The sequence below is a fragment of the Gallinula chloropus genome (assembly GCF_964237585.1).
Source record: "Gallinula chloropus genome assembly, chromosome: 1".
In the NCBI taxonomy this organism is placed as follows: domain Eukaryota; kingdom Metazoa; phylum Chordata; class Aves; order Gruiformes; family Rallidae; genus Gallinula; species Gallinula chloropus.
Window position 1 is genome coordinate 189,392,352 of NC_140085.1, and position 140,305 is coordinate 189,532,656.

At 52.0% G+C, this 140,305-nt stretch overlaps 3 protein-coding genes across 5 annotated transcripts; 1 reads left to right on the forward strand and 2 right to left on the reverse strand.

Moving 5' to 3' along the window:
* Positions 1–19,716: 19,716 nt before the first annotated feature.
* On the reverse strand, positions 19,717–31,499 carry MRPL48 (mitochondrial ribosomal protein L48). The gene is made up of 8 exons (XM_084273482.1): positions 31,337–31,499; positions 29,173–29,225; positions 28,833–28,870; positions 27,043–27,128; positions 24,951–25,123; positions 24,078–24,180; positions 23,362–23,451; positions 19,717–20,692 (listed from the first exon to the last, which is right to left on the reverse strand). The coding sequence occupies exons 1-8, from the start codon at positions 31,355–31,357 to the stop codon at positions 20,618–20,620; spliced, it is 639 nt and encodes a 212-aa protein (XP_084129608.1). The 5' UTR covers positions 31,358–31,499; the 3' UTR covers positions 19,717–20,617.
* Positions 31,500–38,293: 6,794 nt separating this feature from the next.
* RAB6A (RAB6A, member RAS oncogene family) lies at positions 38,294–105,465 on the forward strand. Of its 3 annotated transcripts, XM_084264347.1 has the most exons (9): positions 38,294–38,541; positions 83,176–83,234; positions 88,853–88,906; positions 90,252–90,374; positions 90,427–90,532; positions 92,699–92,810; positions 94,006–94,099; positions 101,734–101,800; positions 103,048–105,465. In XM_084264347.1, exons 1-9 carry the CDS (start codon positions 38,472–38,474, stop codon positions 103,110–103,112), a joined length of 750 nt encoding a protein of 249 aa, XP_084120473.1. In that variant the 5' UTR covers positions 38,294–38,471; the 3' UTR covers positions 103,113–105,465. The 3 variants fall into 3 exon arrangements, with proteins under 3 accessions (XP_084120473.1, XP_084120472.1, XP_084120471.1); XM_084264346.1 differs by lacking the exon at positions 90,427–90,532 and having other exon boundaries at positions 90,252–90,357; XM_084264345.1 differs by lacking the exon at positions 90,252–90,374.
* Positions 105,466–113,319: 7,854 nt separating this feature from the next.
* Positions 113,320–116,715, reverse strand: PLEKHB1 (pleckstrin homology domain containing B1; the record flags this gene model as incomplete). Its single annotated transcript, XM_084269222.1, has 6 exons — positions 113,320–113,456; positions 113,608–113,713; positions 114,148–114,187; positions 115,075–115,177; positions 116,032–116,184; positions 116,679–116,715. 6 exons carry the CDS (start codon positions 116,713–116,715, stop codon positions 113,320–113,322), a joined length of 576 nt encoding a protein of 191 aa, XP_084125348.1.
* Between the last annotated feature and the right edge of the window lie 23,590 nt (positions 116,716–140,305).

Below are 140,305 nucleotides of genomic sequence, written 5' to 3' on the forward strand. Positions count from 1 at the left end.
GAGACACGGCGCAGAGCCCCATGGAAGTGCAGCCTTCCCCCACCAGACCCAAGGTAGGTGACCCTTGCTCTGCACCACACTGTGCCACAACATGTCATGACATGGAGTGGTGTGGGGGGAGCATGTGGGTCTGTAGCATAGTGCTGGGAGCTGCTCCACACTCACCCACGTTCTGGGGGTTTTTGCAGAAGTGGTGGACGAAGATATTTGGGAAGAGCAAGGCCAGAGTCCATGAGGAGCAGCCGAGCAGTGAGTGGCCCCAGCACCAAGCACGCTGTAAAGGGGTGATACCCCACGGCAGCGCAGACACGCGTCTGTGCTGGGGGCTGCCAGCCTCTGACTCATGTCTCGTCCCTCATCAGGTTCTTCCCAAGCAAACGGAGGTGCAGAGAAGCCTCTCTCACCCCAGGACATGTGGTGAGTGCTGGGGAGATGCCCAGATCCTGCCCCAGACTCTCACCTGTGCCCTGCCCATTTCAGATATCCCTGCCTGCCTGCCGGCCAAGGAGGGGCTGCTGCCCAGGGGTCCCACCAGAGGGTCTAAGCTGAAACTGGGTCTATTCTCTCTCCTCCTCTGCAGGGAGAACGAGGACACAAAGAGCCTGAACAGCCTGTCACCGCGTGCTCGGCTGGGATCTGTGGGCTCCCCGGGCTCTCTCTCGGGACGCCTATCGGCATCTCTTGACTCTCTCCCCGTGTCCAGCGCTGGTGCGATGGCGGAGCTGGAAGCTCTGAACCAATCCCCAGCCCTCCTAATCCCTGAAACTGTTGAGGATCCGGTGACAGAGCCAGGGCCAGTCCTTGACCTTTGCCCCCCTCTGGAGCTGCTGATGGACACCGACCAAGAGCAGTTCCCTGGACAGGTCAGGGGCAGGGCACGGTGGCCCAGGGATGTGGAGCCTTCCCCCAGCAGACTCAAGGTAGGTGACCGTTACTCAGCACCACACTGCGCTGCACCATGTCATGACATGGAGTGCTGTGGACCATGGAGGTCTGTAGCATAGTGCTGGGAGCTGCTCCACACTCACCCACATTCTGGGGGTCTTGCAGAAGTGGTGGAAGATGATGTATGGGAAGCGCCAGGCGAGAGTCTATCCAGAGCAGCCGAGCAGTGAGTGGCCCCGGCACCGAGCGCCCTTCAAAGAGCTGACACCCCACGGCAGCCCTGACAAGTGGCTGTGCTGGGGGCTGCCAGCCTCTTACTCATGTGTCCTCCCTCATCAGGTTCTTCCCAAGCAACCGGAGGTGCAGAGGAGCCTGCATCAGCCCAGGACATGTGGTGAGTGCTGGGGAGATGCACAGATCCTGCCCCATACTTTCCACCTGTGCCCTGCCCAGCGCAGGTATCCCTGCCTGCCGGCCAAGGAGGGGCTGCTGCCCAGGGGTCCCACCAGAGGGTCTAAGCTGAAACTGGGTCTCTTCTCTCTCCTCCTCTGCAGGGAGAAGGAGGACACAATGATCCTGAACAGCCCGTCCCCGTGTGTTCAGCTGCCCTCCCCGGGCTCCCTGCACTGGGATTTGAGCAGTACATCCTCATCTCCCAACTCCTTCCCCAAGTCCAGTGCTGGTACGATGGCGGAGCTGGAAGCTCTGAACCGATCCCCAGCCCTCCAGACCCCTGAAACTGCTGAGGGGCTGGTGACAGAGCCAGGGCCAGCCCTTGACCAAGATCTCCCTCTAGAGCGGCCATTGGAGACAGACCAAGGGCAGTCACCTGCACTGCTCAGAGACAGGGCGCAGAGCCCCATGGAAGTGCAGCCTTCCCCCACCAGACCCAAGGTAGGTGACTGTTACTCTGCACCACACTGAGCTGCACCATGTCTTGACATGGAGTGGTGTGGGTGGAGCATGTGGGTCTGTAGATAGGGCTGGGAGCTGCTCCACACTCACCCACGTTCTGGGGGTTTTTACAGAAGTGGTGGACGAAGATATTTGGGAAGAGCAAGGCCAGAGTCCATGAGGAGCGGCCGAGCAGTGAGTGGACCCGGCACCGAGCACCCTGTGAAGGGGTGATACCCCACGGCAGCGCAGACACGCGTCTGTGCTGGGGGCTGCCAGGCTCTGACTCCTGTCTCGTCCCTCATCAGGTTCTTCCCAATCAACCGGAGGTGCAGAGAAGCCTCTCTCACCCCAGGACATGTGGTGAGTGCTGGGGAGACGCCCAGCTCCTGCCCCAGACTCTCTGCCGGTGCCCTGTGCCCTGCCTGTTTCGGGTATCCCCACCTGCCTGCCGGCCAAGGAGGGGCTGCCGCCCGGGGGTCCCACCAGAATGGCCGAGCTGAAACCAGGTCTCTTCTCTCTCCTCCTCACCCGGGAGAACGAGGACACAAAGAGCCTGTACAGCCTGTCCCTGTGTGCTCGGCTGGGCTCCCTGGGCTCTCTCTCGAGCAGCACATCCGCATCTCTTGTCTTTCCCTGTGTCCAGCGCTGGTGCGATGGCGGAGCTGGAAGCTCTGAACCAATCCCCAGCCCTCCAGATCCCGCAAACCGTTGAGGAGCCGGTGAGAGAGCCAGGGCCAGTCCTTGACCTTTGCCCCCCTCTGGAGCTGCTGATGGACACCGACCAAGAGCAGTTCCCTGGACAGGTCAGGGGCAGGGCACGGTGGCCCAGGGATGTGGAGCCTTCCCCCAGCAGACTCAAGGTAGGTGACCGTTACTCAGCACCACACTGCGCTGCACCATGTCATGACATGGAGTGCTGTGGACCATGGAGGTCTGTAGCATAGTGCTGGGAGCTGCTCCACACTCACCCACATTCTGGGGGTCTTGCAGAAGTGGTGGAAGATGATGTATGGGAAGCGCCAGGCGAGAGTCTATCCAGAGCAGCCGAGCAGTGAGTGGCCCCGGCACCGAGCGCCCTTCAAAGAGCTGACACCCCACGGCAGCCCTGACAAGTGGCTGTGCTGGGGGCTGCCAGCCTCTTACTCATGTGTCCTCCCTCATCAGGTTCTTCCCAAGCAACCGGAGGTGCAGAGGAGCCTGCATCAGCCCAGGACATGTGGTGAGTGCGGGGGAGATGCCCAGATCCTGCCCCATACTTTCCACCTGTGCCCTGCCCGGTGCAGGTATCTCTGCCTGCCGGCCAAGGAGGGGCTGCTGCCCAGGGGTCCCACCAGAGGGTCTAACCTGAAACTGGGTCTCTTTTCTCTCCTCCTCTGCAGGGAGAACAAGGACACAATGACCCTGAACAGCCCATCGCCGTGTGTTCAGCTGCCCTCCCCGGGCTCCCTGCACTGGGACTTCAGCAGTACATCCTCATCTCCCAACTCCTTCCCCGAGTCCAGTGCTGGTACGATGGCGGAGCTGGAAGCTCCGAGCCGATCCCCAGCCCTCCAGACCCCTGAAACTGTTGAGGGGCTGGTGACAGAGCCAGGGCCAGCCCTTGACCAAGTTCTCCCTCTAGAGCGGCCATTGGAGACGGACCAAGGGCAGTCACCTGGACTGCTCAGAGACAGGGCGCAGAGCCCCATGGATGTGGAGCCTTCCCGCACCAGACCCAAGGTAGGTCAATCCATGTCTTCATATGGAGTGGTGTGGGGGGAGCATGGAGGTCTGTAACATAGTGCTGGGAGCTGCTCCACACTCACCCATGTTCTGGGGTTTTTTGCAGAAGTGGTGGAAGATGATGTTTGGGAAGAGCAAGGCCAGAGTGCATCTGGAGCAGACAAGCAGTGAGTGGCCCCGGCACCGAGCACCTGTGTCAGGGCTGACACCCCAATGCAGCCCTGCCATGGGGCTGTGCTGGGGGCTGCCAGCCTCTGACTCCTGTCTCGTCCCTCGACAGGTTCTTCCCAAGCAACCGGAGGTGCAGAGAAGCCTCTGTCACCCCAGGGCATGTGGTGAGTGCTGGGGAGATGCCCAGCTCCTGTCCCAGACTCTCTGCCTGTGCCCTGTCTTTGCCCAGAGTGGGCAGCCCTGCCTGCTGCCCGAGCAGGGGCTGCTGCCCGGGGGTCCCAGAGGAGGGCCCAGGCTGCAACTGGGTCTCTTCTCTCTCCTCCTCAGCCAGGAGAACGAGGAGACATTGAGCATGAAGGGCCTGTCCCCGCATGCCTCACTGAACAACCTGGGCTCATGCTTGGACAGAGGATCCGTCTGCCTGGATTCCTTCCCCGAGTCCAGCCCTGGTGGAGCTGGAAGCTCTCAACTGACTGTGAGCCTTCCAGACCCATCAAGCTTTTGAGGACCGGTGACAGAGCCAGTTCATCCCTTCACCCCTTCTATGGCATTTCTGGTTTTTTCTTGGAGATTTCACTCCTTTTGTTCCCCCACCCCCCCCACCCCGCCTCGCTATTGTTAGAGTTTCTCTTGATCCCTGTTCTTGTTTATAACCCAACTCCCATCTCTCTAACCCATTCTCAGTTCCCCATTGCTTACATCAAATATACAAACCCAAAACAACAAACCTGGAGTTTCTAGTGGTCAGTATTTCTCTCTCTCCCAGATTTGCTGCGACTCAGTTGCTCACCACTCCCACCAGAGTTGACTCATTTCACTCACACCAACAGTTCATCAAATCTAAATCAATTTTCAATCCTCAGCTCCAAAATCAAGACCAACCAATCAGTGCCAGCAGAGCAGCCACTCCGTTGGGAATCAAACTCCTGCATGACAGGCAGGAGTTCTCCTGCTGACCCACAGAGCAGGATGCGGTTACAGACAGACACAGCAGCACTCCACACTCACTTGGTGCTTACTTGAACGTCTCAGTCCCACCTGCACAAGTTCTTTGGATGATAAATCCAAACCAGAACGAACACTCGATATCATTATCGAGATGCCAATCATCAACCTCCGTGAGCTCCCTGGGCTCCCTCTTGGACACCAGATCTGTGTCTCTCTACTCTTTCCTGGAGCCCTGGCTGGTGCGATGGCGGAGCTGGAAGCTCTCAACCCATCGTGAGCCCTCCAGACCCATCAAGATTCTGGTATTTCATCCCCCCTTTTCTTCTAGAAGCCCCTTTCCATGTACCACACTCCCAGATTTTCCAAGCAGAGCAGCACCTCTTCCGTTGTTTCTCTTTCTCTCTGTTTTTCTCTGTTTTCTAAAGCCAATACTAAGGGATGGGATTCATGGGGGAGGCGCTGAGCACCGATGGGTGGGAGTAGGAGAGATAGGCACCCGTGGGTTTGGGAAGGTTCTGGGCACCCATGAGTGGGCGGTAGGCTGCATGGGGTGTGAGGGGTGCTGGGGTTGCATGAGGACACCCACAGGGGCAGGGCGGGTGGGTGCCCCCAAAGAAGGGGAAGGTAGCACCCCAAACCCTGCTTCCTTGCTCCAGCCTGGCTCAGCGAAGGCCAGGAACCCTCCATCGTTGGAGAAGGCTGAGGAGGAGGACCCAGTGGACGCCCTGATCTCACGCACGAGCTGCGCCGCGCAGCACCGGGAGCTGCAGGACTGCATGGCGGCGCGGCAGGACTGGCGCCATTGCCAGCCCCAGGTCCGTGCTTTCGGCGAGTGCATGGCACGCCGGCAGCGTGACACCCAGCCCCGTGGAGCAGCACCTGGCTCACACCAAGCCCACCCTGCTTCACCACCTGGGAACTGAAATCACTGGGGACCTTTGGTGCTGGTGCTGTCACCCAGCCCACCCCCAGTGGCCCAGGTGTGGGGGGCAGCCACACCCCCCTGACCCTGATTTTCTGGCAGCAGCACTGGGGAATTAAATCTGTTGGTGGCCAAAGGGCTCGTTTCTGTCTGTGCCACCAGGGGGAGGGGATGCTTCTGGGGACAGATGGGTGTTTCCGGTCCAAAATAGCCCAAACTGGGAGCGCTTGGGGTACCCAAGCTGAGGCTCGGCTCTGCAACAGCCCTACCACGGATTTCTACTCTGTGTCCTTCCCTGTGCTGTCCCAAAGCTTTTCCAGCAACGGTCACAGACTGCTCAGGGCTGGGAGGGACCTCAAAGATCATTGAGTCCCACCCCCTGCCATGGGCAGGGACACCTCTCACCAGCTCTCTACCACGTCCTCTCCCAGCCTGGATTGACAGTGAGGATTTCCCTGACCCAAAGGCAGGACCCTGCACTTGTCCTTGTGGAACTTCATGAGGTTCCCCTGGGCCCACTTCTCCAGGTCCCTCCGCATGGCATCCCGTCCTTCCAGCGTGATAACCTCATGTTCCACAGGAGAGGATTGGGGTGGGAGGGGGGAATGGGGAAGGCAGAATTTCTCTCGTGAGAAGCCGCGTGGGGGTGGGGAAGGTGCTCTTCAGGAGTGAGAGGCTGCTCTGATGCTGCCTCCATGGAACAAAGCTATGAAAAAGAAAAGAAAAAGGCATTTGCGTGGGGCTGGAAAGGACAGGCTGCCCACGGCATCTCTCGGGGGCAGAAACTTTGAGGGCATCTCCTTGGGAGCTGGGTACAGGGGCTGCCAGCCAAAAATCACAACAGGCACAGGACTCCGAGTTGAGGGTGATGCCTTGAAAAGCAGGAATCAAAACTCCCCAGCCTTGGTGGCTGTTCAGCAGGTATTCTTTATGGCGGTGCTGGGCACACAGGGGATCACATGTGTTTTCCTGCTTCACTGAGTCCTCCCCTGCAGCCTTGTCCAGCCTTGGCTGCTCCTCTCCAAGACACCGGGGACACAGCCTGGGCTTCAGCAGACTCATCTGGCCAAGCACCTTCTTCCTATTGGTTGGAGGGAGGGATGCTCAAGTGGGATCACACTGCAGGCTCCCCTTGTAGCCCCTTGCCACAGGACCAGAGACGCCTGTAGCTCCTTGTAGCACTCTCGCTCCACGCTGCACAGAGTGTGGATGACCTCGAGGACCAGCTACTCCTTGTCCATGTCCATGGCTGGGTGTCTGCTAGGAGAAGGCTCCATGTCCGTGCTGCTCATGGCCTGTCCCAGACCTGTCCATGGCCCTGCTCTTGGTCAGTCTCCAGTGGGAAGTCTTGGTGAAGGGCTGGCCCTGGCTCTGTCCCCAGTCCCTCAGGATCTTGATGGGTCTGGAGGGCTGGCGATGGCTTGAGAGCTTCCAGCTCCTCCATGGCACCGGGCCAGGGCTCGGGGAAGGAGTAGCGGGCCTTGGTGAAAGCCCATCTGAGAGAGATGTGAAGAGAGAGACAGCGGCATCCCGACCGCTGTGGAGGGAACACGGTGCTGGGGTGTGAGACTCATCTAGAGGTCAGCCTTGCTTCAGGGCCTCTGGGTCGAGCCTCAGGGCTTCAGGGCCTATCTCCACTGCAGCCCCTGAGACGCTGCTCAGCATTCGGGGGCCTGGGTGAGGGTCCCCTGTGGGTGCTGCTGGCCCCGGTCCAAGCCCACCCACATCCCCAGGCACCAGCAAACCCACTGGGATACCAGCCACCTCCACCCCACTTTTTGGGGTGCCAGCGGTGCCTGGGGCCAGCTTGTGCTCGCAGGGGTCGGGCACTAAGGGGCTCGCACCCAAACCAGGAGAGGGAGGGAAAGGTTGGGGGCCACAGGCAGGCCACAGGCAGGCCCACCAACCTCCAGGCATGGATCTACAAGGACCCACCCAACCTGTCCTTGAACACTTCCAGGGATGGGGCACCCACCCCCTCTCTGGTCTGCCTGTTCCAGCCCCTCACCACTTTCTCTGTAAAAAACTTCCCCCTAATATCCAACCTAACCCTTCCCTTCTTCAGCTTCACTCCATCCCCCTTGGCCTGATGGTGAGATGTGCAAGGGAGAGAAAGAGGAGGACCCAAGCTGTAACTGTCTGTTGTTGAGGAGCAAGACCTTAGAGTTAGAAATGTGATGCTCAGGAGTTACCAACGTGCAAACTGCACTGTAGAATTTACTGGGAAGGGAAGGGACTGTAGATGGTAGTCTCTGTAGATCTCTCTTTTCAGCACTCTTCAGTGCTGGTCTCAGGGTTTAGAAAAGCTGGAAAAGATAGAGAAGTGTGAAAGCATGAGGAGAGGTCTTGAGAACCTTTCCCTTAACCGAGTTTGTAGCTGGTGAAGAGGTGAGGGCCTGTGTTAGGTTTTTAAACTCCTGAGTGATCTGCAGAAGGTGAAGAGGAAAAGATTTGCTGTTCCTTTCAGGTAGAATGTGTCATCTAATACATTTACAGGTGTCACTGGAGAATTATGATCTAGTTGCAATCACGGAAACATGGTGGGATGATTCCCACAGTTGGAATACCCCCGTAGAAGGGTATCGCCTTTTTAGAAGGGATAGGCTAGGAAGGAAGGGTGGTGGGGTTGCCCTCTATGTTAAAAAGTGGATAGACTGTGAGGAGCTCTCTCTGGAAGGTGGCCAGGAGCAGGTTGAAAGCCTGTGGGTCAGGATTAGGGATGGGGCTAATAAAGAGCAGCTGGTGATAGGGGTCTACTACAGGCCACCTGATCAAGGAGAGACTACCGATGAGGCTTTCTTCCTTCATCTGCAGGAGGCATCACGGTCACAGGCACTCATCCTGATGGGGGACTTTAACCACCCGGATATCTGCTGGGAAAACCACATGGCGAGCTGCAAGAGGTCCAGGAGACTCCTGGAGTGTGTAGACGATAACTTTCTGGTTCAAATAGTGGATAGACCAACCGGAGGCGATGCACTGCTGGACCTGGTGCTCACCAATGTGGGGGAGATCATTAAAGGTCTTAAGGTTGGAGACAGCCTGGGCTGCAGTGACCATGCCCTAGTTGAGTTTGTAATCTCAAGGAATGTGGGCCTGGCGAAAAGTGGGACCAGGACACGGAACTTTAAGAGAGCAAACTTTAGGCTGTTTAAGGACTTGTTGGCCAAGATCTCCTGGGAGGTGGTCCTTAGAGACAGAAATGTTGAGGACAGCTGGCTACTCTTTAAGGATGCCATCTTTATCAATGACATCGATGATGGAATTGAGTGCACCCTCAGCAAGTTTGCGGATGACACCAAGCTGAGTGGTGTGGTCGACACCCCAGAAGGAAAGGAAGCCATGCAGAGGGATCTTGACAGGCTGGAAAGATGGGCCCGAGGGAACCTAATGAGGTTCAACACTGCCAAGTGTCAGGTGTTGCACTTGGGACGGAAGAATCCCAGACGCAGATACAGACTGGGAGAAGAGCTTCTTGAGAGTAGCCCTGCTGAGAAGGACTTGGGGATTGTGGTGGATGAGAAGCTTGACATGAGCCAGCACTGTGCTCTTGCAGCTCGTAGGGCCAATGGTATCCTGGGCTCCATCAGGAGAGGAGTGGCCAGCAGGGACAGGGAGGTGATTGTCCCTCTCTACTCTGCCCTCGTGAGGCCCCACGTGGAGTACTGTGTCCAGATCTGGGGCCCTCAATACAAGAAGGATGTGGAACTGTTGGAGAGGGTTCAGAGGAGGGCCACAAGGATGATTAGAGGGCTGGAGCACCTGCCCTACAAAAAGAGGCTGAGGGAACTGGGCTTGTTCAGCCTGGAGAAGAGAAGGCTGCGGGGGGACCTCATTGCAGCCTTCCAGTACGTGAAGGGAGCTTATAGGCAGGAGGGGATTCGACTTTTTAAAAGAGCAGATAATGGCAGGACAAGGGGGAATGGACTAAAGCTTAAGGAGGGAAGGTTTAGATTAGATATTAGGGGGAAGTTTTTTACAGAAAGAGTGGTGAGGTGCTGGAACAGGCTGCCCAGAGAGGGGGTGGATTCCCGGTCCCTGGAGGTGTTCAAGGCCAGGTTGGATGGGGCCCTGGGCAGCCTTGTGTAGATCCAGGCCTGGAGGTTGGTGTCCCTGCCTGTGGCAGGGGGGTTGGAGCTCTATAATCCTTGGGGTCCCTTCCAACCCAGACCATTCTATGATTCTATGATTCTATGACATGTCCACAAGAAATGCCTTGGGAAGTCCTAATGGCAAGAACTTGAAGGTGTAGAAAGCTCTTGTGGATTTTAGAGATTGTTAGACCATTTAGTAGATGAAAAGACACCGGAGGCTGTTAAAGGCCTCTTGGTCAGCAGGCGCCTGAGCCTGCAGGCTATCAAAGCTGGGAGAGTATCTGTCAGGCGTTGCCGTACGTGTTTGCATTTTTCTTCTCACCCATCCTCCACTGATCTCTGAGGACAGGTCGCTAGGTGGGAAAAGCCTGCTGGAGCAACGGTCTTACATTTGCCATGAAGGAATGAAGGTGTTTTGATTTCCACCCTTGCTTTTGTTACCCCGATTCTCGGCTCGTTTGGGTCCTTGGGGCTTGCAAAAGAAATGGAGTGAATCTTCTGGAACACTGAAGCTGGGAGTCACCCCAGTTCTCAGTGCTGAATAAACTGGGGCTGTTCAGCCTGGAGAGAAGAAGCCTGAGAGGGGATCTGATCAATGGTTATCAATATCTGAAGGGTGGGACGCAGGGGGACATGGCCAGCCTCTTCTCAGTGTCTGTGGGGACAGGACAAGGGGTGATGGCCTCAAGTTGGAGCACAGGGAGTTCCGCATCAATCTGGGATAGAGCTTCTTCCTGGTGAGGGTGAGGGAGCCCTGTGACAGGCTGCCCAGGGGGGTGTGGAGTCTCCTTCTCTGGAGATATTCCAGCCCCGTCTGGAAGCCGACCTGTGCGACCTGTCCTAGGGAGCTGCTTTGGCAGGGGGGTTGGACCCGATGGGCTCTGGAGGTCCCTTCCAACCCCTACGGTTCTGTGAGTCTGTATCTCGCAAGCAGGGTGCTTGGTCCAAGGAATAAGCACCCAGAGATGGGATCTTGGGTGTTTAAGGTAACGATTTTGTTCTGGTTGTGGGGTGTCAGGAGCAATCTGAAGTTTCCCTCTCCTGAAACGTTTCTTGCAAGGCGTGATGTGCTTGCTCTTCTCCTTACGCAGGTGGGACCCATTTCCAAGTAGGGCTGACAGGAGTGGCATGAGGAAGAGCCTTGGAGTGCCACCAGATTTATCCAATCAGAGTTCTGCTTGCCTCTGAGGGCACCAATGAGGGCTCAGCACCAATGAGGGCTCAGCATGCCCCTATTGCCACAAAGGGGGGTGTGGCTGCCGGGCAGGTGTAAGGGGGCGCAGGGCAGTTGGCACTGGACACTGTCGTCTGTCAGCGTCACTGCAGACTGCAGCCTCAGCCATCGCTTGTCAGTGTCTTGGTTGTCGGATAACTGGAGATCTCGGAGCTCATTGGTGACCGGAGGGACACAGCTGTAGCTCAGCCCAAGCCATGGGTTGCTTCGGCGCCCTGGCTGTGGGTGATCTGATGCCATTCATTATGCTGGCGATGTATCTCCGGTTCATCTCCACCTTTCAACGGGACAGGAAGCGCCGGGTAGGAGAACGTTGCAGCGCACTGAGCCGTGCCGAGTCCTGACATGGGGTGGTGTCGGGGGGTGTGGGTGGCTGGGAGCTGCTCCCATTTCACCAGTGTTCTGGGGGTCTTGCTGTGGAGACCGGCGATGAGCAACAAGCAATTTGATATGAATTTTAGGTGAAGCCATTTATTGGGTGAAATCACACGTATTCTATGCATTTCTTAGGGCAAAGGTTCTTGCTCCGCAGAACACTGTGCCACACCATGTCATGACATGGAGTAGTGTGGAGCATGGGGGAGTCCTGTAGCATAGGGCTGGGGGCTGCTCCACACTCACCCACGTTCTGGGGGTTTTTGCAGAAGAGGTGGAGGAGGAGGTTTGGGAAGACCAGGTCGAGAGTGTCTTCAGAGAAGCCAAGCTGTGAGTGGCCCCAGCACCGAGCGCCCTGGAAAGGGCTGACACCCCACAGCAGCCCTGACACGGGGCTGTGCTGGGGGCTGCCAGCCGCTCACTTGGTCTCGTCCCTCATCAGGTTCTTCCCAAGCATCTGGAAGTGCAAAGAAGCCTGCGTCACCCCAGGCCATGTGAGTGCTGGAGAGACGCTCAGCTCCTGCCCCAGACTCTCCACCTGTGCCCTGCGCGTTTCGGGCATCCCCGCCTGCCTGCCGGCCAAGGAGGGGCTGCTGCCCGGGGGTCCCAGAGGAGGGCCCAGGCTGCAAATGGTCCCTTCTCTCTCCTCCTCTGCAGGGAGATCGAGGACACAAAGAGCGTGAACAGCCTGTCCCCGCGTGCTCGCCTGGGATCTGTGGGCACCCCCGGCTCTCTCTCGAGACGCCTATCGGCATCTCTCCACTCCTTCCCCGAGTCCAGCGCTGGTACGATGGTGGAGCTGGAAGCTCTGAACCGATCCCCAGCCCTCCAGACCCCTGAAACTGCTGAGGGGCTGGTGACAGAGCCAGGTCCAGCCCTTGACCAAGATCTCCCTCTAGAGCGGCCATTGGAGACGTACCAAGAGCAGTCACCTGGACTGCTCAGAGACAGGGCGCAGAGCCCCATGGAAGTGCAGCCTTCCCCCAGCAGACCCAAGGTAGGTGACCCTTGCTCTGCACCACACTGTGCCACAACATGTCATGACATGGAGTGGTGTGGGGGGAGCATGTGGGTCTGTAGCATAGTGCTGGGAGCTGCTCCACACTCACCCACGTTCTGGGGGTTTTTGCAGATGTGGTGGACGAAGATATTTGGGAAGAGCAAGGCCAGAGTCCATGAGGAGCAGCCGAGCAGTGAGTGGCCCCAGCACCAAGCACGCTGTAAAGGGGTGATACCCCACGGCAGCGCAGACACGCGTCTGTGCTGGGGGCTGCCAGCCTCTGACTCATGTCTCGTCCCTCATCAGGTTCTTCCCAATCAACCGGAGGTGCAGAGAAGCCTCTCTCACCCCAGGACATGTGGTGAGTGCTGGGGAGACTCCCAGCTCCTGCCCCAGACTCTCCACCTGTGCCCTGCCCATTTCAGATATCCCTGCCTGCCTGCCGGCCAAGGAGGGGCTGCTGCCCAGGGGTCCCACCAGAGGGTCTAAGCTGAAACTGGGTCTCTTCTCTCTCCTCGTTAGCAGGGAGAATGAGGACACAAAGAGCCGGAACAGCCTGTCACCGCGTGCTCGGCTGGGATCTGTGGGCTCCCCGGGCTCTCTCTCGGGACGCCTATCGGCATCTCTTGACTCTCTCCCCGTGTCCAGCGCTGGTGCGATGGCGGAGCTGGAAGCTCTGAACCAATCCCCAGCCCTCCTAATCCCTGAAACTGTTGAGGATCCGGTGACAGAGCCAGGGCCAGTCCTTGACCTTTGCCCCCCTCTGGAGCTGCTGATGGACACCGACCAAGAGCAGTTCCCTGGACAGGTCAGGGGCAGGGCACGGTGGCCCAGGGATGTGGAGCCTTCCCCCAGCAGACTCAAGGTAGGTGACCGTGACTCTGCACCACACTGCGCTGCACCATGTCATGACATGGAGTGCTGTGGACCATGGAGGTCTGTAGCATAGTGCTGGGAGCTGCTCCACACTCACCCACATTCTGGGGGTCTTGCAGAAGTGGTGGAAGATGATGTATGGGAAGCGCCAGGCGAGAGTCTATCCAGAGCAGCCGAGCAGTGAGTGGCCCCGGCACCGAGCGCCCTTCAAATTGCTGACACCCCACGGCAGCCCTGAGAAGTGGCTGTGCTGGGGGCTGCCAGCCTCTTACTCATGTGTCCTCCCTCATCAGGTTCTTCCCAAGCAACTGGAAGTGCAGAGGAGCCTGCATCAGCCCAGGACATGTGGTGAGTGCTGGGGAGATGCCCAGATCCTGCCCCATACTTTCCACCTGTGCCCTGGCCGGTGCGGGTATCTCTGCCTGCCGGCCAAGGAGGGGCTGCTGCCCAGGGGTCCCACCAGAGGGTCTAACCTGAAACTGGGTCTATTCTCTCTCCTCCTCTGCAGGGAGGAGGAGGACACAATGAGTCTGAACAGCCCGTCCCCGAGTGTTCAGCTGCCCTCCCCGGGCTCCCTGCACTGGGACATGAGCAGTACATCCTCATCTCCCAACTCCTTCCCCGAGTCCAGTGCTGGTACGATGGCGGAGCTGGAAGCTCCGAGACGATCCCCAGCCCTCAAGACCCCTGAAACTGTTGAGGGGCTGGTGAGAGAGCCAGGGCCAGCCCTTGACCAAGATCTCCCTCTAGAGCGGCCATTGGAGACAGACCAAGGGCAGTCACCTGCACTGCTCAGAGACAGGGCGCAGAGCCCCATGGAAGTGCACCCTTCCCCCAGCAGTTCCCAGGTAGGTGACCGTTACTCTGCACCATACTGCGCCGTACCATTCATGACATGGAGTGGTGTGGGGGGAGCATGGGTGTCTGTAGATAGGGCTGGGAGCTGCTCCACACTCACCCACGTTCTGGGGGTTTTTGCAGAAGTGGTGGACGAAGATATTTGGGAAGAGCAAGGCCAGAGTCCATGAGGAGCGGCCAAGCAGTGAGTGGCCCCGGCACCGAGCACCCTGTAAAGGGGTGATACCCCACGGCAGCGCAGGCACACGTCTGTGCTGGTGGCTGCCAGCCTCTGACTGATGTCTCATTCCTCATCAGGTTCTTCCCAATCAACTGGAGATGCAAACAATCCTCTGTCACCCCAGGACATGTGGTGAGTGCTGGGGAGACTCCCAGCTCCTGCCTCAGACTCTCTGCCGGTGCCCTGTGCCCTGCCTGTTTCGGGTATCCCCACCTGCCTGCCGGCCAAGGAGGGGCTGCCGCCCGGGGGTCCCACCAGAATGGCCGAGCTGAAACCAGGTCTCTTCTCTCTCCTCCTAACCCGGGAGAACGAGGAGACAATGAGCCTGTACAGCCTGTCCCTGTGTGCTCGGCTGAGCTCCCTGGGCTCTGTCTCGAGCAGCACATCCGCATCTCTTGTCTTTCCCTGTGTCCAGCGCTGGTGCGATGGCGGAGCTGGAAGCTCTGAGCCGATCCCCAGCCCTCCAGATCCCGCAAACCGTTGAGGAGCCGGTGAGAGATCCAGGGCCAGTCCTTGACCTTTGCCCCCCTCTGGAGCTGCTGATGGACACCGACCAAGAGCAGTTCCCTGGACAGGTCAGGGGCAGGGCACGGTGGCCCAGGGATGTGGAGCCTTCCCCCAGCAGACTCAAGGTAGGTGACCGTGACTCTGCACCACACCGCCCTGCACCATGTCATGACATGGAGTGCTGTGGACCATGGAGGTCTGTAGCATAGTGCTGGGAGCTGCTCCACACTCACCCACATTCTGGGGGTCTTGCAGAAGTGGTGGAAGATGATGTATGGGAAGCGCCAGGCGAGAGTCTATCCAGAGCAGCCGAGCAGTGAGTGGCCCCGGCACCGAGCGCCCTTCAAAGAGCTGACACCCCACGGCAGCCCTGACAAGCGGCTGTGCTGGGGGCTGCCAGCCTCTGACTCATGTGTCCTCCCTCATCAGGTTCTTCCCAAGCAACTGGAGGTGCAGAGGAGCCTGCATCAGCCCAGGACATGTGGTGAGTGCTGGGGAGATGCCCAGATCCTGCCCCATACTTTCCACCTGTGCCCTGGCCGGTGCGGGTATCTCTGCCTGCCGGCCAAGGAGGGGCTGCTGCCCAGGGGTCCCACCAGAGGGTCTAAGCTGAAACTGGGTCTCTTTTCTCTCCTCCTCTGCAGGGAGAACAAGGACACAATGACCCTGAACAGCCCGTCCCCATGTGTTCAGCTGCCCTCCCCGGGCTCTCTGCACTGGGATTTGAGCAGTACATCCTCATCTCCCAACTCCTTCCCCGAGTCCAGTGCTGGTACGATGGCGGAGCTGGAAGCTCCGAGACGATCCCCAGCCCTCCAGAACCTTGAAACTGTTGAGGGTCCAGTGACAGAGCCAGGGCCAGCCCTTGACCAAGTTCTCCCTCTAGAGCGGCCATTGGAGACGGACCAAGAGCAGTCACCTGGACTGCTCAGAGACAGGGCGCAGAGCCCCATGGATGTGGAGCCTTCCCGCACCAGACCCAAGGTAGGTGACTGTTACTCTGCAGAACACCGGGCCACACCATGTCTTCATATGGAGTGGTGTGGGGGGAGCATGGAGGTCTGTAGCATAGTGCTGGGAGCTGCTCCACACTCACCCATGTTCTGGGGTTTTTTGCAGAAGTGGTGGAAGATGATGTTTGGGAAGAGCAAGGCCAGAGTGCATCAGGAGCAGCCAAGCAGTGAGTGGCCCCGGCACCGAGCACCTGTGTCAGGGCTGACACCCCAATGCAGCCCTGCCACCGGGCTGTGCTGGGGGCTGCCAGCCTCTTACTCCTGTCTCGTCCCTCGTCAGGTTCTTCCCAAGCAACCGGAGGTGCAGAGAAGCCTCTGTCACCCCAGGGCATGTGGTGAGTGCTGGGGAGATGCCCAGCTCCTGTCCCAGACTCTCTGCCTGTGCCCTGTCTTTGCCCAGAGTGGGCAGCCCTGCCTGCTGCCCGAGCAGGGGCTGCTGCCCGGGGGTCCCAGAGGAGGGCCCAGGCTGCAACTGGGTCTCTTCTCTCTCCTCCTCAGCCAGGAGAACGAGGAGACATTGAGCATGAAGGGCCTGTCCCCGCATGCCTCACTGAACAACCTGGGCTCATGCTTGGACAGAGGATCCGTCTGCCTGGATTCCTTCCCCGAGTCCAGCCCTGGTGGAGCTGGAAGCTCTCAACTGACTGTGAGCCTTCCAGACCCATCAAGCTTTTGAGGACCGGTGACAGAGCCAGTTCATCCCTTGACCCCTTCTATGGCATTTCTGGTTTTTTCTTGGAGATTTCACTCCTTTTGTTCCCCCACCCCCCCCACCCCGCCCCGCTATTGTTAGAGTTTCTCTTGATCCCTGTTCTTGTTTATAACCCAACTCCCATCTCTCTAACCCATTCTCAGTTCCCCATTGCTTACATCAAATATACAAACCCAAAACAACAAACCTGGAGTTTCTAGTGGTCAGTATTTCTCTCTCTCCCAGATTTGCTGCGACTCAGTTGCTCACCACTCCCACCAGAGTTGACTCATTTCACTCACACCAACAGTTCATCAAATCTAAATCAATTTTCAATACTCAGCTCCAAAATCAAGACCAACCAATCAGTGCCAGCAGAGCAGCCACTCCGTTGGGAATCAAACTCCTGCATGACAGGCAGGAGTTCTCCTGCTGACCCACAGAGCAGGATGCGGTTACAGACAGACACAGCAGCACTCCACACTCACTTGGTGCTTACTTGAACGTCTCAGTCCCACCTGCACAAGTTCTTTGGATGATAAATCCAAACCAGAACGAACACTCGATATCATTATCGAGATGCCAATCATCAACCTCCGTGAGCTCCCTGGGCTCCCTCTTGGACACCAGATCTGTGTCTCTCTACTCTTTCCTGGAGCCCTGGCTGGTGCGATGGCGGAGCTGGAAGCTCTCAACCCATCGTGAGCCCTCCAGACCCATCAAGATTCTAGTATTTCATCCCCCCTTTTCTTCTAGAAGCCCCTTTCCGTGTACCACACTCCCAGATTTTCCAAGCAGAGCAGCACCTCTTCCGTTGTTTCTCTTTCTCTCTGTTTTTCTCTGTTTTCTAAAGCCAATACTAAGGGATGGGATTCATGGGGGAGGCGCTGAGCACCCATGGGTGGGAGTAGGAGAGATAGGCACCCGTGGGTTTGGGAAGGTTCTGGGCCCCCATGAGTGGGCGGTAGGCTGCATGGGGTGTGAGGGGTGCTGAGCTCCTCCTGGGGTTGCATGAAGACACCCACAGGGGCAGGGCGGGTGGGTGCCCCCAAAGAAGGGGAAGGTAGCACCCCAAACCCTGCTTCCTTGCTCCAGCCTGGCTCAGCGATGGCGAGACCCGGGCACGCCAGGAACCCTCCACCGTTGAAGAAGGCTAAGGAGGAGGAGGAGGAGGACCCAGTGGACGCCATGATCTCACGCACGGGCTGCGCCACGCAGCACCGGGAGCTGCAGGACTGCATGGTGGCGCGGCAGGACTGGCGCCATTGCCAGCCCCAGGTCCGTGCTTTCGGCGAGTGCATGGCACGCCGGCAGCGTGACACCCAGCCCCGTGGAGCAGCACCTGGCTCACACCAAGCCCACCCTGCTTCACCACCTGGGAACTGAAATCACTGGGGACCTTTGGTGCTGGTGCTGTCACCCAGCCCACCCCCAGTGGCCCAGGTGTGGGGGGCAGCCACACCCCCCTGACCCCGATTTTCTGGCAGCAGCACTGGGGAATTAAATCTGTTGGTGGCCAAAGGGCTCCTTTCTGTCTGTGCCACCAGGGGGAGGGGATGCTTCTGGGCACAGATGGGTGTTTCCGGTCCAAAATAGCCCAAACTGGGAGCGCTTGGGGTACCCAAGCTGAGGCTCGGCTCTGCAACAGCCCTACCACGGATTTCTACTCTGTGTCCTTCCCTGTGCTGTCCCAAAGCTTTTCCAGCAATGGTCACAGACTGCTCAGGGCTGCGAGGGACCTCAAAGATCATTGAGTCCCACCCCCTGCCATGGGCAGGGACACCTCTCACCAGCTCTCTACCACGTCCTCTCCCAGCCTGGATTGACAGTGAGGATTTCCCTGACCCAAAGGCAGGACCCTGCACTTGTCCTTGTGGAACTTCATGAGGTTCCCCTGGGCCCACTTCTCCAGGTCCCTCCGCATGGCATCCCGTCCTTCCAGCGTGATAACCTCATGTTCCACAGGAGAGGATTGGGGTGGGAGGGGGGAATGGGGAAGGCAGAATTTCTCTCGTGAGAAGCCGCGTGGGGGTGGGGAAGGTGCTCTTCAGGAGTGAGAGGCTGCTCTGATGCTGCCTCCGTGGAACAAAGCTATGAAAAAGAAAAGAAAAAGGCATTTGCGTGGGGCTGGAAAGGACAGGCTGCCCACGGCATCTCCCCGGGGGCAGAAACTTTGAGGGCATCTCCTTGGGAGCTGGGTACAGGGGCTGCCAGCCAAAAATCACAACAGGCACAGGACTCCGAGTTGAGGGTGATGCCTTGAAAAGCAGGAATCAAAACTCCCCAGCCTTGGTGGCTGTTCAGCAGGTATTCTTTATGGCGGTGCAGGGCACACAGGGGATCACATGTGTTTTCCTGCTTCACTGAGTCCTCCCCTGCAGCCTTGTCCAGCCTTGGCTGCTCCTCTCCAAGACACCGGGGACACAGCCTGGGCTTCAGCAGACTCATCTGGCCAAGCACCTTCTTCCTATTGGTTGGAGGGAGGGATGCTCAAGTGGGATCACACTGCAGGCTCCCCTTGTAGCCCCTTGCCACAGGACCAGAGACGCCTGTAGCTCCTTGTAGCACTCTCGCTCCACGCTGCACAGAGTGTGGATGACCTCGAGGACCAGCTACTCCTTGTCCATGTCCATGGCTGGGTGTCTGCTAGGAGAAGGCTCCATGTCCGTGCTGCTCATGGCCTGTCCCAGACCTGTCCATGGCCCTGCTCTTGGTCAGTCTCCAGTGGGAAGTCTTGGTGAAGGGCTGGCCCTGGCTCTGTCCCCAGTCCCTCAGGATCTTGATGGGTCTGGAGGGCTGGCGATGGCTTGAGAGCTTCCAGCTCCTCCATGGCACCGGGCCAGGGCTCGGGGAAGGAGTAGCGGGCCTTGGTGAAAGCCCATCTGAGAGAGATGTGAAGAGAGAGACAGCGGCATCCCGACCGCTGTGGAGGGAACACGGTGCTGGGGTGTGAGACTCATCTAGAGGTCAGCCTTGCTTCAGGGCCTCTGGGTCGAGCCTCAGGGCTTCAGGGCCTATCTCCACTGCAGCCCCTGAGACGCTGCTCAGCATTCGGGGGCCTGGGTGAGGGTCCCCTGTGGGTGCTGCTGGCCCCGTTCCGAGCCCACCCACATCCCCAGGCACCAGCACACCCACTGGGATACCAGCCACCTCCACCCCACTTTTGGGGGTGCCAGCGGTGCCTGGGGCCAGCTTGTGCTCGCAGGGGTTGGGTATTAAGGGGCTCGCACCGCAACCCGGGGAGGGAGGGAGGGAAAGGTTGGGGTATGGATGTATGGATGGACCACAGCATTAGGAACAGAAAGAATATTTATTGCTCCAACATTGCAGATGGGGGGTGACCCAGGGGATTCCCAGCCACAAAGCCAGCGGCAGATCAGGAGCTGGGAAATATGTTCTTCGCCTTGGACCAGCAGTGCCACCCCCAGGCCTTGTGAAGCACACGTAGAGAGGCTGGCAGCAGCTCAGGTGGTTCTGCTTACAAGACATGCACACTGGTTATGCCAGTCTCTCAGTTATTGCTAGTAGAATACATAGCTGATTTCAGGGATGTCTTAGCTGTTTGGTGGAAGCAGGTTGACCTACTAAGGTTCACGTCCTCTTAAAGTAGAATCATAGACTCATCAAATGATAGAATGGTCTGGGTTGGAAGGGACCAAGAGTGGGAAGCACTCCACCACGGATCATGAAGTTCCAACCCCCTGCCACAGGCAGGCCCACCAACCTCCAGGCATGGATCTACAGGGCCCCATCCAACCTGGCCTTGAACACCTCCAGGGACAGGATATCCACCACCTCTCCGGGTAGCCTGTTCCAGCCCCTCACCACTTTCTCTGTAAAAAACTTCCCCCTAATACCCAACCTAACCCTTCCCTTCTTCAGCTTCACTCCATCCCCCTTGGCCTGATGGTGAAATGTGCAAGGGAGAGAAAGAGCCACCTGTGCCCACGAGACCTCGACCTAGTCACAGAGGTCAGACATGTGTCCCCAACCCTTTACTATCTCTAGCAGAGGAAAAACCCCTGTATAAATATACACATCTGCTTTTTTTAAGTCAAGCTGCTCAACAGCAGTGGAAATATCTTCAATTCCCTTGATTACCAACACAGCACGTATGAAGCCACCTTCTGGAGGCTTGAGCAGTCAAGAGGAGAAGCCTTCATTTTCCCAGGGCGGCTCTGAAATGGATGGATTCTTGTCCCCCTCAGCTCATCTGCGCCAGCAGCTCTTCCAGTTCTGGCCGAGACTTCAATCGGCTCTTGAAGTCAGCCTCTGTGTGCTGCAGAGGAAAAAGGCAAAGGAATCAGAATCATCTCTAGAGACTTCCCAAATAGACACAACTACGTGTGGGGAAACAGAAGGTTTAATTGTCTCTGAACCCAGGGAGTGGGAAGCCTCAGTGGGATGTGACTGCAGGCTGAGATGCAGTGGTGTGCCCCAAGACTTGTTCAACGTGTCCATCAGTGAGCTGGGCAGGGAACAGAACGTGCCCTCAGCAAGTTTGCTGGCAATACCAAAGTGGGAGGACTTGCTGACACACCAGAAGGCTGTGCTGCTGTTCAGATAGACTTGGTCAGGCTGGAGAGTTGGGTGGAGAGGAACCAATTGAAGTTCAACCAGGGCAAGTGTAGGGTCCTGCCCCTGGGAGGAACAACCCCCGGCACCAGAACAGTTCGGGGTGACCCGCTGGGAAGCGGCGCTGCCGAGAAGGACCTGGGAGTGCTGGTGGCACTGAGCTCTCCATGCCCAGCAGTGTGTCCTCTCATGGCCAAGGGGCTGCCGGGACCTGGGGGCCTTGATCAGAGAGTGGCCGGCAGCTCCAGGGAGGTTCTGTTCTCGTCCCCTCTGCTCAGCCCTGCTGAGCCACAGCTGGACTTGGGTGTCCAGTGCTGGGCTCCCAGTTCAGGACAGACTGGGAGCTGCTGGAGAGAGTCTGGGGAGGGTATGAGGATGAGCCGGAGCATCTCTGGTGGGAGGTAAGGCTGCGAGAGCTGGGGAAGAGAAGACTGCAAGGGGATCCCATCAACACTGACCCCTATCTAAAAGGGGTGTCTAGGGGTTGGGGCCAGACTCTTCTCAGAGTGCCCAGTGACAGGACAAGGGGTGATGGGTACAAACTGGAGCAGGGGAAGGTCCATCCCAACAGGATGAACAACTTCATCCCTCTGCAGATGTGCAAGTCATGGGCCTGGCTGCCCAGAGAGGTTGGGGAGTCTCCTTCCTCGAGCCCTGGGGTCCTGAACACTGACCTGTGCAGCCTACTCAAGGTGACCCTGCTCTGGCAGGGATTGGTCTGGATAATCTCCAGACATTCCTACCAACCCCCACCAGCCTGCAGCTCTGTCAATCTCATGGGCAGTTCTCCCTGGAAGCTGGTGGCAGAGCTCTGCACCTCCTCTCTTCCATCCAGCCTCCAACAGGAGCTGGGGGTAAAGCAGAGAGGGCAGAAAGCTTCTGTCAAGCAAGCGAGTGTGGCGGCTGTGGGCTTGGTCAACACATGGGCTCCAAAATGCTTTCTTAGGGAGAGCTGCCACTTTCTCCAGAACCTTGCAAGAACATCCCAGGGCTTTATCTCCTTCCTGCACTACCAATCTTACAAAGCCATCTTGGGTCTGTTCCCTGGGTGTTCTGCACCGGACATCGATGGCTTTTCAAATGGCACAACGTCACAGCTCTCCCTCCAGAGACAAAGTCATCCCCCACCATTACAAAAAGAAATAGCAGTCTGAAGCACAGAGGGCACTGTGACCAAAGCAGAGATTACTGGGCTCAAGAGACCTTCTCCCATATTCCTTTCAGTTTTGCAGAGCTGGAGATAAGTAGCCTCTGAAGAATATTTAGTTAAGAAGCCAATCGTGTTTTCATGTTTGAAATCAGCGTGCTGCCTTCCCTTTCCAGCTACAAAGGTCTTTTAGTCCCTAAGAAGAGCTTCCAGGGACTTGCCTGAATGTAAAATGACAAGAGCTTAAATATCTCTTTGTGCCAGATCCACCAGTGAGTGGAGTTCTGCCCTGAAGTCCTCAAGTTTAACCCTTCCCAGAGCAAAGTCTATCAAAACCAGGGCACAGCATTTGGGTTTCCCGGTTCAGCTCTGCTGCAGACTGCTCCATGGAGTTCCTGGTGATTCCCAGCTAAGAGGCAGTGAAGTGCTGCTGAAAGGAAGCGTTTCCTTCTTTTCTTCCCTCTGAGGGTGGTGGATCCCTGGCCCAGGTTGCCCAGAGAGGTGGTGGAGGCCCCATCCCTGCAGACATTCAAGGTCACGCTTGCTGGGGCTCTGAGTGACCTGCTCTAGTGAAGATGTCCCTGCTCACTGCAGGGGGTGGGACTAGATGGCCTTCAAAGGTCCCTTCCAATCTAATGCATCCCATAATTTGATGATTCTTCCAAGTTGAAGGAATCTGTGTCTGCAAAGCCTCTTGTAACCTGCTGTAACCTGTCCTACACACCTACTGGCTGGGAAGGTACTGTCTGTGGCACCAGTTACAGGAGGTTAACCAGAAGGTGAAACGCTCAAGAATTAATGTCTTCAACAGACCAAGGGAGGGGCTGGTTCTGTGAGGTCCTGGGTATCTCTACACCTACAGCAGACAGTAGTCTCAGGACCAGGTCTGTGTTTTCTAAGCAAATTCACATCATCCATCATACCTGCTTCCTAAATCCAAGAACCCCAGACTGGTGGGGGTTAGCAGGGACCTCTGGAGATCCCCCAGTCTCACCCCTGCCAGAGCAGGGTCCCCCTCCAGCAGGCTGCACAGGACAGCACCCAGGATCACGGGGTTGGGATGGCTCCAGAGATGGAGGGAGACTCCCCAAGCTCTCTGGGCAGCCTGGCCCAGGGCTCTGCCACCCTCCCAGCAAAGAAGTTCCTCCTCAGGGTTAGGGGGAACTTCCCATCTCCAGGTTTATGCCCATCACCTCTTGTGAATGCAAAGGTAAAAGGAAACATACCTCTTTCACTAAAAGATGGACTCCTTCAGGCTGACTACTCTGAATGATTTCCAAGAGTATCGGAGCAAACGTTGCATTCAAATGACTGATCTGAAAGGAAAGAGAAAAAGCACTGCAAGAGCAGAACACCACAGACAAACCAGACTCTAATGGCACAGGAAGAGCCCATGTCAGTCTGGGCCTGTGGTGGTCAATCACTTCCTTAGAGAAGCACTCTTGGCTCTGTGATGCATGTCAGGTCTCTCCAGCAGGGAAGAAATTCCTTAAAATCTCGAGTTTTAATGTGTAATTAGGCTGAGGTTTGGGATAAAGGAACCCCCTATATACCATGGAAGACTCACCTAGGAGAAATCTCTGCTTGCTTCACTTTGCTGTGCACTTTTCAAGCTGGGCCTGACTAACAGTGGTTTGAATTTCATCCCGTTTGTCCACTTTTTCATCCTTAAACGTGTTTTTTCTATCCCCCCATATCAAGTATTCAGCATAAAATAGATAATAAAGCTTCTGGATGAACTACAGAAGCTGGAAAGCCCTCTTTTGCTTCTACTTGGCAAGCAACATTTAGCAAGAAAGTTAATAAAGCTCCTTTGTGCTTCAATTTATGCCTTTTATTTGTTATGAGGACTTTTTCTCCTGATTCTTACGGAGTTTTGAGAGCCTGAGGTAGGAGGTGACACACAAGAGCCACAGCACTATCAGCAAACACCAGCTCATACCTGGACAACCCTCTGATGGGTAGTAAGGACTGCATCCAGCTGCATTTTGGAACCTCTTTCTTCCAAGAATAGCACTTCATTGGTTTTGGTGGGCATCGCGTAGCTGCAGGAACCACAGGTCAGTGCTTAGGGCAGGGAGGACAGATTTACGCTGCTTTACAGGAATGAATCAACCTCCAGCAGCAGAGAATGTGGAAGGAGATTAAGTTTTCATGAGAAATTAATTATGCAAACAATGTATCTTGCGAATCAAGTGCTGGCAGAAGCCGGGTGGAAAGAGATAAGGGAAAAGCTTGCAGTGCTACTGCCAGCAAAAACCTGTTTCAGTTCCAAACACCAGCCTGATAAGAGAACTTTTAAATTTCTTTAGTGTTGTAGGAGGGCTTTAAAGGAACAGTTCTGATTTACTGTGTAACAGTCTGTCTATTCTCAGTGGGAACAGAGCTAAAATGTGCTGATGTAACACAGCACTCAGAAGATGTCCTTGTCAGCCCCAGGAACAGAACAGAAGCACGATCATCAGTCTGCTCTCTGGTTAGTGTCACTCAGGGAGCTTGGCCTCCCCACCTCCATTCGCAGCAGCATCGGTGACAACCTGCTACATCCCGGAATCACAGGTTTGGAAAAGCCCTTTTGACATCATGGAGTCCAACCATCCCTGTCTTGTGCTGACCCAGACCTCTCAGTACCTCATCTACCCCAAAACCATGCCACACACCCCCACACACAGAGAACAGCAGGCAGATGACAGAAGGTTTGTATTTACATGCAAGATTCACACTCTCATCCCCAGGGCACCATCACCCCTGGCACACACGTGGCCTAATGCGATGGGACCACAAGGGATGACACTCAGAGCCACGCTGCTCCTACCTCTCGCTCACTCTGACGGAGAGACGGTTGCAGAGCCGATGCACGTATCGGGCGAAATGCTCCACGAGACACATGTCGTAGGAAGTCATCTGGATGTTGATATCTCCATACTCGTGGTCTGTCCCAACGTTTATCTCTTTCATCTGTACTTTCTCCTTCTTCTTCTTTGGACCCTTTAGTTAAATAAATGCATTAAGTTAATTAACTTAAATACAAAGCGTATCTGTTTCGAACAAAGCTGGAAACAGAAAACATTAACTGCTGCCTGCACAGGAGACCACACTGGGGTGAATCTCCTCTGACACAGGTTCACTGAACTATGAGGGCCATGAAGATGATCAGAGGGCTGGAGCACTTCCCCTAGGAAGAGAGGCTGAGGGAGCTGGGCTGGAAGAGAAGGCTGCAGGGGGACCTCATTGCAGCCTTCCAGTACCTGAAAGGAGCAGAGAAACAGGAGGGGCATCAGCTTGTTAAAGGGCAGAGAGTGGCAGGACAAGGGGGATGGAGTGAAGCTGGAGGAGGGAAGGGTTAGATGAGATATTAGGAGGAAGTTCTTTCCAGAGAGTGGTGAGTGGCTGGAACAGGCTGCCCAGAGAGAGGGTGGATGTCCCATCCCTGGAGGTGTTCAAGGCCACGTTGGATGGGGCCCTGGACAACCCTGTGTAGCTCCAGGCCAGGAAGTTGGTGGTTCTACCTGTGTCAGGGGGTTGGAACTCTGTGATCCTTGGGGTCCCTTCCAACCCAGACCAGCCTGGGATTCTATGATTCTATGTCAAAGCTATCCCAGCCCATCTGTGCTCACTTCCCCCTACAAAACTGGGATGACATTATCTTAACAGATGTTCTCAAGTTGAGCAGTTGGGTTCTTGGATGGCAGCACCACAGAAGATACATGCATGCCATGATTAATTTCTTCCAGAAGAAACCAAGGAGTAGAAAACAAATTGCTTTTTATTTCAGTTCCTGCCTTCAACGCAGCTGTCTGGATGAGTTATTGTTTCCCCTTTCCAAAAAAATTGTCATCTTTCTGAATTTCAAGGAATGTAGAAAGTTTAAATGCAAATTAAGACCCAATCACAATATTCTGCAATATTTTGAAGCTGGGGTGTTAAATCCAGCATCAAGAAGCGATTCCTCCCTCCCAAGAGCATTCAGTAATTTAGATAAGGTACTGGACAAAAGAACATATTTATGTAGTGTTGAGAGTGGGCACTTCATACAGTGTGAGTCTCTGCCAGGAAAAAGCACATACTTTATTCCATGGAATTACTATCAGCTAATCACAGAACACTTTGGGTTGGAAGGGACCTCAAAGTCCATCTAGTCCCAACCCCCTGCCATGGCCAGGGACACCCTCACTAGACCAGATTGCTCAAAGCCCAATCCAACCTGGCCTTGAACAGCTCCAAGGATGGGGCTTCCGCCTCTGTGGGCAACACGTGCCAGGGCCTCACCCTCCTCGGAGGGAAGAATTTCTTCCCAATGTCTCACCTAACCCTGCCCTCTTTCAGCTTGAAGCTTTTTTCATCCTTGTCCTGTCCCTGCACTCCCTGGTGACCAGTCCCTCTCCCACTTTCCTGTAGGACCCCTTTAAGGATTGGTCAGCCACAATTAGGTCTCCCAAGAGCCTTCTCTTCTCCAGGCGGACCCAGTCCAACTCTCTCAGCCTGGTTTCACAGCAGAGGTGCTCCAGCACCTTGATCATCCCCATGGCCTCCTCTGGTCTTGCTCCAACAGCTCTGTGTTTTTCTGGTCCCAGGGTCCCCTGAGCTGGAGGCAGCACTGCAGGGGCATCTCATGAGAACAGATCAGAGGGGCAGAACCCCCCCCAGACCTGCTGGCCACGCTGTTCTTGATGCAGCCCAGGACACGTTTGGCCTTCTGCACTGTTGGCACACAGTGCCAGCTCATGCTGAGCTTGTCACCGATCAGCACCCCCAAGTCCTTCTCCTCAGGGCTGCTCTCCATCCATTCTCTGCCCAGCCTGTCACAACCAGACTGCCCCAACCTACATCAATACCACCATTTAAACTGGGCTGGAAGAAGATGGGCCAGCCAAAGGCAAGCGCAGGAGGGGAGTTCTTACACTTACCTCCTTTGGTAGCAGGTGTCTGAACCTCCCGATGCCGTGTGTAGGACGGGATTTATAGTGTCTGTGGCTACTCACAATGGCATCACCTTAAAATCAAAGCAGAGCAAACGTGTTCCCAGCTGAAGGGCAGGCAGCCTTGCTTTCAACACACACACACACACACGCACATACAAGGGTGCTCTGAGAGCCCAAAATCCACACTGGTGGTAGGAATTCATCCTCAGTTGACAGAAGGCAAAGGTAAGCAAAGGCTCCAGCCAATCTCTGCCCCATGTCAACATCCTGTTGCAACTCACAGTCGGTTACAGTGAGCAACAAATAAGGGAGAGATTAAAGACAATTCATTTCCCAGGTGAATCCTCAGGCAAAAAGACCTGCCAGGACTGAAGATACCAATGAACTGTTAGATCTGTCTCCTCTCACCCGACAGCACCGATGCTGCTATGCTGGATCTGAGCCCCACTGAACTTAGCCCTGTTCAAATATTCCTGTGCTAGGAAGCCAAATCAAAATTCCATCGGCTTTTATTTCTACTGCCTTCTCCAGGGGGAATGAAACTCTCAATAATCTGTATTTTAATCAACAAAGCTCAGAACAGCAAAGAGAAACTGATCACTGAGGATATGAGCCACTTGTTTACATTTTACCTCCACATCAACATCAAATTCTATTTTAAATTGTGAGAGTGGACTCCACCAGCTCAGTAAACATTAAAGCTCCTCACAGGAGCCTAAGTCAGTTCCCAGCCATTAACATAGAGAATGACATCTGCCTGGCGTCGCTCTGCAGTGTAACACAGAATCAGAAGGTTGGAAAAGACCTTTAAGCTCAGGGAGTCCAACTGTTCCTGTCCTGTGCTGACCCAGATCTCTCAGTACCTCATCTGCCCATCTGTTAAACACACCCAGGGGTGCGGACTCTGCCCCCTCCCTGGGCAGCCTGTTCCACAGTCCCAAAACTCTGCCAGGGAAGAACTTTTCCCTCCCATCTGAGCTGACCCTGCCCTGGTGCAGCTTGAGCCTATTGCCCCTTGTCCCATCTCCTGTCCCCTGGCTGAAGAGACCATCGCCCATCTCTCTGCACCCTCCTGGCAGGTCAGTGGAGGTGGGGAGAAGGTCTCCCCTCAACCTCCTCTTCTCCAGGCTCAACACCCCCAGCTCCCTCAGCCGCTCCTCAGAGGATTTGCCCTCCAGCCCCTTCCCCAGCCTGGTTGCCCTTCTCTGGACTCGCTCCAGGACCTCCATGTCCTTCTTATGGTGAGGAGCCCCAGAACTGGACCCAGCACTCGAGGTGCAGCCTCACCAGTGCCCAGTCCAGGGGCACAATCCCCTCCCCAGACCTACTGGCCACACTGTGTCTGACACAAGCCAGGATGCCATTGGCCTTCCTGGCCACCCGGGCACACTGCTGGCTCATGGTCAGTCACCCAACACCCCCAGGCCCTTCTCTGCCTGACAGCTCTCCAGCCAGTCTCCCCCAGCCTGTAGCGCTGCTCAGGGTTATGTCCTATGTGCTAGGAGTACACCATGACTGGGAGTATCCGCTCAGCCAAGAACATGGAAACAGAAGGAAGAGTTAGGAAAAAAAAGTAGGGAATCAGGGAATCACAGAACGGTTCGGGTTGGAACTCATCTTAGAGATTGTCTAGTGTCACGGACACTCGCTCAGGCTATTTAACCAGCCCCAAAGTGGTTAAACAAATTAAAAAGGTGATGTAAACACTAAAATGTGTGATATTTATTTAGGGTAACTGAAGTTTTGCCTTGCATTGGATTCATCAGAGGCCTTACCTGCAGCACACAAGCGGCTTTCCCGAGGCACAGCTGCTCTGTAGGAAAACAATGTAATTGTTAAAAGCTGGTTTCACACAAAAGAGTCTCCTCCAACAAAAGCTCACAGCCCAAGTCCCTCACACAGGCAGATCTCATTAGCAAAGAGACTTTCTGTTCTTCCTACAGCCCTTTCAGCTCCCAGGCATCAGGTGAAAGCCTTCCCTCTGTAATTAAAACCTCTTCCCTTGGCAAAAAGGAATTTTTCTGTCCCAGATGCTTTCTGATGCCACTGGTAGGAATGACCAAGTGTTTTCAATGCCTGTGTTTCACATCCTGGGTTTGATTTCAGATCACTCACCTGCTGAGTGCAAACACCTGCTTAAGCAACGCTCCTTTCTTTGAGCACAGCACCTGCAATGAGCCATCATGATCAAAATGAAATGTTATGGCAGGTACAACAGGAGTTTTCACTGATGCTTCCCAGAAGACACCCATCAGAAAGTCACCCAAGACCCTCCAGACATAACAACAACCCTCCCAATCTCTCCATGGCATCCAGCCACTATCACTCTCCAGAATACCACTGTGACACAGGGAGGAATGAAAGGGATGAAGGAGGAGCACAATGACTGTGGGAACCTTCTCATGTCTCCCCTCACTTTGCTACAAGTTGGGGTGGGAGGCCCTCCTCTGTTCAGTTATGGACTGTATCACAGACCGGTGGGTGTTAGCAGGGACCTCTGGAGATCCCCCAGTCCCACCCCTGCCAGAGCAGGGTCCCCTCCAGCAGGCTGCACAGGACAGTGCCCAGGATCACGGGGTTGGGATGGCTCCAGAGATGGAGGGAGACTCCCCAAGCTCTCTGGGCCACCCTCCCAGCAAAGAAGTTCTTCCTCAGGGTCAGGGGGAACTTTCTCTGCTCCAGTTTGTGTCCATGGCTCCTTGTCCTGTCCCTGGGCACCCCTGAACACAGAGTGACCCGTCCTCCTGAGCCCACCCCTCAAGGGTTTCTCAGCACTGATGAGATACCCATGCCTTGAACCATCCCACCGCCTCCAGGTTACAACAGCTGCCTGAACAACCCTCGTGCTTGTTCCAGCCCCACAGGAATGGAAGGAAACACAGCTCATCCATCACCATGAAGCAAAGAGCTTTGCTGGCACTGCAACCTGGACAGGAAGGAGCTGCATTACATCAAATGGGTGGGGGGGAAAATTACCGATGTCCCCAAAGAATAAAAAATATAACCATAAAGCACCAGGGATCCACTGGTTCCCCTGGGCAGGGGGGCTCTAAGGGACCCTGGGTAATCCCTGGATGGGTGCAGCGGGGCTCTCTGCCCCCTGGGTGCAGGTCCTCAGGGCCAGGCCTGTGTCCTGTTGCAGTTTTGCATGGCGGGGTTCTCATGGAGAAGGGGGCTGCAGCCGTGGCTGCTGCAAGGAGCAGCCAGAAGCTCTCTGCAGGCCCCACAGAGCAAACACCAGATGGCTCAAGGCCGGAGTCGTTGCTGACCAAGGCCAAGCCCATCAGCGATGGTCACAGCACCTCTGGGAACCACAGTGAGGAGAAACAAACCCTCAAGCAGCTGCTTTGTGACCCCAGAGAAGGGAGTGAAAAGATGTGAGGAACTGTGCAGGCACCAAGGCCAGGGAAGCAGAGGAGATGCTCCAAGTGCCAGAGAGAAAGATGCCCCTGCAGCCCCTGGAGAAACCCATGGTGGAGCAGCCATGGAAAAGGTTGAGACCTCATGGTGGAGCAGGGGGAGACAGGAGATGCTGTGAGCCATGTTGGAGAAAGCCCCTGCCAGCACTTGCAGCCCATGGAGAGAGAAATGGAGATGGATATGGAGAGAGAGAGAGAGAGAGAGAGAGATGGAGGGAGGGAGGGAGGGAGGTGAGAGTGACCCGGAGTAGGTTTTCTGAGGGAGCTTGTGACCCCGGGGGGACAAGGCTGAAGCAATCTGGGCCTGAGAGACATTCTGTGATTTATGACTGCACCCATAGCAGTGACCCACGCGAAATCCTGGCTAAAGCTCAGTCTGCTGAGAAGGGAGGGGTGGGGGGAGGTGCTTTAAGATCTGGCCACACTTCTCATCACCCGACTCTGGTGTCACTGGGGGTGCAGGGCAGTGCCATCAACCAGAGTCTCTCTCCTTTATTCCCTGTTGAGTCTGTTCTGCCCCTGACGCTGATTGTGGAATGATCTCTCCCTGCCCTTATCTCCACTCCTGAGCCCCTCTGTATCTATTTTCTCCCCTGTATAGCTGCAAAGGACAGTGACAGAGCGGCTTTGGTGGGTGTCTGGCCTCCAGCCCGGGTCACACCACCACAGTCCCCCAAGAGACACAAACAGCGCCCCAGTCCCAGCCCCGGGGCTGCGTACCCTCAGCCTCCCCGGCAGCCTGACCGCCCGGTCCCCGGTCCCAGAACCGGGCCTGCCCCTCCCCCGGGGCCGGGCCTGTCCTTCCCGCCTTCTCCCGGCCGTGCCCGGCGCCCCCAGCGCCAGCCGCGGCTCGTCGGTACCTGCGCCAGCGCCGCGCTCATCCCTGCGCCTCAGACGGGACCGCGCCCGTCCCCCAAAGCGTCCACAGGCCGCGTCCCGCTGCTGCCCCGCTGCTGCCCCGCACGGGTCCCCGCGGCTCCCGCCCCCCGTTCCGCTCAGCGGGACCTCCCGGGGGGGAAAGGAACAACTTCCGGACAGGGCCGCAGTCCCATGAGGCGCCGCGAGAATCAGAATGGCGGACACCTCGTTCCCGCCCCCCGGAAGGGCGCAACCAATCCCGAGCCCAGAGCCACGCCCCCTGCCCGCTCCCCGCGGCCCGCAGTGCTCCCGCTTGCCGCACGCCGATTGGCTTCCTGCCACGTCCATCCACGCGCGGCGGCCATCTTGAGTGTGGCTCGGACGGAGTAGCCCCTGCGTACTGACGCGACTGTGCGGAGCGCGGTCTGGCGAGCTTCCGCCCGGCGTGGCGTGGCGTGGCGGCCATCTTGAGTGCGGCTTGCCCAGCCTCCGCTTTTTGGCGGCCATGTCAGTGCGGAGCGGGAGAGCTGTGGGGGGGGTGTGTGTGTTCGGGGACAGGCCGTCCATCTCTCTAGGGCCGGGGCGGCTTCAGGACCTTCAGCCAGCACACATTATTCCCGCTGGATGAGGCAGCAGAGGCTGAGCACGCCCCTAGAATCATAGAACCACCTGGGTTGGAAGAGAGGTTTCACCAAGGCCAGTCACAGCCTGACTGCCCAGCCCACCTCTAGACTGTGTCCTCAAGCACAACATCTACACCCCTTTTAACCCCTCCCCAGGGATGGTGACTCCACCACCTCCCTGGGCAGCCAGTTCCCATGCCTGACAACTCTTTCAGTACCAAAATTCTTCCTGATATCTGACCTAAATCTCCCCTGGTGTGATTTGAAGCCATCCCCTCTCATCCTATTGCTTGTCACCTGAGAGAGACCGACCCCGACATCTCTGCAACCACCTTGCAGAGAGCGATAAGGTCTCCCCTCAGCCTCCTTTTCTCCAGACCAAAAAAGCCCCGGCTCCCATAGCTGCTCTGCCTCGGAGACAGGCTGCAGCAGCCCCTCTGAGGGGCTGACGGGAGGGCAGAGGGATCGGCACTAATGCTGCCTGGGTTGGCCCTGCCATCTGCCATCGGCACTGCAAAGGTCGCCTCGTCAGTGTTTGCGGTTGGGAAGGCAGGGCTGGACCTTACCCTGCAGTCAGCAGCTGTGTGGCAGTCCAGGGTCGGCTGTGGCCATGCTGGCGGGCTGCCCACGGGTTTTGAAGACAGAGGAGTGTGTCAGCGTGAGGTGTTCAGGCCCCTCGGCAGGCATTACCTCAGCTTGTGGAGGGAGCAAAACCAAGTTCCTTCAGCAGCAGGCTGCTTTTCTGCAAGGACACGGTGAATCCAGCCTTACCGACAGTGCTTTGATCCCAGCTGCCATCTGGAGGCGATTCCCTAAAACACTTTAAGTGGGAACTCTATAGGAAGGATGGACTGAGAGGCGCCTCCCTGACTTGCAGCCTGTATTTCCCAGTGGGAGTGGAGGTGGGTGAGCAGACTGGTGTGGGAAGTGGTAGGCACTGATTAGCCCTGTGCCCCCCCCCCCCCCCCAAAACCTGGCAGTCTGGACTTGGTTTGGGAAAAGCCATCCCTTTGCAAACTGCCCCACCTCCTTTCTCTTCCACCTTCCTCTTCTTTACCAGGCTATCTCCAGCACAATCCTCCATTTCACCTAGACTCTTCCCCACCCCCGCCTCTTCTACCTGGTCCAAATTTCCCCCTTTTTTTATTGCAGATGCTCTCACGAGCTTCTCTGAGCCCTCATCGTGAAGCTCTCCATTGTGCACAAGCAGCTGCCTGGCAGTTTGATTTCGGGTCAGGATTTCTAGCTCTGCTGACTGATCGCTGCTCCAATTGCTTTTGGCTGGAGCTGTCAGGGCTCATGATGGACTTTCTCTTTCCCTCTCTCCAGTTCATCTGTGTTCATTGATGTGGCAAGTCTCCTCTGCCGCAGATCAGGCTTGTGTGTTTGATTCCTATTCTGTGATCCACCCTGCCAGGCCCTGTCCTGCATTTCCTAGTGCCCGGAGCTCCTGACACACACCTGACACCCCAGATGTTCATTCCCCATTGCGATCTGGTGCATGAAGAGGAGAGAAGGAACATGAGAGGACAAGGTTTGCCCGAAAGCGGGGCCTGAACGGGCTCTCTTCCTCCTGCTCAGCATCTGGAGGAAGCAGAGGGGATCTGTGCTACCTTTGTTCTCTCCTCCATGTCTTTCAAGGACACGGGCTCCGAGCTCTAAGCTGTGTTTTTGTGGCATTCCCTAGACATGACAAAACTGCCCATGTGGAATGGATGTAATACTGCCCTTTCATCTCTCCTCAGGAGCCCCAGGCACAGCCACCCTCGCAATGACACTCGTTTGATAACTCCAGGGAGCTTTGGGCAAACAACACTGTGGGAATCTGAGCTGCATTAAGACCAGAACTCCTAGTCCAGGAAAGCTGGGCTTCTCCTTCTGTGAGTTTCCATGAAGCCCTGGAGGACACGCCATGCTGGAGGAAGGAGGGGGACTGGCTGGTCCTGCATTGGTGGGGCGGAGGCCGTTGATGGGCAGCGTAGAACAGGTCATAGTCATGATGATTCCTTGTCAAACGCTGTGTGTTCATGGAGAGGGACTACACCCCCAAATTCCCTCTGCTCCTCATGCAGACTCATCTTTCCATCACCCTCAAAATGTGGCTGAGGAGGGAGCACTGCCCCAGACCAAATCTGGGGTACAGCAAACACAGCTAAACATATTGCAGTACAATCCCCCTACTCCTAATGACCATCACTGTCCTTCACGTCTCCGTGAAAATCAAGTCTGTCTCTTCATGGGGGAGTTTCTCCCACATCTATCACAGACAGATACATTTTAAGGCCAAAAGGGACTATTAAATCACATCATTTGGTCTCAGGCACATTGCAGCCTATAGATTTCTGCTGCCTTGGAGCTGTATGGAAGCAATCACTCCTGTTTCGATGAAAGCATCTTTCTCATAAAGGCTCCTGCTCTTGATTTTCCCTGGATACAAAGATAGCACTGCTCTTGGCAGCTTGTTCTGGCGGCTGAGCACCCTCCCTGTTAAAAAAAAAACCCTGTGGACCTTCTTTCCTGGTATGAATGTGCTTCAGCTCCCAGCCACCCGGTCCTCGCTATGTTTTTCTTTGATTAGTGAAGCGTTTCAACCAGGTACCCGAATCCCAGTTTGCAGAAGCACAACCAACCTTTTGGTGATGTTCAGAATAAAAAGAGGCAAAGATGTTGCTTTGTTGTTCGCCCCCCTCAGCTGAAGGAACCCAAACCACCCCTTTTCCATACTGTGCTAAAAAAAGAACCTACCCAGGGAGCTGCTCTTCTCGCCCAGCTGATGAGAGGACCAGGCCTTGCTGCAGGGATTGTTTCATCCATCCTCTTCTGCTTCCCTACAGATTTTCTCCCTGGCACATAGCTGGATGTGGCCCAGTAGTGACCCAGCACAAGGGCTGGCAGAGGTGATGCTCTGACCTACACAGAAGGGTGTTGTAGAGCCCTTGGCCCTTCTCTGACTGGAGAGCAGAGCCATCCTGGGAGCACTGTGATCCAGTACCTGAAAGTCTCCATTTCTTTTCAGGTTTGTGCAATTATAAAACCCATGGAAAAGCAAATATAACCTAGAAAAAAAACCCTCTGATGTCCGTGTTTCCCCCTCTACCTTCTGTAGCGCTTCTTAGGACCTCACCAAAAATCTTCAGGAGTCAGTGGGATGATGTCCTTGGGGCTTCAGCCAGCAGAAGCAGGACCCTCAATTGCTTTATCTTGAAGAAGAACCTGACATCCAAACTAAACCTCCTTTGGAGCAGCATCATGCTGTTCCCTTGGATTCTGTCCCTGGTCCCCGAAGAGAGGAGATCATAGAATCATGGAATCATAGGATGTGTTAGGTTGGAAGGGACCTTTAAAGCCCATCTAGTCCCACCCCTGCAGTGAGCAGGGACATCTTCACTAGAGCAGGTCGCTCAGAGCCCCAGCAAGCCTGACCCTGAATGTCTCCAGGGATGGGGCCTCCACCACCTCTCTGGGCAACCTGGGCCAGGGATCCATCACTCTCAGAGGGAAGAACTTCTTCCTCATACCCAACCTAAATCTCCCCTTTTCCAGTTTAACCCATCACCTCGTCCTGTCACTCCATGCCTTCGGGAACAGCTCTTCCCCAGCTTTCCTACAGGCACCTTTCAGGGACTGGAAGGGGCTCTAAGGTCCCCCAGGAGCCTTCTCTTCTCCAGATTAAACAACCCAGGAACTTCAGCCTCTCCTCATAGGACTTCCCCTCCAGACCCTTCCTCATCCTTTCTGCCCTCCTCTGGACACTCTCCAATGGTTTTGTGTTCCTCTTGTCCCATGGCACCCAAACCTGCCCCCAGGACTCGATGTGAGGCCACCCCAGCGCAGTGTGGAGCCAGGAGTTGGAATTGAGGATCCTTATGGGTCCCTTCCGACTAGGAGATGCTGGGATTGTAGGATTCTATGCCCCCTGCCAGCCCCCAGGGCCAGAACGTCTCTGGCAGGCAGTGCTGAACAGTTTCCTTTGCCCAGCACAAAGAGACGCTGAGCCTGAGCAGAGCTTTGGTGATTAAAAATAATTGGCTTTACCAGCCAAGACTTCTCCCTGGTGGAAAGCCCTTGTTTTCCCTGGGATCATCTGGAAAGAGCCTTGAATCCACCCTCCATGTAAACAAGGCCAAAATATGTGTTTAAAGGGATGTTGGGGGCATTCAAGTCATGTCTCTGCCAGTCTGGGTTCCCTTTCCCTGTGGTGTAAGACAGCAGCCACATGACCAGTGCCAGGGCGAGGGGGAAGTGCTCCCCAAACACCGGGTGCAAAATGGGGAGAACTGAGCAAAAAGTAGCTGAAAGGAGAGCTGGTCCCATCGGGTGGGGTTCTGTCCTCTCTGCCAGGCAGGGAGGCAACACCAAGGTGTTTCATAGAACCACATCAAGGTTGGAAAAGACCTTCAAGTTCAATCGTCAGGCCAACCATCAGCCCAACACCGCGGTAACCTCTAAACCATCTCCCAAAGCTCCACATCTACCTGTTTTTTCCCAGAATCCCAAGGTTGGAAAAGACCTTTAAGATCATGGAGTCCAACCGTTCCTATCCTGTGCTGACCAGATCTCTCAGTATCTCATCTCCCCATCTGTTAAACACCCCCAGGGGCAGAGACTCAGCCCCCTCCCTGGGCAGCCTGTTCCACAGCCACACAACTCTGCCAGGGAAGAACTTTTCCCTCCCATCTGAGCTGACCCTGCCCTGGTGCAGCTTGAGCCCATTGCCCCTTGTCCCATCTCCTGTCCCCTGGCTGAAGAGACCATCGCCCACCTCTCTGCACCCTCCTGTCAGCTCAGTGGAGGTGCTCAGAAGGTCTCCCCTCAGCCTCCTCTTCTCCAGGCTGAACACCCCCAGCTCCCTCAGCTGCTCCTCAGAGGATTTGCCCTCCAGCCCCTTCCCCAGCTGTGGTGACTCCACCACCTCCCTGGGCAGCCTGTCCCAACCCAATGCTTCATTACTCTTTCCTTGTAGGAATGTTTTCTAATCTCCAGTCTGAACCTCCCCTGGTGCAACTTGAACCTATTCCCCCCTGTCTGCCACTGGTTATTAGGGAGGAGAGGCCCCCCCTGCCTCACTACACCCTCCTTTCAGGGAGCTGTAGAGAGAGTTAAGGTCTCCCCTCAGGCTCCTTGTCTCCAGGCTGGACACCCCAGCTCCCTCAGCCGCCCCTCCTAAGACCCGTTTCCAAACAACATCCCCAGCCAGGAGGCAAAGGGTGACAGAGGAACCATCACCCTCCCCAGGAGGGATCTGCTGAGGCACACAGAGTGAGTGTCACCTGGAATTGCTCCTCTGAAAAGAATCACAGTATCTCTTGAGCTGAGAGGTAGAGATCCCGCACGATCGGGGGGTCTTGCTTCATCGCTCCTCTTCCTCGCAGCCCTCCGAAGGGCAGGATCAGCTCCGAGCCATCCTTGTCAAAGAACTCTGGGTGAGTGAGCAGAGGAGGGGGTCACCTCACTCTGACCAGAGGTCGGGGAGTCCCCTGGGGTCTCCTTATCACGGAGCACCCCAAGGATGCCAGGCAAACAGGAACCTCTCATCTCCTTCTGCTTGTGACCACATTCCCGCTCCAGCTGAAGTGGTCTTTCCCTAGGAGTGTGTTTATTTTGAATCCCAGGATCTCCTGAGCTGGAAGGGACCCCTAAGGCCCATCGAGTCCAACCCCTGGCTCCACACAGGCCCAGCCAAGTCAGCGCAGGGCACTGAGCGCATCGGCCAGACGCTTCTTGCCCTCAGCCCAGCTCGGGGCTGTGACCCCTTCCCTGGGGAGCCTGTGCCAGCGCCCGACCCCCCTCTCAGGACAGAACCTCTTCCTGACACCCAGCCTAAGCCTCCCCTGTGCAGCTTCACGCCGTTCCCTCGGGTTCCAGCCCTGGTCCCCACAGAGAGGAGAGAGATCGGTGCTGCCCCTTCGCTCCCCTCGGCAGGAAGACACCAACCACGATCATTTCTAGGGCTGAGCTCTGCTCTGAAGGAGGAACACATCCTCCCGCCCTCGGGCTCCCTCCCAGCTGAGCCCCCCCCGCCTCCAAACCCACCCTCCGCACACCATCGTTAGGCTCCAGAGTGAACACCGGCGCTGCGGCCGCGGCCGGCCAGCCCCTCCCTCTCCCACCTCGCCCCCGCCCCTCTGCCTGTGATTGGCTGGCTGCTGGGAGTGTGGGGAGGAGGAGGCGGTAGGTGAGGTACGCGGTGACGTGTCGCGAGGGGTGGGTCCGGCGGCGGCGCGCGTGCGCGGGGCGGGGCGGGGCGGGGCGGGGCGCCGCGCGCGGCAGCTGTGTGAGGCGCCGGGAGGGGGAGGAGAGAAAAGGAGCCCGGCCCTGAGGGGAGCGACCGCCGCCCCTCGCCCAGCCGCCTGCGCCTCGCCGGGGACCCGTGCCCGGTTCCGCGCCGCTCACCCGCAGCCTTCTCGGAAGGAGGGGGTGGGATAAGAACCCAGAGTGAGAGAGAGGAGAGCGGACGCGGGTCCCGCCGCGGGGAGCGGAGCGAGCGCGGGGCGGTGGCGGAGGCTCCTCCATCATGTCGGCGGGCGGGGACTTCGGCAACCCGCTGCGGAAATTCAAGCTGGTGTTCCTGGGCGAGCAGAGCGGTGAGTCACCGCCCGGCCCGGCTTGGCTCGGTCCGGGGCTCCCTCACACAGCGGCGGCGGGGCGAGTGCCTCCCTTTCCCCCACCCCGCTCCTTCCTCCCCCCCACCTCACGCCGCGGCGGACCCACCCTTGCGGGGGCTGAGGTCGCGCCTGAGGGGATCCCCCCCCCCTCCCCAGTTTCTCTTCGCCCTCCGTGGGGGGCTCGGCTGTGCTGCCCTCCAAGTTCTGAGGGGAAAGGGGTGTCTCCCGTCCTCTCCCCGCAGTTTTCTGTGGGGTGGGGGGCTGCCTCGGGGAACACCCCCTCCCCCCCCCCCCCCCCCCATCCCTCCGTTCCTCACCCTCTGTGGGGCCTTGGCTGTGCCGTAACCCCAACTTCTGTGGGGAAAAGGGGGTCTCCCGCCCTCTCTCCGCAGCTTTCTGTGAGGTGGGGGGCTGCCTCCGGGCGATTGCCTCCCCCTTGGTCCTTTCGGTGACAGGGAGGGACGGAGCGCGGTTTAAACCCCCCCCCAAACCACCCAGTCTCCAGGAGCAGTTGCTGATTCATTTGATCCCAGCTCCTCCGGGTTTGGGGTGGGTTTTTTTTTTTGGGGGGGGGGTGATTTTGCTGTATATTTTTGGAGGGGCAGGGGAGCAGGAGCTGTTTTCTATGTAAATATCGCATTTTTCGAACACGGGGTTATGCCTGGGCAAAGCGGATCCAACGCTTTAAATATTTAATGAAGTCAATGAGTTTTTTCTTCCCTATCTTTGGAACAATAATACATAAAAAAAACCAAACCAAATCGACCCAACAACTCCACAAACCCAAACGATATCTCTTCCTTCCTCAGGAGAAGGCCTCTATCTCCAGTACTGCATTCCAAACATTTCACTTTGGAGAGTGAAAAAAAAAATAATCAAAGATGCTTTGTGTAATCCTGGTCAGATACTGAGCGATCTTTGACATAATGAGTAGGTGAAAAATAGTCTCTTGTCTCAGGGTGGGGTATTTGCTCCCTCAGCCACCTTTGGTCTCTCTGTTGTAGGAGATGATGAAATACTAGTGTATTTTTTTTTTTATTTGCCCCCCTCCCCCCAATGACTTGTGGTGTTTCTTCTCTTACATACAGGTGAGCTTGGTGGTAAGGGTTCTAGTAAAATTATTTACTAACGCATCGGTGGTTTCATTTAGCCTGATCTTCATAATTTTCGTATATATCTTTTAGATTTTGGGGTAGGTTTTGTTGGTGTTGGAACAGCTCCCCTCCATGTTAGAGATTTCGGGGACCACAAGTTCAACTTGGAATTTTTTGGGGGGGGAGTAGAGGGGGGGAGTAGAGGGGGGGGTGAGTCACCTGATCTACTTGAGGAGGTGCTGTTTGGCCAGCCATTTTATGAGGATTTTGGTGGAGGGTCATGTGTGGAATATACTGTTTGTTTGTTTCTCCCCACTGAGGTATTTAATAACTGGAATCTTAAGTGTTACCTATTAATTTGCAAACTGCTTTGCTGCTTTTCCTGTATTTCTGAGTTTTGATTTCGTGAAGGTTTTCCAGCACCTCCATGGAAGGTTGTAGCACCTGGTGCAGATCTGAAATCTCAGCAGCTCATAGTTTACAGGAGGATTTCTTGTCAGCCTGTTCCAGCAGACATAAGATCAGCTATCTGCTTCCTCTAGTCTTTGTCACTATTATTCTTTCCCCACACCCCTCTCAGCTAATCATCTGGTTTTCAATAATTCTTCTTCCTGGCATCAAATCTGGGGAGGAGGGAGGAGGTTTTATGGGTACAGTATAGCAAAATGCTCCAAACTAAATTTACATAGCTCTGCCACTACTGTCTTGACTGTGGCTTATGGATGGATGTGTGAAGCTGATTTGAATCTAGCCTGTTAGGGACCGGCTAGCAGCTGCAGTGTGGGTTTCAGACCTGCCTTTGTCTTGGATCCTGGGCGATGACTCTGTGACTGATCTACACTGAACTCCTGTTCTAAATGTGGCCGTGTAGCCCTCGGTGCGTCCACGCAGCCCACGGGTGCTGCAGCGTGGGCATGCTCCAGCTTGGATGCTTCTTGCCTGTGCTGGAGAATCGGCTTTTTCTGAATTCAGCTTGAATCTCTATAGATACCGCTGTCATGATGTCATTCCATGTAGGTTTTTTTTACTGGCCAAAGGGTGTATGACTCCCATTACAAATGGCTCCTGGAAGAACAAATGCCCTAATAATATTCTTCCATACACTAAGAGATAATGACAGAAGCATCTCCGATGCTGCAGAGGGAATTACACGTAGCTCTCATTGTCAATCTTTGTTTTGAAGGTTAAGAGAAATCTGGAAATAAAAGTTTTGGGTTTTTTTTTTCTTTTTTAAATAACAGCAGCTTTCATAAAGGAGAAGATCTCTTTGTACAACTGTTGCTTTGGATTGCTGCATTCGCTTCCTGTTTAGCTGAGAGGTTGTCTGCCCTGTCAGAAGGCCGTAATTAAAGGTATCCTAATGCTGCTGATAGGGAGGCTGAGCGCTTTGCTTTCATTTACATTCAGGGACTTCACAATGACAAATGAAATGTAATAAAGGGCCACAGTGTTGATTAGCTGCCTCAGCAACCGAAGCTGGCCAGTGTCAGACCTTCTCTGCTGACTGTATGTCCCCCCCTTCAATAAATGTGTACATTATGGCTAAGAAATTCTTAACTGGAGTTTACTGGGGAGAGGGGGGTTTACAGCCCTTCCATGCAGCTGTGTGAGTGAAGATGGAATTTTTGCATGTGGGATTTGGAAGTGTCTCTAGAGGTTTTATTTGAAAGGGGGGGGGGGATTGCATGGTGGATGGAGCCTGGGATTTTTTTTTTTGCTGGTATCCTCAGCCATATTGTGGGAGTTCAATGCCGTATACCTAGGCGTTTGTGTGGACTGCAGTGATTCTACCTACTTCCACTGTTTGTCACTAGCTGCAGATTTTCTTCCCCATTCTAAGATGCTACATTTTAAATTATTATTTTTCTTTTAAAACCTTCTTTTCTTGCTCCCTGGTCCCCAAAAACCTTGTCTCTGATGCCTGTTACTTACACTGCCTGGCTTTTCTGCCTTTATTGCACCAACTCCTCGAGCGTTCAGTGCCGTAGCGAGCGAGCTGACACACGGCTGCAGCTCTCCATCCCTTGGTCCTGCTCATCGCTCCGGTGGCTGAATGACATTGGGTCACTCGTGGCTCCTTTCAGGATTTACTGCAAGTCATTCCCTCTCAATAGCAAGATGGTTGTTGGATCCCCCACGCCCCTCCCCAGCTGAGCCTGGATACTTGCCGCATGTACTGGGGACTCATCGCCAGCCTGCAATATAATAATCCCAGTCCAGCTAGAAGAAGCTTCTCTTTCTTTCTTCCTTATTTTTTAAACTTGTAGTACAAGGATATAGCATTGGGTAGCTAGTGAGAAGGCAAGTTCACCAGTGCTTGCCTTAATTGAATTACTTTTCTCAATGATTGAAGATTATACAGAGTTTAGCAGTTTTAAATATGCTAATCTTTACTGAAAAGGCAGCGAGAGCTCTGTGCTGAGGGATTAGATGGAGCTATTGTGGGGAGGGGGGGAAGTATGCCTCATATGTCTTTGATCTTGTTCTATCAGATGGTTTTCATCGGCCCTAATACCTCAGGTTTAAGAAATTCCCATTTCTGGGTCACACCAGTCACTGTAGGTATTGCCCATGTTATGGGGTAACCTGCAGTAAATACGATATCTATTCAAATATTAATAACATCTTTAGTTTTGTGTCGCATATGAACACCTCTGCTTCACAATTTATCAGTTATTTTTTGATGGAGTGTGCAGATCAGAACGCTGGGGTGCTGCAACAGAAATACTCTTTCCATCACGTGGGTTTATGCTGCAGCTTTTATTGGTGAGTGAGTCTGAAGGGCATTAATATGTACAGAAAGCAAAATAAGGGCCCGTTGTCTCTTTCTCCTGGCATTTCTGCATTGCATAAGATCTTAAAAATGTTAATTTGTTCTAATTTTCTTTAACAGAAACTGAGATTATTTTTTTAGGACTGAAAAAAAACCACCCCTGCTAAGTGCAATGTAATAACTTGAGGAATGGAACTGTTTGGAAACCACTCATGAATGATATTGTTGCATAACGCTGTTGGTACAGGCACTGCTGAACAGTGTGATGTGTCTTATTAGATAACTGGAAAACTGCAGGTGGTTGTGTGTAACATGAGGCTGGTGTAACGCCGGTCACAGTTCAGCCCGCCTGCGGAGGCTGGCATTCCCCTGCAACTGAAAACTCCCTTGTTTTTAAGGAATTCTCTGCTTGACGAGCTCCAGAGAGCTACTAATTTGCCTTACCAGTGGTTTAAAATCTTTTCCCTTCCCCTCCTGTTAATGTCCTGGCCTTTTGGCTTTTGAGGCGCTGGAATGGGCTGCGCAGAGAGGTGGTGGATGCCCCATCCCTGGAGGTGTTCAAGGCCAGGTTGGATGGGGCCCTGGGCAACCCTGTGTAGCTCCAGGCCTGGAGGAAGTTGGCCCTGCCTGTGGCAGGGGGGTTGGAGCTCTGTGATCTTTGGGGTCCTTTCCAACCTAGAGCAGTCTGGGATTCTATGATTCCTGCAATGGGTTCTTCAGATATTTGGGTTTACATTAGGACCAAACATGCATTTTCTACAAGTCAATGAACTTCATTTTTCTTGAGTACATCTGGAGGTTGAATACCACCCCTTTCTTTCTCTTCTCCACCTCTGAAATAGCCCTTCCTATAGCAATGTTTGGAAGAGGCACACCAGGCTTGGAAGAAAAGGACTGAGATATTTTGTGGTGCCTCTTATCATGGTGCCTTTTGATCCCTGTCTATTTGTGGAAGCCTCTGAAAGACCGAGGTCTTTTTTCAGAGGAAGAATAGCTGCACCTTTCTGTGCTTTGGTATGTTTTTGTGTCTGTATCTGGAAAATAAGTCATAAACTTGGAAGGAAAGGATCATCTTATCCCTTGATTTAAAGTAATGGATTTTATATCTGCAACTCTTGGGGCATTTTCTTCTACAAAGCTGATGTCTAAGGGCTGAAGCTTTAAATGGCACTAACAGAGAAACAAAAGGTGAGGAGCCTCACCTGAAAGCCACCCTTGGCAGAAGAACTAGTGTTTGCAGACAGACAGTTGTCAGCCATTCTTCTTGGCTTCACTGCTTATTAAACCTGTCTTCTGGAAGCAGTTGCCTTCCTATTTACCCAGGTCTTCAAAAGCAATGATGATGTTCATGCACGTACAAAGTACCTGTTCTCAAAAACTAACAATCCAAACCAAGCAAACAGAAACACTCTGTGGTTTGAAACATGGCCCAGAAAACATGGAATTTTGCTGTCTTGAAAAATATGATGGTGTTCATGTCAAGACAGCCTCCAAAACTTACCTGTGAGTCCTGTGACCTGCAAGAATATCTGAAGTGTGGGACACAGGGGGACATGGCCAGCCTCTTCTCAGTGTCCGTGGGGACAGGACAAGGGGCGATGGCCTCAAGTTGGAGCACAGGGAGTTCCACGCCAATATGTGGAAGAACATCTTCCTGGTGAGGGAGCCCTGGGACAGGCTGCCCAGGGGTTGTGGAGTCTCCTTCTCTGGAGATATTCCAGCCCTGTCTGGATGCTCACCTGTGCCACCTGTCCTAGGGACCTGATGAGTTCTGGAGGTCCCTTCCAACCCCTGTGATTCTGTGAGTCTGTGAAGAAGAGTTTACTTGTGACAGTTGAATGTTTCCAACAGGGAATGGGACCTCTGATGCATCACCTGGTATGAAGCAGGATAGGACAAGACTAAAAGCACTGGGAAAATGATGACAAATCTCATGCATTAGGATAAATAATTTATGGAACTCTAAATGAAAAATGTGGCTCAACAAGGAAACAACAGTGAAAATAGGGACTGGCAGCAACAGTAGGATTTTTCAGGTCTGTTTTCATTATTTCCTCTTTTAATGAGGTTACACAAAGCTAAAAAACTAAGTGGGTTCCTTTTTTTCCCCTCAGAATCTCTCCTGGCTCAAGTATATTGAAGGGCCCAGGGACAGGGAGCAGTTAAATCAATTGCTTTACATCAGATAGTTTCTTTTTGTGCTCAAGATGTGATGAGCTAAATGTATTTTGGAATATTTGAGCAGCACAGCTGAAAAAAAATGTGCCCCCTTTCTGTGTTTCAGCAGAATTTCAGTATTATTCAAGTAGAACCCAGTGAGTCACAAAAAACCTGCAATTTTATGAGACAAAATAAATGCTTTTCATCTCTGTGAACTATATGATGGTTCAGTAAATGGTTTGTATTTATGCTCTACTAGGAAACTGTCAGAATTAGTGCGAAGGCCAGAGTGTTGAGGACCTGTGGGAGCGCATCCAGAGGAGCCCACAAAAATGGTCCAAGGGCTGGAGCACCTGTCCTGTGCAGCCAGGCTGGGAGAGTTAGGCTGGGTCAGCCTGGAGAAGAGAAGGCTCTGGGGGGACCTTGGAGCCCCTTCCAGTCCCTGAAAGGTGCCTGTAGGAAGCTGGGGAAGAACTGTTCCTGAGGGCATGGAGCGACAGGATGAGGGGTGATGGGTTAAACTAGAAAAGGGAGATTTAGGCTGGGCATTAGGAAGAAGCTCTTCCCTCTGAGGGTGGTGGATCCCTGGCCCAGGTTGCCCGGAGAGGTGGTGGAGGCCCCATCCCTGGAGACATTCAAGGTCAGGCTTGCTGGGGCTCTGAGCAACCTGCTCTAGTGAAGATGTCCCTGCTCACTGCAGGGGGTGGGACTAGATGGCCTTTAATGGTCCTTTCCAACCTAATGCAGTCTGTGATTCTATGATCCTATGAAATGGAAATTGTCTTTTGTTGGTTGTCAACGAGTAAACATCCCAACTCAAGAAAATAACCGAATCTAAATGCAAAGCAGGTTCAGAATTGGGGCTTTAAATACTATGTCCAGTTCTGGAATCTTTACTGTAAGAAGAACTGTTGGAATGTGTCCTGAGGAGGCCACAAAAATGATCCAAGAGCTGGAGCACCTCTCTTATGAAGCCAGGGTGAGAAAATTGGGGTTCTTCAGCCTGGAGAAGAGGAGGCTCTGGGATGATCTTATAGCAGCCTTCCAGTCCCTGAAAGGTACCTACAGGAAAGCTGGGGAAGAACTGTTCCCAGGCGCATGGAGCGACAGGATGAGGGGAAATGGTTTTAAATGGGAATGGGGTAGATTTAGATTTCTAGGTTTTGCGCAGGGAAGTGGTGGCTGCCCCCTCCCTGGAGGTGTTCAAGGCTGGGTTGGATGGGGCCTTGAGCAGCCGGGGCTGGTGAGAGATGTCTCTGCCCATGGCAGGGGGTGGGACTTCATCCTCGAGGTGCCTTCCAACCCAAAGCATTCCAGGTTTCTGTGATTCTAAGCAGAATTTCTTCCTGCTCCTGATTTTGCCTGCAGCTCAACATGGTTATAAAATGTGCTACTAAAACCTTCCTTGTTGGATACAGGGACCTGTTTTTGCAAGGCACCAAGTTCCTGAGCCCCTTGCTTGCTTCTGGTTGCCTTCTAATCCAGTCTGTCAGGCAGAGTTCAAGCTTCAAATTAGGAAGGAAGTCCTTATTCAATGTCTGGCACAATAGTGGCATTTGTTTAGTTTGACTTCTTAAAACCAGGGTGTAACTTTCCTCTTTTGTTCCCCACTAGCCTGTTCTTTCTACTGGGCCACTGCAAACCTTCCTGAACCAGGGCTGCCTGGATTCCAGGTTTCCTAGCTGTATGCATTGACAAGACTTCTAGGATTCCTGACATCCCCAGCGTGATGCTGACCGGTACTGGGTGCACAAGGAAGCACGTACTATGCATGTAATGTGCTGAAGTTTGGCTTTCAAAATAACTTTATGAAGCTGAACACAAAATCCTTGAGACTCATGGTAATGATTACAACCAGTCAAAAACTATGTGTGCTCAGGAGTCCCTTTCCTTCTCCTATGGTGTTTTTTGTCCATATTATAACTTCATCCCTTGGCCCCGTCACAACAGCGAGAGCTGGGAACGCTGCTCACAGCTGGTAACTCTGCAAATCCTGCTTGACCTTGGCTACTTTGAGTGCAGGTGCCTGGCTGAGTGCAGGTGCACCCTGCTGTCGCCCCGATAGCCGCTTCACAGAATCACAAGGTTGGAAAGGACCTTAACGATCATAGAGTCCAACTGTCCCTGTCCTATGCTAAACCATATCCCTAAGTACCTGTTCTACCTTTTTTTTTTTTTTAAACACACCCAGGGACGGGGACTCAGCCCCCTCCCTGGGCAGCCTGTTCCACAGCCCCACAACTCTGCCAGGGAAGAACTTTTCCCTCCCATCTGAGCTGACCCTGCCCTGGTGCAGCTTGAGCCCATTTCCCCTTGTCCCATCTCCTGTCCCCTGGCTGAAGAGACCATTGCCCACCTCTCTGCACCCTCCTGTCAGCTCAGTGGAGGTGCTGAGAAGGTCTCCCCTCAGCCTCCTCTTCTCCAGGCTCAACACCCCCAGCTCCCTCAGCCGCTTCTCAGAGGATTTGCCCTCCAGCCTATTCCCCAGCTTGTTTGCCCTTCTCTGGACTCGCTCCACGACCACCATCTCCTCCTTGTGGTGAGGAGCCCAGAACTGGACCCAGCACTCGAGGTGCAGCCTCACCAATGCACAGTCCAGGGGGACAGTCACTTGCATTTCAGTGCACAGAGTTGGGGTGTACTTTTAAGAGTTTCCATGACTTGACTAGCTGCCGGTATCCCCTGGAGATGCCACACAGCTATTCTGAGACTTGCAGGCTCATAGTGTTCTCTCATCCAGACATGTGTAGGTGTCATCAACACACAGAGCTAAGGCTTTGGTTTAAATCTAAAGCGTATTTGGCCAGGACTGAAAGAGTTGGGAAGAAATATTGGAGCGATACTGATGAGCAGGTAACCAGTGGTGTCAGTGGAAGGTGCAGGTAAACCTGCTAATGAGAAAATGTTCTTAACTTTCACTTGATCTTTTTTGTGTCTTGAATTGTGACCACTTAAACCTCTGTGGCTGTATAAATGAACGCCATTTATCCTGCTAAGTGACATTTTTTAATGATTTGCTTCTAGGAGAGCAGTCAGCAATTGCTGCAGCAAATAAAAACCCTGACCTGCTCCAGCATTTCTGTAATTAATGCAGAGGCCCATTTATTCTATTCCTCTAAATGTTTCCTGCTACGCTTCCTGTTCTTGCCTCTCTCTAGGTTTGAGTTACAGCCAGTTCATTTTCTTAATGTTCATGATATGTGTGACAGAATCAAGAGTAGATGTGTAGCTAAAAGGAGAGGTGCAGTCTGGCTGGCAAAGCTCCAAGCAGTGGTTGATGCAGGATTGATGAGATTCCTCTCAGTTTGATCTGGGCTGAGGGGTTTAAGTAGCTGCTTGTTTGAGTCATGGAATCACAGAACGCTTTGGGTTGGAAGGGTCCTCAAAGCCCATCTAGTTCCAACCCCCTGCCATGGACAGGGACACCCTCATTAGACCAGGGTGCCCAAAGCCCCATCCAACCTGGCCTTGAACACCTCCAGGGATGGGGCTTCCACAGCCTCTCTGGGCACCCTGTGCCAGGGTCTCCCCAGTGACTTCCTGCTAGCGGGCTGAGAGTTCTGAGGTTCTGAAGCTGTTCCCCCAGAAATGGCTGAGCACCGTTGTGTTTCCCAGAGTGCAGAAGTGTTTCCCTGTAGCTCGTAGGGTTAGGCACTTCATTTGTCTTAATGAAGATGTTGCCTTGTCTGGGAGTAGAAAACACTCGTTACTGACTGGCCTCTTCTGCAGGCACAGCAATGGCCCTGAGGAACCCTACGTGTTGGTTGATGGGTGGATTTCTTTTATGGCCTGACAGAAGGAATGCTTAGCAGAGGAATCTGAACTAGATGAGTGATTGAATCACCCAGTGGATGTCTGAGGCACTGGAGAAAATGCAGAGAACAAAATTTATTTTAAGTGCTGCAAGCAAAAACAGCAGGATCAATAAATCTTGGTGAGAGCAGCGTGAGCTCACAGCCAGGGTAAGAGGGCGTTCGATTAGAAGCACAGGTGAGTGGAGAAGACTCGCTTTTGGAAAAGCAACCCAATCTGTGGTGGACCATTCCTGATGGATGTGGTCAGGATTGTGAAGGGAGATGAACAGGGCTTAACTTTCATGTAGAACAGAATTAATTGGTGGTGAAACACTGTACTGCAGTGTCTTCTATTTCAAAGGAAGTTGGGACCCCTTCTTGACTTAGCTAGGCAGGTCCTCATGCTAGAAGCTCACTGCCTTATTCCCCTATCTTTATTACCTGGTGTTTTTTTTGTCTTCCTGTGGTTTCAGATGGATGTATTTGCTGCTGAAGCAGTTTTTGAGTATTCTGTCCTTGGCTTGCTCAAAATGGCTGCAGATCACTCATGGCTGCAGAAAAGCTACGAGGGTTTTCCTACAGCTGGTCTGCTGCTCGCTTGTGTAAAGCTGTAGGAGAATCTTCCATCATAGCAGCATGAATGCAGCCAGAGGGGCCTCAAATTAAAATGGCTGAAGAAAGTTTGGTGCATCGTCTCCAGGAAATCTTCAGCTTGCTTTTTCCTTTCTGATAGCTTATGAAGAGGTTTTCACAGGGTGGGTCACTTCCAGACTCACCCACCAATTCGGGTTTTCCTAATTCCTTCTCAGTTTTCCAAGCTGCCTCTTAATATCAGTTCTTTATGTAGTCAGGCCATAATTATGCCCCTATTCTCTCTGTTCTTCCAACTTTCTTTATTGTAGTTGACTTTGCTTGGCGAAAGATGTCGTTGGAGTGGCTTTTATCTGCCGTCATCCAATTAACTTTGTGACCATAGTTCTTTTCCACTTCTTTTATTTTTAGTTGCTCTTAAACCTCAATGTGACTGGGATGGGATAGGTTTCTCTCTTGAAACTGCATAAACAGTAGGCAGATCAAAAGCTTGTGTCCCATAAAATTTCTCCTCTTTATTTGGATGCTGTAGTGGGATAGCAGACTTGAAAAAAGTGAAAGTGTGACAATCTTATTATTGCTTGCTGGTTTGGTGTTAAAAATTATTTCCCTTCCCCGTCTCTGTTCAAGAATGGAAGGGGCTGATGGGTTGGTCCTATCTGTAGGCTTGGCCAACTGGTTATGCTGTTGTGGCAAGTGATTTACAGTCCTGGTCCGAAGAATTCTATAAATTTGCTTAAAAATGAGAGGGATGTGGTGGTTTGGGTTTTCTTTTTTCTTCTCTGCAATGCGGTTGGGTGTTTACCCAAATGTCCTCAAGTTGGAACATGGAAGTTCTGCACCAATATGGGGAAGAGCTTCTTCCCGGTGAGGGTGAGGGAGCCCTGGGACAGGCTGCCCAGGGGGGTGTGGAGTCTCCTTCTCTGGAGATATTCCAGTCCCGTCTGGACACTGACCTGTGTGACCTGTCCTAGGGAGCTGCTTTGGCAGGGGGGTTGGACCTGATGGGCTCTGGAGGTCCCTTCCAACCCCTATGGTTCTGTGATTCTGTTAAACTCCAGAATAAATAGTAAACTCCTGAGGAACCTTGTGCTAATTACTACATGCATTCCCTCCTGTAAGTCCTTACATCTAGAGAAATACTTCCCTATGGAATTGTGTGGATGATATTTTAAATGGTTATTGTAGCTAGTGCAAGACTTACACAGCTAAGAATGAGTGAAAGACTTGAGATCCGCTTGGTTTCAAGTTTAATCGAGCCTTTTTGTTTGCAGCATGCTACAAGTCAGAACTGTGCTCCTTGGAGGTGTTCAAGGCCAGGTTGGATGGGGCCCTGGGCAACCTTGTGTAGCTCCAGGCCTGGAGGTTGGTGGCCCTGCCTGTGGAAGGGGGTTGGAATTCTTACGATCCTTGGGGTTCCTTCCAACCCAGACCATTCTATGAGTCTATGAAGATGGAGGAGCCTTGATCCCAGGAAGAGCAAAGACTTTCTAGCTTTACCGTTTGGATAGTGGAGGGAGGAAGGAAATATCCTCCATGAATTGTTTTTAAAGAGTTTCAGAACAACTCCGTTCTTCTCTCCTGATCTGATGCTTCTGCAATGCTTGCCAAAACCACACGACTCAGCAATCTGCCCTTACATTGTATCTCTTTCTGCTGCTTTTATTCAGGAGATGTTAATAGCCTTGAGAAGAGGAGGCTGAGGGGAGACCTTCTCAGCACCTCCACTGACCTACCAGGAGGGTGCAGAGAGGTGGGCGATGGTCTCTTCAGCCAGGGGACAGGAGATGGGACAAGGGGAAATGGGCTCAAGCTGCCCCAGGGCAGGGTCAGCTCCGATGGGAGGGAAAAGTTCTTCCCTGGCAGAGTTGTGGGGCTGTGGAACAGGCTGCCCAGGGAGGGGGCTGACTCCCCACCCCTGAGGGTGTTTTAAAAAAAGGGTAGATGAGGCACTGAGAGATCTGGCTCAGCACAGGACAGGAACGGTTGGACTCCCTGAACTTAAAGGTCTTTTCCAGCCTAGTCATTCTGTGATTTTTAAACCTTGAAATTCTAAATTCTGCTTTTTTTTTTTCTTGTTTGTTGCTAAAAATATAACTTGTGGTTGGGTTTGGTTTTGCTACTGGTATAACATGCTCTGTACACGCTTTCTGCTCTATTTTGATAGTGGCTATTTTCCTCCTGCCTTGCTGGGGAGTTGCATCACACAGCCTCACCCCTGAGTATTGCTGTGCAGAGGATTGTGTACATCTCTGGTTATTTTTGCAGCAGTCCCCTGATACTCTCCATGGATGTCCTTGTCAACTCAGATCAGCAAATGCTGGCTGAATTCTCACTGCGCTTTGTGGAGAGATGCCCTTAATGAACATGTGTAGAATGTACTCAGTGAATTTCTTTGCCTTACAAGCTGCCTCCTTAGACACTGGGCTGCATGGACCTTAAATCAGGACTGGCTTTGTTCTGAAGGAATACTCACCCTCGGTCTGCCTGAAGCAGGAGTTTGAGAGTAGAGAGTTCTCCTGGAAGCTGTTTCTGCATCTGTCGTGGAAAGAGTAAAGGCCTGAGTCTTAAACCTTCCAGAGCTGAGGTTAGGTTCTGGGAATAAGATGGAATCATTGAGGAGGAAACTGTGGAGCTTGCTTGCTTCTTTTCCTTTTCTCTCCTTCCTCAAGTCAGGACAAAACTTACTGTGGCATGAGAGGGCAGAGCTTGATTTAGGGCAGAGCTTGCTTTGGCGCAACGTAGTGTAGGGAACAGGAGGGGATATTTGCTTGTTTTCCCGGGTGGATAATGGTTCCAGGGAACTTATTTCCAGGATGGAGGGAAGGGAAAGCAGTAGTAATCCCCAGCATTTTAATAGGTCTCTTGGAACTTCTTTAATTGGTTGCTTGAAAAGGCTGGCTTAGCATTGCTCGTTGTGCTTTCAAGGGCAAAATGTGCTTAGGAAGATAACGATAGCTTGTTTTCAGCGCTCCATTCAGCATAGAGGGAAACAGTGACTGAATTCCCTGGGCTGGAAGATAGCATATGCTGGCCTACCTTGCATCACAATAATGCCTGGTGCTGAAAAGAGTCGAAACCATCAAAGTTTCACTCCAGAAATGTCTGCTGAGGTGGCCGCCCATTTTCTCTTCCCTTCTGCAGCTGTTCTGTGCTGGAGGATATTGCTGTTGTAACATTATTTCCCATAGCTGTCCAAAGCTCTGCATGTTGTATATGATGAGGGATTTCTTCTGTGAGACAGGCTGAAGCTATGTTGCCTGTCCTCACACAATCTCCTGCCTGAGGCTTTATTTACTTTTCTCTAACTCTCCAGTGTCAGTTCCATCTTCTAATGCAGGGTTTTTTTTTTGGAAATTCTCTGACTTTAGCTCATTAAATCATGCAGGTAAAAAAGTGGGGTGGAGGGGAGATTATGTGGAAACAGAGGACAAAGCTGGAGGTCACAATCAGCGTGTTTATTCAGGGGGGAAATCGGAAGATAAACATTTCAAGTCCTGTAGTGGACTTGGTTAGGGGCTGTTTGCTCTGTAACAGATAGCAAGATTTTTCTGTCCAACTTCCTGTTGACACAAATAGCTCCTGGCAGGAAGAATCCAGTATCTGTATTTGCATAACTCCAGACTGAGCTGAAATCATCTGCCTCCCACTGCAAATAAAAGATTTATTAGGGAGGAATCCAGCTGTGCCCAGGCATCACGGGGAAATTCTGTGTCAAGTGGCTCTGAGAAAACTAAAGGCAGGCTTGGTGGTTCAGAAGAAAGGACCAGGATAGGTGATGCTAAAGCAGAGTGACAGATGTCCATCCTAGTGCTGTGTTTCTGTCACTGCAGAGAGCAAGGTTTCATTAGGAAGGCAGCATCTGGAGGTCATCATGGGAAAGGGATTAGCCAAATTTTGGATAATCAAATATTATAGGAAAAACTCAAGTCAAAGAAGCACCTTCAGCTGCTTTTGTCTGCAGAAATATGACATAGAATCATAGAATGTGTAAGGTTGGAAGGGACCATTAGAGGTCATCTAGTCCCACCCCCTGCAGTGAGCAGGGACATCTTCACTAGAGCAGGTCGCTCAGAGCCCCAGCAAGCCTGACCCTGAATGTCTCCAGGGATGGGGCCTCCACCACCTCTCTGGGCAACCTGGGCCAGGGATCCACCACCCTCAGAGGGAAGAGCTTCTTCCTAATGCCCAACCTAAATCTCCCCCTTTCCAGTTTAACCCTTCACCCCTTGTCCTGTTGCTCCATGCCCTTGGGAACAGTTCTTCCCCAGCTTCCTACCAGGACCTTTCATGGACTGGAAGGGGCTCTAAGGTCCCCCCGGAGCCTTCTCTTCTCCAGGCTGACCCAGCCCAACTCTCCCAGCCTGGCTTCATAGGAGAGGTGCTCCAGCCCTTGGGTTATTTTTGTGGGCTCCTATGGACATGCTCCAACAGGTCCATGTCCTTCTTGTGCTGAGGGCTCCAGAACTGGACACAGCACTGCAGGTGAGGTCTCCCCAGAGCAGAGCTGAGGGGCAGAATCCCCTCTCTCCATCTGCTGGCCACACTCCCTGGGATGCAGCCCAGGATGGGGTTGACCTTCTGGTCTACAGATGCACATTGGTGGCTCATGTTGAGCTTCTCATCCACGAGTCCCCCCAAGTCCTTTCCCTTGGGGCTGCTCTCCAGCCCATCATCTCCTGGCCTGTGTGGATAACGGGGGTTGACCTGACCCAGGTGCAGGACCCTGCTCTTGGCTTTGTTGAACCTCCTGAGGTTCCCCTGGGCCCACTTCTCCAGCCTGTCCAGGTCCCTCTGAATGCCATCCCATCCCTCTGGCACATTCACCTCACCACCCAGCTTGGTGCCACCAGGAAACTTGCTGAGGGTGTGCTTAATCCTGCTGTCAGCACTGGTCCCAGCACAGACCCTTGAGGAACTCTACTTGTCACTGTCTTCCATCTGGACTTGGAGCTATTGCCCACCACCCTCTGGATGCGACCATCCACCCAACTCCTTATCCACTGAACAGCCCACCCATCAAATCCATGTGTCTACAACTTAGCAGGATGTTGGGGGGGGACTGTATCAGACGTCCTTTGACCATGTCAGATGTCTTATTCCTGGGCTTAGGCTGCCCAGAGAAGTGGTGGATGCACCATCCCTGGGGGTGTTCAAGGCCAGGTTGGATGGGGTCCTGGGCAACCTTGTGTAGCTCCAGGCCTGGAGGTTGGTGGCCCTGCCTGTGGCAGGGGGGTTGGAACTGTGCAATCCTTGGGGTCCCTTCCAACCCAGACCAGTCTATGATTCTATGATTCTTTCTGCAAATGCAACAGGATCAGGAGAGACGGGTGGGATGGGTTTGGAAAATTCAGGTTATTCCTGTCACGGCAATGAATGTCTCTTACTTCAAGGAGAGGACAGTGAAAACAGAACAGGTTTGGTTTTGATTTTGGGGTTTTATTTCGTCTCAAGAGTTAGTGGTCCAGAGACTGTGGCTGTGTGGCAGAGGATGGAGACACTCATACCAGAGTGACCATAGAGTATTAAGGTTAAGGAAGAGTCCAGATTTGGATAACCAGGAAAGAGTTTATAGGTGAACTATAAAAGAAAGAGTTTCAAACCCCAAAGAAACTTCTGTATTCTTGAAACATTGAGAAAGCTGGAGGTTTAGTGCTTTTGTTTGGCTTTCGTGTATAAAGTTATATATAGATACAATGTATAAAGGGATGATAGTATAACAAGTGAACCTGCAGCACACTGGATTCTGCCAGCTATTCAGGCAGAGATGGCATTAGAAGCTCTTCAGTAAGACTCACAGAAATTAATAATTCAGATGGTTCTCAGGTTCTTCAGCCTGCAGAAGAAAAGGCTCTTTCTGGGGAGAGCTCTGAGCCCCTTCCCATTCCTCAAGGGCCTCCAGGAGAGCTGGAGAGGGGCTGGTGCTCAGGGCCGGGAGGGCCAGGCCCAGGGGAATGGCCTTCAGCTGCAGGAGGGCAGCTGGAGAGAGGCTGGGGGTGGGGGTGCGCATCCCTGGCAGTGGGTCTGAGGGCCCTTCCCGCCCAAGCCCTTTTGTGGTTCTATAACAAACATAAAGAAGGTAGGCAATAGTTCACCTGCCCACCTGTAACCTCTATATAATCCATATGTATGAGAATTAGCTCACGAAAACTAGTTTTCCCCATTGTTTTCAGTAGCTTCAGGAGAGGAATCCAGTTCTGTTGTCTTGGGAGAACTTTGAGGCTTGCACAGGTCATGTGTGTCTTGTAACAACAGGACAATCCACCACTTCTCTTCATGCCCTGAGATACCTGGAACAGTTCTGCCTGGAAGCTGAACCATGTAGATTCCTCTCTTCCATTTTTTTTTTTTTCTGAGCATGGAGTACCAATTAATGTGTTAATTTAGCTTTGTCACAAGATGCTTTTTGATACTGTGGGACTGTCCAGAAGTTCCATCTTCCTTACACTGACCTCTTCCAGATTTTTAGTCATGGCAGAGTATGTTCGCTGTACCTAAATAGAATCTGTCTTTGTGTTTTGTGGTTGAAAACACCTCTTATGAGTTAAAAACATCTCAACAGACGTTAATTAAATAGAGGCATTTTAGGTGTTGTCCTCTTTGCAGCGCTGAATACTTTCTGTGGGACACTCTCATCAGTCAAACCCTTTGAATCTTGTGATTCAGTCGCTGGAGCCAGTTTGCCTGAGAGGAACTATCTAGAAACTTTTGTTGCTTAGAAATTTCTTTACAATGCCTTAAGAATTTGAGAAGAGTTCCTAAAATACTGCAGATAACTCTCAGATACTGTCCTTTTGTCCCCCCACTTCACTTTTGTCATGAAATCTGTACAGTTGAGGAGCAATCCTGAAGGCTGCACTGCTCTATGTTGCTAGTGTCTACAAATGAACATATTTTTCCTTCTTTAAGATGATGATGTATTGAGTTCCCTTAATGGGCTGCTCTGGAACCAGGCTGGCTTTGTGTGCTATCCTAGAATCATAGCAATGGACTGGATTTGAAGAGACCCCAAGGATCACAGAGCTCCAAACCCCTGCCACAGGCAGGGCTACCAACCTCCAGGCCTGGAGCTACACAAGGTTGCCCAGGGCCCCATCCAATCTGGCCTTGAACACCTCCAGGGATGGGACATCCACCACCTCTCTGGGCAGCCTGTTCCAGCCCCTCACCACTCTCTCTGCAAAGAACTTCCCCCTAATATCTCATCTAACCCTTCCCTCCTTCAGCTTCACTCCATCCCCCTTGTCCTGACACTCTCTGCCATTTAACAAGCTGATCCTGTTTCTCTGCTCCCTTCAGGGACGGGAAGGCTGCAATGAGGTCCCCCCACAGCCTTCTCGTCCCCAGGCTGAACCAGCCCAGCTCCCTCAGCCTCTCTTCATAGGTGCATTATAGGTGCTTTGTTAAGCTTTCAAGCAGGAAGCCTAACCGTGCAAACTATAAAGAAATAACGAGAAGCTGAAGGTGAAACCACAACTGTTGTAAGTCAAGTGACAGGAATCAGGGGGTTCTGGGTGTCTTTGCTCCCAGGATTTTTCAGATCTGCCGGCTCCTGAAGTAGGCTCAAATAATTTGCCTTTAGTAGGCAACATTACCACAGAATAGGGATTGGAAGGGACCCCCAGAGCCCATTGGGTCCAACTCCCCTGCCAAAGCAGCTCCCTAGGACAGGTCACACAGGTCGGCGTCCAGACAGGGCTGGAATGTCTCCAGAGAAGGAGACTCCACACCCCCCTGGGCAGCCTGTCCCAGGGCTCCCTCACTGGGAAGAAGCTCTTCCCCAGATTGGTGTGGAACTCCCTGTGCTCCAGCATTAGGCCATTGCCCCTTGTCCTGTCCCCACAGACACTGAGAAGAGGCTGGCCATTTCCCCTTGTACAGAAATTATTATTATCAAATATATTGGGATATTCTGGGGGGGTTGGGTGTCTTAACTCGAAATTATAATCCTTCCCCAGACTTCATTGGGAAGGTGTAATACAGCCACCAGCAGAACTCAGTGTCATGCTTCAGGTCAAAATGGAATGTTTTTACAAAGACTGGAGTTATTTCAGTGATTTTTATGTGGTGTTGAGGCCTGGGATGGGCACATCAGCTTTCAGGAAATGAACTGATTTTGATGTGTTTGTGCTTCAGTAATAAACCATGCAGAAGGAAATTTTCTTCTGGTGTTACCTGCAGTGCCACCTTCACCTTCTTGTGGTGGGACTCATCCGTGTGACCTCTTTGGTGAAGCATTCGATGTACAATCTCAGTTTGGGGTTGCTCCTGAATGAGAGAAGATGCTGTTCTGCTGGGTCAGCATAGCATAGGAATGGTTGGACCTGATGATCTCAAATGTATTTTTCAACCTTGTGATTCTAGGATTCAGTTGTTCTAAAAACTCAATTAAAGGTGTTTTACTTACATCTAGAGAATATCAGACTGACCAGCCGTATTTAAGACATGCAGGTATCTCCAGTATGTAGATACTCTGTAGTTGGAGGAATTGGCCTTTGTTCTCCGTGCAGCAGCAAACTGCTGGTCAAGAATTGATGAAGCATTAATTATGCTTCATTAAAGTGCAGTTTTGTGACCAATTTTACATTGTAATTACACAGTAATGTAGAAATGGTTTGTACCCCTGTACTGGCCATTGGTGAGGCTGCACCTCGAGTGCTGGGTCCAGTTCTGGGCTCCTCACCATAAGAAGGACATGGAGGTCCTGGAGCGAGTCCAGAGAAGGGCAGCCAGGCTGGGGAAGGGGCTGGAGGGCAAATCCTCTGAGGAGCAGCTGAGGGAGCTGGGGGTGTTGAGCCTGGAGAAGAGGAGGCTGAGGGGAGACCTTCTCAGCGCCTCCACTGACCTGCCAGGAGGGTGCAGAGAGGTGGGTGATGGTCTCTTCAGCCAGGGAACAGGAGATGGGACAAGGGGAAATGGGCTCAAGCTGCACCAGGGCAGGGTCAGCTCAGATGGGAGGGAAAAGTTCTTCCCTGGCAGAGTTGTGGGGCTGTGGAACAGGCTGCCCATGGAAGGGGCTGAGTCCCACCCCTGGGTGTGTTTAACAGAGGGGCAGATGAGATACTGAGAGATCTGGGTCAGCATAGGACAGGAACTGTTGGACTTGATGAGCTTAAAGGGCTTTTCCAACTCTATGATTCTGTTCTCTGTGCTTAGGTTGTTTACTGTTAAGTTGCTGTTCATCTTACTGAATCTTAGGCCTTAAATTAAAAGATGTGAGACCCCTGGGATTTGGAAGAGCGAAACATAACCCCTCACAGTCCTGGGACTCTGTAACAAAGAAGAAAAGGAAGGTGAGCTGATGTTATCCAGAACTGAGCCTAACTAGTGGCTGAGCTCGGTGGTTTCAGCTAGCAAATCCCTGGACATGGCAAAACGTCTTTTTGCTGATGTAATTTACAGTTTTGCTGATAATATTCAAATCTCAGGGGAAGATAAATGATGCAAAGAAAAACAGGATTGCTGAAAGCACTGAAGTACTTTTGCATCAGGAAGAGGAATCTCTCTTGTTATTGCACTGTGTTCCTCAGACACCAAGCTTGGGGTTTGATGGTGGCAGAGAAGCAGATGTTACACTTTGTGGGGTTGTACCATGGAGATAATGAAACAGATACCTTTGCAGGGAGATGCCCCCAGGTCAATATAATTCTGAAGAATCCAGAAGAGCATTCTCACATTAGGTGATGTATTAGTTGATCTTACTTAGTTTAGCATCTTTTATCACACATTATTTCTGGAAAAGCATTGTTATGTTTGATTTCTATGCAGATTCCTGTATCAACCTCCTGTGAATATGGTTTGTTCTGGAAAGAAATATTATGTCAAAGGTATTTAAACCAGAAATTCATTATCTTTCGAATGCCTCTAATGCTTCTGTGGCAATTAGTTTATCATTCAACCTAAAGTTTCCAGTAAAATCTGGAAATCTAGTTGAAGGGATAACTTCTTTTTCTACTTCCCTACTTTCTCTTCAGTAAATCCGAGCAAGTACCTCCTGTTCACACTCTCCCAAAGCTTGGTAGTTCTGGAGAAGTAGAAGTCCTGAATGTTTGTTTTTACTCTTCAAAAGCAAGAGATAGTAAGAGAGGGGAAACAATTGTTCTGCTGCTTACTTGATAAAATATTCAGAGCCGTTTTCTGAATCAGGGAATGTTTGTCTGTTGGGGTTTCTTGAATCTTGTTTTGCTTGATTCTAATGGTCTAGATGATGGAGGAGCCCATTGCTCCTTCCTCTTTTGCAAGAGGAGCTCAGTGCAGAGCAGACCAGCAGTTGCACCCACCACAACCATTCCTAAAAGAGCAGATCATAGAATCATAGACTGGCCTGGGTTGGAAGGGACCCCAAGGATCACAGAGTTCCAACCCCCCTGCCACAGGCAGGGCCAACAACCTCTAGGCCTGGATCTACACAAGGTTGCCCAGGACCCCATCCAACCTGGCCTTGAACACCCCCAGGGATGGGGCATCCACCCCCTCTCTGGGCAGCATGTTCCAGCCCCTCACCACTCTCTCTGGAAAGAACTTCCCCCTAATATCTCATCTAACCCTTCCCTCCTTCAGCTTCACTCCATCCACCTTGTCCTGCCATTATCTACCCTTTTAACAAGCTGATTCCCCTCCTGTTTCTCTGCTCCCTTCAGGGATGGGAAGGCTGCACTGAGGTCCCCCTGCAGCCTTCTCTTCTCCAGGCTGAACCAGCCCAGCTCCCTCAGCCTCTCTTCCTAGGGGAGCTGCTCCAGCCCTCTGATCATCCCTCTGATCATCTCCGTTGCTCCTCTGATCCCTCTCCAACAGTCTCCCATCTTTCTTGTATTGGGGCCCCAGCTCTGGACACAGGACTCCAGCTGGCGCCTCCCGAGGGCTGAGTAGAATCAGATCCACGCTCAGATGTAATGTCTGCCCAAAGCTGCTTAATTACTTTTCATCCATCTATGTAGAATTTTACATCTTCTGAGGTTTTTTTTTCTCTTACAAGCAGATAATTAGGTATTTAAAAATAAAATACTGGGATGTAAAAATTGGATCTAATGAAAAATTAATTACTGAAGGTCTCCTTGTGGATTTTTTGCTCAGCGCCGCGCTTGATTTTTTTATGGGATATCTGAGTGGTGGAGCCTACATGTGGTATTTATGCTTCAGAAAGTGAGTTGATTCCCATAGGCTTTAACTGCCATCATATATAATGTGGATATTAAGCTGCCCTCTAAGGACAAGAATAAAACGTAAGTATTGGTCACTTACACTTGATAGGTTCAAATTTTTTGTGTGAGAAGCAAGTGGACTGTTAAAACAGTTGAAGTAATAGAAGCAACCCTACCCGAACTGCTGCTGAGTTAATAAACAAATACACAGTTAAAATTAAGGGTAGAGTAAATATTTAATGGACCAAACTTTCCTTTTTTTGGTGGTGTTCTCTGAATGTAGCTTAGAAACCACTGGTAAGGCTCCAAGTGACTTGGTATGGGGTGATAGGACAATGGGTGATGGTTTTAAACTTGAAAAGGGGAGATGTAGGGTTGGGTATCAGGAAGAAGTTCTTCCCTCTGAGGGTGGGGGATCCCTGGCCCAGGTTGCCCAGAGAGGTGGTGGAGGCCCCATCCCTGGAGACATTCAAGGTCAGGCTTGCTGGGGCTCGGAGCGATCTGGAGTATTGTGTATAGTCTGGGCTCCCTGGTATAAAAGGGACGGGGATCTCCTGGAGAGGGTCCAGGGGAGGGACACAGAGATGATGAAAGGCCTGGAGCATCTCCCCTGTGAGGAAAGGCTGAGTGAGCTGGGGCTGTTCAGCCTGGAGATAAGCAGCCTGAGAGGGGATCTGATCAATGGTTATCAATATCTGAAGGGTGGGACACAGGGGGACATGGCCAGCCTCTTCTCAGTGTCTGTGGGGACAGGACAAGGGGCGATGGCCTCAAGTTGGAGCACAGGGAGTTCTGCACCAATCTGGGGAAGACCTTCTTCCCGGTGAGGGTGAGGGAGCCCTGGGACAGGCTGCCCAGGGGGGTGTGGAGTCTCCTTCTCTGGAGATATTCCAGCCCCGTCTGGACACCGACCTGTGTGACCTGTCCTAGGGAGCTGCTTTGGCAGGGGGGTTGGACCTGATGGGCTCTGGAGGTCCCTTCCAGCCCCTACGATTCTGTGATACTGAGCTCCAGCCCAAATTCTTTGTGGCCCTCCTCTGAACACTCTTCATTCATAGTTTTATAGAGGTGCTGCTTTGTGTTATCAGCAAGGCTTGAAGATCCTTACTTCTGAGGCATTTTGTGAGCAGTTAAAGTAATAATAATTTGGAAAATATTTCCAGCCTAATTGGAAAGTTGTTTTAAAAACCTTTAACTGTGTAAGACAAGAAAATGAGCCAAATTTTTAGTCTGTGGGAAAAAAATCCTCATGGTCCTGTTAACATTGGGTGGTTGGGGGTGTTTTATTGCTGACAAATAAGCAGCAGTCTTGGAAACATCAAGGTGATTTGTGAGTACCACTGGCTAATTAACTAGATGATCTTTAAAGTCCCTTTCAACACGGACCTTTCTATGATTTTATTTGCATTTGTTCTCAAAAGTGTCAAGATGTTTGTGAGAAGTGTTGTGGCCAGAGTTTAATGTGACAGGGAACAGTTACCACAGAGTCACAGGGGTTGGAAAGGACCTCAAGAGATCAGGTCCAACCCCCAAGTAATGGCCGTTGGATTCTTGTAGACTTTCAGACACTGTACTTGTGTACCACTTAGGAACTGAAGCGATTTGGGACCTCTCCTTTCATCCCTCTTGCAGGTTGTGTGAGATTCCCAAGGCTCCTTGTTCTTTTGTTTCCCTTATCTGGGGACTCCAGGTCTCCATCATCTTGTTACTTTATCTTAGGCTTATTCTTCCTCTTCTTGCTGTCTCAGTGAAAGCACGTTTACCACAGGATGTAGCAATTAGCATGTGCAATTTTGTTAATCCTTTTCCTGTTGCTTCTACATGTGTTTACGTGTACAATACGGTCAGACCATCTCAGCTTTCTTCTTACAGGTCTTTATAAGACACTCTTCCCCCAAGGAAATTGTTGCTTCCACAACAGCTTAAAAAGTGTCAGAAATGGGGAGGATTCTGCTTCAACTTAATTGTTTTCAGCCATATTTTAGCAGAATATTTGCCTTTTCTGTACTAAGTGATGGAAGACACTAAATGTGGGGGGGTGATGGATATTACAGAACCTGGAGCCACAGACTGGTGGGGTTGGCAGGGACCTCTAGAGATCATCCAGCCCCACCCCTGCCAGAGCAGGGTCCCCTCCAGCAGGCTGCACAGGACAGCGCCCAGGATCACGGGGTTGGGATGGCATCAGAGATGGAGGGAGACTCCCCAAGCTCTCTGGGCAGCCTGGCCCAGGGCTCTGCCACCCTCCCAGCAAAGAAGTTCCTCCTCAGGGTCAGGGGGAACTTCCTCTGCTCCAGTTTGTGCCCACGGCCCCTTGTCCTTTCCCTGGGCACCTCTGAACACAGAGTGACCCCTCCTCCTGAGCCCACCCCTCAAGGGTTTCTCAGCACTGAGAAGATCCCCCTCAGTCTTCTCTTCTCCAGGCTGACCAGCCTCTCTGGGTCAGAGAGATGTTCTGGTGCCCTCAGCACCTCCACAGCCCTTTGCTGTCCCCTCCCCAGGAGCTCCCTGTCCTTCCTGCCCTGGGGAGGCCTCATCAGGAACAGTGTGTGTTGGGCTGGGCTCCCCAGGGCAGGGCAGAGCAGAGGGGCAGGAGAACCTCCCTGACCTGCTGCCCACACTTCTCCTCATACACCCAGGATGCTGTTGGCTTTCATAGCCCGAGGTCACATTGCTGGCCATGGTCAGCCCAGTGTCCCCCAGCACTCCAGGGCTTCTCTCACAGTGCTGCTTCCCAGCAGCACACCCCAAACTGTCCTGTTCTAACAAAACCAGAAGACTTCACTTCTCATGAAAGTGACATTGTGTAACTTCCCAGATCCTTGATGTTACACCGGATGAGGAAAACTGAAATTTTCTGATGGTCCTCCTCTTGTGACACTAATTTTGGCTCTGTGGAGTTTAATCTTCAGAGCACAGGCCCTGTGTTTCAACCCCAAGTTGTATAGCTGAGCTTAGGAGGCAGCGTTCCCGTGCTGGTTTTGTTTGGTTCGCTGTCCTGCTGGAGCAATCAAACCATCGTTCTTTGCTGTCTGTGATTTGAATAGGTTTGATTTATACAGCGCTACTGGGTGGGGGGGGGATGACACACTGATTGGAGAACTGTCAGGCAGAGATGGACCTGGGGGTGTTGGGACCATGAGCCAGCAGTGTGCCCAGGTGGCCAAGAAGGCCAATGGCATCCTGGCTTGTGTCAGACACAGTGTGGCCAGTAGGTCTGGGGAGGGGATTGTGTCCCTGGACTGGGCACTGGTGAGGCTGCACCTCGAGTGCTGGGTCCAGTTCTGGGGCTCCTCACCATAAGAAGGACATGGAGGTCCTGGAGCGAGTCCAGAGAAGGGCAGCCAGGCTGGGGAAGGGGCTGGAGGGCAAATGCTCTGAGGAGTGGCTGAGGGAGCTGGGGGTGTTGAGCCTGGAGAAGAAGAGGCTGAGGGGAGACCTTCTCAGCACCTCCACTGACCTGCCAGGAGGGTGCAGAGAGGTGGGCGATGGTCTCTTCAGCCAGGGCACAGGAGATGGGACAAGGGGAAATGGGTTCAAGCTGCACCAGGGCAGGGTCAGCTCAGATGGGAGGGAAAAGTTCTTCCCTGGCAGAGTTGTGGGGCTGTGGAACAGGCTGCCCAGGGAGGGGGCTGCGTCCCCACACCTGGGTGTGTTTAATAGACAGGGAGATGGGGTACTTGGGGAGATGGGTTCTGTGAAAACTTCGCTGTGAACAACTTGTTCAGTAACTACCACAGCTGGGAAGTCCTTCAGCTGAGTTGTTAGGAGATGAAACGAGAGGCCTGACTGATGTTGAACATTTCAGTTTTTCATGGCTTTGACTGAGTAAATAGAACAAGATTTTTTTTTTTTTTTGCATGTGCTCTTCCATTTTGGGAGGAAAAGTAAAACTAATTACCGACAAAGCCCCCAAGAGTTAATGAAGCTATTTATCGCTGTGTATTTTTGTCACTGTCACAAGGCTTGGTGTGCATCCCGAGGGAAATCTTGCCTATGCATTTATAATCAGTGATATTGTTCTACTTTATCAACTGTGCCAGTGCTTATTAGGATTTACTGAGTGGGAAAGAGTAGTCAGTTTAAGTCATTGAAGTTGTGATGAGTCTTCACAAAATTGCTTTGCTTTGGGGTGAATATTTTGTAGACCAAAATCCAAGGGAGATCCTGGTCCAGCTTTCCAGGTCTTGGCTGTGCCTTCTACTCTGGCCGGTGATGATTGCTCTAGGTGTGTGGTGTAGTTTATTACTGGAAAACAGTGTGGGACACGGGAACATGGCCAGCCTTTTTTCTATGGTTTGTGGGGACAGGACAAGGCAATGGCCTCAAGTTGGAGCACAGGAAGTTCCACACCAATCTGGGGAAGAGCTTCTTCCTGGTGAGGGTGAGGGAGCCCTGGGACAGGCTGCCCAGGGGGATGTGGAGTCTCCTTCTCTGGAGATATTCCAGCCCCGTCTGGACGCCTATCTGTGCATCCTGTCCTAGGGAGCTGCTTTGGCAGGGGGGTGGGACCTGATGAGCTCTGGAGGTCCCTCCCAACCCCTGTGGTTCTGTGATACTGAACTCTGGCCCATATGAGCTTGTTTCTCCCTCAAGGAATAAAAGGCAATAAATTAATCCTCAATAAAACAGGATTTTAACTTGTCTGAAGAAAGCAAACATGCTCCAGTTTACTTTTAAAAAAAGATTGGTAATAGCAAAGATCTTTTTCTGCCTTTTCCCTTTAGCTACTGCCAGACTTTAAATCCAAGTGACAATTCTTTGCTTCTCTTGCTGGTCTTAAAATGCCTGGAGACAGCACAAAGCGCAGCCATATGGTGCTGAACACTTAGATCAGTGGCACAGCAGACTTGTATCCATCGTCCTTCAATAGCTTGCTGTCAGCTGGAAAACTGCTTTTTATAGGGTGGCATTTGGATCTTGGTGGAACAGTTGCATAAAGGTAGGAGCCTTTGGGAGAATTGGTACTCAGCTTGTTAGAGGCATTTTCTTGTCTGTTTGCTGTCCCCCTGTGAGTGGATATGTGAGGTTTAACACGAGCTTGACATGATGTTGGGAGTGCATTGTGTGATGCTCTTAGGTAGGACACATGCTGTTCCAGGAGCTGCAGCCTCCTGGATGCTGGAGCCAGGTGAAGCAAGGTCTGGGGTGTGTCACTTGAGAGTAATTAGTGAAGATCATAATGAGGATGTTCTGGCAGATGTTGCACAAAAGGGCCCTGGTGCTAGAAGGGCTCATTTTTCGTGTCCAGGACAGCAGGGTGGGTTCTTTGGTGTGTGGAGGCTGTTAGCTTTTTATACAGTACAACCCTGCTTTTAATATTTTGGCCTTTGCCCTGTAACGCTGAGGATATTTTGGTTTTGTTGGGTTTTTCCTGTGGGATGAGAATTCTTTGTGAGCAAGTGTTTCCCAGGGTCTGTGTCACAGAATCCCAGACTGGTGGGGTTGGCAGGGACCTCTGGAGATCATCCAGTCCCACCCCTGCCAGAGCAGGGTCCCCTCCAGCAGGCTGCACAGGACAGTGCCCAGGATCAGAGGGTTGGGATGGCATCAGAGATGGAGGGAGACTCCCCAAGCTCTCTGGGCAGCCTGGCCCAGGGCTCTGCCACCCTCCCAGCAAAGAAGTTCCTCCTCAGGGTCAGGGGGAACTTTCTCTGCTCCAGTTTGTGCCCACGGCCCCTTGTCCTGTCCCTGGGCACCCCTGAACACAGACTGACCACTCCTGCTGAGCCCACCCCTCAAGGGTTTCTCAGCACTGAGAAGATCCCCCTCAGTCTTCTCTTCTCCAGGATGAACAGCCCTGAGTCCCTCAGCCTGTCCCACTGCTACAGCCTGAGGTTGAGAGACACAACAGCCATTTGCAAGGACAATATTTTTCACACCTTTCCTGGCACGTGCTTCCCCAAAAGCCTCTTTTTTTTAAGTGGCAGAAATGAGAGTCTTTGCATTTCTTCTCTGAGCATTTTTTTCTCAGCATGAAGAGAAGATTTCAACGGCATCAGAATCCAAGTGTGAGTCTGTATCAATGTTTAGCTGTCTAACATCAGGCTGAGAACTTCAGCTTTGATGCATGAACTGAGTCAGAACTGCTAGGTTATAGAAAGTTGGAGAGAGAGAAAATAAATCCTCAAGTTTTGCAGTTTTCTCTGCTCTGGATTATATTGACTTTTACTTAAAACCAAGACTGGGAGTGTGGTTTCACAGAGCTGATTATTTCTGTGTATCTCCTGTGGCAATAATAGGTAAAAAATAAAAATCCAGACTAGAAATTGGTCACAAAACTTGAATTTTGTGTTAATGCAGATGCAGAACCTCTCTGATTCCAATTTGTAATTGTCATGTGGCAGGCTGAACTCTGAGGCAGTGTTGTCATGGAGCGTGATACTCCTGCAGATACAGGACTTATGCCAGAATCTATTGCAGAATCCTGCTGGAAGACAGAATCATAGAACCACAGGATGGTTTTGGGTTGGAAGGGACCTTAAAGACCATCCAGTCCCAACCCCCTGCCAGGGGCACTTCTCACCAGCCTGGCTGCTCAAGGCCCCATCCAATGCGGCCTTGAACACCTCCAGGGAGGGGGCAGCCACCACTTCCCTGGGCACTCTGTGCCAGGGCCTTACCACCATCACAACAAAGAATTTCTTCCCAATATCCAATCTAAATCTCTCCCCTTCCAATTTAAACTCATGCCCCCTCGTCCTGTCTCTCCCTGCCCTTCTGGAAAGTCTCTCCCCAGCTTTCCTGTAGCCCCTCCAGGGACTGGAAGGTGCTGTAAGATCTCCCCAGAGCCTTCTCTTCCCCAAGCTGACCCAGCCCAACTCTCCCAGCCTGGCTTCACAGGAGAGGTGCTTCAGCCCTCTGATCATTTCCATGGCCTCCTCTGGGCTTGTTCCACCAGTCCCATGTGCTGCTTATGTTGGGGACCCCAGAACTGGACCCAGCACTTCAGGTGGGGGCTCAGGAGAGCAGAGCAGAGGGGCAGAATCCCCTCCCTGGACCTGCTGCCCACGCTCCTTTTGATGTAGCCCAGGATGGGGTTGGCCTTCTGGGCTACAAGCAGGCATTGTTGGCTCATGTTGAGCTTCTGACCCACCAGCACCCCCAAGTCCTTCTCTGCAGGGCTGCTCTCTACCACTTCATCTCCCAGCCTGGATTGAAGATGACCAGTTGTTCTTTACTGCCGTTGCTGTAGCCAGGGTGGCTTTTTATCATCAGCTGCACCAGCCTTCAATCCTAATCCCTCTGAATGAAGCACCCAAAGTCCACATATGGGCATAAATAATCTGCATATCTGCAGGGCTTTAATAAGAGCAATAAGAATCTTGCTCCTGTTTTGGGCCAGTAATTTAGATACAACCTGGCTGTAAAAGATCATGTTTTATCATCAAGATAGGATTCTTCTGCTGATGAAAGGAAAGCCTCTTGAACCAGAGCTGGTGGTTTCCTCAGCAGGAATAGATGAAGCTGGGCTGGAATACTGAGGTTACCCGAGCTCCTGCTTGTGATGCCAGTATTTGGATGTTACAGCCCTTGCTGGATATGGCTGTTTGGAAGAAAAAGACCCATTTTCTGGGTCAGAAAAGTGCCCCAACCTAAATGTCCTTTGTGTCTTGGATCAAGTATTGTGCCCTCAAGGCTTCCTTTAGGAAAACAGTACCGGGTACACGCTCTTCTGAGGTACTCGAGGGAAAGTCTGAATGAAAATTAATGCTAATGAGCTTTTCAGACTAAAGTGTATTTTCATAGTCATCTCTTTTTTTTTTTTTTTTTTATAAGGCAGTTGCTGAAGTGTTAATCATTTGATTACTGGTTGTTGTAGATAAGGGAATAATTGGGCCCTTTTGGTAAATTATGGAAGTGCTTGACAGGAAAGAGCAGTCGGCCGGGCAGCAGGCATGAAAACTCCTCCTTTGTGTGGGTTATTGCCTGGAGAGATTGACTGGATCTCTCTCTCCACAAGAATATTCCTCTTTGCTTCTCAGGAGCAAGGACACAGCTTCCTTTCATATGCTTGGGCAACCTGTAGATTTTGGATGAGGCTTGAAATGGGTATTCAGCAATTTCTGTTAGAAAAAATTCCTCTTTGGCTACGATGATGGTTTTAATCTTTACCTCCTTGAGTGACAGATTGCTTTAGTGGGGTGTGCCATTTGATGTCGTTTTACTGAGGCTCAAGGAGCCCCACAATTCACTCGTTTCCTGGGACTGTAACAAAACCACACACAGTAGATAGATATTTTTATCATAACTCTTCAGAATCCTTTAGGAAAATCACATCATGCCCCCTGCCTCTGAGAGGAAAATACAAGCCAGCAGTGTGCCTGGGTGCCCAGAAAGCCAATGGCATCTGTCAGAAATAGTGTGGCTATTAGGTCTGGGGAGGGAATTGGGAGGACATTGAGGTCCTGGAGTGAGTCCAGAGAAGGGCAACCAGGCTGGGGAAGGGGCTGGAGGGAAAATCCTCTGAGGAGTGGCTGAGGGAGCTGGGGGTGTTGAGCCTGGAGAAGAGGAGGCTGAGGGGAGACCTTCTCAGTGCCTCCACTGACCTGCCAGGAGGGTGCAGAGAGGTGGGCGATGGTCTCTTCAGCCAGGGGACAGGAGATGGGACAAGGGGCAATGGGCTCAAGCTGCACCAGGGCAGGGTCAGCTCAGATGGGAGGGAAAAGTTTTTCCCTGGCAGAGTTGTGGGGCTGTGGAACAGGCTGCCCAGGGAGGGGGCTGCGTCCCCACCCCTGGGGGTGTTTAACAGAGGGGAAGATGAGGTACTGAGAGATCTGGGTCAGCACAGGAACAGTTGGACTTGATGAAATTAAAGGTCTTTTCCAACCTTGGGATTCTGTGATGCAGCCTCAAGTGATCAGCACCGCGTGTGAGCTGCGGGGTTGTGGCACTGCGTTGGGGTGTACTTTTACTCCTTCGCATGGCATCGCTGCGAGCACAGGCTTCCTTCCTTCCTTTCTTTGTGTCCCCGTTACTGTGAGAAGCTGCGGATGATACCAGCCATTCACATAATGCCTTTATGTGTGCTCATCTGCTAGGTAGGTGTCATTCCTTGTTACATCATGCTAGTTCACTCCACTCTGTTGATTCTCTTCCTGCTGTTCTGCACCAGACACTCATAAATATTCATGAGCATGCTTCCTACCATCCATTTAGGCTTGTGTACCGAGCTTATGGGCTGTTCTGGTTTGTTAAAGGCAGGCTTTTTTTAACACCAGGGTGCTGAAGGCTGTCTGGTGGGCTAAAAGGCTGATGTCACACTTTCTCCTTTGTGAAGTTGAGACTTGAAAATTATTTTTCTTCCGAGATTCCTCCATCACAAGTTCAAGATTGTTACATGGTAAGAGAGAAAATGGAAATTTCCTCAGCAGCAAACATTCTGCCCATGCTGGTTCTTCATTTATTTAATCCTTAAATGAGTGAAACTTGGCTTTGTAATCAAAGCAGGTGCTCAGCAGTAATGAACCATCTCAACTTGCCTTGGATAGTCCAGTTTGGATGCTATCTGTGTAAGGACATAATAAAATCAAAGTTACAATGAGAAAATAAGTTCCTTTTGTTCAGTGTCTTTCAGTACTTCATACTGCTCAGGGCTGTGTCTGGCTGGGAGGGGAAGGGGGGTTGTTTCTGAGTCCAGGTACCATCCTTCACATACCTTCAGGTACCAGGTACCTTCTTCCTTTCACTGTGTTCTTGGTGAGATGCTGGATCTCATTAGATTCATCACTATTTTGGGTGGAGCTCTCTGGTTTCTTAACTAGAGCAATGCCATTAATGTTCACTTGGGAAGGAATTAAAATGTGTGTTTAGGATAAAAAAAAAAAGGAATTTTGAAGAGAATCAACCCTTCTTCCAGCATCTTCCCTGAAGGGGAGCTAGATGATGAGCAGCACATCTTAACCTGAGCTGGAGGATTGGGCACTGATAAGATTTTAATACTCTGAATTTGGCACTTCAAGGTTAGTAAGGATGTTAAGATGCTGTGTGATAATTAATGTTTATTAATCTGTAAAGGGTGAGAGTCAGGAGGCTGGAGCCAGGCTCTTCTCAGGGATGGCAGCGACAGGACAAGGGGCAGAGGGTGCAGCTGGAGCAGAGGAAGTTCCATGGGAATGTCAGGAGGAACTTTGTCCCTGTGAGGGTGACAGAGCCCTGGGCCAGGCTGCCCAGAGAGGCTGTGGAGTCTCCTTCTCTGGAGACATTCAAACCCAGTGATCCTGGACGTGTTCCTGTGGGATTTAGTCTGGGTGATCCTGCTCTGGCAGGGGGTTGGACTAGATTTTTTGAGGTCCCTTCCAACTCCTAATGCTCTGTGATTCTGTGGTGTCCAGTACTATGGCCTGGGATGGGGAGTGGGAGAGAAAAAAGAATTGACATGCTTCAGGATTAACTTTGAGCTTCTGAGAGTCCCTTGTATTATTCAGTTGATTAATTTCTGTAGACATAGGACGTTTGATTGCTTCTAATATCTGTGGCCTTTGAACAGCTGTGGTGGTGGCTGTTATGTGTTGCTTCTTACTGCTTTGTCAGCTGGGGACAAACCAATGCAAGTAGAAAACCTGAAGCATGCCCTTCCCTGTAGCTCCTGAAGGCTGGACAGGCTGCCATGGCATTGACATTGGGCTATGGGAATCCTCCACCACAGGTTCCTCCAGAGCCATCTGTGTTAAAACATCTGATCCCAAGTACCACCTGAAAAGTCCAAGCTGTCACCACTAAAACTGATGTGAAATGTCTCTGCCAGTGCTGGAGCCCACCAAGACGTGTGAAAAGCACGTAAGAGGGAGACATTCAGCTGGGAAGGGTGATGATGAGGAAGGATGAGGTGGTAGAGTTAAAATCCTCATGGACTTTACACCAGGGAATTCTACCATGTGTTTTATTGTCTCAAGTGGCTGCTCTGTTTTAATTTGGGGAGGAGAAGGAGAGGAGGTGTTGGAGCAGCTTGAGCTTTCTTCTCACCTCCGGTTGTAAAAGGCTACTGAATGGTGATACTGTTTTGTATGACATAACACTCAGAGGGGCCTGCACTGAGCAGGAACATCTTCACTAGATAAGGTTGCTCAGAGCACCATCAAACCTGACCTTGAATTCCTTAGGCTCCTGTTACCTTGTGGATGTTAGGATCTTGGTTTCATGCGTTGTTGCAGACTTTGAACAGCTGATTTTGATAAGCACATCCCTGAAATTACTGGTTAGTGTGCTACAAACACCTCAGCATCTTTTCATAGAATCATAGAATGTGTAAGGTTGGAAGAAGGGACCTCTGAAGGCCATCTAGTCCCATCCCCTGCAGTGAGCAGGGACATCTTCACTAGAGCAGGTCGCTCAGAGCCCCAGCAAGCCTGACCCTGAATGTCTCCAGGTATGGGGCCTCCACCACCTCTCTGGGCAACCTGGGCCAGGGATCCACCACCCTCAGAGGGAAGAGCTTCTTCCTAATCCCCAACCTAAATCTCCCCTTTTCCAGTTTAACCCATCACCCCTTATCCTGTTGCTCTATGCCCTCGGGAACAGTTCTTCCCCAGCTTTCCTACAGGCACCTTTCAGGGACTGGAAGGGGCTCTAAGGCCCCCCCAGAGCCTTCTCTTCTCCAGGCTGACCCAGCCCAACTCTCCCAGCCTGGTTTCACACCAGAGATGCTCCAGCCCTTGGGTTATTTTTGTGGGCTCCTCTGGACCTGCTCCAACAGGTCCATGTCCTTCTTGTGCTGAAGGCTCCAGAGCTGGAGCCACAGGTGTGTGGCCTGACACAGCACTGTGCAGCGCATGAGGAACATACCCTAGGAGCTGATTTACCTACTCTGCTTTGTTAGGTACAAGCCAATGATTCTGAAATTGATAGCGATAGACTCCCGGCAGTCCCTGAGGTCACAGTAATTGATCCAGGACTGTATCAAACAGATTTCAATAATGCTTTTAATTAAAGGAGCGGGGGGGGGGGAAAGCTTTGTTATGGGTGCTGACCTGAAAAGGAATGAAGGATTGGCAGGGATTCATTAGCCTATAAAGGTCAACTACAGTTGTTTGATATCGATATTGAACATGTCTGCCTTTCTAGAATTACTTTGTGAGGTAGGATGCCATGAAACCCACAGAAATAAACCACCGGAACACCCATACTGAACTGGTTGCTCTGTTATCCTTCTTTCCCCCTACAGTCATGGAGGACCTGCTGGCTGCTACCAGCAGCATCTTCTAGATGGCTAGACAGCTGCCAGATGGAGAAGGACCTGGGGGTGCTGTGTGACTGCTGACTGACCATGAGCCAGCAGTGTGCCCAGGTGGCCAGGAAGGCCAATGGCATCCTGGCTTGTGTCAGACACAATGTGGCCAGTAGGTCTGGGGAGGGGATTGTGCCCCTGGACTGGGTACTGGTGAAGGCTGCACCTCAAGTGCTGGGTCCAATTCTGGGCCCCTCTTCATAAGAAGGACATGGAGGTCCTGGAGCGAGTCCAGAGAAGGGCAACCAGGCTGGGGAAGGGGCTGGAGGGCAAATCCTCTGAGGAGCAGCTGAGGGAGCTGGGGGTGTTGAGCCTGGAGAAGAGGAGGCTGAGGGGAGACCTTCTCAGTGCCTCCACTGACCTGCCAGGAGGGTGCAGAGAGGTGGGCGATGGTCTCTTCAGCCAGGGCACAGGAGATGGGACAAGGGGCAATGGGCTCAAGCTGCACCAGGGCAGGGTCATCTCAGATGTGAGGGAAAAGTTCTTCCCTGGCAGAGTTGTGGGGCTGTGGAACAGGCTGCCCAGGGAGGGGGCTGAATCCCCATCCCTGGGGGTTTTTAACAGATGGGGAGATGAGGTACTGAGAGATTTGGGACAGCATAGGACAGGAATGGTTGGACTCCATGAGCTTAAAGGTCTTTTCCAACCTGGTCTTTCTGTAAGAAAAGAGGTTTTACAATAGAGCAGAAGCAGAATCAATGTGGGGGGCATAAAAACCCAACCATCAGGGTAAAAAACTAATTAGAGTATCGTGATGAGACCACATCAACCCTGCTTTTATCCTCTGCTCTGGGACTGGGCTTGACACTGTCCTCAGAGTTGCTCAGCTGTGACTATGGATAAACTCAATCTTCCTGAGAATGTTAGTTTAACGCAGTCTGGCTCTGGCAGTGTCTTTAGGATAATGAATGAGTTTTGTTCCTGGCTTTTGGGGGAGCTGGGTGAAATTCCCACAGCTTGGCAGTGAGGAGAAGAGGAAGATATTTTAAATATTTTTTTTTTTTTTTGAAAGAAGCTGCTTCTGTTTTTAGGGGACGTCAGCCTGAGCTCTTAAAATATTCTTGATTACTGGCTCCTAGAGATCTTTTTCAGTCAGCTGTGAGCAACCTTCTTTGGTGGCTGCTTTTAAAATAAAGCTCTAGGAAGGGTTTTCACACATACATCATTCAGTACATTGTTCTCATCAATGTTTTTTCACAGAGCCACAGAATGATGGGGGGTGGAAAGGACCTTGAGAGGTCATCTAGTCTAACCCCTCTGCCAGAGCAGCATCACCCAGACTAAATCCCACAGGAACACATCCAGGATCATAAAATTAGAGAATCATAGGGGTTGGAAGGGACCTCGAGAGATCATCTGGTCCAACTCCTGATCATGGGGTTTGAATGTTTCCAGAGAAGGAGACTCCACAGTTTCTCTGGGCAGCCTGGCCCAGGGCTCTGGCACCTTCACAGGGACAAAGTTCCTCCTGACATTCTCATGGAACTTCCTCTGCTCCAGCTGCACCCACTGCCCCTTGTCCTGTTGCTGCCATCCCTGAGCTCCGGCCTGGCTCCGGCCTCCTGACTCTCACCCTTTACATGTTGATAGACATTGATGAGGTCACTCCTCAGTCTCCTCTTCTCCAGGCTCAAGAGGCCCAGCTCCCTCAGCCTCTCCTCATCAGGAAGGGGTTCCACTCCCTCCATCACCTTGGTGGCCCTGCACTGGGCTCTTCTAAGGAGTTCTGTGTCCTCCTTGAGCTGAGGTACCCAGAACTGGACCCAATATTCCAGGTGGGGTCTCACCAAGGCAGAGCAGAGGGGGAGAAGGATCTCTCTTGACCTATTAACCACCATTCTTCTCATACACCCCCGGGTGCTATCAGTCTTACTAGTCACGAGGGCACATTGTTGGTCATGGCCATCCTGCTGTCCCCCAGGACCTCCAGGTCCCTCTTCCCTGTGCTGCTCTCTAACAGATCTATCCCCAACCTCTACTGGTACCTGGGGCTGTTCTTCCCCAGATGCAGAACTCTACACTTTCGTCTTGTTGCCTTAGGTTGCTTTATCCAGGTCTGCATTAGCAAGTTCTCTGATCCTCAGCGTTCAATCTCTCAAGTTTTGGCAACAGTTTTAAGTATTGGGCTCCAAAGCTTCAGCAAATCTGAGCATGAAAGCTGTGAGGCCAGCAGCTGGAAGAACTTGGAGCTGTGATTTTTCAACCGGATTCCTCAAGTGGTGTCAGGTCATCTGTTGTGAGAGCTGAGGGCAGAACGGAGTTTGATTTCTCAGCCAGAAACACTGATCCTTGTGAGCACCTGGGTTATTGCTGGATAAGCTGAGATATGTGTGTCTAGTAAAGGAAACCCTTCCAGTGAAGGCTTTGAGGTGAGCTTATCTGAGAAAAAACGTTGTAGCATCACTGGGATTTATCCTTCAGCCTAATCTGAAAGGGGTCTTGGGAAGTGAACTTTGGGGATTACACTGTGTGTGTGTGATGAGAGCAGGCTTTCTTCATCCTGGCTTGTGTCAGACACAGTGTGGCCAGTAGGTCTGGGGAGGGGATTGTGCCCCTGGACTGGGCACTGGTGAGGCTGCACCTCGAGTGCTGGGTCCAGTTCTGGGGCTCCTCACCATAAGAAGGACATGGAGGTCCTGGAGCGAGTCCAGAGAAGGGCAACCAGGCTGGGGAAGGGGCTGGAGGGCAAATCCTGTGAGGGGCAGCTGAGAGAGCTGGGGGTGTTCAGCCTGGAGAAGAGACTTGATGAGCTTAAAGGTCTGTTCCAACCTGGTGTTTCTGTGACCACTGTGTGCCTCTGACAATGAAACGGGGAGGTGAGGACTGCTGCTGCTGCTCTTGTACACCGAACGGGACAAGTGGTCCAATCCCAAATACTTTTCCTCCTGTAGGTCACTCCTGCCTGTACTGTGAGCCCTTTCCAGCCTCTGCCAGGCAACAAACCACCTTCTAATCCCAGGCTGGTGGGGAGGTGATATGATGGGTCTCTTCCATCCCTGAGAATCTCCCCGGTGACTTGTTAGAGCACGCAGCATGGTGTGCTGCTCCCAGTGCTGCCAGCAGTACCCAGTAGCCTGTATTCTGTGCACACTGGTGCAGAGGAGCTGTTGGTCCCCACAGTTAATCAATGTCATTAGTGGCAGTTGGCTTTGGGACATCTCCAGTACAGAAGGCCCCAGAAGCGGGTTGAGGCAGTCTTCAATAATCAGATGAATGACCTTGAAATCTCTTCTGCTGCTGATGCTGTCAGATCAAAGTTGCTGGAACTATGAGATTAATGTATTGATTTCATCTCACAGATGAATGCTCTGTCTCAAATAAGTGCTAGGCAGTGGCTCAAGGCTCCCAGACAAAGAGCTTTGATCAAGTTGACTCAATTAGCTGTTGAAAGCTTTGAGTTTGGGCTCTCATAGTTAATGGTAATTTTCTTGATAGCTTCACAGGTTCCTGTTTTTAACTCAATTATGTGGCTTGGCAACGTCACTGTTTGCCAGAGATGGGGTTGCTGATTTAGTAGGACGCTCTTATTTAGGCATCTACATGTTTCGGTGCTGAACCAATGATCAGGTCTTTCCTTTTAGGAGTTTCCTATTTTTATAGATCAGAACAGCCTTCGTCTTTCCATCCCATAATATATTAAAACATTGAACTTATCAGAATTGATGTGGATGGTGCCATCCAAAGGAAGCTGGATGGGCTGGAGAAGTGGGCCCAGGGGAACCTCAGGAGGTTCAACAAAGTCAATAGCAGGGTCCTGCCCCTGGGTGGGGACAACCCCCATTATCCACACAGGCCAGGAGATGATGCGCCGGAGAGCAGCCCTGAGGAAAAGGACTTGGGGGGACTCGTGGATGAGAAGCTCAACATGAGCCACCAATGTGCATCTGCAGCCCAGAAGGCCAACCCCATCCTGGGCTGCATCCCAAGGAGTGTGGCCAGCAGATGGAGAGAGGGGATTCTGCCCCTCAGCTCTGCTCTGCTCTGGGGAGACCTCACCTGCAGTGCTGTGTCCAGCTCTGGAGCCCTCAGCACAAGAAGGACATGGACCTGTTGGAGCGTGTCCAGAGGAGGCCACAAAAATTGGGTATTAGGGAAAAGCTCTTCCTTCTGAGGGTGGTGGATCCCTGGCCCAGGTTGCCCAGAGAGGTGGTGGAGGCCCCATCCTTGGAGATATTCAGGGTCAGGCTTGCTGGGGCTCTGAGCGACCTGCTCTAGTGAAGATGTCCCTGCTCACTGCAGGGTGTGGGACTAGATGGGCATTAAAGGTCCCTTCTAACCTTACACAATCTGTGATTCTACTTACTGCCTTGTCAGGAGAACATTTCTCTCTGCTTTCCCTGCAGCCTTCCAGAAGAAAGCAGGACTCAGGCTCTGCAGTGTGTAGTGCTGGGCGCTGCTAAGGTTTGATGCTTAGAGGAGGGAGTACATCTACAGCTGGGGAATAACCAGTTCAGCACAGGAGCCACCAGTGATCTCTAGCTCCAGGTTCTAGCAGAGCTGGCACAGCTTGAAGAAAACCATCTTAGAAAGTCAGGTACAAACTTCAGAATCCCTGCTGGATCTCGTGTCCTTCCCTTCCAGGAGTGCACAGGAATGATCTGTGTGATTGAGCTCCTGAAGCCACCACTGTGTGACTGGGACCTGGCACTGTGGACTTTGTTGTCATTACAGCAGAAAAGTCATCTCTCAAAACCCATGGTTTAATAACCACATGTACCAGTACAGGCTGGGGGTGAGCTGTTGGAGAGGAGCTCTGCAGTGAGGGACCTGGGGGTCCTGGTGGGTGACAGGGTGGACATGAGCCAGCAGTGTGCCCTGGTGGCTAAGAGGGATCCTGGGGGGACATCAAAAGGAACGTGGCCAGCAGGTCAAAGGAAGTGATCCTCCCACTCTGCTCTGCCCTTGTCAGGCCCCACCTGGAGTGTTGTGTCCGGTTCTGGGCTCCCTGCTATAAAAAAGACAGGGATCTCCTGGAGAGAGTCCAGAGGAGGGACATGGAGATGATGAAAGGCCTGGAGCATCTCCCCTGTGAGGAAAGGCTGAGTGAGCTGGGGCTGTTTAGCCTGGAGAGAAGAAGCCTGAGAGGGGATCTGATCAATGGTTATCAATATCTGAAGGGTGGGACACAGGGGGACATGGCCAGCCTCTTCTCAGTGTCCATGGGGACAGGACAAGGGGCGATGGCCTCAAGTTGGAGCACAGGGAGTTTGGCACCAATCTGGGGAAGAGCTTCTTCCCGGTGAGGGTGAGGGAGCCCTGGGACAGGCTGCCCAGGGGGGTGTGGAGTCTCCTTCTCTGGAGATATTCCAGCCCCGTCTGGACGCCGACCTGTGTGACCTGTCCTAGGGAGCTGCTTTGGCAGGGGGGTTGGACCAAATGATCTCTGGAGGTCCCTCCCAACCCCTACAATTCTGAGAGTCTGTGATTCTTTGTACAGGTTGTGATGTGCTGGCTGCACAATGAGTTTTCCCTTCATAAGGACTTAGTCTTACAGGGAATTTAGTTTGTAACCATGGAGTTTGGCCCATCATAAATACAGTTAGTGTGTTTATTCACAAAATCACATGTGACACAGGCCTCAGGGCCTGTGGTGGGCTTCCATACAGGAGAAATACAATCGACATAATTGACAACAGATTAATTTCTGTGGGTTTTCTCTCTTCAGGCTGTGTGAAACAGGGCTTAGAGCAGTGTGGGGATGGAGGGATCAACTCATGCATCTGCATCGCTTTAGTGTGCAACAGATGGGATATTAATCCTGAGGTGATTTATCCTGCTCTTTTATTATGGGATGGTTCTTGCCATCAGCAGGTGGGGCGGTGTGTGTGGGGAGGGGGAGGAGATGGTGTTAAATATTAGGAGTAGCCTCCAAAAGAGAGAATGCTTAAAGCCTTTAACCCTCTGGACAAGGTGTCTCTATATAATCTAAACCTGTGAGTTTCTGGAGAGATTTTTTTGGCTTTTCCTTTTATAGATCCGGTGGGAATTGTGGGCTTTAGCTTTTGCCAGGGTTTTTATAAAGCCAGTTTTTGTTGTTTGGGGGTGTTTTTAAAGGAGAAGTGGTGATGCTCCAGCAGTTGTGCTGGAATTAAACCTGGGAACAGTCGGTACTAACTCAGGCTGGTGTCTGTTGCCATGCTGTGTAAAGAGAAGCTTGTTCTGTTTGGAGAAGAAATGTTTTGGAACTGAAGTGCATTAAGACCCCTCCAAACGTTGGTTTGAGTAGATGATTAGGTGTAAGCAAGCCAAGCAGCACTGTATTTGTCGTCTCCTCTTGTGACATGAGGGAAGGCAGGGTAAGGAAGCTCAAGAAATAGAAAATCCTTTCAGACCTTATGGTTTCTAGCAGGTTCCTTCGAAGACAAAGTCATAGAATGCTTTGATTTGGAAGGGATCTCAAAGCCCATCTAGTTCCAACCCCCTACCATGGGCAGGGACACCCTCACTAGACCAGGGTGCCCAAAGCCCTGTCCAACCTGGCCTTGGACACCTTCAGGGATGGGGCTTCCACAGCCTCTCTGGGCACCCTGTGCCAGGGCCTCACCCCCCTCAGAGCGAAGAATATCTTCCTAATGTCTAACCTACCCCTGCCCTCTTTCAGCTTGGAGCCATCACCCCTGGTCCTGTCCCTACACTCCCTGGTGACCAGCCCCTCTCCCACTCTCCTGTAGGACCCCTTTAGGGATTAGTCGGCTGCAATTAGGTCTCCCAGGAGCCTTCTCTTCTCCAGGCTGAACCAGCCCAACTCTCTCAGCCTGGCTTCACAGGAGAGGTGCTCTAGCCCACTGATCATCTCTGTGGCCTCCTCTGGACTCAGTCCAACCGGTCTGTGTCTTTCCCTTCCTGGGAACCCCTGAGCTGGAGGCAGCAGAGCACAGGGACAGAAACTCCCCCAGACCTGCTGGCCACACTGTTCTTGATGCAGCCCAGGAAAGGGTTGGCGTTCTGAGCTGTCAGCGCATACTGCTGGCTCATGTTGAGCTTGATCAGCACCCTCAAGTCCTCCTCCTCAGGGCTGCTCTCCATCCATTCTCCACCCAGCCTGTCCTTGTGCTGGGGATTGCACCAACTCATGTGCAGGACCTTGCCCTTGGCTTTGTCGAATTCCATGCAGTTCACATGGTCCCATCTGTGCAGCATACCAGGTTCCTCTGGATGGTATCCCTTCCCTCTAGCATGTTAACCCTTCACCCAGCTTGGTGTCATCAGCATCTCAATGTATAGTGGGATAGGAAACGATTTGCCAGAAGTCCTCAATGTTCTTCATGGGTTGTGACTCCTGAAAGCAAATGATTTCATGGGTTTGATGACATTCTCCTTGCACCTCTGAAGAGTTGAGTTGGACCGTTTGCATTAGTGGCCGTGTGAGGAAAAGCCACCCTGTTTGTGGTACTTCAAACCCATTCCTGGGATTTGTAGTATGTGCTGCAGCAGGAAGCAGTTGGATTCACTCATCTGTGTCCCTTGAGGATCGTAGCTTTAGCTGAGTCTGGACCACAAACCCATTCTGTCATGGTCCCTGGCTGTATGGTTGGACTTGATGATCTCAAAGGTCTTTTCCAACCTTGTGATTCTGTCCTGCACCAGCTTATACTCTTATTCGCAGCATCCATGGGGATAAGGGATTTGGAAATCCTTCCCATCTGAGATGTGTTGCTTCCACAAACCTCCTCACCAGAGGGAATGTTTGATCTACCTTTAAACTTCATGGGGAGCCCAGTTATGCCGATGGAGCAGAATATTTTAACAATTTCCCTGGGAATTCAAATTTTAACTTGGGAAAATCTTTTTCTCAAAGGCTGTTTCCTGGATCCCTGTTGGTTTAGAGCTTCTCCAGAGGTAACTGAACTTTGCAGGTGGAATAAAATGCTGCTTAAGCATGATCATGGAAACCTTTGTGAAAATATTCTACTAAAATTTAAAAGAACCCCAAACCTAAAAGCCAGAAGCCCCCCCCAAAACACCCTCCAACCCCAAAATCTTGTCTTAAATTCTCCTACTCTCTTGATACTCGTGCAGAGGACTGTTTCTTTACTGAAAGTTTATTTCTTTAATGAAATTATTTACTGAGAGTTTCTGTACTGAAAGGGTTGTCAGGCATTGGAACAGGCTGCCCAGGGAGGTGGTGGAATCACCATCCCTGGAGGAGTTTAAAAGGCAGGTAGATATGCTTGAGGACATGGTCTAGAGATGGTCAGGCTGTGGTTGGACTCAGTGATCTTAAAGGTCTCTCCCAACCGAAGTGATTTTGTGATTCTGTGACTAACATCTCTGGAAGCTTACTTGAAGAAAACAAACCAAGCTTTGGCTTGTGCTCATCTCACCGCCTTTTATCTGTACCTGCAATGTTTGATGGGTGACAAGTCATACAGCTCTTCCCTCTCCATGGGAGATGGCCAATTCTAGCTGCAGGGAGGTTAGAGGAAAACAACTGGAGGTGGTACATGTTCTTGGGCATCTTCTGCTGTTCCCTAAATAATTTGCCTACAATTAAGAGTATTTAACAAGATGTTCTGGCTCCTGTGTGCCTTGCTGGTGGCCCTCCCAGTGCAGATGGCATAGAGCAGTAAAAAGTTCTCTGTTGAGTGTGAGTTAGGCTACGTCCCAGTGTGGACGTGTCGTTGGCTTACAACAAGTAAGCGTTGAGACAAAGACTGTTTTAAAATGAGCCTTGTAGGATGTGTCTTTTAGGGAGAATGAGGTGATGAGGTAGGCTGATACCTTGCTGGGATGTTACAATACAGCTCAGAAGGGCAATGGGATCCTGGACTCCATCAGCAGACGGGTGGCAGCAGGGACAGGGAAGGAATTGTCCCTCTCTACTCTGCCCTCATGGGGCTTCATCTGGAGTCCTGTGTCCAGAGCTGGGCCCCCAACACAAGAAAGATGTGGGACTGTTGGAGAAGGTTCAGAGGAGCCACGAAGATGATCAGAGGGCTGGAGCACCTCCCCTAGGAAGAGAGGCTGAGGGAGCTGGGCTGATTCAGCCTGGAGAAGAGAAGGCTGCAGGGGGACCTCATTGCAGCCTTCCCGTCCCTGAAGGGAGCAGAGAAACAGGAAGGGAATCAGCTTATTAAAGGGCAGAGAGTGGCAGGACAAGGGGGATGGAGTGAAGCTGAAGGAGGGAAGGGTTAGATGAGATTTCGGGGGGAAGTTCTTTCCAGAGAGAGTGGTGAGGGGCTGGAACAGGCTGCCCAGTGAGGGGGTGGGTGCCCCATCCCTGGAGGTGTTCAAGGCCAGGTTGGATGGGGCCCTGGGCAACCTTGTGTAGCTCCAGGCCTGGAGGTTGGTGTCCCTGCCTGTGTCAGGGGGGTTGGAACTGTGTGATCCTTGGGGTCCCTTCCAACCCAGATCATCCTGTGATTTTATTATACACACATTACATACATCTTGGTTATGAAATTAGAATCTTGATGTGGTTTAATGTCGTTTGTGATTTAACTTGGCCGGGCTGAGTGGCAGTTCCAGAGGAAACTGGTACTACTGGGTGAAAAAGACTTTGCTGGTGTGTGGGTTCCTCTCAGGTGTGCCTGCATGTGCTGCAGTGACACCTTCTGATCGCAGTGCCAACCCCCTTCCCAACAGCTGAGTGATGTCCCAGGCACGCTGGGGTGTGTGATGGCCTGGTTTTAATAGCAGCTGAACCTGCTTGTATGAAAAGGTGTCGTGAAGACGCTGTCAAAGGAAGGGGGAAGTTAATGGTGTGATGAGGACTCTGGGGATTGTGTGCAGATGGTACCCAACCCTCTTGACAACGATGCTCTTCAATCTTGTCTTACACTACTCTAATAGTACAGCAGGGACCACCATTTCCATGACAGATACAGAGAGTGATGCATCAAGGAGATGTAGAACTAGATCTATTTTAAAGCTATCTAACTACCTTGGGTTTTGAGAAGAGCATCTTGTTTGTAAGGGGTTGTCTTAGGGGTTGTCAGACCTCTTGGATTCCTTCATTTACTTTAGCTAAAATTTCTGAACTGCTTGGTAGAAACTGGCATAACCAGGTGATTTCAGTGCTCGTCTCTTGAAGGTAAAACTGGTGTTGGGGAATGATGCAGGAACCAACCTTCTGCAGAAGAATGCCACTTTTGCTAGTGACTTGATGGTTGTAAAGCCCAATAGCCCCTCGTTTGTTCTGGTTTGGGCTAGGATGGAGTTAATTTCTTTTCCAGCAGTGGGTGGAATGCCCTGTTGGGGAGTTGGGATGGGAGCAGTGCTGATAACACATGGATGTTTCTAGCACCAGAAACAGTTGTTTTCAGTTGTTCATATGTCCCTACTAATGAAAAGTGAGGGGACACAGCCAGGACAGGTGACCTGAACTGGCCAAAACAGGTATCCCAATGCTCAGCATAAAAGGGAGGCTGGTGGGAGGAGAAGCAGGCAGCTCCAGGATGCGTGGTTTTGGGGACAGTCTGTCTTTGGGATGGCTCTGAGCTGTACGGCTCAATGAGCCACTGCATTGTATAGCACCAGTTTTACATATTTTGCTATAATGTCCTGTTGTTATTATATCTATTTTTCTGCTCTCCCAGTAAACTATCCTTATCCCAGCCCATGAGGTTTTGGTTCCTTGGGTTTTTCCTTCTTCCTCCTTCAACTCCCCCCCCCCCCCTATTCCCTTCTAAAGAACAAGTGGCTGTATGGTTCCCAGCTCTCAGCTGGGCCAAAACCACGACATCATTGCTGGCAAGAAGTTTGATTCCACAGTGTGGATCCATCAGACACTGAGTAAACCTCCTCACAAATCCATTTTTAAATCACTTGCTTAAAACTTGCTCTGAAATGGTTCCTTTACGCTGTGTTTTTCTCTCATTTTTTCTTCTTTTAGTGGGGAAGACTTCCTTGATCACCAGGTTCATGTATGACAGCTTTGACAACACCTACCAGGTAAATGAATCCACATTATTATCTTCCATCAGGTCCTTCTATTGCCACATCTCCTGTTGCAGGAAGAATCCATTTGATGGTGGTCCATAAGAGCAAATTCTTAACTGTAAGATCTTTGGGTTTTGTATTTTAATAACCCTTCCAAATGGCATTTCAGTGTTGGGTGCAGCTCGAGGAGCTTAGCTGCTACTTGAAAGAGGAGCTGTAGTTCAGAAGGGTAACAGCAGTTGTGGTGGTGTTTTCCCACCGTTTGCTACCAGACCATCGCAGATCTTAACAACTCTATGGAGAAGAATGTAACGAGCAACCAGGTCTTCTAAAAAAGAAGTGAGCAGGAGGGTCTGCAGTGTAAGCAAGGACTTGGGGAGCAGAAAGCAGTGGATTGTAAGGCTATGGGTACTTTAGGGGACACTATTTTATGCTGTCTGCTGGAAAAAAGACCACAAACCCGACTATTCCACATCCCCATCCTGTGACTGCTTATTAATGCTTATTATTTACTCTTAAACAAGCTTAGGTTAGAAAAGTTGGGGCTGAAGTGGTGGTTGTCTTTTATTCCAGTTGGCCCTGCAGCCCCCTTTCTGCTTTGCGTTGGCTGACAAGTCAGTTGAAGTAGACACAAGCCAACTTCCCTAAATTCTAGGAGAGCAACTGTTGTCTGCTCCCACAAGTATGTCTTCTCTGAGCAGAAAACGTTTCATGGCTTGGTGAGTACACTAAGCTGAGAAAAATCTGTTCCTTGATGAATGTGAAGAGTTTTTTAGGGGGGTGGGAGGAGAAGGTAATGGGAAAGAAAGAAGAATGCTGTGACTCTTCTGTTCCTTAGTCACTGCCCAAGTGTCTCCTTCAAATCTGTTTACCCCTTAATGATTTCCTTGCTGCCTCTTCAGGAATTCCTCAAGTTGGGTGGAATGAGATACAAGTTCTCCCCTAACTATGGGAGAAGCAAAGTTCTAGTGGTGTAGAAGGGCTGGAGTACACATCACTGCTCCCAAGAGAGCAAACATCCTTTGACCTTCCACCCACTGTAATTACATGAACATATGAACAAGCTTCTTTTATTTAATCTGTTGAGGGTTTTTTATTCCCACAGATTTTTTCCTTCAGGTCTGTTCCTTTTCTCTCTGGAGCTTGTGTCCTAGTTCTTTCTTGAAGAGGTTTGACCCCTCTGAGCTTTATGATAATACAGTTGTCTCCATGGGAAGCTGGTCTGACACCATTGACTAAACGATTGCAGAATCACTTAAAATGAATGAGTGGGGCTTAAACCGGTAAGAAATCTGAACAGCTTTCAAGATATCTTCCATTTAGCTATCACTGATGTGTCCCTGGTTTGGGTGTTGGTGTACTTGGCATAGTGTCGTTCACAGAATCCCAGAACCACAGGGGTTGGAAGAGACCTTCACATCTCATCGTGTCCAACCCCCCTGCCAAAGCAGCTCCCTAGGACAGGTCGCACAGGTCGGCGTCCAGACGGGACTGGAATATCTCCAGAGAAGGAGACTCCACGCCCCCCTGGGCAGCCTGTCCCAGGGCTCCCTCACCGGGACGAAGTTCTTCCCCAGATTGCTGTGGAACTTCTGTGCTCCAACTTGAGGCCATTGCCCCTTGTCCTGTCCCCAACAGCCACTGAGAAGAGGCTGGCCATGTCCCCCTGTGTCCCACCCTTCAGATATTGATAACCATTGATCAGATTCCCTCTCAGGCTTTTTTTCCTCAAGGGACATGCTTCTTCCTTCTCCATGGACATGCTGGGAAAGGTTTTTGTTGTCCTGTGTCACAGTATGAGATGTATAATGAAGGACCGAACATGATGAAGCCCTGTGTAGAACAGAATTAGGGGCTATGCTTCTCTTTAGCTTCAGCCACTTGGAACAGGGTTGAGGGAGCTGAAATGGTGGCCTGTGAATTGAAAGATAATTCAGGTTCTTGCTTTGCTTCAGGCTTCCTTGCAGGGTCTTGTGTAGCTCTGTGTCAGTGAGTATAGCCTTTAAGATAGGGTAACGACAGTTCTTCATTAGTCGATCATTTTGTCAGGGCAGATGGGTTCAGAAGCGTCTTGTACGTGACCCCATCCACAGTGTGGCTTTTCTTGTTCTGCTTGGTGTCTTTAGACTTGTAATGGGGACATAGAGCACCTCGCATCGTGTCCAGAGCATGCCTGGTTCCTTCTTGTTCCATGTGACACACAGCATCTCACAACTAGGTTAAACCTGCTTCCACCTTAATTACAGTAATTAGCTTAGTTTCACATTGTGTATTTCCCCCCATGAGTAAGCAGACTTTTCCTCTACTCAGACATTGGACATAGCATTTATAGAGTCATAGAATGGTTTTGGTTGGAAAAGACCTTCAAGATCAAGTCCAACCAACTCCAGCCCAACTAAGTCCAACAACACCAGACCATGTCACCAAGGAAAACATCTGCTCTTCTTTTAAACCCCTCTAGGGATGGTGACTCACCTACCTCCCTGGGCCAATATCTGACAGCCCTTTCAGTACAGAAATTGTCCCTAATACCCAACCTAACCTTCCCCTGACACAGCTTCAGGCCGTTTCCCCTTGTCCCATCACCAGCTACCAGGGAGAAGAGACCAACCCCCACCTCACTACAACTGCCTTTCAGGTAGTTGTAGAGGTCTCCTCTAAGTCTCCTTTCTCCAGACTAACCAATCCCAGCTCCCTCAGCTGCTCCTCATAAGACTTGTCTTCTAAACCCTTCACCAGCTTTGTAGCCCTTCTGTGGACACGCTCCAGCATCTCCATGTCCTTCTTGTAGTGAGGGGCCCAAACCTGAACAAAGTACTCAAGGTCCTCCCTCACCAGTGCTGAGTACAGAGGAAGGATCACTTCCCTGGTCCTACTGGCCACACTGTTCCTGATGCAGGCCAGGGTGTTGAAGGCCTTCTTGGCCACCCATCCACACTGCTGGCTCACTTTAGGTCTTTCTCTTGAGCCACCCCTCTCTAAGCCTGGAGCTTTGCATGGGGTTGTTGTGACCCAAGTGCAGGACACAGCACTTGGCCTAGTTGAATCTCGTGCCATTGGCCTCGGCCCATCGATCCTGTCCAGGTCCCTCTGTACAGCCTGCCTACCCTCTGGCAGATCCACACTCCTGCCAATCTTGGTATCATCTGCAGATTTACTGAGGACACACTCGACTCCCTCCTCCACATCATTGATAAAGACATTAAACAGGACTGGGCCCTGGAGAACACTGCTGGTGAGCTTGAGCTGCTCAGGGTCCTGCTGAAGCCAGGGCAACCTTATAGCCCAAGCAGGTCAGCTCAATTGGAGGTGGTTGAGTCACCATCCCTGGATGTGTTTAAAACACAGGTAGATGAGGTACTTAAAGATACGGGTTAGCATAGGACAGGAACTGTTAGACTCCGTGAGCTTAAAGGGCTTTTCCAACCTTGTGATTCTGTTGTATCCCTGCTGCAAACAAAACTCCTAGAGCTTTGATTTACCCTCCCTGCAGCCTTGAAAAGCGGGGTGAAGATCATAGAATCTTAGATTGGTCTGGCTTGGAAGGGACCCCAATGATCATGCAGTTCCAACCCCACTGCCACAGGCAGGGCCACCAACCTCCAGGGATGGGGCACCCACCCCCTCTCTGGGCAACCCGTTCTAGCCCCTCACCACTCTCTCTGGAAAGAACTTCCCCCTAATATCTCATCTAACCCTTCCCTCCTTCAGCTTCACTCCATCCCCCTTGTCCTGCCACTCTCTGCCCTTTATTTAACAAGCTGATTCCCCTCCTGTTTCTGTGCTCCCTTCAGGGACGGGAAGGCTGCAATGAGGTCCCCCTGCAGCCTTCTCTTCTCCAGGCTGAATCAGCCCAGCTCCCTCAGCCTCTCTTCCTAGGGGAGGTGTTCCAGCCCTCTGATCATCTCCATGGCTCCTCTGACCCCTCTCCAACAGTCCCCCATCTTTCTTGTGTTGGGGCCCCAGCTCTGGACACAGGACTCTAGCTGGGGCCTCCCGAGGGCAGAGCAGAGAGGGACAATCCCCTCCCTGTCCCTGCTGCCACCCCTCTGCTGATGGAGCCCAGGATCCCATCGCCCTTCCGAGCTGCAAGAGCACACTGCTGGCTCACGGGAAGTTTTTCATCCACCAAGTTCTTAGAGAAGTGGCCTGTTGAGGGTGCTTAGTAGTGCTTTCCTCTTAAATGTATCTAAGGATGTTCTACCTGAAGCTCCCATTAGTGTATAGAAACTTGGACCCAGCAATGCAGCAGTGAGCTTTAGTACTTGTAACCTGTGCTTGTGCGGCAGCAGGTGTGAAGGTGTCCACCTTGACCTTGGTGGAAAAGACTTCAAGTTAAGGTAAGCTAAGGAATTGGGCAGTCAGATGTGTGCCCAGATACCCTGCTTTAGCTGGTGGACTCTAAATTTCAAGTGTATGTGTCAAAAAAACAAAATAAAAAAAAAATCCTTGATGAGACCCACAGGGCTGTCAGGGTGAAGCGACATGGGTAAATCGAAGTTAAAGTTAACTCTTTCTGCTTTGTGGTATCCTTCAAGGGTTTGAATGTTCCCTCAGTAAGTTTGCAGATGACACTAAGCTGGGAGGAAGTGTTGATCTGCCTGAGGGTAGGGAGGCTCTTCAGAGGGATCTGAACAGGCTGGACCGATGGGCTGAGACCAACAGGATGAGGTTTAACAAGGCCAAGTGCAGAGAGCTGCACATGGGACAGAACAACCCCGAGCAGCGCTACAGCCTAGGGGAGACTGGCTGGAGAGCTGTCAGGCAGAGAAGGGCCTGGGGGTGTTGGGTGACTGCTGACTGACCATGAGCCAGCAGTGTGCCTGGGTGGCCAGGAAGGCCAATGGCATCCTGGCTTGTGTCAGACACAGTGTGGCCAGTAGGTCTGGGGAGGGGATTGTGCCCCTGGACTGGGCACTGGTGAGGCTGCACCTCGAGTGCTGGGTCCAGTTCTGGGCTCTCCACCATAAGATGGACATGGAGGTCCTGGAGCGAGTCCAGAGAAGGGCAACCAGGCTGGGGAAGGGGCTGGAGGGCAAATCCTCTGAGGAGCGGCTGAGGGAGCTGGGGGTGTTGAGCCTGGAGAAGAGGAGGCTGAGGGGAGACCTTCTCAGCACCTCCACTGACCTGCCAGGAGGGTGCAGAGAGGTAGGCGATGGTCTCTTCAGCCAGGGGACAGGAGATGGGACAAGGGGCAATGGGCTCAAGCTGCACCAGGGCAGGATCATCTCAGATGTGAGGGAAAAGTTCTTCCCTGGCAGAGTTGTGGGGCTGTGGAACAGGCTGCCCAGGGAAGGGGCTGAGTCCCTGGTCCTGGATGTGTTTAACAGATGGGGAGATGAGGTACTGAGAGATCTGGGTCAGCACAGGACAGGAACGGTTGGACTTGATGTGCTTAAAGGTCTTTTCCAACCTGGTCGTTCTGTGACTCTGTGATTCTGTTCTCCTTATGGATATTAAGGAAACAGCTTCTTCCATCCTCCTTACAGGTAGGGGTCTTGCAGTGTATTTTGCTCGTTCTCAGTGCTGAATCCTGATGTATCAATGTTTCTATGTCCCCTGAGAATCACTATGCTTTCTGACATTTTATTTGAGATGTTCTTTTCTTCTCTTTTGTTTTTATTTTCCAGGCAACAATTGGCATTGACTTCTTATCAAAAACCATGTATTTGGAGGATCGAACAGTGAGTAAGATGTTCTTATCACACTTCTCTATGCGCAGTAGGAATGAGGATCAGCAGTTGTGCAGCCCCAGGTTCTGAGATCCCTTGGAAGTACAGAGCCTTCACCGACCAGCTGCTTCCAGCCCACAAGTGCTGTAGAGACAGCTCCCTTTTCCTCTCAGGAAAATGGGAGAGCATCTTTTGCCAGCAGCAGAAGGTGCTCTGGTATCATCCTGTTTGAAGAAAGAGATGATGTGGATAGGTTGAGGGAGCACGTGGTGGTGGGAATTTGGAGAAATCCTCTTCAGGTTTTGATCCTTGTTTCTTAGCTTAGTGCAGCACCAGCTCCTGCAATTAAACTGGTCTGTGGTTTAAACCAAGTTCAGGTCCCCAGTGAAGAACTTCACCTGTTGAGCTGTTTGCAGAAGCAAATTGCAGAGTGCTGCACTTAAAGCACCACGTAAATGGGGTTGCCTTGGAAGTGCCTGAGCTGGATGGAGTGTTCTTCCCAAAACATGGCCCTTGTGCGTCCTGCTGTGCGTGCTGCTCTGAGCATAGCTTGCCTTCTCTTTCGGGACCTTGATGGTGAGAGTCGTTCAGCCTCATCCCTGCACATGTTACTTTGCAGCGTGGCTAAAGCTTAAATATACAGCAGTAATTAGTGCTTTATCCTCCTTGAATACCTCGCAGCAGTAGTTTTGCCTGGGCTTTGATGGCAGCTGAAGGCTCTTCCTTGAGAATTGAGGTCTGATCCTTCCACCAGCAACGGTCCTCCACTGGAGGTTACACACTTGAGTCCTGTGGAAGGATGGCAGCAGAGCATGAAAACCTTGTGTAGGGAGAACTGCAGGTGGACATTGCCCTTAGTTTTCTTGTTGGTCCTCTCAATTTGAAACATGAACAATTCCATTTCTCCCCTTTAGGAGTGGAAACATTGGGTTTTCTGGGTTTTTTTTTTTTCAAATTAAAGCCAGCAGAAAGCTGAGCGTACACCAGCTTGGCTACAGCAGAAAGCTGAGGTAGCTTTATGTGCACCAGTTTGGCTGTAGCTTCACTTACACCAGTTTGCCTACAACAGAAAGCTGAGATGGCTTCACATAAACCAGTTTGGCTACAGCAGAAAGCTGAGATGGCTTCACATACACCAGTTAGTCCACAACAAGTGCTTGGGCAAGCTTGCTGAGGAGGAGACAGCGTGCCGCTGCTCCCATTCCCCCATCACGTCCTGCATGAATCAATAGCTTCATTTAGCTTTTTTTTTTTCCTTTTCCTTTAATTTTTTTCATGATCAACAAGTACAATTTAATTTCCTCTTTGGTTTTTAGTGGCAGTTTGGCTTTTTTTTTCCATTTTCTCCCACCCACAGATCAGGTTGCAGCTGTGGGATACTGCGGGTCAGGAACGTTTCCGTAGCCTCATTCCCAGTTACATCCGCGACTCTGCCGCTGCTGTAGTAGTTTACGATATCACAAGTAGGTATTTTCCACTGGCTTTGACCTTTTTCTTCTGATTTTTCTTGCTTGTTTGACTGATTTTGTTAGGTACGGTTGCAATTATGGGACACAGCAGGTCAAGAACGGTTCAGGAGCTTGATTCCTAGCTACATTCGTGACTCCACTGTTGCAGTTGTTGTTTATGATATCACAAGTGAGTGGGGGGGAATTCTGCATTTCTAATCCTCTTGCCCCTTTTTCCATCCTTTAGCTTAGCTTTGCATGGTCCTATCGCAGTCATCTGCTTGGTCTTCATTCTGGCATGAAAAAGAAACCCCTAACCCACCACTGTTCCTTTTCTCCTGGTTTAAGCTGCTGATGTAACATATAAACCTCTTAACAAATGACATCATACCTTTACGCTTTCCCATCACATTCCCCTAAAACCCTGAGTCCCCCCGGTCTTGTTGCACTTTCCCCTCTTTCATTTGCTTTTTTGGTTGTAATACCACTTAAGACTTTTGGTCTCAAACACCTGAATCATGTTGATAGATAACCAAATTCTTCAATTCCAGACTTTGCACTGATAGCTGTAGCTTGCTTCACTCCATTTACCCTCCCCTACCCCCCAAAAACCAGATAAATCTGGGCATGGGCTGGGGGCGGAGTGTGGGGGGGAGAGATGCATTAACATTCCATTTCCATTTGAATCTGGCCCTTTCATGTCCAGTTTAACCACTGAGCCCTTCTCCTTTAACAATTGCTCTTTCATTTCTCACTAAGGTATGTACATTTTTTTGTGAACTAAAAATATTAGTGCTTTTTTCAACCCTTCTTCTGTTCCTCCCCTTAGACCAGAGCCCCCCCCCCTTGACTTACCCCCTTTCCCTATTTACAGAGCTTTAGTTTAGGAGAATTAAACCCTTTGGATGCTTTTAAACCTGAATTGACCAAGAGCAATGACCTGATTCTATACAAAGGCAGAAGTGCTTGGCCTTTGATTTATAACTGCCTCTAACAGCTCTAATTGTTACAAATAGCTTAGATTTAAGCTCAGGTTGTACTCACTGAGCAAATTCAGTGTCATCAAGTAGTAAAGAGAAGAAGGAAGATGCTGGCAATGGTTCAAGGTGTGACTGCCTAGCCTACGATATATTACTATGCAGCAGAAGCCATTAAAAAAGATCAATAGTCATCAAGAGCTGCTGCAGAGCCCCCCCTTCCCCACCCCCCGCCTTTTAGGGCTGAAACCTACTTTAGCAACTCAGATGCTCTTTGTGTAACCAGTAGGTAAATGCAGGGTTCCTGTATGGCTCCTTTTGAGGAGAGCTTCCTAAAAGTCTCACCCTGAGGCTTTTGAGGATGTAGCATTAAGAAAAAATGTCTGTGTGTAGGCTAAATTTGTACTTTGGTTTCTATGCAAATGGTTTGGAGCAGCTCTCCTGTGAAGCCAGGCTGGGAGAGTTGGGCTGGGTCAGCCTGGAGAAGAGAAGGCTCTGGGGGGACCTTAGAGCCCCTTCCAGTCCCTGAAAGGTGCCTGTAGGAAGCTGGGGAAGAACTGTTCCCAAGGGCATGGAGCGATAGGATAAGGGGTGATGGGTTAAACTGGAAAAGGGGAGGTTTAGGTTGGGCATTAGGAAGAAGTTCTTCCCTCTGAGGGTGGTGAATCCCTGTCCCAGGTTGCTCAGAGAGGTTGTGAAGGCCCCATCCCTGGAGACATTCAAGGTCAGGCTGGATGGGGCTCTGAGCAACCTGCTCTAGTGAAGATGTCCCTGCTCACTGCAGGGGGTGGGACTAGATGGCCTTCAAAGGTCCCTTCCCACCTAACGCATCTTGTGATTCTCTAACTATTTTGAACTCAGAGTTAAGTGACACAGGAATCATGTGTTGTCCAACACTGCTATTCCCTAGAGTAAATCCTGAACCCAGAAAGTAATAAAGCAATTAAAGCTGTCCAAAATGTGCAGCGACCATCGAGTCCTTCTGAGAAGCAGTTTAAGCTGTAGGGACACCTCGCTGAGGATGAGCAGTGTGGAATGGAGAATCCTTCACCCCCATTCTCTATTCAAAATATTTTATGTTGAACTTAAGCAAAAGGAAAGAAAATACTCTGAAACACAGCGAGAAGACTTTTCCCTCCCTGGCTTTGAATCCTCCTGTCAGGAAGCACCAGTCCTTTTTAAGTTAATGCTGAAATTCTCCTATACTTCAGTTGGGGGGAGACTTTGGGGTTCACTCATCGCCTTTTTTGGGGTTCTTCATTGCCTGATAATGCCAATTCTGGAGAACATGAAGCTTTTCTTTAAGTCTTCCAGATGTCTTTCCTGGTGATCCATGAAGAATGCCTGTGGTGATAATCCTCTCCGCTCTTTTCTGTTAGATGTAAACTCGTTCCAGCAAACGACAAAATGGATCGATGACGTCAGAACGGAACGGGGCAGCGATGTCATCATTATGCTGGTGGGAAATAAAACAGATCTAGCAGATAAGAGGTATGGAGGGACAACCAACTCAAATGCTTTTCTTAATATCCTCCTGCTTTTACCCAGGTGGTTGTTTTAAAGAGATCACTTGTTTTTAGGGCTTCCCCCCCCCCCAGACTCTCAAGCTCAGTCCTGGGCCCAGTTTTGTTCAACATCTTTATCGATGATCTCGACGAAGGGATTGAATGTTCCCTTAGTAACTTTGCAGATGGCACTAACCTGGGAGGAAGTGTTGATCTAATCCCTCTGAGGCTCTTGAGAGGGATCTGAACAGACGGGACCGATGGGCTGAGACCAATGGAGTGAAGTTTAACAAGGCCAAGTGTAGAGTACTGCACATGGGACAGAACAACCCCGTGCAGCGCTACAGGCTGGGGGAGACTGGCTGGAGAGCTGTCAGGCAGAGAAGGGCCTGGGGGTGTTGGGTGACTGACCATGAGCCAGCAGTGTGCCCGGCTGGCCAGGAAGGCCAATGGCATCCTGGCTTGTGTCAGACACAGTGTGGCCAGTAGGTCTGGGGAGGGGATTGTGCCCCTGGACTGGGCACTGGTGAGGCTGCACCTCGAGTGCTGGGTCCAGTTCTGGGCTCCTACCCATAAGATGGACATGGAGGTCCTGGAGCGAGTCCAGAGAAGGACAACCAGGCTGGGGAAGGGGCAGGAGGGCAGATCCTGTGAGGAGCAGCTGAGGGAGCTGGGGGTGTTGAGCCTGGAGAAGAGGAGGCTGAGGGGAGACCTTCTCAGCACCTCCACTGACCTGCCAGGAGGGTGCAGAGAGGTGGGCGATGGTTTCTTCAGCCAGGGGACAGGAGATGGGACAAGGGGAAATGGGCTCAAGCTGCGCCAGGGCAGGGTCAGCTCAGATGTGAAGGAAAAGTTCTTCCCTGGCAGAGTTGTGGGGCTGTGGAACAGGCTTCCCAGGAATGGGGCTGAGTCCCCACCCCTGGCTGTGTTTAACATACAGAGAGATGAGGTACTGAAAGATCTGGGTCAGCACAGGACAGGGACAGTTGGACTTGATGATCTCAGGGGTCTTTTCCCACCTTGTCATTCTGAGATATGCATGTTGGGAGGGGGAAGAAAAACCCACAAAATGCTTTCAGAACTGCAAGAAAGCAATCACGTCCTTGGGTTGAAGATGAACATCTTCATTTGTCAAGGTTTGTGGGTGTTTTTCTCTTCTAATTTTGTGTTATCTTCCCCAGACAAGTGTCCATTGAGGAAGGAGAAAGAAAAGCCAAAGAGCTGAATGTAATGTTCATTGAAACTAGCGCAAAAGCGGGATACAACGTAAAACAGGTGAGTGATGTGTCTACCACAACCTGTTCGTGCACCTGTAGTCTGTACACAGCAAGCAGCGTCTCGGGGTTGACTGGTGGGCTGAAGTTCAGAAGGATCCCTGACCTTACAGCAAAGGACTTGGAACTTTTCCCCTGAAGAAGGAATTCCCAGATTCAGGATAACCCAGGTTTGGTGTTTGGATTGAAGGGATGAAGGTTCAAATGTTGGGGAAAACACAGGTCTGAGGACTGTTCCTGATACTGATCGAGTGAAATTGGACAAGGGCAAGTGTAGGGTCTGGCATCTAGGAATGAGCAACCCCTGGTACCATTAGAGGTTGGGGACTGGGCTGTTGGAAAGCAGTGAAGGTGAGAGGCACCTGGGGAGCAGCAGCAGGATGACCATGACCAGCAATGTGCCCTCATGACCAAGAAGGCCGATGGCATCCTGGGGTGTATGAGAAGGGGGGTGGTTAGTAGGTCGAGAGGTCCTTCTCCCCCTCTGCTCTACTCTGGTGAGACCCCACCTGGAATATTGGGTCCGGTTCTGGCCCCCATAGCTCAAGAAGGACACAGAACTCCTTGGAAGAGCCCAGTGCAGGGACACCAAGGTGATGGAGGGAGTGGAACCCCTTCCTGATGAGGAGAGGCTGAGGGAGCTGCATCTCTTGAGCCTGGAGAAGAGGAGACTGAGGGGTGACCTCATCAATGTCTATCAATACGTAAAGGGTGAGAGTCAGGAGGCCGGAGCCAGGCTCTTCTCAGGGATGGCAGCGACAGGACAAGGGGCAGTGGGTGCAGCTGGAGCAGAGGAAGTTCCATGGGAATGTCAGGAGGAACTTTGCCACTGTGAGGGTGCCAGAGCCCTGTGCCAGGCTGCCCAGAGAGGCTGTGGAGTCTCCTTCTCTGGAGACATTCAAACCCTGTGATCCTGGATGCGTTCCTATGTTATTTAGTCTGGGTGATCCTGCTCTGGCTGGGGGTTGGACTAGATGATCTTTTGAGGTCCCTTCCAACTCCTGATGCTCTGTGATTCTGTGAAAGAATGTGGGCAAACCAGTTCAAGGAGAAATGTGATGGCTTGAAATGCTTCCACTATACAATGAGACAGTGTAAACTGGTGTTCCCACTCCAGCTGGTGTTGGAAGGCACTGAAGCTGTGATCGAATGTTGTTGGACAGACAAAGCAATTTATTTCTTCTGGTTGATGAGTGGCTTTTGAATCAGAGGAAGCCCTGAGATGTCTCTTGAGCTGATGCAGCTGAAACAAAATTAAGGAGCTGCAGTTCATTTAATTCTGACCTGCTCCATGTAGTTTTAGCACTTGTGTTAATGAAGATACATCACTTTGCAAAGGGTGAACCAGTGAAATGAGTAAACACCATGGAACTGATGTGGAGGTTACATGAAAGGAACATGGTTGGTGCGTAGTTATGGAACAAAAATGCTTTGTAGGGGATCGCTGGAGCTGGATATGGATAAAGGATGCTGCTTTTTCATGGATCTGCCAAGTTCTTGTAGGGAATTGGGGCTGCTAAAGCACTTGCTGGCTGGTAGAGCGGTGGGAGGAGAAGCAGTAGTGCAAGATGGAGATGTTCCTTTTTGGGTGTCTCCATAGAGTGACTGTGTGTGCACATATCCATCTTGTGTGTGGTTTGGATGATGTTACTCATGTGGTTTGTGTGCAGGATTGTATGAGGAGTTGCTAAAGCAGGGGTAGAAATTCCTTTGGATGTTACAGGCAGGACTGAAGGGTCTGTTGTTGCGATGTCCCTTCGTTTTGCGCACAAGTCAGAACATTGTTCCCTATATAATGGAATAATTGGATGTCTTAACTTAGCGAGTGGAAAAGTGTTTGGTTCCAGGGTCTGCCAATTAATCCTGCCACAGCACAGAGGCTGGCTTGTAATTAAGGCTGGGATTCTGTGCTGCAGTCCTGTGTTTGATTTGGGGGGATGTGTGTGCTGGAGAGCAGTCGCCTTGCTGAGAGGAATGGTGACGATGGTGATGAATCGTGGAATCACTAGGTTGGAAAAGACCCCTGAGATCATCAAGTCCAACCATCCCTGTCCCGTGCTGACCCAGATGTCTCAGTCCCTTATCTCCCCATCTGTTAAACACACCCAGTGGCAGGGACGCAGCCCCCTCCCTGGGCAGCCTGTTCCACAGCCCCACAACTCTTTCAGGGAAGCACTTTTCCCTCCCATCTGAGCTGACCCTGCCCTGGTGTAGCTTGAGCCCATTTCTCCTTGTCCCATCTCCTGTCCCCTGCCTCAAGAGACCATTGCCCACCTCTCTAAAACCTCCCGTCAGATAGTTGTGGGGGGTGATATGGTCTCCCCTCAGCCTCCTCTTCTCCAGGTTCAACACCCCCAGCTCCCTCAGCCGTTCCTCAGAGGATTTGCCCTCCAGCCCCTTCCCCAGCCTGGTTGCCCTTCTCTGGACTCATTCCAGGACCTCCATGTCCTTCTTATGGTGAGGAGCCCAGAACTGGACCCAGCACTCGAGGTGCAGCCTCACCAGTGCCCAGTCCAGAGGCACAATCCCCTCCCCAGACCTACTGGCCACACTATTTCTGACACAAGCCAGGATGCCATTTGCCTTCTTGGCAGAAGCTCCAGACTCCCTCTTCCCTCAGAGGAGTTGCTTTGTAACTGAACACAATTCCAGAAGTCCATGTTCAAGCCAGTTAGGAGCTTTGTGGCTTTCTGGGCTGGTTGGAGCCTTGATGATTTGAGATGGAAGTAGGAAGGCTTTGGATGGTGTCCCTGTAGTCCTCTTTGACATAAGACACTGTGGTTTAATAACACAGGTACCTTGTAAAGCTCTCATGTTCTTCATCGTGAGGGGTGGCACCTCTCTTTGAAGGGACAAACTTCCTCCTTCTGTATCTGGACTTGATGATCTTAAAGGTCTTTTCCAACCTTGTGATTCTGGGATTCTGAGACTGTTTCCCAGGGGACCCTTAGGGCTGGGAGATGGATAACTTGCTTCCTGTGATGCCAACAGTTGTAGCCTCTGGTCCGTTTTCCAGCCCTCAGCAGGCTGGAAAGTATTTGACATTCACACTCTCCCTCAGCAGTCTGTATCTCATGGAACCTTATTGTCAGACGCTGGGTTTCATGCCCAGAGTATGTCAGGGTTCATTTTCCCATCTTACAGAAAAGGGAGGGGAGGGGGTACCCCAAAGACCTCGTCAGGGCGGTACCTGGCACGCCTCACACTTGCTCTCAGAGCCACAGCCTGAATGTGGCCTTTGGCAGACCAACTTTCTCACGGCAGCAGCGAAAGGACCCCGGCCCCTCGACCAACCCCGTTCTCCCTGAGCTGGCTGCATCCCCCAGCTCGGCTCTTTCTCCTCTCTGTTGATTTTTCTCTCTTGTCTGTCAGGCAGGAACGACTCCTGCTCTGCTCTCCTCAGAGAATGAGAATTAGGGGAACATGTTTTGTTTGCTGCTTGTTGGGGGAAGCAGGTTTCTTGCCCAGCTTTTCCATCTGGACAGTGATTCTTCTTGGCCTTTCCATATTGCTTGGAAAACTGGTGCCTGTGGTCGTTTGTGCTGCTGATCTGTTAGGGGTTTATTCTTGGAGTAGCAGGAAAAGACGCAGTTTGGCAAAGGAGGTGAAACTAATGGTGAGAAATGATGGGGAGGGGGGCGTGTGGTTTTCTTATTGGTGGTTTTGTTTTCCAGGGATTAATTGGGAAGGAGGTTGCAGGGTTGAATGCTGAAAGGGACTTTGAGTGGCTCTCAGGCTTCCAGATGGCTGTGTTGAACTCTGGCCTTGGAAGGAAACACTGAGTGCTCCCCAATACATGTGGTTTTATAGACAGAGGCACAAATACATATGTTTGTGTGTGTATATACATTATATATGTGCAGTGGTGATATCTCTCAGCGAGATAAACCTCCCCTGAAGGCACCATGAACCCCGTGTGGAATGCTGCTTCCTATCCATCCCCAAGGATCCCTAATTGGATTCATTTGCATGTGCTGTGGCTGATAAGCAGAGGTTAATAGGAAAGAAAGTTCCTTTTTCTTAGTTGCCAAATTCCCTTTTTTTTTTTTTTCTTATTGAAAGAATTTAGGGGAGAAACATTAATTTTAGTCCTAGCTTAACATAAAGAAAGGATGAGTACATGTTAGACATGGAACCTTTCCATCAGCAGCCTGGTTTCAACACAGCAGTTCCAGTTGGTTCCTGTCAGTTGAGAGGTTTTTATGTTTAAGATTGGTGCCCGTAAACTCCATCCTTCGCTTTATATGAACGTTACAAGTAGGGAAGAAAAAGCAATGCCAGGAATGAGCCTTACCTAGGATCTCCAGGCACGTGACATCCTGGGGGGTATTGAAAGGAGCATGGCTAGCAGGTCAAAGGAGGGGATCCCCCTATCTGCTCTGCCCTGGTCAGGCCCCACCTGGAGTGTTTTGTCCAGTTCTGGGCTTCCTGGTATAAAAAAGACAGGGATCTCCTGGAGAGAGTCCAGAGGAGGGACATGGAAATGATGAAAGGCCTGGAGCATCTCACCTGTGAGGAGAGGCTGAGTGAGCTGGGGCTGTTCAGCCTGGAGAGAAGCAGCCTGAGAGGGGATCTGATCAATGGGTATCATTATCTGAAGGGTGGGACACAGGGGGACATGGCCAGCCTCTTCTCAGTGGTCAGTGGGGACAGGACAAGGGGCGATGGCCTCAAGTTGGAGCACGGGGAGTTCCACACCAATCTGGGGAAGAACTTCTTCCTGGTGAGGGTGAGGGAGCCCTGGGACAGGCTGCCCAGGGGGTGTGGAGTCTCCTTCTCTGGAGATATTCCAGCCCCATCTGGACGCCGACCTGTGTGACCTGTCCTAGGGAGCTGCTTTGGCAGGGGGGTTGGATTCTATGATCTCTGGAGCTCCCTTCTAACCTCTATGATTCTGTGGGTCTGTGAATGACACTATGCCAAGTACATCAATACCTAAGCCAGGGATGTGTCAATGATGTCTTGGCTCAGTTTCCATGGAAGGTGGGTCACAGGGGATAAGTGGTTTAGTTCTGTAGGGCTGGAGGAGAGGACAGAGACAGTGGTTGTAACATGTCAAGTCTGATGTCAGATTTGTGTGATGTGTTTTGGGACTCCCCGAACTGCTGTTGGACACTTGCTGGGGTGATTTGAATGCACTGGTGGATGGAACAGGGTGCCCAAGGAGGTGGTGGAGTCACCGTCCCTCAGGGTGTTCAAGGAAAGGTTGGTTGAGGTACTGAGGGATGTGGGTTAGTGAGTGATAGAGGTGGTAGGGGCATGGTTGGATTGGGTCATCTTGGAGGTCTTTTTCAACCTTAATGAACCTGTGAGATGTTGAGTGCTTGGAAACATCTGCTGTCCTGGATAGTTGGTAACGTTTGAGCAAGAAACACGTAGTAGGAACAGTGTGAAAACAGTAACGTAGCGTGTGGCCAGTGCTTACGTCTGGGTGCATGCTGAGCACATCAGCATGGGATCCAAACTGCACCAGGGCTGTTTGCCATAGGTAAGAATCAAGGAATAGTAAAGTTGCTGTCTGTCTTTCCATTCATCTCCTGTCCTCATGTCCTGCCAAGGGGTGTGAAAAAGAGAATGTTGCTGTTGAAGCTTGCGTGGTTCCTCCAGCTTCTTGGAGAAATGGCGCTGAGCTGTAGGATGGACCATAACTCTGCTGTTCCTGGGTAGGAGAATTGCAGACTCACAGAGCATTAGGAGTTGGAAGGAACCCCAAAAGCTCATCTAGTCCAACCCCCTGCCAGAGCAGGGTCACCCAGACTAAATCACACAGGAACACGTCCAGGATCACTGGGTTTGAATGTCTCCAGAGAAGGAGACTCCACAGCCTCTCTGGGCAGCCTGGCCCAGGGCTCTGGCACCCTCACAGTGGCAAAGTTCCTCCTGACATTCCCATGGAACTTCCTCTGCTCCAGCTGCACCCACTGCCCTTTGTCCTGTTGCTGCCATCCCTGAGAAGAGCCTGGCTCCGGCCTCCTGACTCTCACCCTTTACATATTGATAGACATTGATGAGGTCACCCCTCAGCCTGTAGAAGAGGAGACTAAAGAGGCCCAGCTCCCTCAGCCTGTCCTCATCAGGAAGGGGTTCTAGTCCCTTCATCACCTTGGTGGCCCTGCACTGGGCTCTTCCAAGGAGTTCTGTGTCCTCATTGAGCTGAGGGGCCCAGAACTGGACCCAATATTCCAGGTGGGGTCTAACCAGGGCAGAGCAGAGGGGGAGAAGGACTTCCCTTGTTCCCCCTTCTCATACACCCCAGGATGCCATTGTCTGTCTTGGCCATGAGGGCATATTGCTGGTCATGGTCATCCTGCTGTCCCCCAGGACGAGCTCCATCGGGCTGAGGACATGGCAGTGTGTTGGCAGAGGACAAATCTGTCGGTTCCTCACCCAGAGTGTTGGGAAACATGGTGGGAACCTCAATTCTGAGCCTCGGGGGCAGAGGTGGGAGAAGCAGGGAAGGAAGCTGTTGCCATCCAGTCTTACCACTCAGGCCCCTTTGAGAAGAATAAATTGATGAAGAGAGTTTGGAGCTAAGATATTGCAGGGAAACTGGAGACAGCATCCAAGGGAGAGCTAGAATACCTGGATAGGGTCATAGGAGGTTTGCATGTAGCCAAGAGCATTTGATCTTGACAGGCTGGAATGGTGGGCCCGAATGAACCTAATGAGGTTCAACACTGCGAAGTGTCAGGTGTTGCACTTGGGCTGGGGGAATTCCAGACATATTTACAGACTGGGAAAAGAGCTTCTGGAGAGCAGCTTTGCTGAGAAGGACCTGGGTGTCATGGTGGATAAGAAACTTAACATGAGCCAGCAGTGTGCTCTTGCAACTTGGAAGGGCGATGGTATCCTTGGCTCCATGACAAGAGAGGTGGCAACAGGGACAGGGAGGGGATTGCCCCTCTCTGCTCCGCCCTTGGGAGGCCCCACCTGCAGTTCTATGTCTAGAGTTGTGGCCCCCAGTACAAGAAAGATGGGGGACTGTTGGAGAGGGGTCAGATGAGGCTATGAAGATGATGAGAGGGCTGGAGCACCTCCCCTATGAAGACAGGCTGGGCTGGTTCAGCCTGGAGAAGAGAAGGCTGCGGGGGGACCTCATTGCAGCCTTCCAGTCCCTGAAGGGAGCAGAGAAACAGGAGGGGAATCAGCTTGTTAAAGGGCAGAGTCTGTCAGGACAAGGGGGATAGGGTGAAGCTGAAGGAGGGAAGAGATATTAGGGGGAAGTTCTTTCCAGAGAGAGTGGTGAGGGGCTAGAACGGGCTGCTCAGAGAGGGGGTGGGTGCCTCATCCCTGGGGGTGTTCAAGGCCAGGTTGGATGTGGCCCTGGGCAACCTTGTGTAGCTCCAGGCCTGGAGGTTGGTGGCCCTGCCTGTGTCAGGGGGGTTGGAACTCTGTGATCCTTGGAGTCCCTTCCAACCCAGACCAGTCGGGGATTCTGTGATCTTCAGTAACAAGAAGAAACAGGCTTTGCTGTTCCCGAAGAAGACAGGTTATGTTTGGTGTTGGCCTTTCGGGTGTAAGCTGTGTTCTCTGTACCAATGGATGTATTGGGGTTTGTTTGAACTGCACACTGGGCTGGACACTCTTTTAAACTATGATTGTTTTGATCTCTTCCCTGTGTGTTTTGTTTTGCAGCTTTTCCGACGCGTGGCAGCCGCCCTGCCTGGAATGGAAAGCACACAAGACAAAAGTAGAGAAGACAGTATCCTTTTTGTGTTCCTGATGGGATTCGGAGGGGCAAAGTGCCACCAGGCATTGCTGTGCCTGAGGGAAACACGGGCCCTAGATGAAAGAGGGAGCAAGAGAAGAGGAGGATGAGGGGAGACCTCCTCAGCCAGGGGACAGGAGATGGGACAAGGGGAAATGGGCTCAAGCTGCACCAGGGCAGGGTCAGCTCAGATGGGAGGGACAAGCTCTTCCCTGGAAGAGTTGTGGGGCTGTGGAACAGGCTGCCCAGGTAGGGGACTGAGTCCCCACCCCTGGGTGTGTTTAACAGCTGAGTAGATGAGGTACTGAGAGATCTGGGTCAGCATAGGACAGGGACGTTTGGACTTGATGATCTTAAAGGTCTTTTCCAACCTGGTCATTCTGTGACTCATGCTCATCGGCCGTGAGCTGGGTTTGGGATCAGTGTATGACATCGCTTGGGAATTGGAGTGTCACAGAGAGGAGCAGGAGCTTGTCACAGGCTGGTTTGGAGCAGTGAGCTCTGTCAACCTCATGTTTTCAGCAGAGCTAGCTGGCCTTGTGAGGAGAGAGTCTGGGGAGGTGGCAGGGGATTGTTGGCCGCAGTAGGGAGTGGAGGGTGTGAGCAGAGCGGTTTAACTAGAGGAAGGATGTATGGGAGAGCTCAGGACGGCACATCCAGAGCATCGTGATATATGTATGTGGGAGTTTTAGGGACGTTTTAGTGAGAAGGACTATGCTGCTGGGGGGTTCTGTCCATGAGCTGTCCTTTCGTGCGCTCCTCCTGGTTCTGCTGTCTCCAGGGCTTTGTTCTCTGAGCCAGCACATAAAGCCCCTTCTGAGCCAGAGCTGCTGCTCTCAGTGCTGAGACCAGCCTGGGATTCTATGATGTGCCTGGAGACAGCACCAAGGAGAAGTCTTTCTCTGGGGTGGGGTGACAGCCACCCCTCCCAGCTCTGTGTGGGCAGCAGACTCGCTGTCTGTGCGCTCTGGTCCCTCATCCAGGTCATCAGTGAACATATTGACTAGGACAGGTCCCTGAGGAACCCTGCTAGATATTCTGTCCATGGAGGTCCTGCTGCCCGGGGAACCGTGTGCAGATGGAGCCCTCTCACTCTCCACCTTCTCCCTAACCCAAGCGAGCTGAAACACGTTGTAGATGATACGTTGGGTGATACTAAACCCCAGAATACCAATCCAAATACTTTCCTGGTAGGAAAACTGGAGTTACCTCCAAATTTTACCTTAACCAATCTCTTCCAGTGATCGACATAAAACTGGAAAAGCCTCAAGAGCAGCCAGTCAGTGAAGGAGGCTGCTCCTGCTAATCCCACTGGGGCTCCTGCCTTTCTCCAGAACATCACTGCTTTCCCCCCTCCTTCCCTTTTACTCTTCATTGACTGCAGTGTGAATATTGGCTTTGAACCTTCCCCCTTCCAGTAATAACGTAGCGCGGTTCATCATCGCTGGCTGTCTCGTGGAGATGATCTTAATTAAGCTTCACAAGCACACACACACACAAACACACAAGCAAAGAAAATGTTGGTGTCTTCATTATTTATAAGAAAAAAAGAGGAAAAAAAAAAGCCAAACTTATTCTGAGCGTATTCTAGTTATAACTTTAAAAAAAAACCCACAAGATTAGGTACAATTTCTTAATCTATTCCTTTTTATTTTTAATATGTTATGAGAAATTGCACTTTGATAAGATGGAAAAACCTGAGGAAAGTTTGGAATTGGATTTAGGAGAGGTTTACATGCAGGAAAACACTTCCCAATCCACCTCTTTTTTAAGAAACCAGGAGGTGACCAACACAACCACAAGGTGCCGAGGTTTAAACCGCTTATTCTATCAAGAACCATAATAAAAAACCCCAAAATTCAACCCATGCTCTTAAATCTTCAGAACAGAGATAGTCCCAACTGGTTTGCAACCCCCCAAATCATTTTTTTGGGAACCCAGCCTTAGCTGGGATGGGTGGGGTTTTTTTTGGTTTTTTTTCAACACCCCAAAAAGCTACCAGCTTATTAGGATGATTATTATAATTATTATTATTATTATACTATTTTCTTTCTTGCAGAGGCAGCCTGAACACATCCCCCCCCCAAAAAAAAAAAACCCAAACAGCATCCTGAGAAACCCAAAGTGTTTTCAGAAAAGGCCAAATGGCTTCTGGAGGATTTGAGGTTTGAGTCGGGGGGTGGGGGGGTAAAGGAAAAGATTGGATGCCTTAGGAAAACCCCTTGTGGAAAATAATGAGGGGAATAACCTTTCAAGGGTGAAATGAGTTTGCAGAAGCTTTTTTATTATATTTTATTCTTTATTTTTTTTTATTTTCCCCTTTTTTTAACCTAGAAGTTAAATTATACTTGGGGAGTAAATTACTACTGCCTGAGAGATGGGAGCGTAACGCTTCAGCTGCTTGGTGGAGATAAAAACCCCCAGTTTTGCTTCTTTTTTGTGGTTTTTAGGGGAAATATTTAAAATAAAATAAAAGTAAGGAATTTGGGACCGGCACTACAACCTGCCAAAGCGGATTAAAACCTTGAAATTTGGCTGGGTATACAAAAATGAGATAAGAGCAGCTGGATTACCCAGAGGAGATGCTGAGCTCGCAGGCCAGTTTGCTACTGGGAGAGATGGGAGGGAGAAGGGGTTGGGGGGATGTGTTGGAGGAGGGATGGCAATGGAAAAGGTGTGTGTGGGGGGAAATCACATCTGCTTTTCCATAGTGTGGTCATAGGTCAACTGGGGAAGGTGGTGTTGATGGGACAGGAACCCTAGTTGAGAGATCTTAGCTGGAAAAGGGAATTGAGTAGGATGGAAACAGACTTAACAATTATGCAGATTTATGCAGATTTATGCCTTTATTTTTTAGCTTCTTTTTTAAGTTCCATCTTCTGAGTTGGTTTAGTTCTGTTCCCTAGAGCTCTGTATAGTTCCCTTAAACACCCAATAATTTAGTTTTCTATTTAACTCAGCTCACAATTAACCCTTTTTTTCTTGGAATATTTATTTCTGTGCTGATATTTTTTTCCTTCTCGTAGTTTTTGGGGTGGGTTGGTTGTTTTTTCTTTCCCCCCCTTTACTATTTTGGGAAGGATTTGGGTTCGTTTTGCTGAGGAATCCCTTTTTCCCAGCTCTTTGCTGATGTAGCTACCCAAGAACCCACAGAATCAGAACACACTAGAAGTGCACCCTTTTAATCTTTACTAGTCGTTGTGAAGTTACTGTGTAAGTTAATAAACACCAGTTGTAAATACATTGTTTGCTGGGCCCAGTGAGGCTGAGTTATGGTGTTGGGAAGCAATTCTCTTTGGAATCTGGGAATGTGATCGCTGCTTAAACCAACGATTGCAACCAAATTCACCAGGTTCCTCTTTATTATTCTCTTCTGCCCCTTTTACCACCTAAAATAGCCCACCAGGGAAGAGAAAAAAAAAGTGGGAATCATCCTCACCACCCTTAAGGGCTTTAAAAAGAGTCATGGTGTTTATTCACCTCCGAAATAAACTCCAGGCTCATGCCCTTCCCTGGGTTTAGAGCAACTCTGCACGATTGTAAGGCAGAAGGAGATGGAAAGTGCTTTTAGAAGGCGAGGTTTGGGTTGGGGTTGGGGTGGTTTTGGGTTCTTTTTTTTTTTGACGTGGCATGTCTGGAAATAAACATCGATGATACGTGACAAAGGATCGCTCTTTATTTGAAAGAAACACTTGGGGTTTGGAGGGGGAGGGGGAAAGGAAACCTGGCTGCTTTTCCTGGCTTGTGCTGTTCTTAACTGTGTAAAAATGGTTCAGCTCGCTGCTTTTTCCTTTTGCTTTGTTTTGCTTGGGTTTGGTCCTTGGGTTTCCACCACCACCTTTGGTTCTTCACACAACTCGCCTTGCTCATCCTTTGGCTGTTTTTCCACAAGCACATGCTTTTCTGCTTCCCCTCTAACCTTCTGTTTCCCATAGTCGCCAGCTTTAAGCACCGGATTTGCAAGGACCTGGCTCCTCAGCTTCTCTGGCTCCTCAGCTTCTCTGGCTCCTCAGCTTCTCTGGCTCCTCAGCTTACGGTGACCAAGTGGCTCAGCTCCTTGTCACAGAAGCCGCCCGTGGAGAGCAGCCACGCATCCAGGAGCAGGTTCGTTCAACAGGCCCAATAGAACTTGCTCTAATCCCCAAAAAAACCCCAAACCAAAAAAGATCTTGAAAGTTGGGTGCCCATGGTGGTCTCAGGGACAAGGATGACCCATCAGTCGTTTGGCACATAGCCCCCCAGGTATGTTTAACCTGCATCCTTGCCAGCAGTCAGTGCTTAACATGTCAGCAGGACTCAATCCCATCTTAATCCCAATTTTCCAGAGAAAAGACATTTCCAAAGGAGCTCAGGAGCAGCACACTCTTAATTTTCTTTCTTTTCTTTCTTTCTTTTGCACCATTAATTCCTCCTGCCATCTTAGCTTTGAATCCTGGTTTACTCCATCTCCATGGCCAGTAGAACCACGGGAACAGATTGAATGACAAGGATTTTGTAACCAGTGAAGGTTTCTCCTCTTGTTTCTTTTCTCCTCCTCCACTCTGGCTTGATTGTTGTACGGTACGTTAACGCAGCTGTTCCATTGCTCACTTTGTCTTGATAACGAGTAGTTGAAGAAACTGTATAAGGTGGGGGGGAAAAAAGGTTCCTTTTCTTCATGTTGGAATGTCACTTGGTACCTCAGCTCTGTTCGATAACGTGAAACAACAACGACGATGACGACGACAACAATAAATCCTTAGCGCTTGAACTAAATAAATACCTGTCTCATTGGAAAGCTCTGGGTCTCTTCTCTACATAAGTCCATCACAGCACAGGTTCCTGGGGGCTTGGTGTGTCAGGATGTCGCTTGCTCATGCTCCTTTGGGCTCAGAGCACTGCTGGAGGCTTTGGAAAAGAGAAAATGAGCTGCTGCTTGTTTCCCCTTGAGAAAAGGTGATGGAGTTGTTAGTTTACTGTCCCTCTGGTTCGGTACGGTGTTGCCGCGATTGTCAGGACAAGGGGGATGGAGTGTAGCTGAAGGAGGGAAGGGTTAGATGAGATATTAGGGGGAAGTTCTTTCCAGAGAGAGTGGTGAGGGGCTGGAACGGGCTGCCCTGAGAGGGGGTGGGTGCTCCATCCCTGGAGGTGTTCAAAGCCAGGTTGGATGGGGCCCTGGGCAACCTTGTGTAGCTCCAGGCCTGGAGGTTGGTGGCCCTGCCTGTGTCAGGGGGGTTGGAGCTCTGTGATCCTTGGGGTCCCTTCCAACCCAGACCAGTCTGTGATTCTATGATTGTTTCCAGTGAGGATGGGTACAAGGAGTGTGTGGCCTCCCCCTGCCGCTGCGGTGCCTTTCCGATCCTTTCTTGCTTTCCAAATCCATCTGTTTCCTCCCTTTGGGTGTGTTGCGTGGCCTCGCTGCTGCCTGCTTTGGATTCCCTGGGTGCCTATACTTTGAGAGCGCAGGTGGATCAGCCCTACCATGCTTGAGGAAGATCCTCAAGCCTCCACCTTGCTGGAGATGGCAGAGAAGGGCTGTGGGGACGCGTAGGTGAGTACCAGTAACGGAGTTATCCTTGTCTGGGGTTCTGGAGAAACTGGTTTTGGTCTGGTGAGGCCAGCAGCTGAAACTCTTATTGCTTATTGAAGCTCTTCTGCATTAAAAAGACTATCAGTAAAATTGGTTGTTAAATTTAATGAGGAAGGAAATGGGATGTAGTCTTGGAGATGTGCTGGGCTTAGTGGTGTGGGACAGGTTTGCTCTTGTCATGGAGTGGAGCTTCTGGTCCCGGTCCCTACAGGTCCTGCCCTGAGTGGGAGCCCTCACTCACAGTCCCCTGTGAAATCTGGTGTAGGACGGATCTGTTGGATGATCTGGACTCAGCATTAAGCGCTGTTGTCTCCAGGGTAGCACTGAAGCGTGTTGGTCGCTGTTCCTCCTTCCTGCTCCCTGTTGCTGGTGAATAACCTCATGCTGCTGCTGTACGTGTCCGCAGGGCTCTCCCTTCAAATCCCAATCTCTCAGTTTCCCATCTGTAATTGAGAACAGGATTAAACTGGAGAGAAGGGGCTGTTTCTGGGCAAGGGATGGTCTGGCCTCTGGCTCAGATTAGTAGGTACCTCACGCTGGGTGTTTGCTGACGGCTTCTTTGTCTGCTCTGCTGGTGGGGTCAGCCCTGACACTCCCAGGCTGGAGCGAACGGCAGCATCCTAAGAGCATCCGCAGAGCTGCTGCGGCAGCAGCCAGCGCCGTCCCCTCACTGCGCAGTGCCGGCTTCTCCTTCCCAGCACCCAAATCCTCAGCAAACCAGACAGCGTGAGAGAGCTGGGCATGTCCCAACCCCGATGGGAAGAGAGACGGGGGGAGAGGGAGGGTGGGTGGGTGGGCAGGCTGCTTCTTGCTGTGTTCCCTGCTATAGCGGAGGCTTCTAATGCTGGAAGCTGCTCTGCCAGCAGCTGTAAACAGCCCGACCTCCAAAGAGCCGCTGGCTGTGCTGCTGTAGCGCTGCAGGAGCTGGGCTTTCCCATCTTCCTGGGCTCAGTTTCTCATCGGTTTGCAAAAGAATTTGAGGTTTGTTCTTGTATTTCCCCTTTTTAACCTCCTTTCCCTTCCCCACCCAAGTCCAACATGGCTTTTTAAGAAGGTTTTTTGGGATCCCTTCGGTGGAACAGCCGAACATAACCGGCTGCTCGGACTGATGCTCTAAGCGCCTGGCTCAGACGCGTCAGGAATTGAACGCCGTCTGAATTGCAATGACGTGAGCGGCTCTGCCCTTCCCCAGAGGATGAGGAGTAGGGCAGAGCTGAAGGCAGCTCAGCCCGGAGGATGCTTCCACTGCCCCCTGGCTCTGCCCTGCTGGGTTGGGAGGGAGGAACCTCTCCCTAAATGCCATTTCAGAGTCGAATCTTCCAGGCTCACCACCTGTTTTCCCAGGTATTTGGGTATAAATTAAAGCTGTTTTGAGCGGTTGCTGTAGACCACCCAGAGAGCGCGTCTGGAGCGAGGACTGTGTTACAGGCTTAATTAAAGTTACTGCTAATTAAGGCACTGAAATTGCTCTGTATCCCCCCCCAGCTCCCCCTGCACAGCCTGTCAGTCCAGCCGCAGTGCTGCATGTCCTTGGATACAGGATGCTGGAGGGAGACAGCCATGTTCATCGATGCTCCCAGCACTGGCCTTGGCACTGACCTTCCCTGCCTTTACCCCAGCTTGGGAAGAGGGAGACAGGTGGAAAATCAAGGCTCAAGTCCTGACATCTGCCAAGGCTCTGCAGCCTGTGGTATCTTTAATTTCCAGATAAGAAGATTTTGATCACACTGAGGGTCGATTTCTTCACCATGACCTTCGGGGACTGATCTTACAAGGCTGTTTGTGGCCAAGCTTCGATGTTTAATCGCTTGAGCCCGGTCCCATGGCGTTAATCCTCATTTCAGAGGGGTTTTTCGAGTTATCCTGGGCTTCAAATTGTCTTTGGAGTTTTGGGAGCTCTCGCTGCTGGGAGAGAGGGATCGTGCAACTCTGTATTTGAGTGGGAGCAGAATGAGCTCACCCTAATTTCTGGGTTTTGGCACTTCTTGTCCCTCTGGTCCTGCGCAACATCAATCCCAGTCGACACGGGAAGCTCCCAGGAAGCCCCTCTCCTGCGGGCGAAGGCCTGAGCGCAGCAGAAGCCAAGCCAGGAGGTATTTCTGCAGGTGATGGGTTTGCAGACCGTGGTTTCTGTTCTTTGTGCTTCCGGATTTCTTTTTAACCTCTTGAATTGCTCCTTTGTTCAGCTTCCTACCCCAGGGCCCGGCTGCCATCACCCGCTCCCACCGACAGCGGGAAGACCCCTGGGAATTGCTGCTGGAGGCACGTGCTGGTCCATCACTGCTTGCTTGGTGACTTTTGCCTGGATCACTTGGTGGCCCCGGGTCTTCGGGGACCGGCGCAGCCCTGCCCGGTAGGAGAGGAGCAGGATCAGCCCTGGGATGTTCAGGTACCGCAGGGCCGGGGAGCGCCGGGGGAGGCTGAGCTGGGGAGAAGGAGCTTTTTGTGGGTCAGCAGCTGGACATGGCGTGGAAAGGAGTGCTGATTTCCAGGTAGCGCTGCTCTCTGCGGGGCATTTCCAGATGTTTCCATCTCCAGGCATGTCTGCACCTTGCTCTGGGCCTGGTGCTGGAGACAGGCTTTTCCCAGAGCTTCCAGCTCCCTCTTCCCCATCCAGCCCAAGCTGGCTGGCACCTGCCAATTACGCTGCTGACACTTGGATGCTTCATTCCCACTGGAGCTGAGCTCCACCCCTGAGACTCCTTATCCCAGGCGGCTTCATTAAGCATCCAGACGTGCTGCTCTGTCTCCTGCCAGATGGGATGGCACCGGGGAGTCTCTGTCAGTGCTAATTGGTGCCGGTGCCAGCTGAGGCTGTGCACAGTGCCGGAGCTGAACTGTGCACAGTGCTTGGTACCCTGGAGCTGTGGGACTCTGGTGGGACAGGGTGGATAACAGGTTGATCATGAGCCAACAGTGTGCCCTGGTGGCCAAGAGGGCCAATGGGATCCTGGAGGGCATGAAAAAGAGCGTGGCCAGCAGGTCAAAGGAGGTGATACTCTCCCTCTGCTCTGCCCTGGTCAGACCCCACCTGGAGTGTTGTGTCCAGTTCTGGGCTCCCTGGTATAAAAAAGACAAGGATCTCCTGGAGAGAGTCCAGGGGAGGGACATGGAGATGATGAAAGGCCTGGAGCATCTCCCCTGTGAGGAGAGGCTGAGTGAGCTGGGGCTGTTCAGCCTGGAGAAAAGAAGCCTGAGAGGGGATCTGATCAATGGTTATCAATATCTGAAGGGTGGGACACAGGGGGACATGGCCAGCCTCTTCTCAGTGGTCAGTGGGGACAGGACAAGGGGCGATGGCCTCAAGTTGGAGCACAGGGAGTTCCACACCAATCTGGGGAAGAACTTCTTCCCGGTGAGGGTGAGGGAGCCCTGGGACAGGCTGCCCAGGGGAGTGTGGAGTCTCCTGCTCTGGAGATATTCCAGCCCCGTCTGGACGCCGACCTGTGCGCCCTGTCCTAGGGAGCTGCTTTGGCAGGGGGGTTGGACCCGATGGGCTCTGGAGGTCCTTTCCAGCCCCTACGGTTCTGTGAGTCTGTGATTCTGTGAGAGGGATGTGACACCCTTGCTCACAGGAGGGATGCCCCATCCCTCTGTTCTGCTGCAGGTCCAGCTCCCCGGCTTGTTCCCAGCCACCTGAGGGAAGGGACTGTTGCTCCCAAAGTGCTGCCTTTGGGATCAGGGTGGGGGACACCCCCAAAGGTTCTTGTGGGGAGTTTTAGGTGGAGATGATGGGATGTGATTGGAAAGCGGGATGGCAACCCCCATGTTAGATGAGGCCGAGCGCTGCTCAGTTTCCCATCTGATGGGTGTCCTAAAATCCATCACGGCTTTCCTTCAGCTCTCCAGCATCCCTGCACAGCAGAAACAGCCCCGGGAGCTGGGGATCGGCTGCAGGAGAAGAGCCCAGGGAGGCAGAGGGTGCCATGTGTGGGACCTGGGCTGGGAAGGAGAAGAAGGCAGAAGGGATGAGGGCACGGGGTGGGGGGTGTGTATGGGGCTGGATCCTTCTCCTCTCTGGGAAAGCTGGGGTTTGTGTGGAGGGGTCATGGGGGGAAGCCCGAAGCCCTGGCTGAGAAGACTGAAGTGTTTCTGAGAGCAGGGGCAGGCCAGGCACAACTCCCCCCGTGTGCAAACAAAACAGACCCAAAGAGGCCATTTTCAGGCCCAAATTGGGGCTGGTGTGGCCCTTTACTGCTCTGCTCCCTTCCTGAATGGAGACAACTCCTCCTGTGGGCTCTGAAGTTGGTATACAGAGGAAGGAGCTGCTCTGCCAGGGCATGATCACAGTCCTCCAGCCCCGCAGCTGTGGTGAGCAGGATCTCTCAGCGTTTTCCCTTCTGCGGCCCTTCAGGGCCACGGTGTCACGTTCAGAGGGACCCCAAACCCTTGTAGTGCCGGGGACCATGTTGGGGTGCAGTGAGGTCTGCCCAAACCCCCTTTTCCTGAGAAGCAGAGGGTGATTTTGAGCTTTCCCTAGAGCCCATCCCACCCTTCAGAGCTCCCAGTTGAAAAGGGAGGAAAGAAATGGGGTGCAGGAGGAGATGGAAGAGCCGCTGCCACCCCTGCACGGCTCTTGGACCGAGACCCAAACCCTCCCACCCCCTGGTCCCCTCCTCATCCTCACTCAGCCCACAAGCTGGGTCTCTTTCCTTTTCTCGCTGCCTTTATTAGACTGCGGATCACACTTCGTGGTGGTTTCTTCCTCTCCAAAACTCGATGGGGTGGATGGAAGCGGGTTTGAAGCAGGAGGGAAGCTGGGGGAGGATGAAGATGGTGTTTTGGGATCCCCCGATCCCCCGTCAGGTGCAGGGATGAGCTGATCTGAGGCTTTTAACAAGAAATGGGGCTGGGGTGCTGGTGTCACTGGGTTTTGGTTTGGTTTCTTTATCTAGCTGTGGTTTTTGTTTGTTATTCTGGAATTTGATTGATATCGATCCGTGTCTCCAGGGATCACATCCTCCCTCTATGGGCGATGCTGGTGCTGCCCGATGCAGCGCGAGAAAGGTGAGCTGCCCCTTGTCCCCCAGCCTCAGGTCCACCCAAAGGGACCTGTTTCCTCCCTCAGTCCCAAATCCCTGCTTCCAAGATCCTGGTTTAGCTACTGGAAGGGCTTGCTGGTCCTCAGTGTGAGCTGCCCTTATCCCTGAGTGATTTTTTTACCCCCTTCCCAAAATTCAGGGTGAAACTCCTGTCGCCCCCACAGTGACTTCCATTTGCCTGGGGAAGCTGTGATATTCCCAGGGCTCTTCCCAGCCCAGTTTCCCAGGGTTTATCCCAAATTCCCTGGGGTTTGATCTCACTTCTCCAGCTTGGCCGGGCCCAGAGGACTGGTGCAAGGCTGGAAGGGGGTGAAAATCCCGCCAAAGTGTTTTTTAACACCCTGTGCTCCCCCCTCCTTAATCTTCACTCAAACCTCTCTTGTGTCAGCACCTGCTCCAGTGCTGGAGCCCCCTTTCCCCACCCCTGCTAAAAAAACCCCTCACAAAGCAGCTGGGCTGCAGGCTTAAAACAAAATATATCAGCTGTCACCCCCAAAACAGCGACATGGAGCAGCACCCCCTCTTCCCATAAAAATCCCAGGTATTTCTGCAGGCAGCTCCTTGCATGGAATTGGGGAGTTGAGCCAGGTTCTGGGGCTGAGGTTCCACACACTCCACCCTGGCAGCTCCTCAGGCCTGGGACTCTGCAGGGGAGGGGGGGAAGGTGGGGTTTGGGAGAGGTTTTGGGGTGTCTCCAAAGCATGTGGGGGTTATCTAATGCAAAAGCTGGAGCTGGGAGGAGGATACGGGGTGGGTTTGGGGCTGGATCTCATCTGCAGGGTGCTGAGCAGGATGGTTCGGGGAGGCTGAGGGTGGCTTACGGCAGGTACCAAGCAGGGGTGAGTTGATCAGGGCTGGGGAGGCAAAGGGGGTCGGGGCCACATCCTGCTGGTGGAAGGCTGCTAAAACCAGCACGGCATCCACATGAAGGAGCCCAGGGCAGCACCGGTGGCCGCCCCTGCCAGCAGCCCCAAGGCCATCTGGTCCCCGGAGACCCGGTAGGGATCCTCGCGCACGATGACGTGGGTCACCCCAGGAGCTGCAAGGCAAAAAGGGGAGATGGGGGGTGAGCAGGGGGTGGGCAGCACCCTAACTATCCCCCCCCCTCCCCCCCCCAACCTTCCCCACAGAAGTAAACATCCCCCAGTTGGTAACCCAACGCTGGGGTGAATCGGGGTGCACCCACCCACCTCCATACTGGGGGCCGTAGTGGCCGGAGCTGATGTAGGCGGTCTGGTGGGAGTCGAGGGGCACCGTCTGGTAGTAGTCGTCATCGTAGGGGTCGTAGACGTGCACCTGGGAGTAGCGGGAGTACGGTGTGAGGCCGGTGCCCACACTGAGGCCGCACGGGGCCTGGGCTGGACGTGCCTCAGTTTCCCCACATGTGTGACAGGGGCCTGAATCGCTCAGGTTCCCCTGCTCTGCTGAATGGGGGGCCCAGAGCATCCAAAATGCCCTGGGTCACCTGAACCATGTCCCCCCTAACCCCCCCCCCCACCCCGGCTCTGTCATCGTCCATTGGTGACATCACATGCTCTATCGCGATTGCTCCCCAACCTTCTTCCCCGCTGGGCTCCAGGGGATTTCTCCCTGTGCCACAAGGCTGCCCAATGGGTGCAGGGTTTTTGGGGACACCCAAAACTGGTCCCAGTGTGGGGGAACAACTCCAGTTGGCATAACCTCCACCCATGCCAGATGGTGTCCCCTTATTTCTGGGAATGAAGCCTCACCGGGGTGGATTTAGCCTCCAGCACGGCCATCTTCCAAGCACTGCAAATAAAAGAGAGGGGATGTGGTTTTGGGGTGTGCTGGGGGGGGCAGGAATTGTGTCATGTGCCCCACCACCCCCCCCGCCATGGGCCCTCTGGCTGGATGGCAGCTCCACCAGGCACCTGTGTCCCCCTTCCTCCAGGAATCCGGATGCAGCCATGGGGCCAGTACGAGTCTTTCCCCATTAACCAATGCTGGGTAACAGGAATGGGAACACGTCAGGAGGTACCTGATGCCACAGGGATGGGCACAGGGCTACACACAGTCCCTGGCTGAACCCAGGGCAGGTGGGCGGGACATCCGAACTGGGGCCAGGAAAAGTGGATAATGGATGAATTTCCATTCAGCTGGGATCATGCATAGGCCAACAAGCTCAGCCTGGCCTCAGCTGAACATCTCCCTGCAGCTGAAGGTTTCCTGCTTGGAATTTTTAAACTAATTTTTAATAATTCTTAATTTAAAATCACATTTTTATAGAAATTTGAATCTATTTTTTTCTAAAAATGAAGAGAAGCCGGTGTTTCCTCCTCCTGGCCATGGCCTTACACCAATTCCCACTTCACTTTGATGCTGTTTGTCTCCAGATCCCGATGAAAACCCTTCTTCCAGAGATCCTCAGCCAGGCTGAGGTGTGATCCAGGAGGGAAACCTCCCCCATGGGAGTCTGACTGCTTAAAACCAGCTGCTTTTGGCTTCGAATTACTCAGCAGGAAACCCAAATCTCCGCCTGTGCCTGTCGCCCCATGAGAGGGGCGGGTCTCTGGGAGGGTGTTTAGCCACAGGTGGGATGTGGTGGGAGCGGGACGTGGCGGGAGCGGGATGTGGCTCTTTCCACACTCAGATAAATCAGGTGATAAGGCCAGAGAGCGGGGTTAATTTTGGCTTACACAGCATCGTCCTCGCTCTCAGCGCACAGCGTCGTCTTGGAGCCGTCCCGCAGCACGATGGTCAGCAGGCAGTCGCGACTCTTCCCCTCAGGTGGCTGCACATCTGGAAGAGATGGGATCCGGCCTCAGTGACACCCAGACACCCCCCATCCATCCACGGCCCTTCTTGGGAGAGAGGGCTCCAAATTACCTCCCACCCCCACCCTGCCCCAGCAGGGTGTCACTAATGAACGCAGCTGTTAAAAACCTGCTGCGACACGGGATCCCTAATTTGGGGTTCATTTTGGATCTGAGACGAGGTGCTCTCAGGCTCTCTGAGGTGAAAAGCCAGCGCAAGTGATGAGCAGGTGAGCAGAACCTCCCACCCTGTGGCAGAAGGCAAATGGAAGGACAAAACCTTGCCAAAAATACCCCCTCAGCCGAGCTCCGTTCACTTCCACCTTGCTGGATTCCAGCAGGCACCCAAATTCCCTTGGAGCACAAACTGCTCAGCACTGGGATTGGCTCATGAGCATGGATAAAATCTGAAGCCCACCATGAGAAGAAACCTTTGGGGTTGTGCTCCTGCCACCACAGCTCAAGAAAAGATGCTTTGTGTGGCAGCCGTGGGCCGAGCTGAGCTGAGCTGCAGCTTTGTTCTCGCCTTGTTTGTGCGAGACGGCGAGGGGATGAGTCAGGGCTGTGGGATCCGTGTTTGGAACCAGCATAGAACCAGGAGGAGAGTTTGAGTTTCTCCTTCTTTCCCCATGGAAAAGCAACGGGAAAAACGGACGGGGCACGCATCTCGTGGCTGGGAGTTAAAGGGGTGAATTAGGCAGCCTGGGTTGGGGGGAAAGGGGTTTTTTTGGCTACTCTAGATGTCCATGAGCATGTTTCGGACCTGTGGAGCATCAATTAAATGGGTTGGAGCTATGGGAAGAGCCCTGCCCGGGATTGGGGCGGTGGGGTGTTGCTCACCTCTGCACTCCCGGCCGATCCTCACGTCCCGGCAGCTGTATTTGATGTGGATCCGGCCGTCCATGTCGCGCTGCGTCTCGTCGTGGTAATAGACCAAACTGCCGTCCAGGTAGAGGACGAACCAGTTTCTCTTCCAGCGGCGCAGGATGGAGCCTGACGAGATGGGGAGGAGGTGACAGGGACCACAGCGAACCCCGCAGGCTACAGCCCACGAGAGCCGGTGGTGTCCCCCCAAATTTGCAGGTGGATCCCACTGCCCCCTTTGAGAGCTGCTCCATCCCCCAGCGCGGCCCTGCCTGGCACAGGCAGCTGGGACAGCATGACCAGGAGGCTTTAGAGCTGCCAAAACCACCATCAGGGCATCTCCGTGCTGCCCTGCCGTGCGCATGGGACCGGATCCAGCCCCGGACGTGGAGCCGTGTGTCCGTTCCTGTGGCAGAAGGGCCTCTCTCTCCTCTTACATAAATCCCCCAGCGGCTGAGCTGCGATTTCCTCACTGCCTGTGGATTAACCGCCCGGGTTGGGGCCATCCCCGGCCTTGTGCCCCCTTCCCAGCATCTCAGAACCAAAAACCTCTCTCTGGGTTTGTTTTGGAGGGAGGGGGATGGACACACTCCCAGTTTGGGAAGCTCATGGGTCGCACTTACTCTGCCGCCAAAGCCAACCGCTCTTCACCAGTGCCATGGCTGCTGGAGAGTATTCCAGACCTGCTGGCACAGGAATAATAACGGGGTTAAAATAGCAGCTGTCGCCCTGCCTGTGGCTTTCCCCCCCTCCCCGGCTTTTGCCTCCCTGCTGCTCTGGGATCGAAGCAGGATGGGATTCACCCTCGTTCCCCCTTTTTTTGGGCTTGGAGGGGATGATGAGCAGAGTGTTCAGGTTAATCGGGGTTAGGGAGATGTGGGATCCCATCGAAGGAAGGCAGGGAGGAGGAATTCCAGCCACCTTTCTTTCTGCCTTTAATCTCATCGGGATTTAGGGATTATCGGCCCGTGGAGGTAAATGGGGAAATCCAGGCTGTGTATGAAAACAGGCAGTGACTCCCCACGGCCCCGGGAACTTTCCATGGCAAACGGCAGCCACATTTGTTTGTTTTCCCTGCCTGGATGGAAATTAGTCCTTAACGAGGCCGTGAAGTCATTGCTCCCTGGGTCCCCAAGCAGAGCCAACACCCCAGGGCCAGGCAGGAGCTGTTGCCCAGCCACAGCCCCCCACCCCGTCCACCACTCCACCACGGACCCCCACACCACGATGGTGGTGGCTCAGCACCCCAGGATGGCGCCAGGACCACCTGATGGGACACACACCCCCGCCCCCCATCCCTGGGGACACGCTGAGGCACAGCCCCCCCCACCCGGTGCCTTTGGTAGTTGTGTTACCCAGTGCCCAAACACCCAGGTATCCACATCCCCCTTGGAGCCCTCAGCCCCTGAACCCTCCACTGCTTGTATCCATCCGCCTGGCACCCAGATTCCCCCCAAAATTCACAGCTCCCAGGTCCCCACATCCCTGGCCACCCTCACCCTCCTGTACTCCCATCCCTCAGTACTCACACCCTCATGGCACCCTTATCCCCCCTCATATTTACAGCCCCCCCCACTGCTCAGACCTGCTGCCCTCATCCTCCTGTACCCACATCTCCCGGTACCCACAACCCCTGGCATCTTCACCCCCTCCCCCCACCCCGTACCCACATTTCCCCCCCTCCCTGGTTCCCCCATTCCAGCACCCCCCATCCCCCGGTAGTTCTCCTCCCCAGCCCCCGCATCCCTCACCGTGAGGAGGAGGCGACGCGGTGGGTCCCCGCTGCGGGCAGCGCTGCGCTCCGCTCCCGCTGCCCGGCCCTGCCCGGCGCTGCCCGCCCGCACGGCTCGCCGGGAGCTGTAGTCCGGTATCGGCGGGGGCGGGCAGGAGCGGGCACGGCTGGCTACGAGCATCCGAAGGTACCGGCCGGAGGGAAAACGCCGCTTTTTAGTCATTTATCCCCCCCAAAAAAAACACCCCAGGTGCCCGGTGCTGGCGCGGCCGGGATGCTGCCGGGCTGGTGCCGCCGGTGATGCCCAGGGTTGGTCCCTTCTCTCAGGTAACAAGTGATCGGATGAGAGGGGATGGCTTCAAATCACTCCGGGGAGATTTAGATTGGATATCAGGAAGGATTTCGGTACTGAAAGGGTTGTCAAGCATGGGAAGAGGCTGCCCAGGGAGGTGGTGGAGTCACCATCCCTGAGGGGGTTGAAAGGGGTGTAGATGTGCTTAAGGACATGGTTTAGAGGTGGGCCAGGCAGGGGCAGGCTGTGGTTGGACTTGGTGATCTTAAAGGTCTCTTCCAACCTAAGTGATTCTATGATCCAACCATGACCCACAGAGGAGTCAGGATCCAGTAGCTCCAAGCCCCATGTTCCCCACAGGATCCCACTTTTCCTCTGGAGATGGAGCAACCACGAGGTTGGGAGAAGTTGGGCAAAAAGCCTCTGGAAATACTGAACTGCTGCCTCCTGCTCTCAGAACTGTTGCTGGGGATATCTGGTGGAGGTGAGCAGCAGTGCCCACCATCGAGGGTGGTCCTCAGGGACTACAGGAGCCGTAAATAACCCAGGCGCTGGTGTCAGCATTGTGGGTGCCCAACCAGAGCCCCCAAACCATCCCTGGGACAGTGAGGGGCGAGGGGCTGAGGGCCAAACAGAGGTGGGATGGGAGGTGGGCACAGGGAGATGGGATGCAGGACCCTCCTCTGATGCTTGGCGTGGGTCTGAGGAGGTGTTTAATACCCCAGTGGGGTATTAAGTAGGAGCATCATTTTGAAACAACCCAAATTTCAAGCACTTAAGTGTTTGGCTGGATTTAATTTCTGGGTGGGGTGAGTTCCCCTCTGGGTTAAAATCAAGGTCTGACCCGGCTCCCGCTGGAGGTAAGAGTGGAACTCCCGTGGGCTCTGGAGTGAAGTCCAAAGGCTGCGGGGTTGGAAAAGCTGCTGAGTTTGTTGCTGCACATCCCCAGAAGCCTTCACCCAGCTGCAGCTTTGCAAACCTGCTGGGAGCAAACCAAATTCCAGACGTGAGGAGACAAGGAGAGCCCGGGGTGCGTCCTGGCACCGTCAGATTTGGAAACAGCAGGTTGGGGAACTACGGAGGAAACAGAAGGTTGAATTATTTGGGGAGATGAAGAGCTGGAAATCACCCGACCCCCCTCATCCATTCCCCTCCTGCCACAAAATACGGGCTGGTGAGGAAGAGCTTGATCCTTCTACGTGGCTCTCTCTGTATGTAGAGCCCGCCCAGGCAGACGTGCAGGCGTTCCCCGTGCCAGGCAGGATTTGTGCGTGGGCAGGGATGTGTCTCTGTCGAGATGAGCCCACGGCTGGAACCCCAGAGGAGCCTCTCCCAAAGCCTTTTTGGGAAATAGGAAGGAAGGAAATAGCACATTTCCTACAGCTCCAGTAGGAAACAGTTGGCCCCAGCGCAATTCCCAGCGGCTGGCTGGTGTTAACATGGCTTAAAATCCAAGTTGGGTTATTTAGAGTCAAGGCTGGGCTGATAATAAAGATGTTTATTAAGCATCCGGTGGCCCTTAATGCAAAAAAAAATCCCCCCCCCACCATCTATTCCAGCAGGCTTTTCAACCTAAAACCCTTTCCCCTTCCTCCAGTGCTGGCATTACCGTGGCGAACAGTGGAAGGAATTAAATTAATCTGGGGGTGTGCAGGTTGATTGCAAAAAAGGAGTTAAAGTGCAGCCTCATCAGCCCCACACCTCCCTCTGCTGCTGGGTACAGGGCTGCAAAGCATCCCGGTCGTGCTAAATATTTCTCAGGTGGAAATTAAGGGCTGGGCCAGATGCTTCATTCTGCAAAGAATGAATTAAAAAAGTTCCCTTAGGATGGGATTTGGGTTGGCATTTGGATTTCTAGAATGTGTAAGGCTGGAAGGGACCTTTGAAGGCCATCTAGTCCCACCCCCTGTAGTGAGCAGGGACATCTTCACTAGAGCAGGTTGCTCAGAGCCCCATCAAGCCTGACCTTGAATGTCTCCAGGGATGGGGCCTCCACCACCTCTCTGGGCAACCTGGGCCAGGGATCCACCACCCTCAGAGGGAAGAACTTCTTCCTAATGCCCAGCCTAAATCTCCCCTTTTCCAGTTTAACCCATCCTCCCTCGTCCTGTCGCTCCATGTCCTCAGGAACAGTTCTTCCCCAGCTTCCTACAGGCACCTTTCAGGGACTGGAAGGGGCTCTAAGGTCACCCCAGAGCCTTCTCTTCTCCAAGTGATTTATTCTTGGTTATCCCCCTCACAGCCTTGCCCCTCCATAGGTAGATGTGGGGACATGATTTGGTATAAATCCCTCTCAGAGCTTTTCCCCTACGTTACCATGAGCTCTGCCACAGGACTGGAATAATTTGTCTCCTTGACAGCAAAAGGACACGCTCCTGAGTGAAAGAAACAGAGGCTCTATTTAAAATGGCAGTGGATTTTTTTGGGGGGGAGGAAAGAGGGGTAATGGGGGGGTTGAAAATCTATAGCGCTGCGCTAATGGGTTCTGCTTGGCCGCAGCCCCCACCCGGCTGTGGGTAGGACATCACGGTTATTCCAAGGAGGAGAAGAGGGAAACAACGATGACAATGACAATATATTGACCATGGAATATATCCCACCCCCCCCCACACCACCTCCCCATCCCCAGGGAGCGAACATCAACCAGCCCACACTGTTTGAGATGGGCAGGCCAAAATGGCACGTGTTGGGGACTGCATTAGGACATCGCCAAACCGCTCTGTGCTCCTCTGAGGGGGGATTCTGGGGGCTTGATTTGTTGGGTTTGTGAAGTGGGTGGGGTTTTTTTTGGTTTTTTTTTTAATCTTCTTTTGGCTAGATGGAATAAATTTGGGATGCACTGGGTGGGAACGGTCACCTGAGGAGCCAGGAGGTTATTCCCAGCAGGTGAAGCTGTGCAGCTGGTAGAGGGAAGAGGATGCAAGGTGGGAACAGGCTAGGCCCTGTATCAAATCATGGAATTCCTCACATTTTCCACAGCCATTGGGTGCTGCTCAGTAAAAGTGAGAGAATTTGGAGCATCCAGTTTGTTCTTCCTCCAGCAGGGCTCTGTCTGTGCTTCACCCTGGGGGGCGGGGGGGCAGGAGGGACTGGGAGGGTCAGTACAGCAAGAAGCTGTCATGGAGTGGTTGCTTGATGCCTGCGAGAGCTTCATGAGAAGCAAAATCCTTCACACAGCAACGAGCGTTGGGAGAGACCAAGGAGGGGGAGTGGGAACGTACCCGCTGGGTGAAGACCCATGGGAATTGAATTCTCTACCTCCCAGGCACCGGTGCTTTCCCAAAACACTCCCTTCCTGCCCTAAAACTAGGGTGAGGTGATGCCCCCACCTCGTACCCATGTGTGGTCTGTCCCTCCTAAAAGGTTTCATATGAATTTTCCACCCCCAGACCTTGTGGGAAAAATGAAAAAGCTGGCTTGAGTTCCTGGGGAAAGGCCCTTCTCCCCTCCCCAGGCTGTGGGGGGGGGCCAGTGGCCACCTCCTCCCAGTTACCAGGATGGGGTGGCTGCCCCCCATGAATGTGGGGAAAAGGGTTTTGGCAGGGAAGTGGGGATGGGAGGAGTGGGTAACACCCTGGTCTGCGCCCCACTGCTGGAGTCGGGGGGCAGGGAAGGCTTTTGGAGGGGGACGCACCACACAACGGGCTGCTGGTGGGAAAGGGGGCAAGAGGCTGGTGTGAGGCTGGTTTGCATCTAGGGAAGAATAACCCCAGATACCAGTATGGGTTGGGGACTGGCCTGTTGGGGAGCTGCGAAGGGGAGAGGGACCTGGGGGTCTGGGGGGACAGTAGGATGACTGTAACCAGTGAGAAGACTGATGGCATCCTGGGCTGTATGAGAAGGGGGGTGGTTAGTAGGTCAAGAGAGGTCCTGCTCCCCCTCTGCTCTGCCCTGGTGAGACCCCACCTGGAATACTGGGTCCAGTTCTGGGCCCCTCAGCTCAAGAAGGACACAGAACTCCTTGGAAGAGCCCAGTGCAGGGACACCAAGGTGATGGAGGGAGTGGAACCCCTTCCTGATGAGGAGACGCTGAGGGAGCTGGGCCTCTTGAGCCTGGAGAAGAGGAGACTGAGGGGTGACCTCATCAATGTCTATCAATATGTAAAGGGTGAGAGTCAGGAGGCTGGAGCCAGGCTCTTCTCAGGGATGGCAGCGACAGGACAAGGGGCAGCGGGTGCAGCTGGAGCAGAGGAAGTTCCATGGGAATGTCAGGAGGAACTTTGTCCCTGTGAGGGTGCCAGAGCCCTGGGCCAGGCTGCCTAGAGAGGCTGGGGAGTCTCCTTCTCTGGAGACATTCAAACGCACCGGGATGTGGTTCCTGTGGGATTCAGTCTGGGGAATCCTGCTCTGGCTGGGGGTTGGACTAGACAGCCTTTCCAGGTTCCTTCCAGACCCCTGACGCTCTGGGATTCTCTGAGGGGAAAGGGGCGGGCTGAGGAACGGGCGGGAGGCCGGTTCGGGGTGTGCGGGGAAGCAACGGGGCGAGAGGCCGCTGTGAGGCGAAGGAACGGGCCGAGACCGCGGCACGAGGAGGAGGAGGAGGCCGGCGGGCGGGCCAAGGCCAGGCCCCGGGGCTCTCCCCTCCTCTCCTGCTCCGCGGTGTGAGGAAGCCCCGCCTCGGCCCCGCCTCGGCCCCGCCTCGGCCCCGCCTCGGCCCCGCCAGACTGCAACTCCCGCCGCGCCCCGCGGCACCGCTACTCCCGCCGCACTACAACTCCCGTCGGGCCTCGCTGCCTCACCCACCCCCCCTCCCCTCACGGCTCCGCCGCACTACATCTCCCAGCAGGCCCCGCGCCGGTACTACACCTCCCGACATGCCCCGTGCCCGCCCGGGCCCGCTCTTCCCTCCTCTCCCTCCTCAAGGACTACTCTACCCGGCGTGCCCCACGGCGTGCGGCAGGCGCCTGGCCACGGCGGCGGGGCGCGGGGCGCGCCGGGAGCAGTAGTCCTCGCGGTGCCTGTAACGGTCCCACTGGTGGTACTCCCCCCCCCCCCACCCCCCGCCACCTCCTCCGCCCCCCCCCTCCGCCCGCCCGCCCGCCGCCGCCGCCCCCTCCCCCACCGGCTGGCGGCTGCGGGCAGAGGCAGGAGCCGCCGAGCAGGCAGCGGGAGGAGGGGGAGCGCGCTGCCGCCGCCGTGCCGGCAGAGGGGACGCCGCCGCCGCCCGAGCAGCCGCAGGTGAGGAGCGGGGACGACGGGCGGGGGGGAAGCGACACCCCGGAGGGCGACCGGCTGGAGGCGCGGGGGGGGGGGACGCGGGTGACAGCGGGCGGGGGGTTTGACTGCGAGTCCCCCCCCCCTCCCCTCAGGGACACGGCCGGGCCCGGCGATGGCGGTGGGGAGGGCGGGAGTGTTTTGGGGGGGGGCGAGCATCCTCCCGGCGCTGCGTGGCCCCATCGCGAGCGAGGGGCACGCGTGGCAGGAGCGGAGCCGCCTTGGTGGGAAGGGGAGACCACCGCCTTCCCCCCGCAGCCTGCGGTGTCCCTGTGTCTCCCCACCCCGCCTCGGAGCCTGGTGGGTGTCGTGTCCCCCCCCCCCTCCCTGCCAAACCTCGGTGGCGGGATTTGCCTTCATCCCCGCGGGCTCGGCGCTTGATGGGGGGGACACGGTGGTACCCTGGGAGCGGGGGGCGGGGGGGGGGGGAGGGTCATCCCTAGTCTCGATGCGCTGGGAACGGGGACATCCCGCCCAGGAGCCACCCCCCCCCCCGGGGGTGGGGGGGCGTTGTGGGGGGGCGAAGCCAAGTTTCTCCTCCTCATCTTCGCTTGGAAGAGGAGAACCGGAGCCACTGGGCTCCAGTGGGCGATTCTCTCCTGCGTGGCCACCCCTCAGCCCTCAGGTGATGTGGGGTTGGGGGATGCAGCGTTACCCCCCCCCCGCTCCCAACCACGGGGGACACCCCCATCTTCGTGGCCGTACCCACCGGGAGTCATCGGGGACACGTGGGGACGATGGCGGTGGTGGCGGCGGCAGCGATATTGGGGACATTAACGAGCCCGCCACCAACTTTATGGGATGTGAGAGTCCGAGTTGCGCCCGTCTCCCTCCCTGTCCCGATGAGGAGGGTAAGGGGGCGGTGAGCGGGTGTTTGAAAATGGCCCAGGTTTGATGGGGGATGTCAGCAGCGCAACCTGGGAGCGCGAGGTTGGGAGATGGAAGGCGGCGTTCTGGGTTTTTATCCTCTTTGGGATGGTGTATTCTATTCAGGGTTGGGGCTTTTTAAATGGGGGGGGGAAGCTGGTTTCCATTAATCATATTTTTTAATCCAGTTTCAACTGCCTGGATGCTCTGTTATCGGTGTCGTGGTGTTTTTTGAGGGGGGTGGGGGGTAACGAAGTCCATCGCTACGCTGCGGGTTAATAATGCCGAAAAGGTGCTTGAGCTCCAGCCCTTTATAGAAAGCAGGGGCTCCTTGAGGTATGGAAACGAAAGAAATACTCATTATCCCCCCAAAATCCACCCCAAAACAAAAAAAAGGGTTGGATTTTGAGCCAGATTTAAAATTTTGGGGGGGGGGGGGGGTGTGTGTTCTTTCCCTTGCCCCCCCCCTCCCCCCTTTGCCTTTCCCCCACACCGTGATGATGAGCTTTCAGGTTTATTATGGCTTGTGTTTCCATAGCCTGAATTTCCTTCCAGAGGCATTCACAGAGCGCTGGGTACTGTCAACCACAGGAAAAATGAGCAGGTTGAGGTTGGGTTGGTGGGTTTTCCAACCCCCCCCCCCATCCTTCTCTCCTGGACAAAGGCATCTTGTACTAACCAGAAAGAACCCCCAAGTGATTCTATTTGTGTTTTAATCAAAAAAAAAAAAAGATGATTTAAGATGCTAGGGGAGTGTTGATTCTCTCTGGTAAATAGAGATGGAGGAAGGGGTGTGTGTGTGGGGGGGTTTGGAGGGGGTGTTCGTTTTTTTTTCAAGGAATGTGGATGATGGAAACATCTTTAGGGAAACATTTGGCTGGACTTGATTGCATCAAGCGGGGTTATTTCATGAGATGTTAACTGTGAAGTGGTTGTTGATTAGAACATGTTGAGGAGCATGGAAAGAAAAAGGAAATTAGTACTCAGAGCCCAAAGGTGTAATTCCCACTCCCACCCCCTCCCCTCCCCATTTCTTTTGGATTTGGATTTTGAATTTTAACTCTTTCATGGATTCTCTTGACCTTTATGGTTGAGTACATACCTCCTCCTTTCCTCCCCCCTGCTCCTCAAACCAACAACTGAATATTTATTCCCTCTGGATGTTGTGTGCTCATTCCAAGGACCCAGAGCAGTTAGGAAACCTATTTTTTGGGGATGAAATACCTATTAAATCTGGTTAACTTTTGCCCTGGAAGTTACAAATATCGCCTCAGTGCCTTGTGCATCTCAAGTTTTTGGTTTGTTTGGGGTTTTTTTGGGGGTTTTTTTAGCCAAACTAAATGTTGACATGTTTCAGAGTGGATTTCTCTCTGCCAAAGGGTACGCTTGTAGCAGCCCATCCTTTTAATGCACGTGTGCAAAGTATCCCAGGTACTGTTGTTCTGATGGATGGGGCTTTTTTTCCTTTAATATATACTCTTTGGTTGATATAAGCTCTCTGTTTTTGGTGAAGACCCCCCTTTTTTTTTCAGAGGAGTGGATGTATAACCCTTCTGCTTTAGGAACAAAGGGATCGGAAGCGAAACGATTGCGTGCTGTGAAGGTGTTGGGGAATATTGCTTGGAAATATTGCTTGGAGCCAGAAACTGGAATGTTTTGCATCAAAATGAACATGAAATAACGATGGAATATGGCTCTGTAGGGAAGATATACTGTAGAGGACCTTTCCACCTCCCAGGCACATCTAGGTGATAAGTCTGCATTGCAGTAGGTGAATTATTTAGGGATTTTTATACCCCCTCTTTGCAGTTCTCCCCCCCTTTATATCAGTAACAAGCTGCATGGATAATGGGGAAAACCAGGAGAGAAAGGTGAGGCTGCTCTTGGTGCTCCCGAAATCACATCCCAGGGCAAGTGAAACGTCTTCTTCTGTACCTCAGCTGAAAGCATGATTAAAATGAGAATGAAATCCAGTTGAAATTTAATTATCCCATCGGTCTAGAGGAGATTGGGAACCTGGGTTTGGAGGTGGAGGTGCAAATGCAGCTGCTTCAGGCAAAGGAAGAGTGTTTAATCCAGGTTGGCATCGTTTTTCCAGTGATTGGTGCTGATCTGGATCTGCCACTCTGGAAGTGGGACATTGGAGGCTGGGTTGGAGCTCCCAGATCGCCAAGTCCAACCTGCAACTGTGGCACAAACATAGTTCCATCTTGTTTTAAACCCTGGGTGGTTTTTTTGGATTGTGGCCTCCGTATTTCCGACCTTTATCCTCCCGGTAGTTCGAAACCTCCACGTTTCCACTCAGGAACTCAGCCCATTTCCAGCTCCGGAGCGGTCGGTAGCAGCTGATGAGGCTTTCAAAAGGGAAATACAACTTTTATATCTTCCTTTCTGAGCTCACTCTTCCCTTCAGCCCAGATTATGATCTTCATTTGTCTTCCAGTCGTGCCTTTTGGGCTCGATGGTATCTGCAGAGGCCCCCCATTTCCCCTTCCGCAGCGCGAGTGCTCCGTGTACTTTCTGTTTCCTTTGCAATCCATAAAAGCCTCTCCTTAAATCACAGTGTTTCTAACTGCACCTTTCACCCCGAATTACCTCCCCATGCTCAGCTGTGGCTTCTCCTTGGGAAGCTGTGGATGATTGAGCCCCCTCTGCTCTGCCCTGGTCAGGCCCCACCTGGAGTGTTGTGTCCAGTTCTGGGCTCCCTGGGATAAAAGGGACAGGGATCCCCTGGAGAGAGTCCAGAGGAGGGACACGGAGATGATGAAAGGCCTGGAGCATCTCCCCTGTGAGGAAAGGCTGAGTGAGCTGGGACTGTTCAGCCTGGAGAAAAGCAGACTAAGGGGGGACCTTATTAATGTTTATAAATATCTTAAGTATGGGATGCAGGGGGAAATGCCCAGCCCCTTTTCAGCGGTCTGTGGAGACAGGACAAGGGGCAATGGCTGCAAGTTGGAGCACAGGAAGTTCCGCACCAACATGTGGAAGAACTTTTACACAGTGAGGGTGACAGAGCCCTGGGACAGGCTGCCCAGGGGGATGTGAAGTCTCCTTCTCTGGAGATACTCAAGACCCATCTGGACCATCTTGAACACCCCCGGGGATGGAGCACCCACCCCCTCTCTGGGCAGCCCGTTCCAGCCCCTCACCACTCTCTCTGGAAAGAACTTCCCCCTAATATCTAATTTAACCCTTCCCACCTTTAGCTTTAATCAGGACTTACCAATTTGCATTTGAAATCAGGGAAAAAGCCCACTGGTTTCATAGTTTGGAACAACAATGTAAAGCGCAACGAGAACACTCTTCTCATCCAATCATTCTGGATCAAATACAGGTATAGACTGAACATGATGCCTCAGAGATTTTAAGGAGCAAAAATTGAGCCTCATTGATTTGAGAGTTCACAGTACATTAAGAAACAATCCCAACGTGAGATAGCTACAAACCTCTTCCTTTGGACCCAGCTTCTTGGGGATGGGGGTGTTGAGCTTGGAGAAGAGGAGGCTGAGGGGAGACCTTCTCAGCGCCTCCACTGACCTGCCAGGAGGGTGCAGAGAGGTGGGTGATGGTCTCTTCAGCCAGGGGACAGGAGATGGGACAAGGGGAAATGGGCTCAAGCTGCACCAGGGCAGGGTCAGCTCAGATGGGAGGGAAAAGTTCTTCCCTGGCAGAGTTGTGGGGCTGTGGAACAGGCTGCCCAGGGAGGGGGCTGAGTCCCTGGTCCTGGGTGTGTTTAACAGATGAGTAGATGAGGTACTGAGAGATCTGGGTCAGCATAGGACAGGAATGGTTGGACCTGATGATCTCAAAGGTCTTTTCCAAGCTGGTCATTCTGTGATTCCATATGATAACTTTCTTAATAGGAAGATGAACACTGAAGTCTATTTTTATGCTGAATGTTTTCTGCTGCCTTTGTCTTAGGAAGGGTCAGAGATTTGGGAGGATTATTGACGACGAGCTTCAGAATATTTTATAGGAGAAAAAGGACTAAACTGGCAAGAAAAGAATAGATGCCATCACGCCTGCTAGGCATGTCTAATTCTTTGATAAAATGGATAAAGATCGCAGGCTGCAGCAGAAGTTACAATAGACCATAACATCTCGAGTTCAGAAGGGTTGGTTTGGGTTTTTATTTTCCTCCTTGCTTCTAATTTGCTGTTGAACTTAATCAGAAAGATCTGGCCATGTATGGCATCAGATTCTTCAATTTATCCATCAGAAATTATAGCACAGCATTTGAGCTGTTCTTTTCCGTGGCATTAGATACCCAACTCTCTAAATTTGATAACATGTGGATTTTATCATTTCCATATTGGAAATACATCCTGAAGAGGAGGAAGGAGCTTTGAGTGCAGTCTGCTTATTCACCGTTCTCCTTTCAGTTCTTCATACTTTAAGAGCACTTGGCCCCAACTGAAGGAAGGGCTGCATCAAAAGAAGTGTGGCCAGCAAATTGAGAGAGGTGATTTTGCCTTCCTGTTCTGCTCTGGGGAGACCTCACCTGCAGTGCTGTGTCCAGCTCTGGAGCCCTCAGCACAAGAAGGACATGGACCTGTTGGAGCAGGTCCAGAGGAGGCCACAAAAATGGTCCAAGGGCTGGAGCAACTCTGCTGTGAAGCCAGGCTGAGAGAGTTGGGCTGGGTCAGCCTGGAGAAGAGAAGGCTCTGGGGGGACCTTAGAGCCCCTTCCAGTCCCTGAAAGGTGCCTGTAAGAAGCTGGGGAAGAACTGTTCCCCAGGGCATGGAGCGACAGGATGAGGGGTGATGGGTTAAACTGGAAAAGGGAGATTTAGGTTGGGTATCAGGAAAAAGTTCTTCCCTCTGAGGGTGGTGGATCCCTGGCCCAGGTTGCCCAGAGAGGTAGTGGAGGCCCCATCCCTGGAGACATTCAGGGTCAGGCTTGCTGGGGCTCTGAGCGACCTGCTGTAGTGAAGATGTCCCTGCTCACTGCAGGGGGTGGGACTAGATGGCCTTCAAAGGTCCCTTCCACATCTGATGATTCCACGATTCTATGACGTCTCCAAGGATGTTTGATGGTCTTCTGTCATTTAGGTGGACAAAGTAAGATCACTTACTACAACTGCTGATGATTTTTCAAGCAAGATGACTGTAGTGTCTACGCAGACAGGCAGGCTCTAAGGAGTTGTCCCCCTCGAAAAGCATTTGGAATTAAGCTGTGAGTATTTAAGGTGCAATTATGTTGGAATAGGTCCCCATGTGAACATTTATTCTGTAGTAGTTTATCTTGCAAATAATTTTCTGCATTTCCCTCTCCTGTCACGACTTAATGAGACATTTAATGGCTTTTACAAGTAAAATACGGTGTTTCCCAGGTTTTCTAGGTTCAACGTTGTGTGGTGGAGGCAGCTGGTATAAGGTTTCCATTTGGCATTGTGGTTGTTTGGAGGAGGAGATCAGGCTTGTCTTATGTGTGCCCTACTCTTCTCCTGAAGTGGCCAGTGCCATGTTCAAAGGGTGGTCACTTGGCCATGAGAACAGGGTCACTTCCAAGCTCTCCAGCCAGTCATCCCTGCTCTTACTGCGATGCAGTGAGAGCTGAAACCAATGCAAGGAGAGTTGGTTAAAGCTCAACTTTGCACTTGATTTGACATATCTTCAGAATTTTTGAAGCATTAAAACTCAGAGCCATCAATTTGGGAAATTATTTATTGTCCTTATACTGCCAACATCCAAATCCCAGCTTCTGAGTGAGGCAGGGAGCTGAGTCTTCTGAACATGGACTGATTTCATTTGGAAGCTCAAGAAAATACACCTTTTGCTAAGAAAGAGGGTGACCTCCCCACCTCCACTAACCAGACAGGAGGGTGCAGAGAGGTGGGCGATGGGCTCTTCAGCCAGGGCACAGGAGATGGGACAAGAGGACTCTATGATCTTCAAAGGTCTCTTCCAACCTTGTTGTTCTGTGAAATAGGCTCAAGCTGCACCAGGACAGGGTCAGCTCAGATGGGAGGGAAAAGCTCTTCCCTGAGAGAGTTGTGGGGCTGTGGAACAGGCAGCCGAGGGAGGGGGCTGAGTCCCCACCCCTGGGTGTGTTTAACAGATGGGGAGATGAGGTACTGAGAGATCTGGGTCAGCATAGGACAGGACTCCCTGAGCTGAAAGGGCTTTTCCAACCTTGTGATTCTGGGATTCTGTGAATTTTTTTCACTGTCTGTGTATAACACACACACAGAGAAATCAAAGTTCTAGAGAAGACACTTGATTTGGGTTGGCTGCTTTTGTGGTAGTAGATTTAACATTGGTGGACTAAACAGATAAATGTGGTATCACATCTATTATCATCTGAGTTTTAACTTTTCTTTCTTGATACCCAGTGTTTGTTTTTACCTGTGTGTTTGTCCATGTTACCATCAAGAAATCAGATCTAACAGCACTAGGCTTCCTGAAATGTTGTTGGAGTGTTTTACAGCAGGTTGGTCTTGTCTAGAGTTTTCACTGGTTTGTCAATCAGAGCCCTCGGTTTGTGTTACAAGCAGCTTCTGAAGAAAAGGCCCAAACCCTTCAGTGTTCTTGGTTGCTTCTAGTCCCTGAGAGGTTCCTGTAGGAAAGCTGAGGAAGAACTGTTCCCCAGGGCATGGAGCGATAGGACGAGGGGTGATGGGTTAAACTGGAAAAGGGGAGATTTAGGCTGGGTATTAGGAAGAAGTTCTTCCCTCTGAGGGTGGTGGATCCCTGGCCCAGGTTGCCCAGAGAAGTGGTGGAGGCCCCATCCCTGGAGACATTCAAGGTCAGGCTTGATGGGGCTCTGAGCAACCTGCTCTAGTGAAGATGTCCCTGCTCACTGCAGGGTGGGACTAGATGCCTTCAAAGGTCCCTTCCCACCTTGCACAGTCAGTGATTCTGTGATTTTATGCCATTTAGCAAAATGTCCAGCACAAATCATGTTGTCCTCTCCATCTTGTCTACAACACTACTGTGAAGGTCCATGACCCCTTTCCTTTCTGATGCATTGTCTGTCAGTGACCTGTATTTGTAGAACTGTTAAAATTGCTTCTGTGCAAGATTCTTGGAAGGTCTTTGCAGACCTCTTGCATCCTGGCTTGCAAGATGTTTGTGTGTAGATATGCTCTCTCTCCTTCCACCATGGAAGAGCAGAATCTGGGGGATTTCTTGCTGACACCGCACAGATTTTCTGTGGAAAAGGAGCCTAACGGGTGTTTATTTTGGGCTACTGTTTACCTTCTATCAGGACAGTCAGTGTTAGTTTGAAGATCTCAAGTCTGCCATTACTCTTGATATAATTTCAGCAATTAATCACCCTGTCTGATTAAAAAATTGAGGTCTAGTTTGAATTAGTTTTCAACTCTTCCTTCAAAAAGCCTTTTCTTGGCTAAATTAAAGGGTCCTTTCACACCCAATAACTTCTGTTGTTGTAGGGAACTCATGATTCTGTAACCAAGTGGTCTTTTCAGACTTTATTATGGGTATGTTGAAACAGGTGGCTTTGAGCTGGGAAGTGTTGGGCAGTTTCTGCCCTGGTGGTACCTCAGGTTGTTTTCAAGGTCTCTGGCTTTCAGAATTTCTTTGCCTTGCATTTGGTTGTATTGAAATCTACTTTGAGAGACCTTTGCAGTCCCAGTTGGTGTGTATCCTCAGCCTGTCCTCTGCCTCTGCCGTCCAGAGCACCATTCACCAATCTTACCTGTAATTATCATAGAATCGCAGAACGCTTTGGGTTGGAGGGGACTTCAAAACCCATCTAGTTCCAACCCCCTGCCATGGGCAGGGACACCCTCACCAGGCCAGGGTGCCCCCAAAGCCCCATCCAACCTGGCCTTGAACACCTCCAGGGATGGGGCTTCCACAGCCTCTGTGGGCACCCTGTGCCAGGGCCTCACCACTCTCAGAGTAAAGAATTTCTTCCCAATGTCTAACTAAACCCTGCCCTCTTTCAGCTAGGAGCCATCACCCCTTGTCCTGTTCCTGCACTCCCTGGTGACCACCCCCTCTCCCACTTTCCAGTAGGACATCTTCAAGGATTGGTGGGCTGCAATTAGGTCTCCCTGGAGCCTTCTCTTCTCCAGTCTGACCCAGCCCAACTCTCTCAGCCTGGTTTCACAGCAGAGGTGCTCCAGCCCCTGATCCTCTTCATGGCCTCCTTGGGACTTGCTCCAACAGCTCCATGTCTTTCCTGTCCTGGGGACCCCAGAGCTGGAGGCAGCACTGCAGGGGGGTCTCACGAGAGCAGAGGGTCAGAATCCCCCCTCCAGACCTGCTGACCACGCTGTTCTTGATGCAGTCCAGGACAGGGTTGGCTTTCTGAGCTGCCAGTGCACACTGCTGGCTCATGTTGAGCTTGTCACCGATCAGCACCCCAAAGTCCTTCTTAGGACTTATAAATTATATTTGTGAATCTATTGCTGACCTCTTGAATTGTACCGGGCTCTGCATCAGGCCCAGCAGAACCCTACCACCGCTGGCTTTGTTACGGATGATTCTCCATGCATGACTGCTTTTAGTGATCTGTCAGTTGGCCAACTCTGAATCTGTTTAGTGTGTCTGTTGACATGGTGTTGTGGTAATTTTTTAATCAGCACGTCATGCTCAATGGAAGCTTGCCTGTTACGTTGCAGCAGTTACCTTAGAATCTCATCTAAGAATGAAATCAGCTTTGTTTTTCCATAACACCGAGTTGATTGTCATTAATTTTCTTCCTGTCCTTTTGAAGTCCACATCAAGTCTGATCCCATGTTCCTCAGCTTTGTTCAGAGCTGATGTCTGGCTAAGTGATTGATAGTTTCTGGAATCATTTATTTTTTGCCCCCTCCTGATGTCATGTTGAACATGTTTGTCTTCCAAATTTTCTCCTGTGTTCCAAAAAAAATATTGAAATGGAACTCTCATGGTCTGAGAAAATGAAGGACTCTTTGAAGACCCTCAGGTTCAATAACCTGCTCTTCCAAGGCAGCTTTCCTTACTGAAAGAACTGGTAGAGAGGTCAGGAGAGTCTCCAGTCCGTTCCCTTCCTTGAGCCAAGATAATGTGTCTCTAGAGCATCCCTGACAAATACATTTCCAATTTTTCCTTAAAGTCTTCCAGTGTAGGTAGCTGGTAGGGAGTGCTTCACCAATTTAGTTAAACTATTTTCCATTTATGGCAAACTAAGATATTTTCCTTCACTCCAGAGGATGTGCACAATAACCCATCCCCACATCCTGGTAGATGACAGGTTGGCCATGAGCCAGCAGTGCTCTGGTTGCTAAGGGAGTCAATGGCATCCTGGGGGGCATCAAGAGGAGTGTGTCCAGCAGGTCAAAGGAGGTGATCCTCTGCCTCTACTCTGCCCTGGTCAGGCCCCACCTGGAGTGTTGTGTCCAGTTCTGGACTCCCTGGCATAAAAGGGACAGGGATCTCCTGGAAAGAGTCCAGAGGAGGGACATGGAGATGATGAAAGGTCTGGAGCATCTCCCCTGTGAGGAAAGGCTGAGTGAGCTGGGGCTGTTCAGCCTGGAGAAAAGCAGACTAAGGGGGGACCTTATTAATGTTTATAAACATCTTAAGTATGGGATGCAGGGGGAAGTAGCCAGCCCCTTTTCAGTGGTCTGTGTTGACAGGACAAGGGGCAATGGCTGCAAGTTAGAGTATAGGAAGTTCCACACCAACGTGTGGAAGAACTTTTATGCAGTGAGGGTGAGGGAGCCCTGGGACAGGCTGCCCAGGGAGGTGTGAAGTCTCCTTCTCTGGAGATATTCCAGACCCGTCTGGACACCTATCTGTGCAATATTAGCTGGGGACCCTGCTTTGGCAGGGGGTTTGGACCTGATGATCTCTTGAGGTCCCTTCCAACCCCTACGATTCTGTGATCTCCGCTGTCACTGATGGGACTGTGTTCCATTCTCCTTCACTTTTCTTTCCTCCAGGCTGAACAATGACCTTTAATCCGTTCCTGGGGATCGTATCCTTTCCAAACCACTTTATTATTTTTACAGCTTCCCACAGTATTCAGCTGTATTTACTTCCCTCTCTACATGGACTTGACAATCCCTGGCTTTGTCAATGCTGTAGAAAACCAAGCGATGCTCTTTTCCACGTGATGATCTATAAAAACAATCAGAAATGTCTTTTTTTTCATTGTACTGTTGACTGACATTCATTTCGGATCTGACTGACATTCATTTCTGATCCAGTATAACCTCTAGGTTTGTTTTCCCTTATCCAGCAGTCTAGCTACTCGTTCTTTGCTTTCACAGCATCCCCCCTACCCTGCTCTTGCACTTGTCTTTATTGAGTTTTGCCAGGCTATTTTAGTTCAATACAATGTGGTCTTGATGTGTCCGTGTTGTATCAGCTTTTTCTCTTTATCATAGAATCATAGGCTGGTCTGGGTTGGATGGGACCCCAAGGATTATAGAGTTCCAACCCCCCTGACACAGGCAGGGCCACCAACTTCCAGCCCTGGATCTACACAAGGTTGGCCAGGCCCCCATCCAACCTGGCCTCGAGCACCCCCAGGGACGGGGTCTTTATCCTGTAGCTACTTTTATATTGGTTCTTTAACAATTTTCTTACTCTTCCCAGTGATTGCAAGGGGAGTTGAAGCTCTTCATTTGCTTTCAAAGCTTTTCCAAAGTCTGTACCTATTTCCTTTCTCATGCCACTGCTTTAGCCAGCAGTGTGCCCTGGTGGCTAAGAGAGCCAGTGGGATCCTGGGGTGCCTCAGGAGCAGCATTGCCAGCAGGTTGAAGGAGGGTATCCTCCCCCTCTGCTTTGCCCTGGTCAGGCCCCACCTGGAGTGTTGTGTCCAGTTCTGGGCTCCCTGGGATAAAAGGAACAGGGATCTCCTGGAGAGAATCCAGTGGAGGGACATGGAGATGATGAAAGGCCTGGAGCATCTCCCCTGTGAGGAAAGGCTGAGTGACCTGGGACTGTTCAGCCTGGAGAAAAGAAGCCTGAGAGGGGATCTGATCAATGGTTATCAATATCTGAAGGGTGGGACACAGGGGGACATGGCCAGCCTCTTCTCAGTGGCTGTGGGGACAGGACAAGGGGCGATGGCCTCAAGTTGGAGCACAGGGAGTTCCACACCAATCTGGGGAAGAGCTTCTTCCCGGTGAGGGTGAGGGAGCCCTGGGACAGGCTGCCCAGGGGGGTGTGGAGTCTCCTTCTCTGGAGATATTCCAGCCCCGTCTGGACACTGACCTGTGTGACCTGTCCTAGGGAGCTGCTTTGGCAGGGGCGTTGGACCTGATGGGCTCTGGTGGTTCCTTCCTACCCCTACAATTCCGTGACTCTGTAAAAAGCACTTTGATACTTTGCAAGTGAATATAAGTGGATCATCTATATGCAAATTCCTTTATTTTTCCTTGGTGAAGTTACATTCTTGAAAAATCAACATCTCCAGTGATTCCTGTTTTGGTTACGTTGATGTTTCAGGAAGATGGCAGCTGAAAAAGCACAAACATCACACAAGGAAAAATCAATTATTTAAATCAAGGCGTTCCGCAGTCGTGATTGAATTATGAGACTTGGATGTATTTAAATGCAGGTCTGTTCCTTTTCTCTGCTGTCAAGTCTTCCAGTCCAGTGGTTACTGCAGCTTTATTGGTTGTAATGAGGTCCAAAATAGTTACTTTAAGCTATAAATTGTCACCTAACGTTTTGGGAAACTAATCCCCTGTAATTACATGCTGCCTGAGATGTTCTGTACCCCTCTGTTCGCCTCTGTAACCCCACATCTTTCCACACAACGTCTTTATGTGCCTATGGAGTCACAGAATCACACGGTTGGAAAAGACCGTTAAGATCATTGAGTCCAACTGTTCTTGTCCTGTGCTAAACCATCACCTTGGTGATTCCCAGAACCTCCTGTGCTTCACCCATTAACAGCACACTGAGTTACTGCTGAGTTGCTCTGGAAATTCAGTTCTTCCACAGTCCTGAGACCTGTCAGAGAGAATCATAGAGTCACAGACTGGTCTGGGTTGGAAGGGACCCCAAGGATCACAGAGTTCCAACCCCCCTGCCACAGGCAGGGCCACCAACCTCCAGGCCTGGAGCTACACAAAGTTGCCCAGGGCCCCATCCAACCTGGCCTTGAACACCTCCGGGGATGGGGCACCCACCCCGTCTCTGGGCAGCCTGTTCCAGCAAACAGGTGAGCCTTTTCCCACCCCCCCACCCTCCAGCTTTTTATAGGGGTATGCTGCAGCCCTCGCTCCCCTTTCATACCTGAACACTGTCAAATTAAGGAGTTTAAAGCTCATCCCTCCAGATAGCATTTCTTTTCCTATTGCTGGTCAGGGTTTGATTTATTCTTGGTTGTTATTCAGACTGCTCACATCCAGAGATAGTGATAGAAAATTCATTCTCTTTATGGACGCTCTTGTCTGACTTTGAACCTCCTTTGCCCTTCTCAGTGTCCTTCTCTTGTGTTTAGCTTATTCCTTTCCTGGATGCATCAGCAGTTTCATCTGGGAAGGTGTCTTATTAGTTGGAAAGATGCTGGCTCTGCAATCCATGATCTCTCTGTTCCCTGCAATATCGTTCAATCACTCAAATCCAAATGTTCTCAATCAGTCGTGCCGCCTCGTTCGGTTCCCTGACCTTTTCTCCTGCTCTCCTTTGCCTTCTGTTGCACCTGGTACAGGATGAGTGTTTTAGCTTGGGGATCAACAACCTGTGGGTGCCCAGTGAAGGGGGTGCAGGGCTAACAGCACCCATGTTTTCAAGCACTCATTTGCAAGAGCTGGTGGTTTGTAATTTCTGACTCTTCCTGAGTTTTCCACTCAGGAAAAGCCACTGTCTTGTGTAGAAACCAGATCACAGACTCACAGAATCATAGGGGTAGGAAGGGAGCTCCAGAGCCCATCGGGTCCAACCCCCCTGCCAAAGCAGCTCCCTAGGACAGGTCACACGGGTCGGCGTCCAGATGGGGCTGGAATATCTCCAGAGAAGGAGACTGCACACCCCCCTGGGCAGCCTGTCCCAGGGCTCCCTCACCCTCACCAGGAAGAAGTTCTTCCCCAGATTGGTGCAGAACTTCCTGTGCTCCAACTTGAGGCCATCGCCCCTTGTCCTGTCCCCACAGACACTGAGAAGAGTCTGGCCATGTCCCCCTGTGTCCCACCCTTCAGATATTGATACCCATTGATCAGATCCCCTCTCAGGCTTCTTTTCTCCAGGCTGAACAGCCCCAGCTCACTCAGCCCTTCCTCATAGGGGAGATGCTTCAGGCCTTTCATCATCTCCATGTCCCTCCTCTGGACTCTCTCCAGGAGATCCCTGTCTCTTTTATGCCAGGGAGCCCAGAACTGGACACAACACTCCAGGTGGGGCTGGCCTCCTGTCCCAGGGCTCCATCACCATTACCGTGAAGAAGTTCTTCCACATTGCTGCAGATTCCTTATGACATAAAATACAACAGATACCATTGACTGGCTGATTCCTGCCTGTTTGAGAAGCAGCATCTACTGAGCACCCTGCTCAATTTTTTCTTGGCTCACTCCAGTCGCCGCATGGGGAAGAAAACGCCTGGCGTGGCACCGTGCGACAAATGCCAAAATCTTGATTTAGACTTTCCTGTTCAGGTCTTTTCCGGGATCCCTGAGATCTTTTCTCATCTGCTTTGTTCCAGCTGATGCTGAGCTGCTGCTCCTGCTATGCACAGCTACTTCTTTTTGACCAGAGTAATTAGCCAGCGTTTGTGATCGTTGGTTGAAAGAGGGAATCAATGACAGCCAGGTATTTCTTGGAGGCAACGTGCTGATTCATGGAGCATTGTTTGTAGATGCTGTTTTTTCCAAACACTGTCTGAAAGCAAACAGCAGGACACCGTTTTCCCCTGTATTCCAAGGTCATATTTTCCTGTCCACACACACACATATGCGCAGAGTTTGTCTGTGACTTACACCATGGGTGTTCCTCTGGCTGCCCTTGGCTTTGTCATGCTTTCCTGATGCTCCTCGCTGACATAAAAAAGAGGGGTCTTCTGGAGTGAGTCCAGTGGAGGGCTATGAAGATGATGAAAAGCCTGGAGCATCTCCCCTCCGAGGAAAGGCTGAGTGAGCTGGGGCTGTTCAGCCTTGAGAAAAGAAGCCTGAGAGGGGATCTGATCAATGGGTATCAATATCTGAAGGGTGGGACACAGGGGGACATGGCCAGCCTCTTCTCAGTGTCTGTGGGGACAGGACAAGGGGCAATGGCCTCAAGTTGGAGCACAGGGAGTTCCACACCAATCTGGGGAAGAACTTCTTCCTGGTGAGGGTGAGGGAGCCCTGGGACAGGCTGCCCAGGGGGGTGTGGAGTCTCCTTCTCTGGAGATATTCCAGCCCCATCTGGATGCCGACCTGTGCAACCTGTCCTAGGGACCCTGCTCTGGCCTCCTCTTCTCCAGCCTGAACAACCCCAGAGCCTTCAGCCTCTCCTCGTAAGAGTTCCCCTCCAGACCCTTCCCCATTCTCACTGCCCTCCTCTGGTCACTCTCCAATGGTTTTTTGTCCCTCTTGTCCTGTGACACCCAAACCTGCCCCCAGGACTGGAGGTGAGGCTGTCCCAGTGCAGGGCAGAGTGGGACAATCCCCTCCCTGGACCGGCCGTGCCGAGCTTGATGTGCCCCAGGATGCAGTTGGCCTCCTGGCTGCCTGGGCATGCTCATGGGTAACTTGTTGCTGACCCCCAAACTCCTCTCAGCAAGAGGGTCTCCAGACCCTTCCCCATCCTTGCTGCCCTCCTCTGGACACTTTCTGATAGTTTCCTCTCCCTCTTGTACTTCTCCCCCTTCTCCAGCGCTTAAGGGTATTCCAAGATTGTTGCTCCCATGGATTGGTGACCCTGCCTGGTTGGGTTCCTCCACAGTGCCCAATCTGGAGTTTGTTTTTTTCCTTTAAGTTTTATAAAGATTTCTAAATGGCTTCAAATTATTCCGCTTCCATGGAAATGGCTCTTGTGGAAAGCACCTAACATGGGTGCTGCAGAGACTATTAAGTGCCTGTACTCATTTCAGTTTACAATTCTGCCTGGTGCCTTTGATCTGTGAAACTCTTGATTTGAATCTTATCTCCTTGGGAGACCTCTTTCCGCAGGACTGTGCTGGCAGTCAGGATTAGCTGGGCTTTACTTCGTTAGCAATCTTGTTTTTGAATCTGAGAGGACTTCAGCGGAGTTTTCTCCTGGGGCTGGAGGAAGGAGGGGGGGGGAATGATTCTGGAATATGTTTTTCTCAGTGTTATCAGGATTTTCTGGCTATTGAGATAAGCTGCAGGGCTTATGGATCATGGAGGGTTTTTTTTTTCCTGTATTGGCAACTGGAGGAAGCTGTACCTGTCTTCTGTCACAGAAAGCTCATGGAGTCCAACCATTCACAGAATCACAAGGTTGGAAAAGACCTTTAAGATCATCAAGTCCAACCATTCCTGTCCTGTGCTGACCCAGATCTCTCAGTACCTCATCTCCCTGTCTGTTAAACACACCCAGGGGCGGGAACTCCCTCGGCAGCCTGTTCCACAGCCCCACAACTCTTTCAGGGAGGAACTTTTCCCTCAAATCTGAGCTGACTCTGCCCTGGTGCAGCTTGAGCCCATTTCCCCTTGTCCCATCTCCTGTCTCCTGGCTGAAGAGACCATCGCCCACCTCTCTGCACCCTCCTGTCAGGTCTTTGGAGGCGCTGAGAAGGTCTCCCCTCAGCCTCCTCTTCTCCAGGCTCAACACCCCCAGCTCCCTCAGCTGCTCCTCACAGGATTTGCCCTCCAGCCCCTTCCCAGCCTGGTTGCCCTTCTCTGGACACAGTCCAGGACCTCAGTGTCCTTCTTATGGTGAGGAGCCTAGAACTGGACCCAGCACTCAAGGTGCAGCCTCACCAATGCCCAGTCCAGGGGCACAATCCCCTTCCCAGACCTGCTGGCCACACTGTGTCTGACACAAGCCATTGGCCTTCCTGGCCACCCGGGCACACTGCTGGCTCACATTCAGTCGGCAGTGACCCAACACCCCCAGGTCTTTCTCTGCCTGGTCATTTAGGATTCATCTGACCTTCCTGTGATTTTGCCTTTTTATTGTTATTTCGTGTTTCTCCCTTTCTACGTGTGCTTATCCTAACCAAAACAGACTGGGAACAACACTGTGGAAAAGTAGGTGATTCTTGTTATTGAAGTTCTGATTTAAAAGTAAAAGAACATTGGAAAATCATAA

Coding starts and splice junctions, on each gene's coding strand:
- MRPL48 (XM_084273482.1), bottom strand. CDS start 31,357: ATGAGCGCGGCGCTGGCGCAG. Junction 25,124..27,042: donor GACACCTGCTACCAAAGGAG/GTAAGTGTAAGA, acceptor ATTTAACTAAAG/GGTCCAAAGAAGAAGAAGGA. Junction 23,452..24,077: donor CCCATCAGAGGGTTGTCCAG/GTATGAGCTGGT, acceptor CTTTCCTTTCAG/ATCAGTCATTTGAATGCAAC.
- RAB6A (XM_084264347.1), top strand. CDS start 38,472: ATGTCGGCGGGCGGGGACTTCGGCAACCCGCTGCGGAAATTCAAGCTG. Junction 88,907..90,251: donor TGTATTTGGAGGATCGAACA/GTGAGTAAGATG, acceptor TCCCACCCACAG/ATCAGGTTGCAGCTGTGGGA. Junction 90,533..92,698: donor TGTTGTTTATGATATCACAA/GTGAGTGGGGGG, acceptor CTTTTCTGTTAG/ATGTAAACTCGTTCCAGCAA.